This window comes from Apium graveolens, chromosome 3 (genome assembly GCF_009905375.1).
Source record: "Apium graveolens cultivar Ventura chromosome 3, ASM990537v1, whole genome shotgun sequence".
NCBI lineage: Eukaryota > Viridiplantae > Streptophyta > Magnoliopsida > Apiales > Apiaceae > Apium > Apium graveolens.
Window position 1 is genome coordinate 40813618 of NC_133649.1, and position 144179 is coordinate 40957796.

General features: G+C 34.8%; 5 protein-coding genes and 1 non-coding gene across 9 annotated transcripts; 2 read left to right on the forward strand and 4 right to left on the reverse strand.

Moving 5' to 3' along the window:
- Nucleotides 1-2595: 2595 nt before the first annotated feature.
- On the reverse strand, nucleotides 2596-3210 carry LOC141714156 (uncharacterized). Its single transcript, XM_074517689.1, has 2 exons — nucleotides 3010-3210; nucleotides 2596-2898 (listed from the first exon to the last, which is right to left on the reverse strand). The coding sequence occupies exons 1-2, from the start codon at nucleotides 3208-3210 to the stop codon at nucleotides 2596-2598; spliced, it is 504 nt and encodes a 167-aa protein (XP_074373790.1).
- Nucleotides 3211-28514: 25304 nt separating this feature from the next.
- LOC141715500 (small nucleolar RNA R71) lies at nucleotides 28515-28621 on the reverse strand. The gene has a single exon (XR_012572260.1). It is a non-coding gene; the product is annotated as a small nucleolar RNA R71 (small nucleolar RNA).
- Nucleotides 28622-67683: 39062 nt separating this feature from the next.
- On the forward strand, nucleotides 67684-72179 carry LOC141712183 (eukaryotic translation initiation factor 3 subunit I-like). The gene is made up of 8 exons (XM_074515018.1): nucleotides 67684-67963; nucleotides 68752-68967; nucleotides 69055-69182; nucleotides 69405-69524; nucleotides 69623-69712; nucleotides 70339-70425; nucleotides 70510-70589; nucleotides 71923-72179. Exons 1-8 carry the CDS (start codon nucleotides 67780-67782, stop codon nucleotides 71996-71998), a joined length of 981 nt encoding a protein of 326 aa, XP_074371119.1. The 5' UTR covers nucleotides 67684-67779; the 3' UTR covers nucleotides 71999-72179.
- Nucleotides 72180-84747: 12568 nt separating this feature from the next.
- LOC141712185 (UPF0426 protein At1g28150, chloroplastic) lies at nucleotides 84748-87560 on the reverse strand. 2 transcript variants are annotated; one of them, XM_074515024.1, is made up of 4 exons: nucleotides 87421-87560; nucleotides 87201-87314; nucleotides 85227-85293; nucleotides 84893-85024 (listed from the first exon to the last, which is right to left on the reverse strand). In XM_074515024.1, exons 1-4 carry the CDS (start codon nucleotides 87529-87531, stop codon nucleotides 84975-84977), a joined length of 342 nt encoding a protein of 113 aa, XP_074371125.1. In that variant the 5' UTR covers nucleotides 87532-87560; the 3' UTR covers nucleotides 84893-84974. The 2 variants fall into 2 exon arrangements, with proteins under 2 accessions (XP_074371124.1, XP_074371125.1); XM_074515023.1 differs by lacking the exon at nucleotides 85227-85293 and having other exon boundaries at nucleotides 84748-85024.
- Nucleotides 87561-89140: 1580 nt separating this feature from the next.
- LOC141712184 (uncharacterized) lies at nucleotides 89141-95618 on the reverse strand. Of its 3 annotated transcripts, none has more exons than XM_074515020.1 (12): nucleotides 95388-95618; nucleotides 94302-94585; nucleotides 94151-94225; nucleotides 94007-94065; nucleotides 93768-93903; nucleotides 92658-92754; nucleotides 92523-92589; nucleotides 92000-92098; nucleotides 90913-91002; nucleotides 90618-90802; nucleotides 89841-89942; nucleotides 89141-89574 (listed from the first exon to the last, which is right to left on the reverse strand). In XM_074515020.1, exons 2-12 carry the CDS (start codon nucleotides 94552-94554, stop codon nucleotides 89448-89450), a joined length of 1290 nt encoding a protein of 429 aa, XP_074371121.1. In that variant the 5' UTR covers nucleotides 94555-94585; nucleotides 95388-95618; the 3' UTR covers nucleotides 89141-89447. The 3 variants fall into 3 exon arrangements, with proteins under 3 accessions (XP_074371121.1, XP_074371122.1, XP_074371123.1); XM_074515022.1 differs by having other exon boundaries at nucleotides 89145-89574; nucleotides 90618-90772; nucleotides 95388-95615; XM_074515021.1 differs by lacking the exon at nucleotides 95388-95618 and having other exon boundaries at nucleotides 94302-94751.
- A 2817-nt stretch (nucleotides 95619-98435) lies between these two features.
- On the forward strand, nucleotides 98436-99050 carry LOC141714157 (kunitz trypsin inhibitor 5-like). Its single transcript, XM_074517690.1, has one exon. The coding sequence runs from the start codon at nucleotides 98436-98438 to the stop codon at nucleotides 99048-99050; it is 615 nt and encodes a 204-aa protein (XP_074373791.1).
- The last annotated feature ends 45129 nt before the right edge of the window (nucleotides 99051-144179 follow it).

Consider the following 144179-nt stretch of genomic DNA (forward strand, 5'->3'; position numbering starts at 1 on the left):
ATCCGGAATATACTTCCTCAGATATGATACATGAAAAATGTTATGAATATGCCCTAAACTCGGTGGTAATGCTAACTCGTATGCTACTTCTCCAACCCGTCTAAGAATCTCAAATGGTCCAATAAAACATGGACTTGACTTTCCTTTCTTCCCGAATCTCATAATGCCCTTCCAGGGAGAAATCTTAAGAAATACAAAGTCTCTTTCCTTAAACATCACCTCTCGACGATCCTTGTTTGCATAACTCTTTAGTCTGCTTTGAGCTGTCAAAATTCTCTGTTGAATCAACTTGACTTTCTCGGTAGTTACACGAATTAACTCAGGCCCTAAAAATTTTCTTTTTCCAACTTCATCCCAACATAACGGCGTTCTACATCGACGTCCATAAAGAACCTCATATAGAGCCATTCCAATTGTTGCTTGAAAATTGTTGTTGTACGCAAATTCTACTAAAGGTAAATATTCTTCCCAACTTCCTTTAAAGTGCAATACACAAGCTCTTAACATGTCTTCCAAAACTTGAATTGTGCGTTCTGATTGCCCATCAATTTGAGGATGAAAAGCCGTGCTCATACTTAACTTAGTACCCATCTCTTCTTGAAAACTATTCCAAAACCTAGACGTAAATCTAGGATCTCTGTCAGAAACAATTGAAACAGGTACTCCATGCAACCTAACTATTTCCCGCATATACAATTTTGCTAATTTCTCTAATGGTGATGATTCTGAAATTGCCAGAAAATGTACACTCTTCGTCAGCCTATCCACAATAACCCAGATGACATCATTTCCTTTTTGTGACTTTGGAAAACCAAGTACAAAATCCATCATTATGTGCTCCCATTTCCACTCAGGAACAGGTAAAAACTGTAATAATCCCCCAAGCCTTTGATGTTCTGCTTTTACTTGTTGACGAATTAAACACATTTCTACATACTCCGCAATTTCTCTCTTCATCTTAGGCCACCAAAAATGTTCTTTCAAGTCCTTATACATCTTCGTAGATCGAGGATGTACCGAAAAAGGTGATGAATGAGCGTCAGAAAAAATTTCTTTCTTAATTTCTACGTCAGACGACACACATATTCGATCCCGAAACCTAACGATTTCATCATTACCTTTCCTAAAATCCTTTTTACCTAATTCTGAATTTGAATTATTCCAAATTTCCTTTAAGCGTTCATCTTGTCTCTGACTTTTCTTTATCTTTTCTAACAAGATGGGTCTACCCTCGATTTGATACACTAAACTCTCTTCCTCTCTTTTCTTAACAAATTCAATCCTAAATGTTTCCAATTCCTTATGATTCATGGATTCCACTTCAATACTCGAACAATTCCCTACTTGTTTCCTACTTAACGCATCAGCCATAACATTTTTCCTTACCGGGTGATATAAAATTTCACAATTATATTCTTTCAACAACTTCAACCATCTTCTCTGTCTCATATTTAAATCCTTCTGTGAGAAAATATACTTTAAGCTCTGATGGTCAGTATAAATTTTGCACTTTTCCCCATACAAGTAATGTCTCCAAATCTTAAGAGCGAAAACTACTGTAGCCAATTCCAGATCATGGGTGGGGTAGTTCTTCTCATGGTTTCTTAATTGTCGAGATGCATAAGCAATTACCTTACTGCATTGCATTAGCACACACCCCAAACATTTTCTTGATGCATCACTATAAATCACAAAGTCTTCAGTTCCATCTGGTAATCCAAGTACCGGGGCAGACGTTAGTCTTTTCTTTAACTCATCAAAACTTTGCTCACATTCTTCCGACCAAACAAACTTAACGTCCTTCCTTGTAAGATTCGTCAGTGGCCCAGCTACCTTAGGAAAATCTTGAACAAACTTTCTATAATACCCGGCCAAACCTAAGAAACTTCGAATTTCCGTCACAGTCTTTGGTCTTTTCCAGTTCATAATTACTTCAATCTTTGCAGGATCCACTGAAATTCCTTCCTCCGAAACTACATGTCCAACAAAACTTACTCTCTTTAACCAAAATTCACATTTTGAAAATTTGGCATACAATTTCTCTTCCCTCAAAGTTTGTAATACTATCCTTATGTTCCTCATGTTGCTTCTCACTTTTCGAGTATACTAAAATATCATCAATAAACACAATCACAAACTTATCTAAGTAATTCCTAAATACTCGATTCATTAGATCCATAAATACCGTTGGTGCGTTTGTCAGTCCAAATGGCATCACTATAAACTCATAATGACCGTAGTGAGTCCTAAATGCTGTCAAGAGAATGCTTTCCTCCTTTACTCTTAACTGATGATAACTGGAGCGTAAATCAATATTTGAAAAGTAAGTAGCTCCTTGGAATTAATCGAAAAGATCATCTATTCGCGGTAGTGGATATTTATTCTTCACCGTCAGCTTATTTAGTTCTCTATAATCAATGCACAATCTTAGAGTGCCATCTTTCTTTCTCACAAACAAAACGGGCACTCCCCAAGAAGAAACACTTGGTCTAATAAACTTTTTGTCTAATAATTCTTGCAATTGGATCTTAAGTTCGGCCAACTCTGTCGGCGCCATCCTATATGGTGCTTTTGAAACTGATTGAGCTCCGGGAATCAACTCAATATAAACTCAATTTCTCTTTCGGGTGGTAAACCTGGTAGCTCATCAGGAAAAACATCTAGAAATTCCTTAACTATGGGTATATCCTCAACTTTATTCTTAATTCCTTCATTCCCTACAACATATGCTAGAAAACCTTCACCGCCTTTTCTTAACATCTTACAAGCCTTTAAAACTGATATCATAACACTGTGTTTTTCTACACTATCTCCCTTGAAATATGCTTTCTTTTGGTTCGAGCCGGTTAAACATATTCGCTTCTTATAACAATTTAGATTTGTCCTATGCTTCGACAACTAATCCATTCCCAAAATCATTCCAAAGTCCCTTAGTTCTAATGGTAATAAATACAATAAGAAGGTTTGTTCACTAATCATTATGGGACAATCTCGATAAATTTTATGTACGGACAAATTTCTACCCTTTGAAAGTTTTACCAGAAATCCATTATCTAGACTTTGCATAGGTACATTTAACTTATACACATATTTTATATTCACAAAAGAATGGGTTGACCCCGAATCAAACAACACATGAACATCTTGAGCACAAAGTTGAAGCGTACTTGACACAACATCATGAGATTTTTCGGCATCCTGAGTTGTCATTGCGTAGGTTCGTGCCACTGCCCTAGGTGCTGATTGTTGAAAAGGTCTTCCTGTAGAAGTACTATTTCCTTTAGTTTCCACTTCTTGCCTAATCCCCTTTTTGTGGGTAGTCCCTTGATAAATGACCTGGTTGTTCGCAACTGTAGCAAGAAATCACTTTAGGCTTGGGACATTGAGAAGCTATATGTCCCTTTTCTCCACAATTATAACACAGCCCATCAGCTCGATAACAAATATCACATCATGTTTCGGTCCACATTTCTTACACTCAGATGCGGTGATCCTCTTATCACTTCCCCGAAAACTCTCCTTCTTCCCTATATGTAGTTTCTTGTTGTCCTTCTTAAATCCTGAGTTAACACTCAATTCTGTCTCTCTTCCTCGTTTATTATTGTTAAAGAATTGAGTGTGAGCTTCATAGTCCCTTTCTGCAATCCTCGCTTTTCTAACCAACTTATCAAATTTTTCCAACTCCAACAAGGACACCTTCTCTCTAATTTGGGGTTTCAGCCCTTCTTGAAATCTCTGACATTTTCTGGCTTCAGTATCAACCTGATGAGGAGCAAACCTGGAAAGTTCCAAGAATCATGAGAGATACTCCGACACGGACATTCCTTCTTACTTTAGTCCTAGAAACTTCATCTCCATCTCATTCTTCATACAGGTAGGAAAATATTTATCAAAGAACAATTCCTTAAACCTTGTCCAAGCCATTTTAGAACAATCCTCAGTCTGTTTAACCGTATCCCACCAAAATACAGCTCCCCCCTTATTGAATGTGTTGCAAATTTTACCTTTTGCTCCTCTGAACATTCCGATATCTCTATCACTTTCGCCATTTCTTTAATCCATACATTCGCAACATGTGGATCCAATTCTCCTTTAAAAATCGGGGGATTTGCATCCTTAAAAGCCTTGTATGTACACCTTCGCTTATTCCCGCCTTCTTTTTCCATATTTTCTACACGTTCCTCATTTATTTCAGGAGTATCCGCAGTTGTTCGCCCCTCCATTAGGCTCTTAAACATATTCTTCATTTCTCCCAAAATTAACAACATCTCAGGGCTAATTTTATTCTGGATCCAGTCCCATCATAATTTCCATCAGCCATCTTCTCCTATAATTCAACATATAATATTAATCCTAATTCATACGGAATATGTGCCACACACATCATGATATACATCATAATAATGATCGATCGAGTACTAAACACGTCATATTATATGTCACAATAACGATCATCGAGTACTACACACGTCATACACACGTCATACACCTTATATTGACCACGTTCAAGAATTACGACTACGCAATTTTTAAACGTACGTTAGGCCTACAATTGGACTACCCGCGATTCGAAATCCTATATTCATCCTATTTCTAAACCTTAGCTCTGATACCACCTGTGACGCCCCGAACCCCGGGATGACCTCAGAAACCCAAACCCGGGAACGCCAAACCAAACCAATCAACTCAATATATGCTTACACAACCTTAAACTTAATTAATAATATATAATACTTACAGTATTCCAAGTATTACAACCAAAGTTCACGATACCACCATAAGTCTATTACACAAGCATTATTCATTAAGATACTACACGCTTTTCATCGTCTACTAAGCCTTAATTCATCACATTCTTATCATTTCCTGAACATCCTTCTCCAAAGTTCTTTCCTGTAGAAGTTAGTGACATAAACGAATGAGCTCAAAAAGCTCAGTAAGCATATATAGTAGAATTCAACTGAGGTTTATCCGAGAAATCAAAGTTCATCAAACAAATATTCGAATAAAGAGACATGAAAGATACTACAATCAACAAAAAATCATCATATAGTTCTCCCAAGATTAAAACAGAGTATTCAAGCATGACGGGTTCATCAATTCATCAAGTTGGGATCCCGGCCAGCTAAACAATCGGTTTAGCTTTACTTCCGACTAGGAAGTATCATCATCAGTTCATCAATATCAATGCAAGAATACTCATTTTTCATCAGTAAAGCATTAGTCAAACTCATACCATCATTTAAACATTAACAGTGAATCAGTACAGTATATACTTACAGTGCACCGCTTAATTTATTCTCTATGAATCCCGAACTTCGAATTGATTTTACTATCGATCTTTCTTTCAAAATACATAATTCAAAAATGCACATAATTTTTATTATTAATATAAGCTATTTATTTTTTAACTGAACTAATAATAACCAAATTACTAAATAAGATAAAGAAATTAAGTTCATGATTAAGAAAAATTAACCGAATTCCTTCGTTGAAACAACCGAAGTGGATAGTTCTATTTAAGGAAACTATACAAACTTATATAAGGAAAGTAAGGATTTATTTTTCCTACATCCTTGATGTGGTACAATAGTAAGGAAGTTGGAAAAATATAGTTTAAGAAAATCAACCTAACACTCGTGTTTTGCTAAAAACTATCACATGTCTTCCTCTATTTATGCCTCTTTCATAATTACATATAATGGTACCTTTCTATTTATTCTAATATACTTCACTTCTCGTTTTCAATTTGGTACAAAGATAGGTAGGAAAAAAATAAAAGTTAAGCAAGGAACACAATATCTAGAACGTATAAGCACCCTTTTTAAAACTCACCCAGCCATTAGCTTCATCCATCTTACTTTTACTTGTTAAATTTTTAGGGTCAAGTTCTTCTATATATTCTAGTTAGATATGCTTATTATTCTCAATGTGGTACTTGGTCATTTTTACTTCCCATGTATAAATTGTTATCCAACATTGAAAGTTTTACAACATAGGCATCGCCGACACTCTATATAAACTTAACTTGGTTGCAAGTTTTGAATTGTATTGCACTCAATTTTATCCCACATCGAAGAGTTTTCAAAGGAAAACTCTTCCAAATTCTATAAATTTCTTAAGGATTGCATCCTAGTTTTCATGAAGCTTATCTAGACTTCACTTAGATGTTGAGAGATAGCTCAAAAATTCTTGAACTAGAGAACTAGAGAATTTAACTCAATTATAAAGAAAAATTCGCAATAATACATGATTTTCTTGACCTGGGTGCATGTAACTTACTAGCACTTACTTGTTGAGAAAAATATAACCTTTTGTCCCAAATTGAAACCTTTAGTGTTGAAGGGTTTTTTTTATATATAAATCTCTATTTGACTTGCATAAGTTCTAAAACTTGGATGGTGCAAAACCATCTTGACATTCTTTGAGAATAACTTAGTCTAAAATTTTTAATTATAAGCCAATGCATGAGTAAACCTTTAAAAATCCAAGTATTGGATATAAAAATTTGAAAGTATGAGTTATAAGTCCCGCATTAATAAGAAAATATGTCAATTAATTTCCTTCCCCTTTATATAGGGACTTAGGTTCATATGCAAGGTTATGGAATATTTGTCCCACATCGATTAAGTAAAGAACTTGATATCCTCCTATCTCTATATATATATACATCTGAAACTTATTCAACTCAAGGACAACTTGTCCCACATCAAAATGGTGTGAGCTCAAGTATCTTTTCACTTATATATATATTTTAATTAACTTGTCCTTTAACAAGTTTCAAGTTTGTGAGTTTAATTGGACTTACTACATGATCTGTCTAATGGCCTAGTAATCCTAGTTCAAAATTTGTCCCTCCTTGGTCATGGGCTCTGATGCGCAGTAGCTCGCCTATATTACTCTGACTTTAGACAATATAAGATTTTCATCTATCCTTTAATTCGGTCCATTACTACTTTAAAATTTATAGTGCTTAATATATATCGAACCCAAAACTTAAGTAAATAAATTTTCTATAGTGACTTACATGAATCAACTAATGTCACATAGAAGTATCATATATTATAATAATTATATTATTAAATCTTAAATTATCAAAAATAGAGTCGGGATATTACAATTTTGTAACTCGACAGATGTTGAATTATGTGCTTTATTAGTTGTAGATTTTTCTGCATTATCCTTAGTCTTTATTTCTTGATCACTTTCATCATCAATGTCATCACTAACCATCTCCACATTATCAAACTTGAGGCTTTCATAGAAATCTCAGTCTTGCAGTCCTTCAATCTTTTTATCATCAAATACTGTACTGATTCCATAACAATGTTGGTTCATAGATTGTAGACTCTATATGCCTTTCCCACAGCATATCCAACAAAAATTCCTTCATTGGTTTTATCATCAAACTTCCCATGTTGATCAGTTTAATTCCTTAAGATGTAACATTTGTAGCCAAAGACATGGAGAAAATTTAGAGTTGGCTTCCTTCTTATTCTTGAACAATTGGTATGGTGTCATGCACTTTGCTTGATTTACCAAAGAAATATTTTGAGTGTTGTAGGCAGTATTCACAGCTTCATCCCAAAAGTATGTTGGTAACTTTGATTCTTCAAGCATTGTCCTTGCAGCTTCAATAAGAGGTCTGTTCTTTCTTTCCACTACTCCATTTTGTTGTGGATTTCTTGTTGTAGAAACTCATGCATAATCCCATTCTCTTCACAAAATGATCTCATCACAGAATTCTTGAACTCAGTTCCATTGTCAAACCTGATTCTTCTCACTTTAAAATCAAGATGATTGTTGACTTGCCTTATGTGATTGATGATGATTTCACTAGCTTCATCTTTGGACTTTAGGAAATATGTCCAATAGAACTTTGAGAAATCATCCACAATTACTAGGCAAAATCTTTTTCTTGAGATGAACAACACATTGACTGGTCCAAACAAAACCATGTGTAACAATTGCAAAGGTTCTTCAATTGTTGAATCAAGCTTCTTTCTGAATGATGCTTTGATCTTCTTTCCTTTCTGGCAGGCATCACACAGTCCATCTTTAGTAAACTCCATTTGAGGAATACCTCTAACCAGTTCTTTCTTGACAAGTTCATTCATGGTCTTGAAGTTTAGATGGGATAGCTACTTGTGCCAAAGCCAACTTTCATATTGACTTGCTTTATTGAGAAGATAAGTGACTGATTCTGCATTTGATGAGTTGAAATCAGCTAAGTACACATTCCCTTTTCTCACTTTAGTGAGAACCACTTTGTTGCTCTTTTTGTTTGACACAACAGGCTTCTGAATTGAAAGTGACTGAGTTGACCTTATCACAAAGTTGGCTGATACTTAACAAATTATGCTTGAGATCATCCTCTAGGGCAACTTCTTCAATGATGACATTATCTTTTGAAATTAAGTCATATCCCACAGTATAACCTTTGCTGTCATCTCCAAAAGTAATACTTGGGCCAGCTCTTTCCTTGAACTCAGTGAACAGGGTAGAATCTCCAGTCATGTGCCTTGAGCAACCACTATCTAGATACCAAAGATTCTTTTTGTTTCCCTGCACACATCAAAATCAAATCAAGTTGATTTTATGCCTTGTTAGCTTTCTTCTTTGGTTTCTTAGGTTTGGTCTCATTTGACTTGGGAATTTCTGATTCATCCTTAGTCATCTGAGTTGGACCTTTAAAACCAGTCATTGAAATAGAATTATCATGCACATTTTGATTAATAGGAAAAGGCATGTTATTTGCAAACATGTTATTCCAGTAAGGCATGCTAAATAGCATTTGAGGCATACTAAATGCAGCATAATAAGGCTTAGGTGCAAATGGAATATTAGCAAATTGTGCATTCATATTCTGAGTAGACATAGCATTCATAGGCATGGTAGGCATGGTAGTCATGTTGGGAAAAGAAGAGGGTGCAGACATTGGAGTAGGCATGGAAAGTTTGCAATTAACAGACAAATGATTGACACTACCACACTTAACACATATTTTTCTTGGTGCATATTTATCAGTTGTGTAGTTGTTATGTTTGTTAATTCCTACTTTCCCATTTCTATTGTTTTTCTTTTTAGCTTCTGTTTTAACCTCAATCTTTTCTAATCTGTCATTCAATTTCTTGATAGACACATGACCAACCTTAAATTTCTTTTCCTTCCTGACTTGACTTCATTCTCCTGGAATAAAGTTCTTAGAAACTGATCCATATTTCTCATTCAACTTAGCTAGCTTAGCTTTGCTAACTGGTTTACTCACAGCCGATGGATGTGGTTCCTTGTCACTCGATAGATAATCTTTTTGATTATCCGACAGGTGATTTTCATCATCCGTCGAGTCCACATCTGTAAGCAATCCTTCAACAAAATTGGACTCAAGCTTCTCTTTACTCTTCTTCCAGGCTGCATCACAAAAGGACTCAATACCTTGAACTTTAGTGATTTGAGCATGGACATCTCTGGATGATTTCCATGCCTTAATCACTTTATGTTCTCGTTCAAGCTGCTTCTTTAAAATCTCTTCTTTCCTCAAGGACTCGGTTAATTCATCCTTAGCAATCTTACACTCAATTCTCAATTTCTCAAATTCAATAAACTGAGACTCTAGTACATTATTCCTCTCACTTAAAAATAAGTTGTTTTCTTTAATTTTAGCATTTTCCTTAGTGAGGGACTTAAGTGTAACACGCATGTGATATAATTCTGTGGACATGTCATTTATTGCATCATTACACTCAGCTTTTGATAAATGTGCTAGGTTAGTGGTGATTACCTGATTGCTTGAAGAACTTCATCAGATTTGGCCATTAGGGCTAGATTGACATAGCTTGTTTCTTCATCTTCACCCAATCCATCTACAACCCAATTATTCTCCTGTGTGATGAAAGCTCTTTCCTTTTGTTTGAGCAACTCAAAGTATTTCTATTTATAATCAACAGGCTCAAACTTCTTTTTGCTGGAATCAGACTTTCTACATTCACTGGCAAAATGACCAACCAAGCCACACTTGAAACACTTGAATTTTGACTTATCAACCATATTTCTGTTTGACTATGCTGCTCCAAAATTCTTCTTGAATTTGAGTTTGGAAAATCTTCTGGATAAAACTGCAAGATGTTCATCAATATCATCCATGTCATCTTGGCCCAAGTGATCTTCATTTTCAGCTACTAGCCCTTTACCCTTGCTTTCACAGACCTTTGATGTAGACTCAACAGCTTCTACCTTCATCTCGTTTTCCTTTTCTAATTCAGCAACCAGTGCTATGGACCCTCCTTTCTTCCTACCTTTCTCCATCCTCTCATCTTGCTCTATTTCAAGCTCATAGGTTTTCAAGATGACATACAGTCTCTCCAAGGTGAACTCCTTGTAATCTTGTGAGTTTCTCAATGAGACTGTCATTGGCCTTCACTCTTTTGGAAGAGATTTAAGGAACTTGAGGTTAGAGTCTTTTGTTTTATAGACTCTTCCATGCAACTTCAGAGCATATAGTAGCTTTTGAAATATAGTGAAAATATCAGTGAGAGACTCACTTTCTTCACAGTGAAAATGCTCATATTGCTGAATTAGTAACTGCATCTTGCTCTCCCTTACTTGCTCAGTAGGTCATGTACTCCACTGTCGCTAGTGGAGCACTCCATCACAAATAATCTGGATTGTGTCCCAAACCTTTTTGGTTGTTTTACAGTTAATGATGTTATCAAACATATCACCATCAACTCCATTGAACCATATATTCATGGCCTTCTTGTCCTTCCTGACTTGTTTAATGTCAGGATCTGACCATTCATGCCTAGGTTTTAAAACAGATGGTTCATTGCTAGTTGCAGCTCTCATTGGTACATGAGGACCTCTCTCTATACAATCCACATAGGCCTCATCTTGGGAAAGAAGATGTAGGTGCATCTTCACCTTCCAGTGGTGATAGTTGTCTTTGTCCAGAAATGGAATCTTTATTCCAACATCCTTTTTGTTCATCTTGTTGTTTGTTGTGATCTTTATACTATTTGTTCGTCAAGAGCTTGCTCTGATACCAATTGTTATTCCCTAACAATACAACAAGAATTACAGAAGGGGGTTGAATGTAATTCTGGCTACTTTTTCAGATTTTAAAACAGTTCCAACTTGATGAATATAACAGTGTTTGATTAACAGTTGTGCGGAATAAAAAGATGATAGAAATCAAAACACCAAGTAATAAAAACAAAAGCTTTTAAAATTTTCTGGTGGATTTGAAAGTATCCACCATATATATATATATATATATATATATATTGAATGAGAATCCTGTGAAGCTTGAATAGCTCACAGCTGCTTACAAGTTTTAACAACTAAAACTACAGAGAAATGCTTACAGGATATAGCTTGATATGTTTCTCTAAAAATGTATCTGCTTAGTTAATTGTTCTCCTTGCTACACTTGGTTTATATATCACCAAGTTTACATGACAATAAGACAAGATAATAAAACAAAACATATCTAGTCTAACTTCATGCTACTTCAAAACTCTATTCCAGCATCTTTGAATATCTTCACAATTGCATGGAAATGGTAATGCTTCTTTATTCTCAAATTCCTGCTTAACAGGCTGCCACATTCCTTTTGCAAACACCCAACGCATGTGACTGTGTTGCCACTATCAACAGCTATTTAAATTTGATCATCCGTCGGGTCTATGCTTGTCATCCGTCGGGAAGCTTTGTTGATCATCCGTCGGGAGTTTTGTAGATTATCCGTCAGGTGTCTATTTGTCACTTGACTCCATTTCACTTATACAGAATTATAAGATATCTCATATTTACAATTAATCAACCTATTCTGCATATCAATCTAGTAGTCAACATGACTTACAGAACCCTAAGAAATCTACTTGACTAATACATGTTATTTGCAGAAATGTGCTATAGTTTTTATTATTACATAAGCTACTCACTCGATGGATGTTAATCTGTCATCCGTCGGGACTGTAAAGTTTATCTGTCGGGACTATATTTGATCATCCGTCGAGTGCTATAAAATTCACTAAGTTAAATCTACTAAGGTATTTTGTTTAATCACAACATATTCCTAACAGTTATAGAATTTAAAAATATGGTATAATGTGAGATGCACTTCTTTTCAATTTTGTATTTCCGTAAGAGATGTACTTGAAAATGTTTAAATTTTTTTTAAAATTTCATAATTGTTACCTTGTAACATGTAAACAATATTATGTTAATCGATTATAAAAAAATTGAGTTCATTTGTGTTAGTTACCTTAACTTCTTATATCTTGTATGTATGTATGTATGTATGTATGTATGTATGTATGTATTTGAATGTTAATTATGTGAAAATGAGTTATAGGATAATTAATTTGACACAAGAGTATATGTGTGTTGTGAACTTATAATTCAAGTATTATACGTATCTAAATAAGAATATGATATTTATTTTTCCGTTCGAAATAGAATTTCTTGTACTATAATTGGAATTATTAAAATATTACACACAATATATTAAATGCGATAATAATAAATATATAAAATTATAATAATATTAGAATTTTAGTCTGTACTTATAAAAATACATATGTAATTATAAGTATAAGTTTTTAATATACAATAATGGAGTAGTAATTGTTAGGAATATGTGTATTAGTTTGATGATAAGTTAAACAAAATACTTAAGTAGAAATCTAGTGTTTGTAGCCTCAACGGATAAGACCATCTTGGCTATCCGTTGAAGGAGTAGCTTTACTTAGCAATAAATTTAGTATTGTAGCACATTTCATTCTCTGGTTTCAAGTTGTAATTCTTAGATGTTGTACGAAATTATCAGTCATGTTAACTACTAATGGATATACAAATAGGAGGGCTAATTGTAAATATTTCATGCCTTGTAATTTTGTATGAGTGAAGAAGTATCAACGGATATTGAAGACCTTCAACGGATAAGAAACAAAGCTTCAACGGATGTCTCTAATGCTTCAACGGATAATATCCATCAACGGATAAGTGCTTCAACGGATAAAGACTTCAACTGATAATGCATCAACGGATAAAGCTTCAACGGATAAAGCCTCAATGGATAAAGCATTAACGGATGAAAGCTTCAACGGATGCTTGGTTCATTAGCAGTTGATAGTGATAATTCACAAGCTGACAGAGGCACATGGGTTGACAAAGACAAACTGGAATGTGGAAGCCTCTAGGAGGAATCAAGAAAATGCAGCATTCCCATTCTGATGCAAACAAGGAAGTATTCAAAGATTCACAGATTATCCTAGATTGCATTGGATAGAGAAATGAAGAAGAAACATGTGAAGAATCCTTTCAATTGTATTTTGCAGTTTTGTCTTCACTTGTAAACTTGGTGATATATAAACCAAGTAGCAGCTAGTAATTAGAAGAGAATTTTCCTGAGCTGTTTAGAAATATAAAGGGAGAAAATCATCTAGTTTGTACTAGGAAGCAGCTGTGATTTAATTCTTTGAATCACAGATTTTCTGAAATAACACATCTCTGGTGGAACAACAAATCCACCAGAAAAGTTTTTAAGTTCTTTGTGTTCTTTACATTTGTGTTTGAATATATATCTGTCTGTATCAGCTTCAAGCAATTCACACACATTTGTTTACTTAAACACTTAGCCTTAGAAACTGCTCAAAACTTGAAAAAGTTTTGAGATTTACATTCAACCCCCCTTCTGTAAATCTCATTGTTAGTCCACTGGGAATAACAATTGGTATCAGAGCGAGCTCTTAACATACAAAGAGTTTAAAGATCTATTCTGCTAACATCATGAGTAAGAAGGATATTGGTGTAAAGATTCCAATCCTGGAAAGAGATAACTATCATCACTGGAAGGTGAAGATGCATTTACATCTTCTCTCTCAAGATGAAAGCTACATCAACTGCATTGAGAATGGTCCTCACATCCCACACAAGGTGGCCACAGCTGCTACTGCTACAGTTGCTGTTGGACAGTCTATTACCAAGCCAAAGGCAGAATGGACTGTTGAAGATATTGAAGAGGTCCACAAGGACAAGAAAGCCATGAACATTTTGTTTAATGGCCTGGATCAAGATATGTTTGACAATGTCATCAACAGCCAAACTGCTAAGGAAATTTGGGATACTGTGCAGCTTATCTGTGAAGGCACTGAGCAAGTTAGAGAAAACAAAATGCAGCTTCTCATTCAACAATATGAATATTTTCATTTTGAAGAAGGAGAATCATTGAATGATACAATCAACAGATTTCAGAAACTATTGAATGGATTAAAGCTGTATGGGAGAGTGTACCAAGTCAAGGACTCCAATTTAAAATTTCTAAGGTCTCTACCAAAGGAATGGAAGCCTATGACTGTTTCTCTAATAAATTCTCAAGATTATAAGGACTTCACACTTGAAAGATTATATGGAATTTTGAAGACTTATGAACTTGAGATGGAGAAAGATGAGTTGTTGGAAAAGGGAAAGAGAAAAGGAGGATCAGTTGCACTTGTAGCTGACAGTGAAAAAGTTGAAGCCAGAAATGAGGAAAAGATAATGCCAAGTCTCAAAATTGGCACAAGCAAATCAGAATCAAGCAAGGGTAAAGAGCAAGTTGCTGAGGATGAACACAATTCCAGTCAGGATGAATCTGATGATATTGATGAACATCTGGCCTTTCTGTCCAGGAGGTTTGCAAAGATGAAGTTCAGGAAAAACACAAAGTTCACTAAGCCAAACAAAAACATGGTGGACAAATCAAAGTTCAAATGTTACAACTGTGGCATTAGTGGACACTTTGCAAGTGAGTGTAGAAAGCCAAATTCTGAGAAAAAGAAATTTGAGCAAGTTGATTACAAAAAGAAGTATTTTGATTTGCTCAAACAAAAGGAAAGAGCTTTTCTCACTCAAGATGATTGGGCAGCAGATGGGGTAAATGAAGATGATGATGTGGAATATGTCAACCTAGCCCTGATGGCTAATTCTGATGAAAATGAAACTAGTTCATCAAGCAACCAGGTAATTACTACTGATCTCTCTCAGCTTTCTAAACATGAATGCAATGAAGCCATAAATGATATGTCCAATGAATTATATCATTTGCGTGTTTCTCTTAAATCACTAGCTAAAGAAAACACTAGGATCAAAGAAAATAATGTGTTTTTAAGTGATAGGAATGCTGTGTTAGAGAGTCAGGTAATTGAGCTTGAAAAGATTAAACTTAAATGCTTGACTGTTGAGAGTGAACTAGAAGAAGCTGTTAAGAAAGTAGAAATTCTTTCTAAACAGTTAGAAAGTGAGCAAGAGGTAATCAAGGCCTGGAAAACATCTAGGGATGTTGGTGTTCAAATTGCCAAGGTTCAGGGAATTGAATCATTCTGTGAGGATGCCTGGAAGAAAAACAAAAAGAAGTTAGAATTAATTGATGGATTATCAACGGATGTGGAATCAACGGATGATGAAAGTTATCCATTGAAGGAAGAAAAAGAGCATCCGTTGAAGGCTCATCAATTAAAACAGGCAAGTAATAAAAATCTTAATAAGAAGAATGATTTAACTCTCAAGAACTTTGTCAAAGAAGGAGCCAGCACATCCAAAGATGTCAGTAAGGTGAATATAGGACACATGACTTTAGATCAGCTGAAAAATAGGCTTAAGTTGGTTGAGGATAAGAAGGAAACTAAAAGAAAATCTAAAAAAAATGGGAAGGTAGGGATTAATAAACATAACAATTACACACCTGATAGGTATGCTCCTAGAAAAAGCTGTGTGCATTGTAAAAGTGTTAATCATCTATCTGATAATTGCAAATCTGTTAAAAATGCTCCCATGCCTTCAAATCCCTCTATGCCTAACATGTCTATGTCACCTCTACATGTTATGCCTGTTATGTCTCATCAGAATCCTCATGCACATCTTGCAAACATGCCATATATTAATAATCCCTATTTTACTGCATTTAGTATGCCTTACATGCCATACAATATGCCTATGTGGAATAACATGTTTGCACAATCTATGCTTTATCGATCAAATGTGCTAAATGATTCTGTGACTAACCCTATACTTCAACCAACCATATCTGAGATTAAGGTTGACCCAAAGTTACCTAAATCAAAAGATGCAGTAGGAATGAAGTCTAGGAAAAAGACTAACAAGGCTGGACCCAAGGAAACTTTGGTACCAAAATCAACTTGATTGATTTTGTTGTGTGCAGGGACAAAGAAGGAATCTATGGTACTTGGACAGTGGTTGTTCAAGACATATGACAGGAGATTTCACCCTGCTCACAGAGTTTAAGGAGAGAGCTGGCCCTAGCATAACCTTTGGAGATGACAGCAAAGAATTCACTATAGGATATGGCTTGATTTCAAAAGGAAATGTCATCATTGATGAAGTTGCATTGGTTGATGGTCTCAAACACAACTTATTGAGCATCAGTCAACTTTGTGACAGAGGGAATACTGTCTCCTTCAATTCTGAAGCCTGTATTGTCACAAGTAAGAAGGACAATAAAGTGGTTCTAACTGGAGTTAGAAAAGGAAATGTGTACCTAGCTGACTTCAACTCTACAGATGCAGAATCCATTACTTGTCTTTTCAGCAAAGCAAGTGCAGTTGAAAGTTGGCTATGACACAAGAAGCTATCCCATTTGAATTTCAAGACAATGAATGATCTAGTCAAAAAGGACTTAGTTAGCGGAATGCCTCTAGTGGAATTCACAAGGGATGGACTGTGTGATGCTTGTTAGAAAGGAAAGCAAAAGAAAGTATCATTCAGTAAGAAGCTTGAATCTGCAATTGATGAACCATTACAACTGCTACATATGGATCTTTTTGGACCAGTCAATGTATTGTCAATTTCAAGGAAAAGATATTGCCTAGTGATTGTTGATGATTTCTCTAAGTTTTCATGGGTCTATTTTCTTGGATCAAAGGATGAAGCTAGTGAAATCATTATCAATCATATCAAGCAAGTCAACAATCATCCTGATTTCAAAGTAAGGAATATTAGGAGTGACAATGGAACTGAGTTCAAGAATTCAACCATGAAGTTGTTCTGTGAAGAAAATGGGATCATGCATGAGTACTCAGCTCCAAGGACTCCACAACAAAATGGTGTGGTGGAAAGGAAGAACAGATCACTAATTGAAGCTGCAAGGACAATGCTTGAAGAGTCAAAACTCCCAACTTACTTTTGGGCTGAGGCTGTTAACTGTGCATGTTACACTCAGAATATTTCTCTAATCAATCAGGCAAAAGGCATGACTCCCAATCAACTATTCAAGAGAAGAAAACCAACTTTAAACTTTCTGCATGTCTTTGGTTGCCAATGTTACATCTTAAGGAATCAATCTGATCACAAAGGGAAGTTTGATGCAAAGGCTGATGAAGGAATATTTGTTGGTTATTCTGCTGGAAAATCTTATAGGGTCTACAATCTAAGAACAAACATTATCATGGAATCTGTGCATATTGTGTTTGATGATAAAAAGATTGATGGACTAACAGATGAGGGACATCATGAAGGGCTCAAATTTGACAACATTGAGATATATTGTGATGATAGTGAAGATGAGAATGATGAAGAAGGCATCTCAAGAAGAATTCAGAATCTGCCTTTGGATAATGCACAGAATGCTGCATCCGTTGAAAGTCATAATTCAGCTTCCGTTGAAAGAAGCAATGCAGCATTTGTTGAAAGACAAAGTGCATCATCCGTTGAAGTTCATAATGAAGCATCTGTCGATCACAGTCTGTCAACGGATAATCAATTCACTTCATCAGTTGATAGAGCTCCCAATTCCTTTCAAAGGATCAGCAACTCAGGGGGAGTTTTAACCAATCAACATTCTATCTCACATCATGACAATACTGAGGCAACCTCATCTAGAGCTAATCTACCACCTCAAAGGAAATGGACCAAGAATCACCCTTTTGAACTGATCATTGGTGATGCTACATCTAAAGTGCAAACTAGAAGGGCTACTCAAGATGAATGTCTGTATAGTAGTTTTCTATCACAGGAGGAACCTAAGAAAGTGGAAGAAGCTCTATTGGATCCAGATTGGATTTTAGCAATGCAAGAAGAGCTAAACCAATTTGAGAGAAACAAAGTATGAAAGCTGGTACCCAAGCCAAAGAACAAGAGTTCTATTGACACAAAATTGGTATTCAGAAACAAGATGGATGAAAATGGCATTGTCATAAGGAATAAAGCCAGATTGGTTGCTAAAGGCTACTCTCAACAAGAGGGAATAGATTTTGATGAAACATTTGCTCCAGTTGCCAGACTTGAAGCCATCAGACTCTTTCTAGCCTATCCAGCTAATGTCAATTTCAAAGTCTATCAAATGGATGTCAAGAGTGCATTTCTAAATAGGGAATTAGAGGAAGAAGTTTATGTAAGCCAACCTCCAGGATTTGAAGATCTAAATTTTCCAGACTATGTGTATTATCTGTTGAAAGCACTCTATGGACTAAAGCAAGCACCTAGAGCCTGGTATGAGACTTTGTCAAAATTCCTTCTAGATAATCACTTCACAAGAGGTACTATTGACAAAACTCTCTTCTTTAGAAATATTAATGGCTCTAAAATACTTGTTCAAATTTATGTAGATGATATTATATTTGGATCTACAGATGATAAGCTTTGTAAAAAGTTTGCTAAGTTAATGCAAAGTAAATATGAAATGAGCATGATGGGAGAGCTAACTTATTTTCTTGGTTTACAAGTTAAATAAGTTAGTGATGGAATTTTCATTAGTCAAACTAAATACATTTATGATCTTTTAAAGAAGTTTGACTTAATGGATTGTTCATCTGCAAAAACTCCCATGGCCACTGCCACCAAGCTTGAATTAAACAAGGCTGAAAAGTCTGTGGATATTTCAAGTTATAGAGGCATGGTTGGCTCACTTTTATATTTAACTGCTAGTAGACCTGATATAATGTTTTCTACATGTCACTGTGCTAGATTTCAAGTTGACCCTAAAGAATCTCACTTAGTGGCTACTAAAAGAAATTTTAGATATCTCAAAGGGACTCCAAATCTAGGAATTTGGTACCCTAGAGAGTCTGGTTTTGATCTAATTGGCTACTCAGATGCAGATTATGCAGGCTGCAAAATAGACAGGAAAAGCACAATTGGTACCTGTCAATTTCTAGGGAACAAGCTTGTGTCATGGTTCAGCAAGAAACAGAATTCTGTTTCCACATCAACAGCTGAAGCTGAGTACATTGTTGCTGGTAGTTGCTGTGCACAGATACTATGGATGAGGAATCAACTATTTGACTATGGTCTGACTGTTGACAAAATTCCAATATTCTGTGACAACACAAGTGCCATTGCCATTACTGAAAATCCAGTGCAGCACTCAAGAACCAAGCACATTGATATCAAGTACCACTTCATTAGGGAACATGTGATGAAAGGTACAGTGGAACTTCATTTTGTTCCAAGTGAAAAGCAGATTGCAGACATATTTACCAAGCCACTTGATGAATCAACATTCACAAGATTAGTAAGTGAGTTAGGTATGCTTAATTATTCATAATTTATGTCATCTATATAATCTGCCTTGAAGCCTGAAATGAATTTGCTGCAAGAACAAAGTTGGCTTTAAGTAAGACTTATCCTATCAACGGATATTCCCTATCCGTTAAAAGCCAAAATTGTTCTATCAACGGATGTTCATTATCCGTTGAAAGACAAATACATTTCTGGTAATTTTATCCTTCAACGGATAAAATGGTGTTGATCATCAACGGATACCTATTTACCTTATTCGTTGAAGTGTCACATCAGTTACTATAAGTGAGTCACAGCCGTTGATTCTTTTACTCAACCGTTGATACAGATACACAGTGTTGTATATCTTTGTATTTAAGGTAGTTTTCAGAATTTCTACAGTTTTATTTATTCTTGAACGGCTGTAACTTACTTAAAAGTATCATTTAATCATTTTATTTACGTTTTAATTCAAGAAAGTATAAAAGCCCAATTGAACTTTTATTTTCACTTTACGCTTTCTTGCAATTCTTATTCTCCTTATCTCCCAAAAATTCTCAAGTTTTTCTCTGCAACCTCTACTCACAACAATGGCACCAGTAGTCAAAATTATGTCTCAAACAGGATTTGTTTATGAAAAGAATAATTTTGTAGCCTTGGTTGAAAAGAATGAAGCCCATTCTGATTATCACAAGATGATGGACTTCATCAAAAACTGTAAACTAAGCTATGCAATGCTGGAAGCCCCAACCATCTACTGTGAGGTGATTGAGGAGATTTGGACAACTGCAGAGTTCAACTCCACAGATATGACTATTGCCTTCTCTCTCAAAGGTAAGGACTATTGCATTAACTGTGATGATATACAATCTTGCTTTAAGTTGCCTGAGAATAATGCCATGACACCACACACTGATAAAGATGTATCTGCTATGTTAGATTCCATAGGCTATGCTTTTGATTCTGCTAGTTTAGGTAGTATTAGAAGGAAAGGCCTTAGGAAAGAATGGATTTTTCTTGGAGATGCCTTCATTAAAGTTTTCTCTGGGAAGATTAGCAATTTTGATGCCATAACTTCATCTCTTGTTAATATGCTCTATATGCTAGTTTCGGATAGGTACTTTAATTTTAGCAACTGTGTTATGCTAGAATTAGGATCCAGATTAGGTAACAAAGCTAATAGACCACATAACATCTACTATGCTAGATTCTTTATGTTATTGGCTAACCATGTTGCTGAAGGTTTGGTTATATCAAATGAGAATAATAAACTCAAATGCTGGGCACAAGAGAAAAGGGTCCTTGCAGACCTTTTGAGAATGAACCTCAACAGCCAGGTGCCATTGGTATATTTGCCAATCATGAATGCACCACAGGTAAGTGAGGTAAACATTTCTATAACTCCTACTATTTCCTACCCCATTGTTTCTTTGCCTTCTAGTGTGGCCATGGAATCTGTGTCTTTGTCCAAACAGGTTCCTGCCAAAGCCACCAAAACCAAAGTTTCAAAACTCAAGTCAAAGAAACCTACCTCTGTTGTTTCTCAAAAGACAACAGTTGTAACAACTACCATAAACCCTGAAGGGAGTGAACAGGGTGTGAGTGGTGAGGGGAGGGGTGAACATCAAGAAACCCCCCAGGATAAGGTGGGAGAGGTGAGTGGTACCCAAGCCAGCCAAGCCACAGTCTCTCAAAAGACTGTGGTGGTTCAAAAAGAGTCCAACACATCCCTAGTTGCATCCTCCCAAAAGGATGTAACTATTGAAAATAGTCCCCAACCAGGGACACAGAACAAAAGAGGGAGGGACACTGAAGCCACATATTCACCAATTAAAGCCTTTTCAAGGAAGAAGAAGGCCAAGACCCTAGTTTCCACACAAGGGACACACACAGCACAGATACATCCACCTGTATCTGAGCCTTCAAAAATTCAGCTTGATGTGATTCCAGCAAATGTGGAATCACAGCCCCATTCTCTCATAATAGAAACACACCAATCATCAAACTCTCCATCACCCTCTCTGGATGTGGATATGATATTCACATCAATTCCTGATTCTCCCTCATTAAAACTCAGGGAGGAGCCCCACTCAAAACCTGATGATCATCATCTTTTAGATGATTTGTTGGATCATCAGCCAATTCTTTCAGATGTAATTGGAGAATCTGTGTTACCTCACTTAAAATCAATTCCCACAGATTCAACAATTATGTCACTTTCTATATCTACATCTTTTCCTTCTTCAACGGATATCTCTCATCCGTTGACAAGTGGTTGTTCTTCAACGGATAAGATTAACAGCAGTTATCCGTTGATACCATCAGTTTCCACTTCAATGGATAATCCATATCCATTGATGGTTTCTACACACATAACAGAAACAATACCAACTGTAGAGGATATGGCTACTGTACAGTCACTTTTAGGTTTGAGGGAAGGGAGTGATCTTTTGAGTGAGAGGCTGGGTTGCTCCCAGGCAAAAGGAGAGGTTGAGAGTCACTATATGCATGTTATTTCTTCCAGCATGGCAAAAGTGAGTGAGGGGAGTGCCACCTTAGAAGGTGAGGGTGAGGGTGTGAGGGTGTGTGTGAGCCAGGAGGAGCCCCTGATGCAAGAAAATAGAGAAAAAGAGAGAAAGGTAGGTACAGAAGCTATAAGGGTGAATCCAGCCATTGCTAGTGAGTCAATGAAAGTGGATGATGCAGAAAAGGAAAGACAATTTCAGCAACATTTCAAAGCTGTAATTGATAACATTTCCTTGGATGCTGACACTTTTACTCATCCTGTTTCAGCCTATCAATTATTGGCTGCTCAGGGCAATGTGGAGGCAGAACAGACATTACACATTGTACACACTTCAGAATCTCTTCTCAGAGACAAAGCTGCTGTTAACAGGCTGCCTTCTCAAGCTGGTGAGCCATCTGAAGAATTTAGAGTGAATTCTAATGATGATGACTCTAATTCTTTGGATGAGAGCATGAACTTAGGGGGAGTAGCAGGCCCAAGTTCTGTTCCTGATCTTCCTGAATGGGCATGGGCAAAAGCCTCAACACCAAGAGAGTTTAGTGTCACTTTGATTAGACAAGTCATGACAATTCAGCAGGCCCTTCAGGAGACTACAGATGCTGGTACCAAGGCAATTCTTCAAGCTCATCGGGAATCTCTGCATTTCTTGCAGTTGCAGCATTTCCAACAAAATCTAAGTGTGGATGAGCTCAAACAGGACATTGCTGATCTGAAATCCTACAATGCTGAGAAGTTGGATTCAGTCATACCTTATGGTACTATGCAAGATTTGTTGGGGAGACTGGGGAAAGAATCTGATGCTGACAAGAGACTGGCCAGATTGGAAAATAGGGTTCAAATCATTGAAGATTCTATGGTCACAATTCTTCAGAATCAACAAACTCAAACAAATCTACTCATGCAGCTGGCCAATGCACAAGGCTTGACTCCTACCCTTGATGATAACAAAAAGGGGGAGAATAAAGGGAAAGGGGAAGGAGAGTCATCAACAACAGTTCAAATTTCTCAAGTGCTAGTTCCTGTCATCACCACTTCTCCAATTATTCAAATCAAAGGAAAGCTTGATGGAATTGATCTAATCCAGATAGCAGCAGCTGAATTGCAAGTCAAAGAGCAAAAGAAGAAGATTGATGAAAAGATGCAACAAATATTTGGTTCTACAACTTCTCAATCACAATCTGTGAAGCACAGCACAAAAGTGGAATCAATTATTATGGAACTCAAGCCAGTAGGGAGGAATAAGGTTGGAGAGACTTCTTCCAAGGATTTGAAACCTATGGTCCTCAAGCCCAACAACAGATCCAATAAGGACTCTACAAAGAATCCTCTGAAAGAAGTGGATTTTCCTCTTCCAAAGGCTGATGAGGACAAGCTTTTGGGTAGAAGTATCTCATATCTCAAAGAGACCATGGATGTGGCTGTAAGGAGAAACATGGCTATTATCTTCAGAGAGGGAAAGAGCATATGTGTGATGCAAGGACATCCCAAATTCTCAATAGCCAAGAGGGAAGAAACCAGAAGGTTGAAGGAAGAAGCCAAACAGCTAAAGGCTGACAAAAGAGCACAAGCAAAGCTTGAAAAACAGCTAAAGTCAAGTCAGGCTGAAGAACAGAAAGAAATTGAAGACAAAAGTGAAGATGAAGCTATGGGGGACATGGTTGGTACTGAGATGGAGGAAAGAAGTAAAGGAAGAGAAGAATGGCAGAAAGGGAACAGAAAGAAGGTCAATGCAAAGAGAAAAATGGTAGATAAGACTGAAGAAACCCAATCAATATCCAAACCACTACCCTCTATTCCTGAACCCATTGTGCCTGGCCCCTTCATGAACATTCATGGTGAAATAATCATTCCCATGGAGGAACCAATTGATTGGGACACCATCAAATTGCCCACCTTCCTAACCTCTTCTCCACCATCAAAGAAGCAGAAAAGAAGAATCAAATCAACACCCTCTAGAGCCTCAATTAAATTCACACAGAAGCCTAAGCCTAAACCTCAAGCCTCTAAAGATGATTATGTTCACATCTGTGACATAAAAGAATTTTCAGACATTGAACTCTATCTGGATGAGCTGGAGGAAGTAAGGGGAATAGCTGCCTACAGACAGCTACCAGAAAGACTAGTGTTCAAATACAAAGGAGATGGGGAAAGAACCTGGCCTCTTTACAGAATTCTGGATGAAGGCTACTCTACCTTGATTAGAGTCTACTCAGCCATACAAAGGGATTCTGGCTTTACCAGGACTGCCAAGACTGAGATTCTCAACAAGATTGCCAACATAAGGAAAACTTGGAGGGAGCCCAATGCTTTGCCTAGAACTTTACTCATTCAAGAAAGAGGAATTACAATTCACAAATCACCTCATTGGTTGATGGAGTTCAGAGACAACAAAGGAGTCAGAAGATTTTTCAGAATTGAAGATCAGCTCAAGATTGCCAGTAATGAAACTCTCAAGGATATGCAATCTAAGTTAGACATCAATGAAGAAGATGAAGTTGAATTCTATAGACAACTTCAACTTCAAATAGAGGAGAATGACAGGAGGCTAGGAAAGAAAACAAGGAATCAAAGGAAAAGAAACTAATCTGCTCAGGCTAAAGGAGCACCCTTGGAAATAATGTAATTCTTCAATACCATCTCAGCATATACATTTTTGTAGCACTTTCTGAATTTCTGCTTTATTACAGTTTATATATTTGTCAAGTGTTTTGTTATCATCAAGCTAAACCCAAATTTATGCCTACAGTTCTAGTAGACATAAATAGGGGGAGATTGTTAGGAATATGTGTATTAGTTTGATGATAAGTTAAACAAAACACTTAAGTAGAAATCTAGTGTTTGTAGCCTCAACGGATAAGACCATCTTGGCTATCCGTTTAAGGAGTAGCTTTACTTAGCAATAAGTTTAGTATTGTAGCACATTTCATTCTCTGGTTTCAAGTTGTAATTCTTAGATGTTGTAGGAAATTATCAGTCATGTTGACTACTAATGGATATACAAATAGGAGGGCTATTTGTAAATATTTTATGCCTTGTAATTTTGTATGAGTGAAGAAGTATCAACGGATATTGAAGACCTTCAACGGATAAGAAACAAAGCTTCAACGGATGTCTCTAATGCTTCAACGGATAATATCCATCAACGGATAAGTGCTTCAATGGATAAAGACTTCAACTGATAATGCATCAACGGATAAAGCTTCAACGGATAAAGCCTCAATGGATAAGGCATCAACGGATGAAAGCTTCAACGGATGTTTGGTTCATTAGCAGTTGATAGTGATAATTCACAAGCTGACAGAGGCACATGGGTTGACAGGGACAAACTGGAATGTGGAAGCCTCTAGGAGGAATCAAGAAAATGCAGCATTCCCATTCTGATGCAAACAAGGAAGTATTCAAAGATTCACAGATTATCCTAGATTGCATTGGATAGAGAAATGAAGAAGAAACATGTGAAGAATCCTTTCAATTGTATTTTGCAGTTTTGTCTTCACTTGTAAACTTGGTGATATATAAACCAAGTAGCAGCTAGTAATTAGAAGAGAATTTTCCTGAGCTGTTTAGAAATATCAAGAGAGAAAATCATCTAGTTTGTACTAGGAAGCAGCTGTGATTTAATTCTTTGAATCACAGATTTTCTGAAATAACACATCTCTGGTGGAACAACAAATCCACCAGAAAAGTTTTTAAGTTCTTTGTGTTCTTTACATCTGTGTTTGAATATATATCTGTCTGTATCAACTTCAAGCAATTCACACACATTTGTTCACTTAAACACTTAGCCTTAGAAACTGCTCAAAACTTGAAAAAGTTTTGAGATTTACATTCAACCCCCTTCTGTAAATCTCATTGTTAGTCCACTGGGAATAACAGTAATAAATATATAATTATTACTCCCCCGTCCCACTGCATTGTTCGAAATTGAATTTCTTGTACTATAATTGGAATTATTAAAATATTACACACAATATATTAAATGCAATAATAATAAATATATAAAATTATAATAATATTAGATTTTTAGTCTGCACTTATAAAAATACATATGTAATTATAAGTATAAGTTCTTAATATACAATAATGGAGTAGTAATAAATATATAATTATTACTCCCCCGTCCCACTGGATTCCTTACATACTTTTTTCTCATGCTTGATACGTATTTTAAGATTACTATAAAATATATTTATATAATTTATTATTAGAATTTGTTTTCGATATAAAAGTTTAAACATTATATTTTTATTTAAAAGAAAAAATATTTAAAATTATTTAGGGAAACATGTTTTACGGGAGCCTTAAAATGTGTTCCGATCCCCCGTCCTCTCGATGTAAAGAATCAAGTGGGACGGAGGGAGTAGTAGTTAATGAGCTAGATGTAATTAATATATACTAGTATATAACACGTGCGATGCATTGTCATTTTTATCATTATATATTGTAATTTATAATTTTAATATGTTGTTGGTTAGATTCAAACCTTATACCTTTTTAATAATAATTTTAAGACTATATATATCGGCTCTCATCAATTTGATCTAACGACTCTGAATTGAGGGACCAAGGACCACCAACCAAACTTTTAATATTTCATCTTTAATATAATACTATAAATGTTATTAAATTTGATATTTATTAATACATATTCATGAGGGGTACTTAAGTAATTTTAAATTATTAAATTATCTCAATAACCCGCGTCGAAGATGCAAATGGACAACGTGCCTGCGCTAATGAAACGCGCGGTCGCGCCAGGTCGGGATCACAGAATCCTGTTTCTATTACAATTTTGATCTGCTGGACTTCTTTTCTGATTGGGCTTCTATATAAAGACAACTTAAAGACATTTTCAATAACAGAGCTTAAGGAGAAGACATCAAGAAGACATATAGCACAATTCAACAAAGGCGAAGACGATCTAGTTTTTTCTTGTGAATCTTTGTTCCAAGTTGTAATCTTGGATGCTCGTTTATTTTTTTGTTGAACCTAATACTCTTGTTTAACGTACTTTGTTTAATATTCGTTTTTATAAAGACTTAGTTTATATTATACCATACTTTCATCGGAACCCACGGTGATGATGAGTTCGATTATGGGCTAATCGTTATCGTGGGGTTCTAACGGATTTACTTATGGATTTCAATAGTTAAATTTTTCGATACCTTAGTGTGTGGTGATTGTATGATATCCTAGTATTGGTTGTGGTTATTCATCTTATGAGGGTCGCGAACTTATAAGATAGCGTGTTAATCTCTATTGAAGTGAAAATGAATATAGGGATTTAGAACTTCCCATGCTAGCATAGGTTCATGTATTTGATATGGATGATTCATAGGTAATTTTAACCATCTTACTTGCCCTATGTAATCATGATTGAAAACTTGTGCATTAAACCGTTATGTTGTCACATTATATAGACATATAGGGTCTTAATATAATTGGTGTATATTCAGCTTCTATATCTTTTGTGGATATCTGGTAGTAGGGTATTCGTACAACAAAAGTTGGCATTTACTAGTTTCGTGTTATCTGATTAGTGTCATCACCATTGCATGTTAAGGTTAAGAACAAAAAGGCTGGTGAATGAAGTATTTAGTAAATTTAGAATCGCATGTTTATGTTATATAAGTTAATCAACCTTAATTCTCTTAGTTAATATTAGTTAGTATAATCTCGTAGTTATAAACACTCTCAGCTTGTTATCGTCTTAACATTGAATAATAATCATACCATTGTTGCATAAGTGCATAGATTGAAGTTAACTTGAAAGAGTCTCTGTAGGAACGAACTAGAATTGATTTCATATTACTTGCGAACACGTATACTTACGTGTATTATTAGCGGGTGTTAACGTCCTAAAAAATTTTAGCGCCGCTGATGGGGACTCATGGTTATTTTTAGTTTATGTGCTTGACATCAGTGGTCGTTAAAGTTCATTGACTCGTATATTTTACTTACTTTTTTGCTTGTTGCTTTTTCAGGTACTCTAGAGAGCGTGTATGTTAATGCGTTCTCAACTTCGAAAGAGAACACTGAAAAAGCAGAGGAGAAAGTTGAAGAAGAAATATTAGTTTAGAAAGAAGAAGAAGCTCTTGTTACAATGGGTGAACCAGAAGTGAATACAAAGGCTTTGATGGACTATTCTCAGCCGAAGATCAATGATATTCAGTCTGGCATTGTCAGACCATCCATCGTGGCTAACACTTTTGAAATCAAGGCTAACATGATTCAGATGGTATAGAACTCAGTCCAGTTTGGGGGTTCTCCGACAGAAGATCCCAATATGCACATTAGGGATTTCATCGAGATTTGTGACACTTTCAAATTCAATAATGTGTCTGAAGATGCTATTAAGCTAAGGCTTTTCCCATTCTCTCTAAGAGATAAAGCTAAGTGTTGGTTGCATTCTCTACCACCAGGCTCTATCACCAAATGGGAAGATCTTGCTCAAAAGTTCCTTACTAAGTTCTTCCCTATGGCAAAGACAGGTGCAATCAGGAATGCTCTTACTCAATTGGCGCAGCAGTCTGGAGAGTCTTTGTGTGAGGCTTGGGAGCGATATAAGGAGATGCTTCGAAAGTGTCCTTACCATGGGATGCCTGACTGGATGATTATTAACTGTTTCTATAACGGGTTGGGTGCAACTTCTAGACCCATACTTGACGCAGCATCAGGTGGAGCCTTGTGGGCTAAAAGCTACAATGAAGCTTATAAATTGATTGAACTGATGGCTGCTAATGAATACCAGAACCCAACTCAGAGACTGCCTCAGGGAAAGGTAGCAAAAATTTTGGAAGTAGACGCAGCTACTGCTATAGCTGCTCAGCTTAAGGCTTTGACGATGAATGTAGATTCTTTGGCTAATATAGAGTTAATCATATTACTAGTGTCTGTGAGCTTTGTGCCGGTGCGCATAAGATGGAGCAGTGTGTTATTTCTAGTGAATCAGCTCAGTTCATGAGCAACATTCAGAGGTCGCAGCAACCAGTTCCAACCACCTATCATCCCAACAACTGTAATCATCCTAACTTTAGCTGGAGCAATACTCAGAATATGGTGCAACAGCCTTATCAGCAGTATGCTGCAAAGCAATACAACCCCCTGGTTTTCAGCAACCGCAATATGCACCAAGACAACAACTCCAGCTACAGCAATCTAATGAAAAATCTGAATTAGAGGAGTTGAGGCTCATGTGCAAGAGCCAAGCGGTATCTATCAAGACCTTGGAGAATCAAATTGGTCATATTTCTAATGCCTTGCTAAATCGTCAACTTGGTACACTACCAACTGACACAGAAGTTCCAGGCAAGAAGAAAGCTAAAGAGCAGGTTAAGGCAATTACATTGAGGTCTGGGAAGGTTGCAAATCCAGAAAAGGCTCAAGTTCAAGAATCTAACGATGTAGCTGAAGAAGAAGTGCAGAAGGAAGCAGAAGTGGAACCAAGGAAGAAAACTGTGGAACACACTCCTCCTGAGGGTAATATAGGGGAGAAATAGATCTATCCTCCACCTCATTTTCCTAAGAGGTTGCAGAAGAAAAAGTTGGATAAGCAGTTTGAGAAGTTTCTGGAGATGTTCAAGAAACTTCATATCAACATACCTTTCGCTAAAGCTCCTGAACAAATGCCTAGTTATGCGAAGTTTATGAAAGGTATTCTCTCTCGGAAGGTGAAGCTTGATGAAATAGAGATAGTTTCTCTCACGGAGGAATGCAGTGTTGTGCTGCAACAGAAGTTGCCTCCGAAGCTTAAAGATCCAGGAAGCTTCACTATTCCTTGCACCATTGGAAACCTGTCGTTCGGCAAGTGTTTATGTGATTTGGGAGCTAGCATCAATCTAATACCTTTGTCTGTCTTCAAGAAGTTGGACTTACCTGATCCAAAGCCTACTTATATGACTTTGCAGTTGGCTGATCACTCTATTACATACCCACGAGGCATTGTGGAGGATGTCTTGGTCAAGGTGAACAAGCTCATCTTTCCTGCGGACTTTGTAATTCTTGATTTTGATGAGGATAAGAAGATTTCCATAATCTTGGGAAGACCTTTCTTAGCTACGGGTCGAACCTTGATTGATGTGCAGAAGGTTGAGCTCACTATGCGAGTACTGGATCAAGATATGACTTTTAATGTGTTCAATGCCATGAAATTTTCTACTGATAATGAGAAGTGCTTAAAAGTGGAGTTGGTCGATTATGTGGTTACTTCAGAACTTGATCAAATGCTAAGGTCTGACGCCTTAGAGAAAGCCTTGTTGGGAAATTCAGATAGTGAAGATGACGAAGGTGATGAACAGTTACAATATTTGAATGCTTCTCCTTGGAAGCGAAGGCTGGATATGCCTTTTGAATCTCTTGGATTGGAGGAGCTGAACAAATCTCCAAAGCGCCTCAATCCATCCATTGAGGAAGTTCCTACACTCGAGCTTAAACCATTGCCTGAACACTTGAGGTATGCTTTTTAAGGTGATGCGTCGACTTTGCCTGTTATTATTGCATACGACCTTTTAGGTAGTGATGAGGAAAAGCTCTTAAAAATTCTGAGAGAGTTGAAGTTGGCAATAGGATGGACTATATCAGATATCAAGGGAATCAGCCCTTCTTATTGTATGCATAAAATTCTGCTTGAGGAAGGTAGCAAGCCTACTGTTGAGCAACAGAGAAGGCTTAATCTGATCATAAAAGAAATTGTGAAGAAGGAAATTCTCAAGTGGCTAGATACAGGGATCATCTATCCCATTTCTGACAATTCTTGGGTGAGTCCAATTCAGTGCGTGCCGAAGAAAGATGGCATCATAGTTGTTGCTAATGAGAAGAATGAGCTCATTCCTACTCGAACAGTCACGGGGTGGAGAGTTTGCATGGATTACAGGAAGCTGAATAAAGCCACAAGGAAGGATCACTTTCCTCTTCCTTTTATTGATCAGATGCTTGATAGGTTGGCTGGGCATGAGTACTATTGTCTTCTGGATGGCTATTCGGGTTATAATCAGATTTGTATCGCTCCAGAAGATCAGGAAAAGACTACCTTTACTTGTCTGTTTGGTACTTTTGCTTTCAGAAGAGTTTCTTTTGGGTTGTGTGGAACATCTGCCACATTTCAAATATGCATGATGGTCATTTTATCTGACATGATTGGTCCGAATGTGGAGCTGTTTATGGACGATTTCTCTGTGTTCAGTGATTCTTTCGACGAGTTCTTTCAAAATCTTGGCGCTGTTCTTAAAAGGTGTGTTGAGACAAATTGGGTTCTCTACTAGGAGAAATGTCACTTTATGATGCAACAGGGCATTATTCTTGGGCACAAGGTCTCTAGTAAGGGTCTTGAGGTGGACAAAACCAAGGTGGGGGTGATTGAAAACCTTCCTCTAGCAATTTATGTTAAGGGAGTCCACAGCTTTCTTGGTCATGCGGGTTTCTTTCGGCGTTTCATCAAGGACTTCTCTAAAATCTCTAAACCCTTGTGTAATCTTCTAGAGAAAGATGTTCCTTTAAAGTTTGATGACGAGTGCCTCACTGCTTTTGAGAGCTTAAAGAAGAGTTTGATAACGACACCGGTCATAATTGCACCTAATTGGGATGAACCTTTTGAAATGATGTGTGATGCAAGTGACTATGCAGTTGGAGCAGTTCTTGGGCAGAGGAAGAACAACATATTTCATGTGGTCTACTATGCTAGTAAGACCCTAAATGGTGCTCAACTGAACTATACTACTACTGAAAAAGAGCTTTTGGCTATTGTCTACGGTTTTGAGAAGTTTCAATCTTATTTGCTTGGGACGAAGGTGACAGTTTTCACTAATCACGCTGTGATTCGCTATCTCATCTTGAAGAAGGACTCGAAGCCTAGATTGATTCGATGGGTTCTTTTACTTCAGGAGTTTGAATTAGAGATCAAGGATAGGAAAGGTACTGAGAATCAAGTCACTGATCATCTCTCTCGGTTGGAAGATCCTAGTACAACTTCACAAGATAAGACATTGATTAACGAGTCTTTTCCTGATGAGCAGTTGTTTGGGGTGCAAGAGGAAGAACCATGGTTCGCAGACATTGTGAACTACCTTGTGAGCAATATTATGCCTCCAGACTTGTCTTCTGCTCAAAGGAAGAAGTTTCTTCATGAGGTGAAGTGGTACATGTGGGATGAGCCGTTTCTGTTTAGGCAAGGAGCTGACCAAATCATCAGGAGATGTATTCTGTACAACAAAATGGGGGGGATCTTGCGAGACTGTCATTCGACTGTTTATGGAGGCCACTATTATGGAGAGAAGACATCAACTCATATCCTTCAAGCGAGATTCTTCTGGCCTACATTGTTTAAGGATGCACATCAGTTTGTCTCAAAGTGTGATCACTGCCAGCGTGTTGGTAATATGTCTAAGAGGGATGAGATGCCTCTTAATGTGCTTCTCGAGGTTGAGGTCTTTGATGTTTGGGGAATTGACTTCATGGGGTCATTTGTCTCATCTTGAAATAATCAGTATATCTTGTTGGCGGTTGATTATGTCTCGAAATGGGTTGAAGTCAAGGGTTTGCCGACAAATGATGTAAAGGTAGTGCTGAAATTTCTTCATAAGTAGATATTCACAAGATTTGGAAGTCCAAGAGTTATAATCAGTGATGAGGGGTATGACGCCCTCAATCTCAGGGTTAGGAAATGAGGACCCACACACCTTTAAACTAAGAATTAAATAAGCATAAACCCCGATTAGCTACTAACAGGATCAAACAGGATAAAGTATGAGACAAGATTACAACTACCAACCATAAAATATAAATTACAACCCAAGATAAAACCAAATTTACATAGTCGATCCCGACTTGGAATCGACAGATAACCCATTGTATCTTAACAACCTTTCGGCTAAGCGCTTGCTCACTCAAAACCTGTACTACCTGCTCTGGCAACTGGAAGCCCTCAACACGGTAGGGACCACCAGGTACGCTCTTACGAGCAGTGTGCCTAAGCCTGGCCATCCTCTTGCTTAACTGCCATAGTTAGATTAAGACAAAACATATGAGTATAAAACTCAGCAAGTAACTATAAAAAATTTCTACGATAAAAAATCCACAATATACCATTACTGATCTCAGGGCATTCTAATTTAACATTTCTAGGTGGCAGATTTCTATCTTTTGGGCTATGAAAGGGTTACGAAGAAAAGCTTTGGGCTTTCAAGGAACAAGGCTCAAGATAGGGTGACGCCATTCATCACAAATCATTAACAGGATCACAAATGATCTTTCAAATGGAAAGTGATAATCTTTTCATCATTATGAATCAATTATATGGTCAACAGAATCAAAATCAGGGTTCACAAGTTGTAAGCTTCACAATATCACAATCAACTCTTTTCAAAACAATATAAACCTTTTTCATTTTCAAAAAATAAATTACTGAATAGGAAGTTCAATTCCCTTTTAAATAGTTATGGAACCCTTGATTGGACTTCTTTAACTTTCAATTCATAATAATACGGGTGATCAGCCCGTGCGGACCTCCATCCGGTCTTTAAGGTACCTATGGCATAATTTCAGCCTTAAACTGGACTAGCCCCGTTGGCCTCTTTATATGACTGGACTAGTCCCACCAGTCTCTTACGTCTCAATCCAATCCATCAGGAATTCATTTGGAAAACCTTGTGTTGGAAAAAGAAAGGTTTACTAAATCCATTTTATCATTACCAAGAATATGAAATCATTCAGACTCTTTCAAGTCGAAACTCATTCTTAAGTTCAATTTCAAGAATTCAAAGGAAGTGAATAAACCAAAGGTAAGCAAAGTTCAATGCTAAGGATCTTGATCAAATGATAACAAGGTATACAAGTTAGGGAATCAAAACCGTTTCAAGGATCATTAGGGAATATGTAAACAAAGGAATAAAGGATCATCACACAAAGGGGTTCGCAAAGATTCTTATAGGGTTTACAAGAATTCAAGGTATTAACAAGTGATCAAGATAAGAAAAGGTTACTTAAAAAGGTATGAACAATAATCTTATCAATAAAAAGGTTCACAAGGACAATGGGCATCTCAAGAATCAATAACAGGGGTATATCACTATAATAGTTCAATACTCTACATGGCATGAACAATATCCTCTCTATAATAATTGCACAAGTAAGTAGAGTTACTTTCCTGAATTCGCTTTCCTGTTTCACGGAAGTTGAACTACTGCCACCTAGTATACTTTTCCCTTTCCTAGCCTGAATGCCCTCACGCTCCGAATCTACAATCCAAAAATCAAAACCTTAATCAGATTCCCACTCGACGTTCCCAAAACGCTTTAACATTTCCCTTAATCGCAATACCCTAAGAGTATTTATATACTCAATTATAATCACACAACATGTCTATACCATAACTTGTATACTTTAACCATATAGAATTCGATTCACGCATTACGATACAAATACGACAGATAGCATTTGATACTTGTATTTCAAACTCTATACTCGAGTTATCATATCAATACATAATCTCATATCAAGATGACTCAAAAACCTCCTTTTTACATCACTTAATTCGAACCAAAACAAACAAATAAACCACATAATTCTTAGAAATCTCACATGCATTCACTTGGTAAGATATTAGATTCAAATCAATTACTTTTACAACCATAAACCATTCGGCTTTATCACATAACACAAACAAGAGATCCAATGATTCTTTTAGACTCTAATCTTGTCAAATACAACCTGATATCTTAACATGCAATCCTTATTTCATCCACATCTAACTCTAATTCATCATGGAAACACATAAGCAACCATTTAAGCACATAATCCATCTTAATTTTCTATAAATTCGACTTATACCATTCGAATTTCTCAAAAAACATCACATGCAACACCACAAATTGACATGCAAGGATAGGGATCATTTATAATCTTTAGTTCAAGCCAAAATTCATCCTTTGAAACCTTTTTTAAACAAAATCGAAACAAGTTTAAATCCTCAAATCAAAACCCTTTATAAACTTGAATCAAAATCAAAAATCCTTTTTTAAGAAGTAAAAATTCGAACTAAAACCATTTAATCAAGACAAAAGACTCTTTGATTCTTAAATGTTAAACACCTTAAGCAAACAACTACTCCTCTCCTTTTTATTTACATAAATTTGAACCAAACACTAGTACAAAACCAACCAAATCACTTGCAGCCATTTTAATGCTACCATTCATACTATCACACAATAAAAATCATTTTTCCCATATAATTTTTAAGAAAATTCGAACCTAACAAAGGTTCAAGACCAAAAGAAACTTAGAACATTGACATACAATGACTTTTAGTGACATGCATATAGATTCTTATGACATGCATCCCATTTCAATCAACTAAACACCAAAATCACTTAGTAATAATCCTTATTTCCCATTTTCTAAACATAAAACTTCATTTACCATCAAAACTCAAGAATCCATCAAATATCAAACATGCAAGTTATACTTTAACAAGAATACATCATTTCACTAAGAATATCACACTCCTAAAATCCCACCGGCTCTCCTTATATCACGGCCGGTGGTGGTCGAACTCAAGAGTGCCCAACACGGGTCTCCTCTTTGAGTTTTGAACCTTAAAATCACAAATCACACTTGTTTACATTCCTTTATGATCACAAACCAAGAAATTACACTTTCTTGAATATGACCAAAGAAATTAAGCTAAGAAAAGTTGCTTAGAAACTTACGTGCAAAGTGTAAATGAATAGAGGAATGAAAATAATGATTGTTGATGGGTAGATCTTTGAATTTGAGCTATATTTTAAGGTTGCATGTAAGAGAGAGAAGAGAGATGGAGAGAGAGAATTCGGGAGTGAGGGAGGAAAAAGAGAGAGAGAAAAGAGAAGTGAGGGAAGAAGGGGAAAAAAGAGAAGGGTGGGTGGTTTATATAATGGTATGGCAAGGGTAGAATGGTAATTATGCCATAATTGATTTTCATATCTTATTTCTTTTATTCTCATTCCAAAAAATGAATTCGAATATTATATAGCTCTCTCAGAAAAGATGAAAATGGAAGTTATATCAGTTTTAAAATATAGGATTCGAAATTAGCTTTTCGGACATATTTTTAGAATAATTTTTGAGCGAACGGTTGATTAAATACGGATTTTAGACTATTATGCTGCAAATAGCATTTTAACTCCATAAAATCATTTTAAAATGCAACGATCACGAAGTAAATCCGTCTATCATTTTTAGAAAGTCTCTGGGACTATTTTGAAGGTAATAAAACAGATTTCACGCCTCGACCTTATTCGAGTAATTTTATAAAAATGTATAAAGGTCCAATAATCCTTATTTTAATTCAAATAAATCCCTTAAATCCGTTTAAAAATAACAGATCGCGTAATCATGCATTCAGACATGCAAGCACGTATATTCACACATCACAACTCATATATGATCATAAAATTTCCTTTTTTATTATTATTCCTCTTTCCGCGTATCGGGTCAAGTTCTGCCTGATGGCCCGACGCTCAGCGTTTCAATTACGCTTCACAATTATCTTTACCAACCGACACGTCACTAGAATGTAATACTTACTTAAACATTGCATTTCACATATCAATATATATTTCACATTTAAACACTTTAATCCCTTTTTAAGAAGGGTTCCGTTCTACTTAACGGCCCGACAACACAGCTTAACCCCTAAGCTGACTCTTTAAATTGGAACGCATCTTTCTACGCTCCCAGTTACTAATATACAACAAAGAAAATTAACCATCAAAATCATTTAATCACATAATTTATAATTATACCACAAAATCATACTATTCACTTAATTCTGTTGTGAAATTCCCAGTCATTAAAAGGGATCGCATTTCTGCAATCGCAAGTTCACTGCCATAATGCAAATATATAATGTGAATCATCGCATTGCTACAGCCTACCATCCTCATACTAATGGTCAAGTTGAGGTGTCTAATAGGGAGATCAAGCGAATTCTAGAGAAAGTTGTATGTCCATCGAGGAAGGATTGGTCTTTGAAGCTAGATGAAGCTATTTGGGCGTACAGAACAGCATAAAAGACTCCACTAGGCATGTCGCCATTTCAATTGGTTTATGGTAAGGGTTGTCATTTGCCTGTGGAGCTCGAGCATAAAGCGTATTGGGTTTTGAAGAAATTGAACCTTGATATGGATGCAGCTGGTAAGAAAAGGATGCTTCAATTGAACGAACTCGATGAGTTTCTGCTTCAAGCGTATGAGAACAACAAAATGTATAAGGAAAAAGTCAAGAGGTAGCACGATAGGGGTCTAGTGCTCAAATCATTTGTGTCGGGGCAACAAGTTCTCGTCTCCTTCTTTTTCCGGGAAAGTTGAAGTCGAGGTGGTCAGGGCCGTTTGTTATCAAAATTGTGTTTCCACATGGAGCGGTGGAGATTTTTGAGAATGATCCAGGCCAATCGTTCAAGGTAAATGGACAGAGGTTGAAGCATTACTATGGGGTTACGACAAACCACGAGGTGGTTAGTGTCGTTATATTGTCAGCTTGATCTCGAGTTTCTACGTCAAGCTAACGACGTAAACCAAGCGCTTCTTGGGAGGCAACCCAAGTTTGTTGTACATTAGTAGATAGAGGAAGAAGAAAACAAGGAGAAAACCACAAAAAAACCAGAAAAAGAAAAAAATACAGTGCCAACTATAATAGCACAGCGCGCCCCGCTTGCCGTGCTGAAACTCCAATAGCACGGCGCGCCCGTGCTGGTATGCGGGGCAACCGCGCTGGTTTTCCAGTAGCACAGCATGCCCGCGCTGCCCGGCGGGGCGTCCGCGCTACATCCCTGGATCTGAAAAAAAAAAGTCAGAAAAACAAGAATTTAAACACCAAATCAATTCCCAACCGAATTTTACTCTCCCACTTCCATATTTCCCTCTCCAAATCAATTTCAATCAACCCTATTACTCCCATTATTCCCATAATCAATTCCCACTTCTTTTTTAATAACTAATTCTATTATAAAAATCCTATATATACACACACTTATACACAAACTTCTCCACCTCTTCTAAAATTCTCAAAAACAAATCTCTCTAATACACATCTCTTATTTTCTCTTATTCACTTCCAATGGCACCCAAAAGACAGCGAACCCAAGTTAGTAGCAGCACCACCGATTCTTCTAGTATTGGAGATGTGAGGCGTAGGTTTTCAACTTCGGAGGCTGAGGCGGAGTATACGAGGCTGCTTTCGAAGCTATAAGGAGATAGGATTTTTGCTATCGGGAAGAGATGGAAAGTTGTTGGAGATGATTGTGGAGATGGGGTAGATTACTTTTTGTGAGACACCAGTTGCGGTGCCTATAAGTGTGGTTCGTGAGTTTTACGCGAAGGCGGACAAGAATTATTTTACTTTGGTGAGGGGGTTGACGGTGGAGTACAGTGCTGAGGCTATTCGGAGGGTGATCAACCAACCCGAGAGACAGGAGGGTCAGGATGATTGGGTTACGAAGACGGGGGAAGATTTTGATATGGACTTGATTGTTGCTACTTTTTGCATCCCCGAGACACATTGGAAGTGTAAGAGGGGTACGAACGAGTATGCCACTTTCCCTGCATCGTGTATGAACAGGTATGCCCGTACATGGAACTCATTTATTTGTGCTAACATTATGCCTTCATCCCATGTGCATGATGTTACGGTGGACTGGGCGAAGCTGTTGTGGGGTATTCTGCAGGTTGATTATGTGGACTTGGGGTCCATTATTTATCAGGGGATTTTGAGGTTTCTGCGAGGGAGCACTACGGGTGTTATTCCGTACGCGTCGATTGTGACGAAGTTGTGTGTGGTAGTTGGGGATCATTGGCCAGCACACGACCAGATGCAGATGCCTAGTGCTCCGATTGATAGTTCGACTATAGCTGTGATGCAGGAGTGGTACGGTGGAAAGGCGGATGAGAAGGGGCTCAGTTATTTATATGAGCACTTACCGGGTGAATGGCCAGCGGATCAGACATATACTGGTGGTTCTGCTCAGGCTAGTAGAGCAGCTTGGAGAGCGCAGAGAGGTAAGCCTAGTTCTTCTCAGCAGCAGCAGGATGTTGAGGGCAGTGCTGGTTTGAGTTCAACGCAGTATAGGCGCTTGATGAGGAGGATGGATGTGATGCATGACATCCATAGTCGGTTTGCACAGGACCTTACCCAGGCATGGGGGACTGTACTCAGAGCCACATGAGTTGATATCCAGTGGCCAGTATTCGGTGAGGACTCTGTATACTCACCTCCTGACAGTACTGACACGCCACCCCATGAGGGTGATGACCCTGATTCTGAGTAGGTATGTCTGATTCCTTACTATTACCTTCACTGAGGACAGTGACTATTTTAAGTTTGGGGGTGGTAGTTAAGGAATATATGTTATGTGTGAGTCTTATATAGTTTTCATATTCATGATAGTTTAGTTCATATAGTTGCATATTTTCCATGTAGTAGTTTTTTATTTTGCATGATAGTTTGTTGCATATAGTTCATGCATTTGCATTATAACATGATCCCTTAAGTTTACTTTACTGATTGATTTGTGATATTGATGCTAGTGTGGTGATGTCGTATATAGTGATGTTAAGTCCTATCGATTTGATTTGCATGCTAGAAGCACTAAAATTTCACTAAGTCTTATAGGTTACTTGAGTGCTAGATCATGATCATGATTTGTTATTTTTCGAGGTTTAATCACTTGTTTATATTTAGAATTTAGGATATTCTCTTAATGGTAACATAACATGGATATTCAAAAATTGGAGAAAAACATTGAATTTCATTGCTAGTTGTTATGGCTAGGTGTCAAATGGCTAGTAGCCGGCTCATTTTATATGAGTAGTCTAGGGTTGAACGAGATGGAGCGAAATGCACTCGTTCAGAAATTGTTGAAAAAAAAGAGAAAAAAAGAAGAAAAAAGAAAAAAAGAAAAAAAATTGTGTTGATGCATAATTGATCATGGGCTCTTTAATACTCGAGTTATTAAGTTCTTAGGGGACTTTGCGCCTAATGACCTAAGGCTTTCATAGTATGGGATCCACTAACCTAACGCTCGCTACATGGGTATTATTGTATAAGTCTTTTATGGACCCCACTCATTGCACGATCAAATAAGCATATTTGTGTTGTTATGTGTTTTAAATGAAAGTATGAATCCGTGTAATAACTCCGATATAAGAATTGAAGTGTTGTCAGTCATTTTGAGTTTAGCTTTTATTCTATTTATAACCTCGTGATTGCCTTGGTGAGTAGTGAGTCATGATTATTGATCTAGTTGCGATAGTATATCTGTTAAGCAAATGCACACACGCGCGTTTCTGGCTTGTAAGTTGATTTGTGGGATTTGATTGATCTTGTGTGAATAACTGCATTTGTTGAGATGTTGCTTATTGGTTGGTTCAGTTATTCAAAGGGGATCGTTGCATTCATGCAGCTTGCATTCATGCATTTTTATTTCTTGTTTTTTGAGTCTGTTTATGCTTGAGGACAAGCATCGGTTTAAGTTTGAGGGTGTGTTAAGTGGCATTTATGTCCACTTAGAATGCTCTATAAAGGCTTGGATTGATGTTTTGTACTCAGGTAATTTATGTATTTGATGTGTTTTGTAGTGTTTTTGTATTTCAGGCATAGTTGAAAGAACCAGGAGATTTAGCATTGCTTTAGTGCTAAATTTGTGTTAGTAAGGTGTCCTAGGAGTTTGCTCGAAGATCGCCATCTCAAACCAGCAAAGAAAATAAAAATCATAACTTTTCCCAGAAGGTTAGCGCGCCCGCGCTGTGAAGCGCGCGCCCGCACCGAAGATGCAGAAAGACAGCCCGCCCGCGCTAATGAAGCACGCAGCCGCGCCAGGTCGGGATCATAGAATCCTGTTTCTATTACAATTTTGATATGCTGGACTTCTTTTCTGATTGGGTTGCTATATAAAGATAACTTAAAGACGTTTTCAATAACAGAGCTTAAGGGGAAGACATCAAGAAGACGTATAGCACAATTCAACAAAGGCGAAGATGATCTAGTTTTTTCTTGTGAATCTTTGTTCTAAGTTGTAATCTTAGATGCTCGTTTCTTGTTTTATTGAACCTAATACTCTTGTTTAACGTACTTAGTTTTGATATTCATTTTTACAAAGACCTAGTTTATATTATACCATGCTTTCATCGGAACCCACGGTGATGATGAGTTCGATTATGGGCTAATCGTTATTGTGGGGTTCTAACGGATTTACTTATGGATTTCAATAGTTAAATTGTTTTGATACCTTAGTGTGTGGTGATTGTATGATATCCTAGTATTGGTTGTGCTTATTCGTTTTATGAGTGTCGCGAACTTATAAGATAACATGTTAATCTCTATTGAAGCGAAAGTGAATATAGGGATTTAGAACTTCCCATGCTAGCATAGGTTCATGTATTTGATATGCATGATTCGTAAGTAATTTTAACCATCTTACTTGCCCTATATAATCATTATAGATAACTTGTGCATTAAACCGTTATGTTGTCAATTATATGGACATATAGGGTCTCAATATAATTGGTGTCTATTCAGCTTCTATCTCTATTGTGGATTTCTGATAGTAGGGTATTCGTACAACGAAAGTTGGCATGTACTAGTTTCGTGTTATCTGATTAGTGTCATTAACATTGCATGCTAAGGTTAAGAACAAATAGGTCGTTGAATGAAGTATTTAATAAAGTTAGAATCCTATGTTTGTGTTATATAAGTTAATCAACCTTAATTCTCTTAGTTTGTGTTATATAGGGTAGACGGCTATACCACCTTTGAGCCATACCCGATAAGGTTTGAGGGAAGGCCCAACACTTAATAGCATCGTTCACGGGCTGTAGCAACAGGGTGTTAGAGAACGTCCTGACATGATTAGCAGGGTTGCCAATACCATCGTATGCTTTGATGGTGGGAATCTTGAACTTCTTTGAGATGCGGGCATTCATTATCTCGTCAGTGAATGGTGGGTTTGGATCATAAGGATCTCTTAGGTGTTAGGGATTCGAGCATAAAAACGCAACGGAAAAAATAAAAATTTTGAATCCCTACCACAGCATCTATGTATAATGAACGGATAATGACGGAAAATAGATGTTTTACCTTTAAGAGCTTTACAATTATGGTTGTCAAAAGGAGATCCTAGCTTTAACCGAACACCACGTATCCCGCCTTGACAATTTACGCCGTAGAGGTATCCACAAGAAAGCTGTTATGGAGGAGGCGTGTACTAGCACCAAGAACGGACATGTTATCCCCTCTCTCTCACCTTTAGCTACTAGGGTTTTATGTTTTTATCTAATAAAAAAGTAACGCTAATTTTAGCCTTAAGGATGTTTATATAGAGAGACCAAAAACAGTCCTAACCCTAATCCAAGTTAGAGTTTATTAAAATCAGAAATTCTATTTATTTAATTATTAAGTTTAACTCAATTACTAAATAACAACTGAATTTAGGATTTAATAATATACAAATTTGAAATTCATTTATCCCATTAATTAAGTCCAACTTAATTAATAATAAACAATTCAAATTTCCCTTTTTAATTCAAATCCAAATTTGAATTAAATATTCCTCCATGCTTTCTTTGTGCGACCCTATAGGTTATTATTACGTTGGAAATAATTTAAATATCTCATTAAACATTTCTACCCAAGTAATAATAATTAAATCGGTGATCAATTAAACATTTCGTGAATAATGTACAATGTAATATAATCCCTTTAGCCTTATATTATAGATCAAACTCGAGGCATATCATAATAAAGATAAATTATGTGTATTATTATGTGATTAAAGGTGTTGGGTCGTTAAACCCTAAATGTTATGTGCTACGTGTTATCTGTTTTGATCCGAACGTGTTTTGGATATTTATTGAGCGTTTTATCGTAAGTTATATATTTTTATATCAAAACCCGTACAGCTCAAATAGTGTTTTAAAAGCCCGTATTTCAAACAAAATCATTGGTCCTATTTTTCCAAAAACGACCTATACCATATCGCTATTCTGAACCCCTAGATGTTTTATAAATTTACCTTTTTCGCGAAAAACGACTTTTCTGGACCCCTTCGGGTACCAAAAACCCCACAAAAATCACATTTTTATTTTTATATGATCATGAAATTATCATACATCATTTTTCTTTGCATTTTTGTAATATTCATAATTTTTGGGAATTTTTAGCATTTATTTTGTATTTATTGGATATTTAAAAATTCATAATTAATACCCAAAAATTATAAAAATTGGGGCCAAATATTTTTATTAGATGTGTAATTAGCCCCTTAATTTTATTTAGGGGTATTATTTTCCATAATATAAATAGCCTGTTTTTTATTAATTAATTAGTTAATTAATCATAAAAAATCAAAAAAAATCAAGAACTAGGGTTTGTTGGTGAAGAACAGGGCAGAGAATCAAATCGGATTTTGAAGGTGATTCCGGCATCCAAATCGAACATGTAAGTAGTCATTTTGAAGCTGGTGAATCGTAATTTATGATTATGTAATTGTTTTTGTTATTTGTTGAATCGATTTTTAATTCGTATTTTCGGGTTTATTTATTCGATCATCGGGTGTTTGTCTCCAGACATGCTACCTTCTTGGAAAAGGAGTTTATCCTTGAAGGAAACAGTGGGAGCAAAATTGAACTTGATGAAGTTTAAGAAGCACAAACTACTACGGATCAAGTGGAAACACCTGTTCTGACTAAACAACCTTTTGTGGAACAGCCCATTCATAGATCAGGGAGAGTGTCTCGCCAACCTGAGAGGTAATATGGCCTTGTCATTGAGAATGACAATGAGTTGTCTATCATTGATGATGACGACCCTGTGACCTATAATGAGGCTATGAGTAGTGTTGACTCAGAGAAATGGCATAGTGCCATAAAATCCAAAATGGAATCTATGTATACGGTATACAAAAGATAGATTATAGCAGATGGCCAGGTGGAGACCTATAAGGCCAGGCTTGTGGCAAAAGGATTCAAACAAAGGCAATGGATTGACTTTGATGAAACCTTTTACCTGTAGCCCTGTTAAAATCAGTTCGGATTTTGCTTGCAATTGCTGCTTACTACGACTATGAGATCTGGCAATTAGCCAGATGGTTTTCTTTCCAAGAGAAATGAAAACCTAGTGTGTAAGCTACTGCGAACCATATGTGGTTTAAAGCAGGCTTCTCGAAAAATGGAATATTCGTTTTGATGAGACAATCAAAGAGTTTGATTTTATCAAAAACGAAGATGAACCATGGGTCTACAAAAGGGTTAGTGGGAGCGCGGTAACATTTCTTGTATTGTATTGAATTAGAGTTGACACACATAACAACATAGCAGACCCACTCACAAAGCTACTTTATGAAAGTCACTTTGATCGTCATAAAGACAAGATGGGTATTAGATACCAGAGTGATTGGCTTTAGTACAAGTGGGAGATTGAAAGGAATATGTCCTAAGTCCAATCATGTATTAGGATTTAGGAATAACTTTTATGTAATCTGTTTTGATTTCATTGATATTAATAAAGACTTGTTTTGTTTTTATTACGGGCTTTATCTATTTAAGTGTTTAAATAAGATATACCATAGTTTAGAGTAAAGCTTTTTATGGATTATGATGAGATCATAATAGTGAGACCTAAAAAGATGATAACTCTAAACTTAAATAGTTCCTGGTCATAGGATTACTAACTGGTAATTAATAATCCGCAAAGATCGGTACATACTATGCTTGCTTCATTATGAAGGATGTATGTTCTCATAGACATTTGTGTGGTGACACTATAGCTAGTATGTAGGTGCTTATTATAGAATAAGTTCACTGAACATGACTCGCACAGCTGAACAACTGATGGAGTTCATGCACGTGTCAGCAGTTATTCACATAGTGATAGTTGTACAAGTATCCTTAGACTTGAGATCATCATAGTCATCTTGTGTACACTGAACTATGCTTTGGTTTAGTTCTTAGTCTCCAGGGACAATTATTAGGGCTCTTCTGGGTATAGGAATTTGTACACGAATATAGTGTATGATCATAAAGGATCTACCCCTTCTAGTGAAGGAAGCGAATGTTCAAGGCTGATCCACTTATGCTAGTTCAGGAATCTCTGGTCAGAGTGAATGAAATTAGAAAGGAGTTTCTAATTTGCATAGAACTAAGCATAGTAAATGGTAAGCAAGTGATTAAATTAGATAGGCTTGACACGAGATCCATGCCTTGTATTTAATCGGGAACATTGTAGGGTAGAAGGAGTTTATTGTACGGTAACTATTCACTGAATAGGTTCTTGGTATTCTAAGCAGTGAATTCATATTATCCGGATAGTCGCGATATGCTGAGAAGTATCCCTCACGATGTAGAATAAATGTGATTAATTAATTAATCATATTTAATAAATTAGAGAATTTATATAAATAATGATAAAATAGTTTTATTATTATTTATTTCTACTACCGGCTTAATATTGAACCTACAGGGTCACACCATAAAAAGAGAATGATTTAATGATGGAGGAATTAATTAATAATGGCTAATAATTATTTATTTATGAAATAAATAATTAATTGGAAAATTTAATAATTGATTAAATGAGATTTAATTGATTATAAATTAATTAAGAAAAGTTCTTAATATTATTAATTAAGATTTAATTTTTGGAAATTAAATCAAGAGAGAGAATTATTTCTAAAGTGTTTAGAAAAAGGATTAGTAATTAAAAGGTGTTTTAATTATTAATGAGAATAATAAATGGGATAATAATAATAATATTTATGGGAAAATTTCAGCTGAAAATTTTGCCTATAAATACACTATTATAGACCCTATTTTATTCTAACCCCATCGAACCCGAAAACCCAAAAAGTTTGGAAAACCCAATTCTCTCCACCTCATTCCTCCTCCTTAACATCGTTTTCTTGGTGGATACCGGTGAAGTGCTTCACACTTGAGGAGCAAATGCTAAGGATCTCTGATCGTTGTCTCCGAATTATTTTAAAAGGTTAGATTCGGTCCCTCGAATTTTTATTCATGATCTGTATGCTTTTATATGGATTTTGTATGTGTAAAAGTGTTTTGTCATGCCCCCGCTGCGTTAAAAATCCAACATTGGTATCAGAGCCATAGGTTGTATGCATATAGATCTATGGTAAAAATTTCAAAATTTTATGTGCTTGTATGAATTAATTATGATTTTTACAAGTTATATCATGAATTAATTTTGTCTGATGAGAAATCGTTTCTCGGAATAATTTTGAGTGTTGATCTGGGTTCTACAAGTGTTGTAGATCGTCTGGGTATTTTTTTCATAATTTTAGGATGTATAGATTTTTTATTATGAATTTTTGAAGTTCTTGCAATTAAATTCGTAATTAAATAATCATATATATATATAAATTGTTAGTTTGTATATAAAGAATATATGTACATCTGCATATGTACTGCTGCTGTCTTGTCTGTCTGATGGCACGGAAGCAAAGAAGAGTACGGCAGCACATCAACCGAGGAAAACGGCGGCTGCTGCAGAAAAACTGGAAAAAAAAAAAAAAAAATAGGGGTGTAACGCATTCCGGGAATGCGTTACACACCTGTGGCGCATTCACGGAATGCGTTACACACTTTAATGTCTTAAAAGGGGTGTAACGCATCACCGAAATGCGTTACAGGGCTTGTAACGCGTTCCTGTAATGCGTTACAACCCGTCTGTTGATTTTAAAATTGATTTTCTGGGAGTTTCGTAACTCCGTTTTGGGCGTGCAATATACCGTTGGATTCGTTTTTCCGAGACGGATCTAATGAAGTGATCAATTTTAGTTTATATAAAAGTTTTGAACTGTTTATATTTCCATGAAGTGTTTTAAAGATGTTTTTGACTATTTTAATTGCTTTTAAATGCTTCATGTGATACATAGAGATGTATAATGCTTAGACTAATGTGCTAGATGATATAACATGCCTACCTTGATGTTTATTCATGTTTATATATGTGATATATGCTTAGTTTATCATGCGATGATAGATTTAGGTGAACTTAAATAAACATAAGGCGTTTGCTAGACAACCTAGTATAGTGAAATTGTTTCATAACCTTAATAATAATATGATGAATACAATCATGAGATTCTTGTGTTTATGAAACACGTAATTGAATATGAATTTTCGATATGAGAGAAAGGATGATTCTGTCAACAACAGATTTCTATCTGTAAGAAAGGGTTATTAAGTGACGCCTCTTGACAATGCTCCACCTGATCTGGGAATCATCTGATTATTGATTATTGATTTGAAATATTTAATTTAAAAGGAAGAATTTCTTTATAATATGATTATGATTGTAACGTAATATAATCCCTCTAAAATTAAATAATATCAAGTAGTAATTGGCCAATGATACAACGGGCTTGTGTCGGTCATAGCCTTCCAACATGATAGAAAGTAGTTCTTATTTTTGAATCATTGTCGGTTCGTGCTACAGCCGAGGGCTTTGATTTCAAAATAAGAAATACTTGTCTATTACATAGAGATGTGTACATTGAATAAGAATCTAAAGGTCGGTACGTGCTACAGCCGTGGGCCTTTGGGGACTGATTCAACTGTACGGAATGTTGGGTTAGACTTGACTTAGAATATTGAGTTTGTCGTGCTACAGCCGAGACTCAATTATTCAAGAGGCTAAAGTTTGATTAGGGAATAACATAAGATGTAATTGACAAGAGTTGTCTGCCTATTGAACATTGCATGGCGGTTCGTGCTACAGCCGGGGTTGTGTAATGGAATGTAGGATCCATATTCCCACTAGCATTATGAATGCTTAATTTTTCACGTAGAGGGTTGAATAAATTAGATAAACTAGTGGGAGCCACTTATGAATAAAGACCCGATTCATGTAGTATTTTAAAATGAAATCGAATATTTGCTAAGTGTTGTTATGTGTTTATCATTTACAGATTTACAATATACATTATGTCTTCTGCACTATCACTCAGGAGCATACTAGATGCTCATAAAACTGGTCCTAATTATGCTGACTGGCTTCGAAACTTGAGAATTGTTCTCAGGATTGAGAAGCTGGAATACGTGATTGACTCACCTAAGCCTACTGAACCTGCTAGTGATGCACATAATGATGAACATGTTGTGTATCGTAAGTGGATAGATGATGCAAATATTGCTCAATGCATCGTGCTAGCTTCCATGAACATTGAGCTACAGAAGCAACATGAGCATATAGATGCTCACACTATCCTAATGCATCTACAAGAGTTGTATGATGTGGCGGGGAGGACAGCTCGATATGAGATAACGAAGGAGCTGTTCGGTTGTAGGATGTTTGAGGGATCATCTGTGAATGACCATGTACTTAAGATGATCAATTTGATTGAACGTCTTGGACAACTTGGTTTTGCCATGGATGGGGAGCTGAGCCAAGACTTGGTCTTGTAATCGCTTCCAAGTTCGTTCTCGCAGTTTGTTGTGAACTTTCACATGAATAAGTTGGATGTCAGCCTGCCTGAACTCCACAACATGTTGAAGACTGCGGAATCGAATTTTTCCCCTAAGAAGAGTTCTGTTCTTCTAATTGGTGAAGGTTCCAATCCTAAGAAAAGGAAGAGGAACTCTTCCAAGAAGAAGAAAGTAGGTGAGAAAACTCCGGTTCCACCAAAAGCTGAAGAACCCGAGAGCAAAATTGTTTGCTTTCACTGTAACAAGGTGGGGCACTGGAAGAGGAACTGCAAGGTTTACCTTGCAGAATTGAAGAAGAAGGGTAGTGAGACTACCGCTTCTGATTCAGGTATGTTCATGATAGAAGTGAATATATCATTTCTACTTGGGTATTCGATACCTCTTGTGGTTCTCATATCTGCAATTGTTGCAGGGACCAAGGAGAAGTAGGACTCTTGAGGAAGAAGAGGTGGTTCTACTGATGGGAAATGGAGCAAGAGTTGCTACTGTAGATGTAGAATCATTTCATTTACATAGGCCTACGGGCAAGACTATTGTTTGAAATAATTGTTATTTTGTTCCCTCGATTGTGAGGAATATTATTCCCATGTTAGACTTGGCTGGATTTTCATTTATTATTGAGAATAATGAATGTTCTATTCTTAGAGATAATATTCTTTATGGACGTGGTGCTTTAAATAATGGTCTGTATAAATGTGACATAATTTACTTCAGATTGAACAAACTAATAAAAGAAAAGGGATGATGAAAATCTCACTTTATAGTGGCACTACAGTCTCCATTTAGTAGACATGGAGAGAGGGCTGCAAATTTGCTAGGAATGGTACACACAGATGTATGTGGACCAATGTCTACGCAAGCCATGGGTGGATTTTCATACTTTATTACTTTCATAGATGATAGATCTGGATTCGGATATGTGTTTGATGAAACACAAGTCTGAGGCCTTTGAAAAGTTCAAAGAATATAAGTATGAAGTGGAGAAACAAACCAAACATAGTATTATAATTCTTCGATTAGATCGAGGTGGTGAATACTTTAATGGAGTGTTTCTAGATTATCTCAAAGTAAATGGTATAGTCTCCCAATGGACTCCTCCAGATTGGTATCTGAAAGGAGAAATCGAACTTTGTTAGACATAGTTCGGTCCATGATGAGCTATGCAAATCTTCCAGTATTCCTATGGGATTATGCATTGGAAACCTCAGCATATTTACTGAATAAGGTGCTTTCCAAATCTGTTCCTCAAACTCCGTATGAGATATGGAAAGAAAGGAAACTGAGTCTTAAACAAGTTAAGATTTGGGGATGTCCAGCTTATGTCAAGTAAGTTGACCCAGATAAGCTGGAATATCGATCCGTAAGATGTAGTTTTGTGGGATATCCTAAAGAGACTTTAGGGTATTACTTTTACAACAATCATCGGGTGTTTGTCTCCAGACATGCTACCTTCTTGGAAAAGGAGTTTATCCTTGAAGGAAACAGTGGGAGCAAAATTGAACTTGATGAAGTTCAAGAAGCACAAACTACTACGGATCAAGTGGAAACACCTGTTTTGACTAAACAACCTTTTGTGGAACAGCCCATTCATAGATCAGGGAGAGTGTCTCGCCAACCTGAGAGGTAATATGGCCTTGTCATTGAGAATGACAATGAGTTGTCTATCATTGATGATGACGACCCTGTGACCTATAATGAGGCTATGAGTAGTGTTGACTCAGAGAAATGGCATAGTGCCATGAAATCCAGAATGGAATCTATGTATACGGTATACAAAAGATAGATTATAGCAGATGGCCAGGTGGAGACCTATAAGGCCAGGCTTGTGGCAAAAGGATTCAAACAAAGGCAATGGATTGACTTTGATGAAACCTTTTACCTGTAGCCCTGTTAAAATCAGTTCGGATTTTGCTTGCGATTGCTGCTTACTACGACTATGAGATCTGGCAATTAGCCAGATGGTTTTCTTTCCAAGAGAAATGAAAACCTAGTGTGTAAGCTACTGCGAACCATATGTGGTTTAAAGCAGGCTTCTCGAAAAATGGAACATTCGTTTTGATGAGACAATCAAAGAGTTTGATTTTATCAAAAATGAAGATGAACCATGGGTCTACAAAAGGGTTAGTGGGAGCGCGGTAACATTTCTTGTATTGTATTGAATTAGAGTTGACACACATAACAACATAGCAGACCCACTCACAAAGCTACTTTATGAAAGTCACTTTGATCGTCATAAAAACAAGATGGGTATTAGATACCAGAGTGATTGGCTTTAGTACAAGTGGGAGATTGAAAGGAATATGTCCTAAGTCCAATCATGTATTAGGATTTAGGAATAACTTTTATGTAATCTGTTTTGATTTCATTGATATTAATAAAGACTTGTTTTGTTTTTATTACGGGCTTTATCTATTTAAGTGTTTAAATAAGATATACCATAGTTTAGAGTAAAGCTTTTTATGGATTATGATGAGATCATAATAGTGAGACCTAAAAAGATGATAACTCTAAACTTAAATAGTTCCTGGTCATAGGATTACTAACTGGTAATTAATAATCCGCAAAGATCGGTACATATTATGCTTGCTTCATTATGAAGGATGTCTGTTCTCATAGACATTTGTGTGGTGACACTATAGCTAGTATGTAGGTGCTTATTATAGAATAAGTTCACTGAACATGACTCGCACAGCTGAACAACTGATGGAGTTCACTCACGTGTCAGCAGTTGTTCACATAGTGATAGTTGTACAAGTATCCTTAGACTTGAGGTCATCATAGTCATCTTGTGTACACTGAACTATGCTTTGGTTTAGTTCTTAGTCTCCAGGGACAATTATTAGGGCTCTTCTGGGTATAGGAATTTGTACACGAAGATAGTGTATGATCAATAAAGGATCTGCCCCTTCCAGTGAAGGAAGCGAATGTTCAAGGCTGATCCACTTATGCTAGTTCAGGAATCTCTGGCCAGAGTGAATGAAATTAGAAAGGAGTTTCTAATTTGCATAGAACTAAGTATAGTAAATGGTAAGCAAGTGATTAAATTAGATAGGCTTGACACGAGATCCATGCCTTGTATTTAATCGGGAACATTGTAGGGTAGAAGGAGTTTATTGTACGGTAACTATTCACTGAATAGGTTCTTGGTATTCTAAGCAGTGAATTCATATTATCCGGATAGTCGCGATATGCTGAGAAGTATCCCTCACGATGTAGAATAAATGTGATTAATTAATTAATCATATTTAATAAATTAGAGAATTTATATAAATAATGATAAAATAGTTTTATTATTATTTATTTCTACTACCGGCTTAATATTGAACCTACAGGATCACACCATAAAAAGAGAATGATTTAATGGTGGAGGAATTAATTAATAATGGCTAATAATTATTTATTTATGAAATAAATAAATAATTAATTGGCAAATTTAATAATTGATTAAATGAGATTTAATTGATTATAAATTAATTAAGAAAAGTTCTTAATATTATTAATTAAGATTTAATTTTTGGAAATTAAATCAAGAGAGAGAATTATTTCTAAAGTGTTTAGAAAAAGGATTAGTAATTAAAAGGTGTTTTAATTATTAATGAGAATAATAAATGGGATAATAATAATAATATTTATGGGAAAATTTCAGCTGAAAATTTTGCCTATAAATACACTATTATAGACCCTATTTTATTCTAACCCCATCGAACCCGAAAACCCAAAAAGTTTGGAAAACCCAATTCTCTCCACCTCCTTCCTCCTCCTTAACATCGTTTTCTTGGTGGATACCGGTGGAGTGCTTCACACTTGAGGAGCAACTGCTAAGGATCTCTGATCGTTGTCTCCGAATTATTTTAAAAGGTTAGATTCGATCCCTCGAATTTTTATTCATGATCTGTATGCTTTTATTTGGATTTTGTATGTGTAAAAGTGTTTTGCCATGCCCCCGCTGCGTTAAAAATCCAACAGCTTTGGTGGCTAGGAAACGATCACGCAGAGAAACGGGATTGAAATCACAGCCTTGGTCGTCGTTTTTGCCTCGCCTGAAACCGTCACCGTCGCCGGATTCTAGGACGGCGACGGCTATATTTCACGACCCGAGGTTGGCCCGGTTTCGATCCAGGAAACGATCCGGGTTTGATCCTTTAAGTCCCAAACTCAATCCTTGTTTTGTGTTTCTGAATTATAATTAAATATTTATATTTTTTTAAAATAAAAATCAGTTTTTATTAATTCTAAAAATCAATTAAAATTCAGTTTTAAATTCTGAAAATTATTATTAATTTCTAAATTATTTTATTAATTTATAAATTCGAAATTAGTTATTTAATTAATTATTTAATTATTTATCTAATTATTTATTAGTTATTTAATTAATTAATAATTAGGTAATTAATTAATAAATAGGATTAAAAATAATTGAATAATATGAATAATAATTCGTTAATTACTTGAATATTTCGAATAACTCGTATCTTTACGAGTAGTATTTCGATAAGTTGGAATTAGTATTCGAGCGATAATTTATTTATTCGAAGAATATCGTAATGATTATTCGTATCAATTAATTAAATACAGATAATTACTTGATTAATTAATCGTATAGGTTATAGTAATAATATAATAGTTTGATAATTATACGAGGAATGCGAGTATCTCGTCTTTATACGAGTAGTTGATCGTTGAATTAGATTATGGTGCGAGTAATACTTATTTATTCGATAAATAGCGTATCAGTTAATTGTATCGATTGGTTATTTGTAAATAATCGATCTAATCGAGTAAGTGATAATAATTTGTAAATAATTATGATAAATTGTAATTAATCCTAATAATTAGGGATTAATTATTTTAAAATATAATAAATATTAATTAATTATTTAAAAATATAATTATGGATTATTTAATTATAATTAATGATTTATAATTAATTATTAATTTATAAATCTTGTTTAATTCATAATAATTAAACCATTAGTCTATTTTGAGCGAAACAAAGACCCCTAGACTCAGAAAAATGAAACGAATCCAATAAAAATTATTGTAAGTCATAATTTCTTCTGAAAGAGAGTCGTATTGTGATAGTTAATTGTTTATATGCCCTAATAGGGGTAGAATCGAGTCAAATAAATTCCGAAAAATTATAATAAAATCAAAGAGGGTTAGTTAATACAAGTATGAGTCTAGTATCGATTCTAAAAATATTTATAAGTCCAAAAATCAATTATGTGCTTTATGTGCTATGTTCTTTACGTGGTTATGTGAACCTTATGTGCTATATAATTATATGTGTATATATGCGAGTCAGATAGAAACTCATGGGTAGATTAATAGGGTTGCGTAGTATCAATTCGAGATACGCGTATGTAGTAATTTATCTAAACGACTATCTTTCTATGATTGATTCAGTATCAACAAGGCAGATCAAGCAGGAGATAGAAGGCGATGAGTTGAACCGGGTTAAGTACGCGCAAGGCAAGTTTTTCCCCTATTCTAAATTCTAAATAGTGAATTATATCCCATTTTTCATATCAGTTACACTTTGATAATTCTTGTTCATATACACTGTTACACAGTTATTGATTCTTGTTTCTATTTCATTTCGATTCTTGATTTCTCCCAATTTATTGAATTCCCTATTCATATTCCAATACTTTTACCCTTGTTACATATACTCTGATATATCCTGATGTTGGGATACATCAAAAGCATTCAGATTATTCCGGATGCTAAACTTTGGACTGGATGGTTACGATACGGGCTGGGTTTTACCCAGACCTTTAATTAATAAGCCATAGTTGCCTGAGTACTCCTTATGTTGGTTGGGTCTATGCAGTTGGGTATAGATCTGCACTGTATCCTGACTGATCAGCAGGTTATAGTACATATGTTGGTTCTTGTTTCCAGTCTTGTTCATTTGGCACTCGCCAGTGTTGGCAAATTATTATTCTATACAGAAATAGATGGTTGTTCAAACCAGCAGCTTATCAATTCATTTATTCTTCTCTCTTTATACTATATATTGTTACAGGATTGTTGAGCAATTTTGGCCCATCCCCTTTTATTGTTATTCCTATTATTTTACAGTTAAGGTAGAGAATGAAACCCATCAGAAACCGCATGGTCAAGAAGCGAGTCAAGCAGCGGGACCCTCTTATACCAAGAGTGTTCATCCCTATTCTAGAAGAGAGCTTTGAGTTACCAGATCAGGTGTAACATGATAAGTAGTAATGTTGGTTTGAATAAAAGTTGTGTGGTGAGAATGTAGATAGAATAAGTTTTGTAATAAAGAGAGTTCTTGAGACAGATTAATTTTATTTGGGTTTGTAATAAAGTTAGTGTGTCGTTCTTATTTTCAAATCATAACCTTAAAAGATCATGAGTAGCAGTAGTTCGGGGTAATTATTATATTTATATTCCGGTTGTGAAGGTTTAGTTTATAGTTAATATTAATAATGCCCCAAATCTATACCCCGGATTTGGAGGGTGTTATATTTACCAAGCCACTGGATGAATCCACCTTTTCAAGGTTGGTAGGTGAGTTAGGTATGCTGAATTACTCTTGAATCTTCACAGATAATTTGCAAGTTGTAATGCAGCCAGAAATTTAATTGATTTTTCAGTGTTGGATGAAATTTTGACTAAGTCAAAATTTACATCTCGGCGGATGATCATCATCCATCGAGTTTGATCATCCGTCGGTATATAATCTGTTAATAAAATCAATTATTTTTCTGGAATATTTTATGTCTCGACGGATAACTGATTTATCCTCATCCATCGAATTGTCTTATTCTTAGCCGTTGATTCTCTAAACATTATCCATCGAGTATACTTACAGTTTATAAGCATAACACGACGAATAATTGATGGAATTTTTACAGTTTATTTTTAAACAACTATTTTGGGAAATTCTTATTGGTTACTTTATTTTACTTTATTATTTTTGACAGTTATTTTTGAGAGAGTATAAAAGCACAATTCATTTTCACTGCTTTTCTTTTATCATTCTCAAATCATCTGCTCTAACTTCTCTCTTTCTCAAAAGCACTTACTCTCTCTCTGCAAGTTTTTACTCTCTAACAATGGCACCAGTCATCAAGATCATGTCTCAAACTGGATTTATCTACGAGAAGAACAACATCACAGCTTTAGTGAACAAGGGAATTCATTAGTCTGGGGACTACCACAAAATGATGGATTTTGTGAAAAACTGCAAACTCAACTATGCCATGCTGGAATCACCCACCATTTACTGTGAGGTTGTTGAAGAAATGTGGACGACTGCAACATACAACTCAACTAATAAGACTGTCACTTTCACTATTAAAGGTAAGGAATTATGTGTTAATAGTGATATTGTTAAAGCATGTTTCAAAATTCCTGATAACACTGGAATTTTTCCACACAAAGACACTGATATTGTTAATATGCTTAATTCCATGGGATAGCAATTTTGATTCAGTTAATATCTCTATGCTTAACATGCTTTACATGCTAGTAACTGATAAATTCTTCAACTTAAGTGATCTTGTCATATTTGAGTTGGGGTTTAAGTTAGGGGAGCTAAATAAGAGGGCTAAAAATGTTTACTATGCTAGATTTTTAATGATGCTTGCTAACCACCTCTCTGAGGGTATTGTGCTTGAGAACCCAACCAACAAATTAGATTGTTGGGTTCAAGAAAGGAGAATCATTACAGATTTAAATAGGGCAAACCATCACAAAGAGGTGCCACTCTTCTACTTTCCAGTTATGGAGGCACCTCGGGTAAGTGAGGTAAGTTCAACTGTCTCTACTCTTCTAGCCTCACAAACTTCTTTGCATTCCAGTGTAGCCATGACAACTGTGTTATTGACCCAACGGTTGCCTACCCAAGCTACCAAACCCAAAATTTCAAAAATAAAATCAAAGAAAGCCCCCTCTGGTGTCTCTCAAAAGATGCCAGTTGTAAAATCCACCAAACCAAAAGAGGGGAGTGTGAAGGTGGGTAAGAAAGGTGAGGGACAGGGTGAACATCGTAGAAACCCTAAGGATAAGGTTGGAGAGGTGAGTGTTTCCCAGCCTAGCCACACTGCAGTTTCCCAACGAACTACAGTGCTTAATAAGGATATAAACTCATTACTAGTTGCATCCTCCCAAAAGGATGTGACTATTGAACAAAGCTCTCAGCCAAGAGCACATGCCAAAAGGGTAAGGGACACAAGCTCACCCCAAACTTACACTAGAAAGAAGAAATCAAAGACCCTTGGGGATGCACAGGGTTCACACACTGTACAAACTTGTGCTAAAGACACAGTCACTGCACCTTCTCAAAGTCAGGTTGATGTGGCTTCAATAAATGTGGAGTCACAGCCAAAATCTCTAACAATTGAAGCCCCTGAAATACCAAATTCTCCCACACACTCTTTGGATGTTGACATGATAAACACATCACTTCAAAATTCTCCATCTTTAACTCTCTCGGAGAAGCAAAAAATCCAAGCAATTGAGCATCATCTTCTAGATGATTTGTTGGCTCACTTGCCATTTCTTTCTGAAACTGTTGAGACATCTGTGCCAAAATTCTCATCAATCTGCACAGAGTCCATAATAGTTTCCACTCCAAACTCATTCATTTCTACTCACTCGATGGATATTGTTCATCCGTCGAGTAGTTATTGTATCCCGACGGATAAGCTTAACAGTAGTTATCCGTTAGATAGTCAAACTGCTAACCCGATGGATATCCCTTATCTGTCGAATGTCTCTACACAACTTCAAATTTCATCAATTATTACAAGTGCAGAAGACTTAGTGGTAGTGCAATCACTCCTAGGATTGAGGGAAGGGAGTGAAATGAGTGAGAGTCTGGGTTGCTCCCAGGAAAAAGGAGAGGAAAAGAGTGAACAAATGCAATCCATTTCTTCAGGATTGGAAAAAGTAAGTGTGAGGAGTCCCACCTTAGATGGTGAAGGTGAGGGTGTGAGGGTGAGGAGCCAAGGTGAGACCTTGATGCAACAAAAGAGAGATCAAGAGAGAAATACAGGCACGGGAGTGATAAGGATGGAAACCATTGCAAGTGAGTCAATGAATGTCAATGATGTAGAAAAGGAAAGGCTATTTCAGCAAGAATATCAAGTTGTTATAGATTCTATTTCCCTGGATGCTGAGACATTTACTCATCCTGTAACAGCTTACCAAACTCTAGCTGTACATGGCAATGAGGAGGCTGAAAGATTACTGAACTTAGTGCACACTACACAATCTTTACAAAGATCAAAGGATGCAATCACTGCTATGCCTTCCAACATTGGCAGTGATTTTGAACTGGATGAAGCTTCTTTTGGGGATGCTGATGGGGATGATGAGGAAGACAGCATGGACATAGGGGGAGATGCAGCTGTTCCTGCCTGGATGCTTATAAAAGAATGTTCCTACCCACATCTCCAATCAACTTTGTTCAAGCTAATTCATGAGCAGCCATTCAGGCATCTACCAATGCTAGCACAAAGAAGCTACTCACAGCACATCTTGAAGCACTCCAGATGCATAAAATTCAAGCCCTTCAACACAGTCAGAGTGTGGATGCAATCAAGCAGAAAATTTCTGAAGTCAAGCAAGATGTTATAGAAAGGATGAATGCTAGACTCCATGCAACCACCATGACTGAAATGGCTCAAAAGCTAAGGAAGGAGGCTGATCTCAATAGGAAAGTTGAGGCCATGGACTCAAGACTATCTGCTGTAGAGAAGTCAATGGACAAGATACTTAACAATCAAGAAGCTCAGAATGCACTACTCCAACAGTTGGTGGCTGCTCAACTCCCTTCCACACAACTTAATGATAACAAAAAGGGGGAGAAAGGATCAAGTGAGGGGGAGCAACAGCTTAATATTCAAGTTAGCAAAGTAATTATGCCTATAATTGCTTTCACCAAGCCACCAACTAAGGACAACATAGATCTGATCAATGAAGCAGCATCCAAATTGAGAGCAGCTGAAAAGAAACAGTTGAGCCCAATCAACTGGGAGAAAATTGATGAGGATATACAGAAGAGGTTTGGGTTAGTAAATAAGCCAGAAAAATCAGCCATTCATCACTCTCAAGTCAGGCAAATCTCTGTGAATGAAATGAGCATGCATAATCTGGAAAGAGGACAACCATCTTGCATCAAATCTCCAAAGGCTAAACTAATTTTGAAGCCAATGGTGAACTATCCAAAATCTTCACTAAAGAACCCCTTGGACACAGTGTATGAGACACCAAAGCCTGATGAAAAGAAGCTGTTGGCCAGGTCTATAGCATTCTACAAGAATCCAGCTGATTCAGCATTAAAAAGAAGAATTGCTAAAGTTTTCAGGAATGGTAAGGAAATTTGTGTGGTGGCTGGACATCCTCAATTTGCTGAAGCAAAGAGAGAGAAAAGGCAAGATTGAAGTAAGAAAAGAAGCAAGCTGCTCTAGATGTTAAAAAGGTCAAACAAAAGAAGGAGTAAGCTGCTATCTTGGCCAAGTTGCAAGGTGTGAAACCCACACAACAAATTTCTGAACAACCATCTGAAGTTGTTGAATCTCAAGATCAAGTAATGCAAAATGAACCTCCACAGACAAAGAAGCCAAGGTACAATCAAAGAATCAAGAGAAAATTGGATTTCAGTAATGAGGAGATGGAAGGATACTTTCCCAAAGTATCTATCTCTACAATAACTCAAACATCCATGCCCTCTATGACACATGAAGAATTCAAGATAGATCCATCCAAGAATTTCCATGGTGAACCTAATATTCCAAAGGATGAACCAATAGAATGGGATAGTTTGCCAATACCTAAACTCAATCTACCTCACTTCATGAAGCCAAAGAAGACAAAGACCAGAGCAGTCAAGAAAGTGAAGCCCTCAACTCTCAGATCCAAGTCCCTAACCAAAGCTCAAACCAAAGTCAACAAGGGAGACATCATGTACATCTATGATATCAAGGAATTCTCAAATTTAAACCTTTATCTAGATGAACTGGAAGAAGTTAGAGGGATTGATGCTTACAGAAATCTACCTGAAAGGTTAGTATTCAAGTACAAGAGAGGAAAAGAGATACAGTGGCCACTTCACAGGATCCTTCAAGAAAGCCAATCTGTGCTGATAAAGGTTTATTCATCCTTCAAAAAGAACTTTGGATTCAATGTGACAGCTAGAAGACTTGTTCTAAAGAAGATTGAAGAACTGAGGAGTATTAGAGCCAAAGATGCACTCCCAAAGACTCTAACTATTCCTTACACAAGGAGTAGAGTGCATCTAAGGCCCTACTGGCTGATGGAATTCATGAATGATAAAGGAGTTAGAAGATTCTTCAGATTAGAAGACCAATTGAGCATCTCTAGCAATGAGACTCTTTTGGAAATGCAAGAAATGCTAAATCTCTCAGAATATGATGAACTGAAATTCCACAGACAGCTCCAAAATCAGATAGAAGAAAACAACAGGAAGTCTGGAAAGAGATCCAGATTTTCAAGGAAATAGATTAATTTGCTCAGGCTAGAGGAGCACCTTGAAAATGACTGTGAGCGAATCTTTGTACATTTTCTTAATTGCAGCACTTTACAGTTTTATCTACTTTCATTTAAATTTGTATTTTTTTTGGGGTGTTTTGTTATCATCAAGTTTCTCTTAATTTATGGCTAAAATTCTAGTAGACATAAATTGGGGGAGATTGTTGTGTATATGTTGTGAACTTGATGATTTTATTAACAAAACACCTTAGTAGATTTAACTTAGTAAAAAGTGTAGCACTAGACGGATAAGCAGATATAGTCCCGACGGATGACTCAATATAGTCCCAACGGATGATGATTTGACATCCATCGAGTGAGTAGCTTATGTAACAATAAGTCATGTAGCACATTTCTGCAAACACCTTTGTTTAGATTCTGTAGTAGCATATAGGTCATGTTGACTTTAATTAGATATGCATAATATGTTGATTAATTATACATAGATGATGTCTTGTAATTCTGCATAAATGAAATGAAGTCAAGTGCCAAATAGCTCCCCGGCGGATAATCAACAATGCTACTCGACGGATGATCAACAAGGCAACCCGACGGATGATCATGTACCCGGCGGATATTAAATTCAAACATCTGTTGACAGTGACAACACAGTCACATGCGTCGAGTGTATGCAAAAGGAATGTGGAAGCCTATTCAACTAGGTTATTGAGAACAAAGAAGCATTGCCATTTTCATGCTATTATGAATATATTCAAAGATACTGAAATAAAGTAATGAAATAGTATAGTATTAGACTTGATAGGTTTTGTTTTATTATCTTGTCTTATTACTGTGTAATCTTGGTGATATATAAACCAAGAGTAGCAATTAGAACTATAAGAAGACTAAGCAAATATTTTCTCAGAGAAACATTTGTAAGCTGTATCCTTAGCATTTCTCTGTAAGTTTAGTTGTTCTAATTTGTAAGCAGCTGTGAGTTATTCAAGCTTCACAGAGTTCTCTTGATATATATATATATATATATATATATATATCTGGTGGATACATTCTAATCCACCAGAAAGTTTTAAAGACTTGTGTTTTTATTATTTTGTGTTTTGATTCATATTTAACTTGTTATTCCGCACTTTGCAAATCAAAACATTGTCATATATAAAGTTAGAACATTTTATAATTCAAAAAAAGTTTCAAGAATTCCATTCACCCCCTCTTCTGTAATTCTTGTTACATTGTTAGGGACTAACACTTATGGTTGAGCCTCAGTTGCCCCTGTCAGGGTTCCTCCTTAGGTGGAGGCGTAGGTCGAGTGCGGTGGTACTTCCACCACTGATGCGATTGTTTGCGATGGGATATGAGTGTCTGTTCCACTATTATTTCCGCTTCATGTATTTACACCATGGTTGTTGTAGTCTTCCCACAGGCGGCGCTAAATGTTGTGGAATAAAAACTAAAGTGCGTTAGAATTTAATGTTAGGGTTTGTGAGCTTCGAGCTTTAATGACTGCTCTTGCGTTCGGGACTATCGGTCCTTGCAAGATACCTACTTATCTCTGTGTAGTAGAGAATCAAGCCAAAAACATATTTCTGGGTTGGGGGGTAGAGCCCTTTATATAGAGGCGAGTCGGGGGTTAGACTTGTGTTGGGAGACTTGGTGGCCAAGTCTCCAATTTAGATGGTGATTAGGAGTCCTATAAAGGAAGGAACTCCAAGACCTTCTGTGTAGGACTTTGAGTCCGTTTAGGACACATGTCTCTGCTCTTCCAGTCGTATTGGGCGTAGTCCGTGAACAACATGTGTCCGTGGACCTTGACGACCTCAGATGGTGGGCCTTGTCTACATGAGCCGTCTTGAGTCTGCTACGAGCTCGGACTAGACAGGTTTGTACTGGATTTTAGACAAGAAGCCCAAGTGTAATTAATGCAACATTTAATGTGTTTTTGGGATGTATTTTCTATCCATATCAGTATCAAACTATATTAATTCTCGTATAAAAATATAATGACTTCAGTTCTAAGGACCCGTACATCATTATCACTGTGAGATTAACTTATGACACTATAAACATGTAGTATCTCAGAACGGGTCAATCTAGCACCATGTATCTAATACTTGTGCCTGTGTTTTGACTTTAGTATCACCATACCTATGATCAATGAGATGTGATCATCAGTCAACAAACACCCTAGTCTCAATGTATTAATTATCGTCCCTTAACAATAATACTTGACTGGGGACCTTTAGGAATATTAATCTATTCTCGTAATCTCATTTCTTAGTCACGTACTTAGAGATATAGATTTACATATCATATTCCAAGGATATTTATTAATCTAACATTTTATCGCAGAAAATAAAGATATAATAAATTAATAAAGAATAATCCATGGAATCATAATTAATAATCCAATTGTCTCATAACATAAACATAATAGTGTTGTCTCTAGGGCACACATACTAACACTTTAGTAACTCAATCATGATCCGTCTGATGTAGACCGCTATCTAGTATTTCTAGCTTGGTTGATCTCAGCAAGTAAGGCCTATGTATTGGTGGAGGTACCCCATACACCACTTCAAAAGGTGTTTTATGAGTAGTAGAGTGATAATTGGAATTATACCGGAATTCAGCCAGTGGCAACCAATTGGCCCAATCTGCAAGTTTGTCATGACACATACATCTAAGATACCCTTCCAAGTACCTATTGGGCACTTTAGACTGCCCATCTGTTTATGGGTGATAGGATGTTGATAGCTTATGGTGTACTCCTTGAAGCTTCTTCAGTTCTGACCAAAAGTGACCGGAAAAGACCTTATCTTTGTCTGAAATAATGGCCTTAAGGAAGCCATGTAATTTATATACATGATCCATATAAGTTTGAGCTACCTTCACAGCAGAGAAAGGTGGGACAATGCCAAGAAATGAGCATATTTACTAAGTCTGTCTATCACCACCATGATAACCTCTTTTCCTTTAGACTTAGGCAACCCTTCAATGAAGTCCATGGTAACTTCTTCCCAAATGGTCTCAGGCACATGTAATGGTTGTAGTAAGCCAGGATAAGCGCTCAAGTCTTCCTTACACTTTTGGCACACAGTGCATTCCTTGATGAACTTAGCAACATATTGTCTCATTTTAGACCAATTGAATAAGTTCTGGATTCTCCTAAGAGTTACTTCCACACCAGAGTGACCCTCTTGGTGAAAATTGTGCAACCAATCCATTATTGTATTCTTGATGTTCTGATCCCATCCAATAACCAGCTTTCCCTTTCTTTTGAGTTGCCCCAACCACCATTTGAACCGAGGGTGAGAGTCAGGATTTTCCTGCAACTCTCTAATCACTTGCTACAATTTCGCATCTGAGATCCAATATTGCTGTAGTTTCTCATATAAGCCAGATTGTACATGAGAAGCAGCCATAGTAAGTAATTGATGCTGAGGAATCCTTGAGAGATCATCCGCTACTTTGTTTTCAGGATCCCTTTTATATTCCACCACATATTCAAACCCCGCCAGTTTAGACAACCACTTTTGCTGCAAAAGAGTTGCCAGTTTATGATCTAGGATAAATTTAAGACTATTCTGATAAGTCCTTATGGTAAAATGCTGTACTGTTAGATAGTTTTGCCACTTCCGTACTACAAATACCACTGCAAGAAGTTCCCTTTCAAATGTAGATAATAATGCATTTTTTGTAGAAAAGGCCTTGCTGGTGAATGCAATTAGGTGCTCTTCCTGCATCAGAACTGCGCCCATGCCTGCTCATGATGCATTTTTTTTCATTTGGAAAGGTTTGTTGAAATTGGGAAGGGCCAAAACCGGTGGGTTCACCATCTTTTCCTTTAAATTCTGAAAGGTTGATTCATCATCTTTGTTTCAAATAAATTTGTCTTTCTGTAATAGGTTAGTCGGCGGCCTGCAAATCATGTTATATCCTTGGATAAATCTTCTGCAGTACCCGTTAGACCCAAAAAACCTCTAAGCTGCTTCATATTTTGAGGTATTGGCCACTCTACTATTGTTTGAATCTTCTACTGTTCTGTTTGTACCCCTTTATAAGATATGATATGTCCGAGATAATGAACTTCAGTAACACCAAAGGAACACTTCTTCAGATTAGCATAGAGAGAGTTAAGTCTCATTAGCCTCATTACTTGCCTCAAATGAGTCACGTGTTGTTGTCAGGATTCACTATAGACCAATATATCATCAAAAAAAACTAAAACTCCCTTCCTGAGCATTGATTTAAAAATGTGATTCATAAGGGACTGAAATATGGAAGGTGCATTGGTAAGTCCAAATGACATTACCAGGTACTCAGAGTGTCCAAAGTGTGTTTTAAAGGCAGTTTTATAGATATCAGGTGGATGCATCCTTACTTGATGATAACCAGATTTCAGATTTATCTTGGAAAAAAATTTGGTACCTTGGAGTTCATCCAGAAGTTCTTCAATTATAGAAATGGGAAATTTGTCCTTGATTGTTGCTTTGTTGAGATGCCTATAATCCACACACATTCTCCAATCTCTATTTTTTTTCTTTACCAACACAATTGGTGCAACAAAGGGACTATTACCGGGTCTTATAATACCTTACTCACGTAACTCATTCATAATTTATTCTATGACATTTTTCTGTAGAATAGAATATCTGTATGGCCTCATATTGACTGCATCAGTGCCTTCCTTCAAAGGGATTTGATCATCAAAGTTGTCTCTGCTAAGAGGCAGACCCTAAGGCTGTTGGAATATTTGCTCAAACTCTTGCAATAAATTATGTATATCAGCTTCATGTTCATGCTCCTGGGGTATTTCAAACATTGAATTAATTTGAGGATTGCATCTCACCTCCCATGGAATGATCAGCAGCATAAATAACTCTCATGTTGTATGTACAAGCTTATCCAACTTAGCAGTTTGAATGTTCTTCAATTTCTGCCCCTTGGCACCTCTTAATTTTACCTTGTTTTCGTTGCAAGTAAATTGCATAGTAAAATTCATAAAATCTCATAAGACTGGTCCTAGTAAAGAGAACCATTGTATGCCCAACACCAAGTCACTTTCACTAAGAGGTAGTAATAAAACATCTGATTCAAACTCAATTCCCTGCATCCTCCATTTGAAGCCCTTGATTGCCTTGTCACATCTCAACTGTCCATCATCTGCAATCTTGACTCACATAAGAGCAATGGGTTCCACCTTATAGTCAAGTCTCAAGGCCTTGTGAGTATCAATAACGTTGTGTGTACTGCCACTATCCAGTAGCAGTTGCAACTCCTTCTTGCCATGGTACCCTGTGACTCTCATGGTTTGGAAAGCAGCTACTTTATCCATGGCTTGAACTAAAATTTGGGCACATTGATTCTCACACTCTACATTTTCTGGTTCTTCTACATTGTGCACCAGTTCTCCGTCCTCATCATCTTCAACTTCGATATGATAAAGTTGAGGCTTCTTCCCTTTACATTTGTGGTCTGGTGTATATCTTTCATCACATCAAAATCACAGGTTTTTGGCTCTCTTCTCATTAAATTATGTCGGTGTAAGAGTTTTTCGATTAGCGTTAGGAGTAGTGATGACATGTGCCTTTGTTGGTGGAGCTGGTAAAGCATTGAATTGAGGTGTAGGCAAGAGGGGTGGTCTGTTATTTACCTTACCCTGAGCAGCCTTCTGTGCAGCTTCATGAAGCTTTGCCAAACAAAGTGCCTGCTATACTGATTTTAGAGTAAACATCCTCACAGCAAGTTGAACCCGATCTTCTAGACCCCCTAAATAACAACTCAACATGCATTCCTCAGATAAACTCAACCTACTGGCCAAAGCATCAAACAGATCATGGTACTCTTGTACTATTCCACTTTGTTTAAGTGCCTTTAATTCTGCCACTGGGTCATCGTATAACTCTCTGAACCTCATATTAATCTTTTCCGTATATTTTGCCCATGTTGGTAAGACATTATTACATTTCTTTATTAAGTTTTTTTTGACATAATTTCTTCATCAAGTTTTGGTGCCATAAAAGAGCTTTTCCCTCTAGATGAATAGCAGTTAGACGCACCCTTTGAGAATCATCAATATCATCTAACTGAAGAAACTGGTTACACTTGTACAATCATGACCTCGATTCACTACCATCAAACTTATGAAATTCGACTTTGGACATTCTAGAGGTAAAGTTATGAGTTCTGCCATGAAAATCTGTGTCCCTACGCCCATTCTTCTTCTTCTTCTTCTTCTTCTTCTTCTTATTATTATTATTATTATTATTATTATTATTATTATTATTATTATTATTATTATTATTATTATTATTATTATTATTATTATTATTATTATTTCTAGAGGTCTCAGATGATCTACCCTCATTTGACACCAGTTTACTAATTTGCATAAGAAGACCCACAATAAGCTCATTTAAGGCAACTATAAATTTAACATGTTGAGTGATATTTTGAGAGTTATTGTGACATGCCTGAATCATACGTTGCTTCTAGTCTTTCAAGAGAGTTTTAGCAGATGCTTCAAGCCTGTGACTCCCTTCCTCCTCTGGAGTGTCTGTAGATCCGGTGTTCTTACCCTGCACCATTAAATCGAAAGAAAGGGTAGCTCTGATACCAATGATATTATCATAGAAAATAAAAAAAAAATTAAGCTAATTCCAGGAAGCCAATAATAGTGAATATCAGTTTCTAAGATATTAACTATTTAGTATTTCTGATAAATGCAAGATATGAGAGAAAAGTTCATACAACCAACATAATACTACTTTTAGATCTATTGCTTAAATACCCTGCTACTAAATGAAATGCAAATGTTACTCTAAATGCAAATGTATTTGAAATGCACTAATCAAAATAGTACGAGAGCCTTGGTAGCCTGACTCCCATGATTAGTGGTCCCCTTCTGATAATTACCTCAATCCCTATCCTGATTATCCTCATTAATGTCAGCATTTTCCATGTCACCGTCCTTGTCATCATTATTTATGTCCACCTCATTGATTCCGATCCCCGCCTTGCCACTTGTGCTTGTGATTGTATCAATAATTTTTCTTTGCATTTTGTTAAGCGAAAATTTAATAATTTTCCTCAGCAATATTCCTTTACATTTTGTTAAGTGACAAATCATCTCGCTAGGTGGAGAGACTATATTATCAATTACAATTTTTTTGAAAGATAATATCTCAAAATTTAGAGTTGTCAATGTATTATATCCGAATTGTATCAGTCTTATATGTATCACATCGACCTCATTTTACATTTTTACTAAATCTAGTTTAAATTTTTTTGATAAGGAATATTTTTACAGCATTAATCATATTTGAATACAGTGGATTCACAGTTAAATGATCGAGTTGTAATTTTATTAAATCTCAATCATATGGGATAAAAGTTTGCGGTATGTATTTTAATAAAATATTTGATGTCATGTAATTAAGTCGTAATCATATATGATAAAAGTGTGAATCATATATTAATAAAATATTTTTAAATGTATTTTTATAATATATAAAAATGTCTTTATTATACTAATATTATTAAATTAAATTATATCATTTACTTATAAAATATAAATTATTACTTCTGTATCATTATATTTTTTAAGTAATAAGTAATGCATTAAATAGATAAATTAGGTGGAGGGGAAACGGGTCGGGTCAGTAAATCCACCCGACTAAGCAGAAGTAAGGGGGGAGGGGGGTTGTCTAGGGTTTTATATCTCTCATCTGCTTCTTATATCTGTATCTATTCGTTACTTTGTGCAAATCAACCAAAAAACACTGAGGAGAAACAACGCATAGATCTGAATCAAAGATGAGGCCAATATTGATGAAAGGCCACGAGAGGCCTTTGACTTTCCTTAAATACAATCGCGACGGCGACCTTCTTTTCTCTTGCGCTAAAGATCACAATCCCACTGTTTGGTTCGCCGATAATGGCGAGCGTCTCGGCACTTATCGCGGTCACAACGGCGCCGTTTGGTCTTGCGATGTTTCCAGTTTCGTCTCCTTTCCTTTCCTTTTTATTTCAATTTCATTGTTTCTGTTTCGTTTTTGTTTTGTGTTTGTAGCGTCATTTTGTATTTATTATTATAATACGCTTAATTTAGGTTTTTAATTAGTTTTTTCATTGTTGAATTCGATATGCCTTTTTTTAACATCTCGTGTGTGTGTGTGTTTGTTTAGCTGAACTTACTAATTAGTGAAGAGAAAGTACACTGAATTTAGGTTTTGATTAGTTTGTGCTATTCTATATGTATATGTGGTGTAACAACTCCTCGGTCTGGGTTATTTTCTTTACATCTGTTTGATTATTGTCCGCGAGTGTTTGTAGCTGAATTTAATTTTAAATAATTTAACTACGTACTGAATTTATATTTTGACTACATCTGAATGATTGAAATTATTTATTCTTATGTTCGCGGTAATGTGAAGGTGTTTTTATGTATCTATGTATAAGTGAAGTTAGCTTGTTACAGTGCACTTAAATCAGGTTTTTTATGTAGATTATATCATCTCTTCGGTTCGATTCATAATTTTTATATCTGTTTGTATCATGTTTGTGTGTATTTACTGCAATTCTTGGTAGTATGTTACAATCTAAGTTATCTTCCTTCCTATTCAACTTCAGTATATCATGTGGTATATATGACTGAATTTGGTTTATGAAACTATATGGAATTTTGATTTGCATTATACTGATATTTGCTATTATTTTCAGTTTCACTGTTATTTTTTTATATGTATATTGTGTATTGAATGATCCCCTTTTGTGTGTGTTTATTAGGGGACTCAAAAATTTTGATTACTGCAAGTGCGGATCAGACAGCCAAGCTTTGGGATGTTCAAAAAGGGGCTGAACTTTTCACTTTTAAATTTGATTCTCCTGCAAAGTCAGTTGATTTGGGTGTTGGAGACAAGCTTGTGGTGATCACGACAGATCCATTTATGGGATTGCCTTCTGCTATTCATGTCAAGCGAATTTCCTCAGATCCTAGTGAACGTATGTGAAGCCTATTACAATAGCTACATTGCTGTCCATTATGGGATCCCTACCCACATTATATCTTATTATGGCTTTAATTTGCAGAGAGTGATGGATCTGTGCTCACAATTAAAGGCCCTCAAGGAAGAATCAATAGAGCTGTCTGGGGGCCTTTAAATAGAACTATCATAAGTGCTGGTGAAGATGCCTTTGTTCGTATCTGGGATTCCGAGGTATGCGTATTGATAATATTTGGTTATTTTTCCTGGGCATCTTTCTGGAAGTCGTGTTAAGTAAGTAGTTTTTGTTAAGTACCATGAACATCTGAAGATTTCTATAGGTTGTAAAGTTTGTAAGCCACTTTAGAAAACCAATTAGTATCAATTTTCTTTGTCTTTTACTCTTTTAATTGTCTGAATTACTATGTTTGGTGTTTAATCTTTTCAAATTGGCAGACAGGGAAATTACTTCATGAGTCTGATGTGGAAAATGGTCATAAAAAGACTATTACATCACTTGCAAAATCATCAGACGGCTCACATTTTCTGACCGGTTCCCTCGATAAATCTGCCAAGGTAGTATCTCCAGAATCCAGTTAATAGTCTTCACATTCCTATATTATTATGTCAGTCTGCTTGTTTTCTTATGGGTTCATCTCTTTTCGATTGTATAGCTGTGGGACATTAGATCCTTGAAACTTATCAAGACATATAAGACTGAACGACCGGTTAATGCAGTCACGCTCTCGCCAGTACTTGATCATGTATGTGCAATTCATTTTTATTAATGTTGTTAGTGGTGACATATGTTAGGATGTCGTGGAGAGCATCTATGTACTAAATTGCTAGGAGCCATTTTTTTTGTATTATATGGTGAAAGGGGACTATGAGTCTCTTTCCATGAAGTTGTGAATACTGATTACTGATTAGATGCCCATATGCAAGTGCAGTGAATGCTATAAGATAATTTCGTCGAAGAGTTGATCTGTAATCTATGGGTTAGTGATAATTATCAACAGAATGTTATAGTTAGATGGACTAGGCTCAATGTTTGTCACCTCTACTTTTGTGTTTATCGTAATCCACAGGGAAATGACAGACCTATTTATGTAACTTTATTCATCTGCGCCCAGTTGATCCCAGTATTAGATAGTTGGTCTGTAAGCCTTACCAAGTTTAGTATCAGATACTCCTAAAGAGTTTACAATTTTTGGTCTAAATGTAGTAGCCAGGGGTACCATGTCTTAGTATCTAATATCATATACAAGTGCTTCAGGAAAGTGAAAAGCCTATGTAGGGTTTTTTTTCATTAGGAGATCATGAAATTTATATTAGGCATGTTCATTAAGTTTCAAGTTTTAATTGAGTGTTATTGTTCATTGTTTTACAGGTGGTACTTGGTGGTGGTCAGGATGCATCATCTGTTACAACCACTGATCATCGTGCTGGAAAGTTTGAAGCCAAATTTTATCACAAGGTAATTAAGTTCTTTTAATTGTATATTATTTGCAGAAGGTTGATTTCCCCTTCAGTTCTGTCTAATTTTTTCGTGCTGTAAAAGATCTTGGAAGAAGAAATTGGAGGCGTGAAAGGGCACTTTGGACCAATAAATGCCTTGGCATTTAACCCAGATGGCAAAAGGTAACTTTTTTGTTTACACAATAATTGCCGGCCAACTTCTTGATATACTGGTGCACATGTCTATAATTGTTTGGGAACCTATTCCATTTTGAATTCTGAGCATGTTTTACTTGTATGTTTGTGCATTGGACACAAATGTATATAGTTTTTATTACTTTTGGTTTCTTTGGCATTGGTAAATCTAGTGAACATTGTACATGTCTTGAGAAATGTCCTCAGGGTTGATTCCAGAGTTCCAGTTCTCATTCTTAGGACTCACCTTTTAGAAAGAAACCAAAATCAGATTCCAGTTAAGATAAGATGTGTATAAATGTCAGAAACTACATAGACATGCTAGGTTTTTAATTCTCTAAGCTATTGTTTATGGTTTAATTGGATTCTGTCCCACTGCTGTATGTGGTAGACCTATTGTGTTTATTAACAATGAAACAGTGCATAATTTCATGCACTTAAGTTGGATCGGGAAAGTTAATATTTCTTTCTTTCTTTTTTTTTGCTGACTAAAGATCCAACTTAAGTGCACAATTTCATGCACTTAAGTTGGATCGGGAAAAAGGGTATTCTTGCTGTTTTAAAATAATACAAGCTTTTTAGAACAAGTATTAGGAGGTTATTAAATGTACAGAAGCACATAAAGCAACCTCCCTACGGCCATGTTTGTTTCATAGTAAGTTGGGGATAAGACTATAATCCTTTAAATTTTCCAATCCCATGTTTGTTTTGTAAAAAAATAGTGAAGGGTTATCCAAGGATTATAATCCTTTAACTTATCTTATCCCATGTTTGTATTGTTGGAGTAGAGGATAGGACTATAATCCCCTCTAATACTTGGTGGTGGGAGGAGGTATCTTACAGGTCATTGTTTAAAGGATATAATCCCCTCTTTGTAATCCCATGTAAAACAAACATAGGATTGGGAAATTTAAAGGACTATATTCCGATCCCGAAGACTATCCCTCAAAACAAATATAGGATAAAGTTTTAAAGGATTATAGTCGAATCCTACACTTAATCCTTCCAAATAAACATATGATAGGATTATTTTATCCATAGGACAAATTTTAATGGATTAGTTATCTCCGGATTATTATCCCGGGAAAACAAACATGGCCCAAGTGTTTAACAGTTTAAGCTACTAGAGTCTAGAGGTGGACATGTACTAGATCTTTTATTTTATATAAGTACCAGTTCTTTAGATGGAATTACGGAATTTTTTTTATTGCGCTACCTGTTCTCTCAGAGATGAACAAGTTATTGAAGTCCTGATATTTATTGAAATATTATTTTGAGATGATGAGTTTATATTATTTTTTCGATTAATTTTTGTATGTAGTTTCTCAAGCGGAGGTGAAGATGGTTATGTTCGATTACATCACTTTGATCAAGACTACTTCAACATCAGGATCTGAAAGGGAGAGGCTTTGTATTCTTGTCCGTTGTGTTAAATTATGAGATAAACTAGGGTGTACTGCATTTGTTTTTAATTGACTAAAACATGATCTGTGTAAAAGTTATTCTGTTACTAGTTTGGAGTGGGAAAAGTTTTGTACGAGAAATGAGAAGAAATTACCCTGTTTTTTCTTTTTATCAGTGATGCTGCTATGTTTTTCAATATCCAAAGAGATGTAAATCATGATAAAAGGGTCCTACCTCACAAAATGCTTTATGAAACTCACACGGGAGGAAACCTAATTTATCACTCCATTGTGTTAGATAGTTCGCTGCATTGTGATAGTTCTATTGTTATATTGGATTGCATTGTGTTGGATAGTTCCGGGTGGGAGCAAGTTTAGCCAAATTTTATATATAAAATTAACAATATTTACTTTATATGATATATTTAACAGTAGTATCCCATAAATGATATATTCATGGATAATGGAGTATGTTATATAAATTGGGATACCTAATTAATAATATAGTATTCAGCTAAAATTGGGCATTTTTTCTAAAATGATTATATTTGTTAATTATTTTAAAAAATTGATTATTTTGTCATTTTTTCATTAAAATTTAAGGCATATTGGGTAAAAGAGGGTTAAAACAATATTTGAGCGGTGTCTTAAAATATTATGACATTTATCTCATTTTTAAGTCACTATTAAGCAATGCCCTATATCATTTTTTTCAATTAAAAGATGATTTCCCTCACTTTTTACATATCTCTCTTCTTATATCATTTACTTTCCCTCATATTTTAAATATGTAATCTATCTATTATTATATATATAATAGCACAACATAGGGCATTGGTGAGACATTTTATTTAGCTTGAAATGTCTAAATTGCCTTTATAGTTACCATTTATTAAAAAAAATGATTTTGGTGGGAATCGAACCTGGTGTCTTGAATAAATTAATATTTAGTATTATATCTACTGTGATTAATAAATAATTTTTAATTATCTATCTTTTTTTACATAGGCTATGTTTAGCCCAACCCAGGGCATTGGTAAGACATTTTATTCAATTTAAATGGTGAGTCATTTTATTTAACTTGAAAAATCTAAATTACCCTTATAGTTACCATTTATAAAAAAATGTTTTTGGTGAGAATCAAACCCTTGTTTTGCAAATACTATATACAACAGCATACCACTAAGGTACTAAATCATATGAGTTGTTAATCATATAAATATTAGATATGCTTGTGTGTCTTGAAAAAATTAATATTTAGTATTCTATTTACTGTAACTAACGAATAATTTTTAATTATTAGGGATGGCAAATTAATCTGATTCGACGGATATCCGATCCGAGACCCGAAGTTTTGGATATACCGAACCCGAAGTTTTGGATTTGGATTTGGATTTGGATTTCAAATATACCGAACCGATACCCGATCCGAAATCCGAAATACAATCCAAACCCGAAACTCGATTAAAACCCGACATATTTATTATAGATTATATGTAATATTTTAGATGTAGTAATATAATATACATATTTTTCTAGTATTATTTGAGTAATAGTAGATTATTATCAAGATTGTCAACACTTATTTAGTAAATTATAACTTTTTATTTCAAAATCAGCCTTTATTAAGTAAGATGTAATTTGTATATATTTATAAAAAAATAATTTTTGATAAAATACTAAATACTATGTAACATATTTTAGATATTACTCACTCTGTCAACCCATGTAATATAATGTGTTTAACTACTTATTAGTTAATGTATTTTAATTTTAGCTATCATATAAATGTGATTAATAGTGTTTTTATGTATAAATAATTTTAAATTTGACTACATTATTCATAATTTTGGCTACCCGAAAAATACCCGATCCGATCCGAAACCCGACGGATTTGGATAACCCGAAAATATTTGGATTTGGATTTGGATTTTACAATACCCGATCTGAACCCGACCCGTTGTCAGCCCTATTAATTATCTGTCTTTTTTTATATTTGCCATGCTTTTAGTGGGAATCGAACCCAGTCTTAAAAATACTCTACACAACATAATACCACTAAGTCACACAACCATATACATTGTTAATCATACACATATTAGATAAGATTGTGTGTCCCGGAAAAAGTTAATATTTGGAATTATATATATTGTGACTAACAAATATTTTCGGGGCTTAATGCTCCTAAATGCATGGTTATTTTTATGATTACAGAATTTGATTAGAAAATTAGACTATTAAAAATACACTACGTGCTCATATAACTCTTTTACGTACGTACTTTGGGATATTTTTCTCCAAATTTTAATCATCTATTTCTTTTTATATTTTCCACTTTAGTCATTTAATCAAATTGACTGTAAAATTATAAAAGTCAACAATAATAAGATAAACCGAGTACTATTATGAGTACTTACGGGTAAAACTATTTCAAATTTTTATTTGAACTAATATATTTGAGCTTATTCTGAACTCAGCATCAGAATGTCACTTAATTTCTAAAAAATACTCAAAATTTGACCGTTTTTCACAAATGATGTCAGAGCTTTATCAAGCTAAAATGTATTTTTTTTACTTTCGAATTTAGTCAACGGGCTAGAAAATGATTGAGAATAAACTGTTTCCACTGATATTTTTCGTACACTTTATTTTAAATTATTAGGAGCAATATACTTTATATCTAACAAAATCGGCACAAACTAAATTTTTTTAAATTATACGCTATGTATTCTAAAACATTATTAGATAATGACCCGTGATAGCCCAACATGGGGCTATTTGTTCAAGAGACATTTTATTCCATATAAATATTAAGATAATTTATTCAGTTTAAAATGTCTAAATTTTCATTAGACTTACAATTTTTTTAATTTTTTTTTATTTAAATGGATTCAAACTTGAATCTATACACTAGATTTCACATCTCCTACCACTAGACCAAACACTCACATGTGTTTTTAATCATGCAAATTATATGTATGTATGAGTGTCGCATGAATTAAAATATAATGACAAACTTATCATTGTGATTACTTTTAAAAATATAATTAATATTTAGGGCTTTCAAATTTGAGTATATACACTAATTTAGACATTTTCTTACTAATTGAAAATCACTCATTTGTGTTTTATATCACAAATTATAAGAGTGTGCATATCGCAAGAATGAAGAAATTTTTGATAGTTTAATTATTGTGTTTCTATTAACATATTTTAATATTGATCAAATTTGTATACTTATTAATTCAGATTGTAATATATTATGTATTATATAAGGTCTCTTTATACAATTCTAAATTATTTAATTTAGTGTAAAAATAAAATAATAATGAAAATTTACTATACATAAATAATTGCACTGAAAATTACGTTACTTGTGTTTTTAATCATACACATGGTATGTATGTGTGTGTGTGAGACGCGTGAATGAAATAATATTTGGTATTATTGTTATGATTTATTAACAATTTTTATCATAATTTTAGTTTTACATATCTTAATTCGGATTATAATATATTATTTCACATTATAGTATGAATAAATTATATATAATATATAGATGGACTATATTTCAAAGTAGAGTTAAATAATAATAATAAACTACTACATATGAAAATCAGATCACGCGCCCACCTAATCTTATATTTCCACACATACACGTGATACGTGTGTGCGCGTGTCGCGTATTATAGAAATATTTGGTATTTTAATTATTATAACTTATCAATAATATTTAAACACAGTATTTTTTTGTATTTATTTATTCAAATTATATTATATTACTTTATGATTTAAAATAAAACAAGCAAGTTAGATTAGAGTATAAAGTAGCGCATACCTTTAGTGAATTGCAAACAACATTCCCACATATGTTGAATCGATAAAGAACACCAGGGACACATCAACGCAATTATAGAGAATGAAATTTGACAGATAGACCATCATGTACCAATATACATTTCAAACCAAAATCACATCATGTACCAATAAATATTTCACACAAGAACTGTTATGTATGGATGAAACTATGTAAGCTGGAAAAAAACTCTACTTTTACGAATTGGGTACATAAAGAAATTTTTTGTCCACAATTTTATTATCTATGTGACTCTTTGCAAACATGGACCAAAAACACAAGTAAGTCGATTTATAAACATTGTGCACAATCTTGTAAACTATTAAGTATCTACACTACTCATTTCGCAAAATAAAAATATTTCAATTATGGATAGTTTTCATCTATAACTAGGTAATTATATAGCTAAAGTACAACATATTCATCACCAAATAATGAATATCGCACACAGTACAAAATCTCGAAAATTTAAAATTTATACTGGAACATGACCCGTGCCTCGTACGGATTTTCATGCTAGTTATTATTATTATATTATTATATATATAATAGCCCAACGTAGGGCATTGGTGAGACATTTTATTCAATTTAAATGGGGGGATATTTTATTTAGCTTGAAATGTCTAAATTGACCTTATAGTTACCATTTATAAAAAAATGCTTTTGGTGGGAATCGAACCCTGGTCTTACAAATACTATATACAATAGCATACCACTAAGGTACTAAATCATATGAGTTGTGAATCATATACATATTAGATATATAATAGCCCAATGTAGGGCATTGGTGAGACATTTTATTCAATTTAAATGGCGAGACATGGGCATTGGTGAGACATTTTATTCAATTTAAATGGTGAGACATTTTATTTAGCTTGAAATGTCTAAATTGCCCTTATAGTTACCATTTATAAAAAAATGCTTTTGGTGGGAATCAAACTCTGGTCTTACAAATACTATATACCATAGCATACCACTAAGGTACTAAATCATATGAGTTGTGAATCATATACATATTAGATATGTTTGTGTGTCTTGAAGAAATTAATATTTAGTATTATAAGAATAATTTTTAATTATCTATCTTTTTTTAGATTTGCTATGCTTAGCCCAACATAGGGCATTGGTGAGTCATTTTATTCAATTTAAATGGTGAGTCATTTTATTTAACTTGAAAAGTCTAAATTGCCCTTATAGTTACCATTTATAAAAAATACTTTTGGTGCGAATCGAACCCTGGTCTTGCAAATACTCTATACAACAGCATACCACTAAGGTACTAAATCATAAGAGTTGTTAATCATATAGATATTAGATATGTTTGTGTGTCTTGAAGAAGTTAATATTTAGTATTATATTTACTGTGACTAACGAATAATTTTTAATTATCGGTCTTTTTTTACATTTGCTATGCTTTTAGTGGGAATCGAACCTGGTCTTAAAAATACTCTACACAACATAATAACACTAAGTCACGCAGCCATATATATTGTTAATCATACACATATTAGATATGATTGTGTGTCTCGAGGAAGTTAATATTTGGAATTATATATATTGTAACTAACGAATATTTTCAGGGCTTAATGCTCCTAAATGTATGGGTATTTTTATGATTACATAATTTGATTAAAAAATTAGACTATTAAAAATACACTACATGCTCATATAACTCTTTTAGGTACGTACTTTGGGATATTTTTCTCCAAATTTTAGTCATCTATTTCTTTTTATATTTTCTACTTTAGTCATTTAATAAAATTGATTGTAAGTTATAAAAGTCAACAATAATAAGATAAACCGAGTACTATTATGTGTACTTACGGGTAAAACTATTTCAAATTTTTATTTGGACTAATATATTTGAGTTTATTCTGAACTCAGCATCAGAGTGTCACTTAATTTCTAAAAAATACTCAAAATTCGACCGTTTTTCACAAATGATGTCAGAGCTTTATCAAGGTAAAATGTATTTTTTTTTACTTTCGAATTTAGTCAACGGGCTAGACAATGATTGAGAATAAGCTATTTACACTGATATTTTTCGTACACTTTGGGCTCGTTTGGGGTTCCTTAAAAAATATAACTTTTGACTTAAAGTTGAAAAGTGTCATATAAGTGATATGGATATCGTAACTTATAAGTTATTTGGGTGTTTGTATATTTTTACGAATAAGTTACTTATAAGTTGATAATGTGCTTGTTAAATTATAACTTATAAGTTATATTTTTTTAAAGAAAATAGAGGGTGAATTACAAATTACATAAATTAATAATTTTGATACATGAATATGAAATAAAAAGAAAATTTAAAAACAAGGATTTTATGATCGGAATAAAACTATATAATATACAGTATTTATCTTGACGAAAATAAAATTTTACTATTGATCCGAGTTAAAAAAAACAACACTAAAACTGGAGAAATAAATTTTAGTGTTAATTTTATTATTGCAGGAAATTAATCGGGGATTAATTGATTAAATCGAAATATTTTACAACACGGAACATGAATAAGAAACATATACATATACCTATTTCACAAATATTTAAGTGTGGTTGAATTGGAGAAATAAACTGCAAAATATAGTTTTTGGTTTTGGATGAGGAACGTAGAATGGTAACGTGAATGTACTGTTGAACTAACATTCCCATTTTCAACATATATGACAACAAATGATCATCTGCTCAAACTTGCCAAACAGTCGGCACAAAATAAATATGGGCTTTGGGCTCATATAAGACAAACGGGGCCACTGCCAAACAAGCACTTTATACTTTATTTCTAACAAAATCGGCAAAAACTAAATTTTTTTAACTTATACGCTATGTATTCTAAAACATTATTAGATAATGACCCGTAATAGCCCAACATGGGGCTATTTGTTCAAGAGACATTTTATTCCATATAAATATTAAGATAATTTATTCAGTTTAAAATGTCTAAATTTTTATTAGACTTACAATTTTTTTAAAAAAAAATTATTTAAATGGATTCGAACTTGAATCTATACACTATATTGCACATCTCCTACCACCAGACCAAACACTCACATGTGTTTTTAATCATGCAAATTATATGTGTGTATGAGTGTCACATGAATTAAAATATAATGACAAACTTATCATTGTGCTTACTTTTAAAAATATAATTAATATTTAGGGCTTTCAAAATTGAGTATATACACTAATTTAGACATTTTCTTACCAATTGAAAATCACTCATTTGTGTTTTATATCACAAATTATAAGAGTGTGCATATCGCATGAATGAAGAAATTTTTGATAGTTTAATTATTGTGTTTCTATTAACATATTTTAATATTGATCAAATTTGTATACTTATTGATTCAGATTGTAATACATTATGTATCATATAAGGTCTCTTTATACAATTCTAAATTATTTAATTTAGTGTAAAAATAAAATAATAATGAATATTACTATACATAAATAATTGCACGGAAAATTACGTTACTTGTGTTTTTAATCATACACATGGTATGTATATGTGTGTGTGACGCGTGAATGAAATAATATTTGGTATTATTGTTATGATTTATTAACAATTTTTAATCATAATTTTAGTTTTACATATCTTAATATGGATTATAATATATTATTTCACATTATAGTATGAATAAATTATATATAATATATAGATGGACTATATTTCAAAGTAGTGTTAAATAATAATAATAAACTACTACATATGAAAATTAGATCACGCGTCCACCTAATCTTATATTTCCACTCATACACGTGATACGTGTGTGCGCGTGTCGCGTATTATACAAATATTAGGTATTTTAATTATTATAACTTATCAAAAATATTTAAACACAGTATTTTTTTTGTATTTATTTATTCAAATTATATTATATTACTTTATGATTTAAAATAAAACAAGCAAGTTAGATTAGAGTATAAAGTAGCGCATACCTTTAGTGAATTGCAAACAACATTCCCACATATGTTGAATCGATGAAGAACATCAGGGACACATCAACCCAATTATAGATAAGGGAATTTGACAGATAGACCATCATGTACCAATATACATTTTTACCAAAATCACATCATGTATCAATAAATATTTCACACAAGAACTGTTATGTATAGATGAAACTATGTAAGCTGGAAAAAACTCTACTTTTATGAATTGGGTACATAAAGAAATTTTTTATCCACGGTTTTGTTATCTATGTGACTCTTTGCAAACATGAACCAAAAATACAAGTAAGTCGGTTTATAAACATTGTGCACAATCTTGTAAACTATTAAGTATCTACACTACTCATTTCGCAAAACAAAAATATTTCAATTATGGACAGTTTTCATCTATAACTAGGTAATTATATAGTTAAAGTACAATATATTCATCACCAAATAATGAATATTGCACACACCACAAAATCTCGAAAATTTATAATAGAACATGACACGTGCCTCGCACGGGTTTTCATGCTAGTTATATATATAATACTGCAATATTGCTTTTTTTGGGGAAACATTTAATTTGAAATTACTAATTTGCCCTCGTACTTGAATAAGTATGGAAAAATGTTGTTGAAATGGAGAATTAAACCCATGACATACCTATCACAAGCATATGATGTCCACCAGTTGAGCTAAAGACTTTTTTGTTTATATTTTGCTAACATTAACTATTGAGTTAAGACTGGATAATTAGCTGACTACAATATAATATTTTTATATTAATGTGTAACATCGGGATTATAATTATTTTTTTAAATTGGTACATTAAATAAATATTTTTTTTAAAATTGATACATTAAATAAATAACTTTTTGCTTTCGTGGGGAAACATTTAATTCGAAATTATTATTTTGCTCTCGTATTTGAATGAATATGAAAAAATATTATTAGCGTGGAGAATTGAACCCATGACACACTTATAACAAACATATGACTTCAACCAACTGAGCTGGAGGCTCATTTGATTATATTTTGATAACATCAACTATTGAGTTACATACTTTTTTCTTTATTTTGGGTGACTAAACCTATATAATTCAATATTTATACAGGATAAAATTATTCTAAGACTTGGGTAATTAGCTGATTACAATATAATAACTTTATACTCATGTGCAACAATGAGATTATAATTATTTTTTTAATTTATAAATCAAATAAATAATTTCTTGTTGATAATATATTATCATTTTAACTTGTTGATAATATCTTATCGTATAATAATAATTTATTAATTATCAAGACTCTGGTAATTAACTCGTTTCGAGATACTAACTTTATACTTGTGTAACAACTAAGGGTATAATCAATCTGAGTCGAGTCGAAAACTGTTAGTCTCGAACTAGATTAAAAATGTTCGGGTTCAAGCTCAAACTCAAGTTCAACCGAATCTTAAATTTCAAACTCGAATCTCGGGTCATAAAAAGTTCGATAGGCTCAATTTTTTAGGAGAAACAAATAATTCGAAATTACTATTTTGCGTCCGTACTTGAATAAATATGATAAAATATTGTTGGCTTGTAGAATTTACATGTGACACATATGTCCAAACATGTGTCTTCAATCAATTGAGGTAGAGGCTAATATTGATATATAATAAAATTATTTTAAGACTTGCGTAATTAGCTTACTACAATATACTAACTTTATACTCATCTACAACAACGAGATTATAATTTTTTTTATTTATAAAAAATTACAACCATTAAATAATTAACTTGTTGATATTATGTTATCGTATTAACTTGTTGATAATATATTACCATATAATAATAATTTATTAATTATCGAGACTTGTGTAATTAACTCACTTCAAAATACTAATTTTATAGTTGTGTACAACAACAACTAAGGCTATAATCAAGTCGAGCCGAGTCGAAAACTTTCAGGCTCAAACTCGATTAAAATATTCGGGCTCGAGCACGAGCTCGGTTTCAACCGAATCCTAAATTAAGCTTGAAACTCGGGTCGTAAATAGTCCGGTCGCCTCAGGTTTGGCTTGAAATGTTGAATCAATTTCACCAAATATTGACAAAAACTCGAAATATGATAGGTTATGCTCGAAATCGCTTCTATTAAATATATGAAATATAAATGAAATATTAAATATTTACATACAAATATATTTATATTAAAAAAAAGTATCGGCTCGATAAGAATCGTGAGCCTTATGAGCCGAATAATTTGAAATTCGAGCTCGACCGTGTAAAAAAATTTACTATTTTGCCCCCATATTTTGATAAATATGATACATAAACATTATAGTATTTTTGGTATCTCCAATTGAAAAAATCATTGAAACTTGATAGAAAACCATTATTTCCAATGGTAAAAGTGCATTCTAAACTTTATATTCGCGGCATAATATAAATTTAGGGATATTCGTCGTTACATTAGTCTTTGTAACATGAACCACACAATATTGTATGAAATAACACAAATATCGTAAAAGTACATTAAAAAATAGCAATATTTTTTATAAATAAAGTTATCCCGTGCCTTGCACAGGTAATAAAGCTAGTTATTTTAATAATAAAGCACAAATATAAGACATGTTGTTAAAGTTGATATATAACAAAAATATCTTAAATTACTGAAAAATTATATTTTAATATATTTATTTATAAGAAATTTGTCAGAACATGGTTGAACTTACTCTTGTGTTGGAAAAATCACAATATAACACTTAGATATGTGTGTGTTACATCTATTTTCAATGGCAAGATAAATAAAAACTGATGTATTATTAAGTTTGAAAAGTTTTGTTTAAAACTAGTTGTTTTGTAACCGGACCTAAATCAATATAAAACTTTGTTATTATCAACTAAACTGGGTAAATTTTAGTTGGCAAAAAAAGAAAAGAAAATTTAGTTGAGTTTCGTTATAACTAAAACTGCTCCACGCTCAAGGCACTTTAAAAGCTGTTATGTGTAAAATTTTGAAAAAATGACAAAAATAACCAATATTTTAAAACATTTAACCAAAATAATCATTCTGAAAAAATGACCAATTTTAATCGATTGATTACTTCCAGTTAGATATCCCAAATTATAAACGACCACCGTAATGGGGTATTTCATCCACCAACACGGAATACCGCCTCAGACTTAGATATCTCATGTGTTAAAATTGACCAATTTTTTGAAAAATGATCATTTTAGTTAATTTGAAATAAAAGTGGGTTAAACTTTTCACCCAAAATTTTATTGGCAGATGAAATAATAATAGTTACATTTAAGAGAAAAAAATATTAACAGTTATATATATATATATATAAAGGAAATTAATCAGGAGCCAACGTGGGTTGGGAGACAACCAGCCAACCCACAGCAATGAAACATTGCGGGAGGAAATAATGTTTTAATGCGGGTCTTGACTTCCGCAATGAAACATTGCGGGATGTCGCCATGCACAGGAAACATTGCGCACTCCGCAATGTTTCATTGTTGGGTAGGCTCCTAATTTTTAATGTCCAAACTGCCCCTCTCTTTTGCTTATTCTAATAATTAACTTATTTATATAAGTATAAAAATAATATTAATGTTCAACAGTAATTAATTTTTTTAAAATATGTTAACATTAAATATAAGTAGTAGTAATATTTTAAAATATTATCAATTTTAATAATAAATTTATCAATTTTATTTTTTTCTGTACTTTTTCTTTAAATTATCGTATGAATAATTTTAATTTAAAAATAATATTATTAATTTTATACTTTTTAGTCAATTGAGTTATTTTAGTTTAAAAAATTTATCAACAGTCAAACTTATTTTTTGTGCAAAACATATTTTATGTGCCAATATTAATAAGAATTGACTGGTCAACAGAGCAGAAGCTTGACCGACACACCGCAATGAAACAATGTGGCAGTTTGGACACCCCGCAATGCTTCATTGCGGCAATTTCAACAGTCAAATGAAATTTTTTCAGCAAAATTTTTTCTGTGCTAAATTTAATTTTGTGAATTTTAAAATTCAGATTTTCACCTATAAATAGTCCTGCCCGTGTAGATAAAAAAGTATTAATAAATGAATTAATATAGATAAAGGGCAGAAAGGGAAATGGAGTATGTGGGTCAGGCCGCTATGTTTCATTGCGGATTGCGGTTGACGCAATGAAACATAGCGGCAGTAGCGGATCTCAGCCATTCATTTTTCCTTCAACGGTCCTGATTTGTTGGTTGTAAGTGGACCCTATCCAACCATGGCTGTGGATAGGGTCCCCTATATATATATATATAGGGAAATGATCAAATACAAACTAAAATTAAAATAGAAACTTAGAACTACTCTAAGCCATTAGATCTACCTAATCTAATGGTTCCTCCAAATCATACCACCCAACTAACCTGCACCTTTCCACACCCAATTTCAGCTTTTCCCCTCCGTTTTTAATTTGATATTTCCCATCAAACCGTAATTTTTTTTAAAATCTGATTTCATTGTATTTTTCTATATCTATCAACGATCGATTCGTATACCATATGTGTTATATTTCAACTTAATTTTTTAAAAAAATTATTTGGTTTCTAATTTTTATTCTAAATTGATTTTTATTGGAGTATACCATATATATATATATATTACTAAAAGAATATTCTGTACTCAATAAAGTTCGAACTCATTACTAACTTATTAAGGTTCAAACTTGTTATTAACATATTATAGTTAAATATTTATATTATCAAATATTTAACTACTCGCAGACATTCAAGTACGAATACCATCAACACATATTATAATTAAACATTTAATACATTTTATATTATTACCTTTAAAATAAAAGTACCAGCTTTCAATTGTCAAAATTGTAACTACATAATGCAGTCTTAGTGATGTTTACCATATCATGGTGTGAGCAATATTGACTGTCGAGAGAATGGACAGAAGCGGCGAAAGCTAGAGTACTTTGAGCAGTGTCGTGAATACAATTGATTAATATTCATATAGAAGATAACTACTTCTATTTCAATAAGCACATAAAACAAATTACTCTATTTCAATCTGCTCTGGAACTTCTTGCGGAACACCTTCTGCCTCGATTTCTTCAGCACTTAGACCAGAAGCTTCAACTGTTCTGGTGATCCATTCCTTGAGAGGATCTTCATTTAAATCAAGTCTCAGAAGGCCTGCAAACATCCCTCCCAAGAAAGCAACAGGCTCCTATGTAAATTGAAACATAATTTAGAAGAGCTAAATGCAAGAATGTATCTATAAATAGTTTCCGTACTAACTGCAATGACCAATAAAGAATATGCAAGCAGCTGTGATAAAAACCTATGATTGACATGCAGAGCAAATTGAAAGTATGCAAAAGTGACCTTCAGCATCATCAGTTATATACTTATCTAGTATTAAATTATACCATGAAAAGTGACCTTCAGCACCATCAACCATATACATCCTCTGGTCCAAAATAACAGTTGTGCACACTGTTTAGAAATCAGAACTTTCAAGAACTTATTTTTGTTTGTACCAAGTTTCTTGAAATCTGAAATAAATGTAATGCTAGGTGCCACCAAAAAAAAGATGACCTTGCGATACAAGCTGGGGCGGATCCAGGAATTCTAGTTTAGGGGGACACATGGCAGATTTTGAGAATATCCCTGTATATTTTTGAATTTTGAGGAGGCACTTTTATATATTTTCAAAAAAATTAATGGTAAAAAAACGTAAATTTTGATTTTATGGGCCCCGGTGCCTCTTACTAGATCCTCCCCTGGATACAAGTACACAACATTTAACAAGATTACTTAAGCTTAGCATGGTGGTTCTTCCACTGTTTTGAAAGGTGCAAAGTCAACAAACGCGCTATAGTGAATTTTAAGGCAAATTTTGTGAAATGTGATTTTTTTTGCGACAAGCAGAACTTATGGAAATAAGTACATTATATACATAAACTCTATACACTTAAATAAATCACAATAAAAGAGCAGTATGTGGCATGATCTTGACCAATTTTGAATGTCACCGACTCACTGGACAATAGATATCAACCTAAGTTCAACAGTTACACTTTAAAACTGTTTAGCTCGATCTTGGGTCCCCAAAAATTTCTTTTCATCTTGTGAACTCCCAACCATTTATATGTCAAAGACTTGGAGAGATCGTTTCCTATTTTGCAGAAACAATTTATAGAACACAGGCTGAATCTGGTAAAATTAAAGGGCATTACTTGAACGCTACTGCAGTTACATGTGAAAAAAAATGATGAAAAGGCTATATATTCCAGAGAATTTGAGGTTTTTATCGTAATGCATGATAATAATTACTTTACAGGGGGGTCACTGCAATTCTGCAAATACTAGCTTTAGCCCATTCTTGCCGAGAATGTGGCCTCTTTGGCTCTTTCACATTCATCATCTTCGACCATGAGATCTAGAGAACTGTTTGAGCCTTTGAGGATTCTTTTCATCATGACTAAGAATTGTTAGAGGTTCCTGTTCATCATGTATCACAAATCGCAATTTGTTATGAGAGCTTTGGTTTAGAGTACTTGCCTTCGTCACCAATTTAAGACTTGTAAGAGATCACTACTATTCGACACACATATTTGCGCATACTGTTGAAGCGTGCTTTTTTAATAACAATGCTTCAACTCTTGTTAGGTTGTCATCAGAATCAAAGGAAACCATCATTTCGCTAAGCAGACAACCAAGCCATTATAACAAGCCAATTATCCAGTAGTTTTCCACCTGTTAGCTCTAGGTGAAAGGTTGATAAAAATCTCAAAGCTAATGTGGCTGCCCCTTCAAAGGTCCACTACGAGGATGTCAAGAGAAAGCCGAACACAGACTACATTTAATCACTATGTTCACTTCATTCTCTTATAGAACTCAGTGAACCATTCTACATCTCCCCTCTTCCCTAACCCAAAGTATGTTAAACAGTAATTTAATATGCTCTTATCTCTTTAATTTCTCAGACAAAGCAAGAATTCAGTCACTAGTGACTACACACTATCCTAACTCCGCTGAAACCTAAGTTAACTTCAGGGAACAACAGTGGAAAAGCTTATTACGCTCTACATGTCTAAACTTGTCGAATGCTGCTTGATATAATAACTAGGTTTACAGTTGATTCTCATTTGCAGAGCCAAAACAATAATTTAATTTTCAACATAATAATTAGGTTTTACTGCAAAATACTACAAATTATTAACCTATCCAAATTAATACTTGCAATATAGTATTATCACCGTACACAGTGCACAAGGCTACCCGTTATACCATTATTCTGGATGAAATAATTTATAAATTCATAAGGTAATCAAACAATTCAATATGTAAAAGCAATCAATAAAATAGCTTATAAATCAACATAAACAAAAGGGGGTTACCTTAAAAGCTTCTTTTAAAATGGGTTCATCTGAGGAATTGCAGAAAGAAGCTTTAACACTAACTACACTTCTTCTTCTTCTTCTTCCATTTACGACAGCACCTTTAGATTTCCACTGTACAATATAACATTAAATAATTGAATTCAAGATTATAAATATTTAAGAAAAGATAAGAACAGAGAGAGAATAGAGATATATAATAACAAAAACAGAAGATCACCTGTGCACAAAATGCTTGAGAAATGGGGGCCAATGACGTCATCATCATCTTCTTCCTTCTCCTCCTCAGGATAACAGAGATATACCACTTTGTTTTTTTTGGTTTGCGCATTTCACAACTTAAACACCTACCAACGCTTTAATTTTTGACACAGGTGTATGGTTAAAATTAAAATTTTAATTTATTTTTTATGAATAAAAATATATAATTAAAATATTAACTCAAAATAAAAATTTAAATTTTAAATTTAGGTACGGTTAAAAATACTTATGTTAAAAGTCAAAGTCTCAAATAGCAAAAAACAGAGTCAGTAATATTTTTGACAAAATGATGGTGATAACTTCGAGAACATTTTTAAAACAAATGACTCTTAATGAAATTGAACAGTTCGGTTTATATTCAGTAATAATATTATTTTTAGTTTAGAATTTCTTTAGCGTAATTTAGTTCAAGCTTAATATTTTTAGTAAGTAAATTTAAATTTATTTCATACCCTTTTTATATCTTAACTTGAAGTTAATTCCTAATTTAAATAAATCTATAATGAATTTAGTACTTAGAATTTTAATATAATAATTATGATTAGTGATTTATTAAAAAAATAATTTTTAATTTTTTTTGTCAATCTTGTCACTAGTAATAATAAGTTCCATTGAAAAACGTAACAAAGATTTTGAATATGAAAAAGAGGTTCTTATTTACGATTTCTCCACTCTTTATTAACAACGGAAATAAGTTTAAAGAAACCCAAATATTATTTTAATGATGATTTTGTTATATCAAATTTGATTGCATCTTTTCTGAATTTCTGCCATTATGTAATTAAATCAATTTTCAGTAAATATTAATATTAAAACAAGTAATATTATTAGTAATTTAATTAAATCAAGAGAAAAATGTTCCTAAAATTACCTCACCTAAATTTCTTAAGGTGAAAAAGAATTTCATATAAAAATGTGAGGGCATTATTGCAATTGCAGGAAATTATGTACATTTATACTCCCTCCGTCCCTCCCAAATGTTTACATTTGCCTCCCAAATGCATTTGGGTTGGACACGGAGTTTAGGAAAAATGATAAATGTGTAGATGAAAGTTAAAAAGTGAGTAAAGTAATGAGATCGAATAATATTATATGTATAAAGTGGGTATATTGGAGAGAAATAGTGGATATAGTTATTTTAAAAATAATAAATTTTTTACTATTTTTGAAAATTTTTGAAGTGTAAACAATTGGATGAGTCATCCCAAAAAGTAAAGTATAAAGAAATGAGAGGGATAAAGGGAGTACTAATACTACTAATATTTTATATTAGAAATCACATGTATCTCAATTAAGTTTCATGAGATAACCACAAAAAAATTATTATCTTAAAATCAATATATCATTTTTCAACTTAATTAACAATGTTTTAACTTAAAAAAAAACTCTGGGATGCTCTCATCTAGTAGTGACTTGTAGAATACTCACTCCGTTCTCCCAATTGTTATCGTTTTTGTAAGAGTGTTCAGCAAGCATTTTAAGATATAATATAAATTATTTTTCTATAATTTTTTTAAAAAAAATTATTTTTCTAAATAAAAATAGAATATTTAAACTTTTATTTAAAAAAATAATTTTTTTAAAAAAGTTAAAAAACTATATTTTTTCTTCATCTTAAAATGTCAGCCGGAACGATAACAATGGGAGAACAGAGGGAGTATATTTTTAGCTCCGTTTTTGGGTTGAACTTTGCGATTTTGCAACCCAACTGCCACCATATCTTGAATTTAAAATCTTGTACCTACCATTATTTTATGTCATTTGTTCTTTCACTGCCGAAGATCATCAAATTCCGAAGAATCAGGTTAATAAATTTCTGTTTATGTTCACTTGACAGATTAGAGTTAATAGAATTGTAAAATTCTCTGCTGTCAAACAAAATGAGTCCCTGAAGATTAATGCGTATTGTTTACGTATTGGTATCACATGTTCCTTTGCTTTGGGATGGCTTTCCATCTTCGCAATGTAGTAACTTGTTCATATGACTCATGTTTTGATCTGCCCTTTGTTTGGCTTCTCATTGTGCCATGAGGTGTCCACTACAGGAAGCTGGTACTCATCAGGTTTCAAGGCCAAAGCGAAGTCCGGCAATGTCGGGGCTGTCCCCATTATCCTATTTAGCCAACATTAGAACAAGTTAGCATGAACTGACACTACTCGACTACTCGTATAGTATTTCTGAAGATGTTTAGATTTAATCATTTAACGTGGACAAATTCTTTTAAGGCATCTCAAAGATTTGCTTATAGGAATTCATCACAACTCATAACTATCAGTTTTGCTTACTATTAGTCTCTACTTCCATTAACCACAAATAGACTGCTAAAACTAATTATCACAAACAAAAAGACTGCTTCAAACTGAAATTGGAGAACTCACTTTTCATAGGAGTAGAGATCCCGATTGATTCGCACCTTGCTGGAAGTATCTTTGGGTATCTTCTCTGAGAGATACTTCATCGTTCCCCAAAGCGTGGGATTTCTGCATAAAAAATAATACAAGGTAAGGCAAGCCGCAAGCTGATCTACATGTTGAGTACTGATCATTAAGCACCATGTGAATATCTACAAGGCCTAGCCTAGCAGATACCCCTCTTCTTTACGTAAGAGGTTAAAGGTTCAAGTCTCAGTAGAGGCATTTGAGTGCAAGTGTTTCAAATTTCTGCTTTATCAACAACAAAAATTCTGTAATTGACCATAATTAAAAAAATGCATATGAGGTTTGGCTACAACATTATTTCATCTTCTGTTCAATTACAACATTAAACAAAAGAAGTCAATCATGATAGAGTTTGTGTTACATCATTGGCAATTAGAGTGGCCAACAATGCACAGAACATACAATTGTAATAGTGTAAATAAATTAGATGTCAAGATCCATAAACTCTCTTATATTATAGAAATTCTATTTGTAATGAAGAGCCAATGTAATGAAAAAGGCAAATTTGCCAATGTAGATACAACACCTACAAGTCGGCAACAGCCTCTTAGTGTTTACGGAGCATATCATAGCTGATTCGATCTGGTATGTTGCTGTGTTAAATTTTGTTGATTGCTTAACATTAGAGTACATTGATTCACCTTATTATTTTAATTTTCTCTGTCAAGTATGAATACTTGGACATCAATAATTTCTTCACATAACAAAACGAATTACCGTGAGAGAGGAGGAGCCATGTTAAAGGCTTCACATGTTTTTTTACTCTCTTTGAGATATTCATCTGCTGCTTGCAAAGCAGCTACAGCCATCCCATGAGATTTCTCTGTGTTTCCTTCATCAAGGATTAACCCGTGATAATAATATGCGGCAGCCTGTAAATATTTAACAGCACCAATACGTGCCTAGGTTTTAACAGAATCCAAGTAGAGAAAATGTAACCAGTTGACGGAATCTAAGCGGAAGGTAATAAAGTATAAATAAAAAGTGTGTATGCATAAGGAATAAAATTTACCCTTGCTTCAATGTATTTCCACTTCACAAAGAGTTTATGCTTTTCTCCCCAACCATTTGTTAATGGAAGATTAGTGATATTATCTTGGGCCTATATATCATACAGGAAGAAGGATTAACAGTACTTTCCAAAATAACATTTGCCATAGGAAAGAATATATATAAACAGTTGGAATCAAAGTCAATACAAACTAATAACTATATACTGCGATGAAACATTACTGTAAAGTATAACGGGAAAAATAATAATAATACCATCAGAAATTGCTAGATACAGACAAAAGTGTCAGGCCTTTAGTGATAGAAACCATAGAATATTAAAATACCAACATTTTTAACAGATTTTAAACTTCAAAATTTACAAACTCAACACTTTTGCAGTGATTTAATATGCATCATGTAGCCATGCAAGTAGCATACACATGTAGCCATGCAAGTACCATACAGAAGAAGCCATTTCGACCAGACATCATTTCTCAAAACTTTTGATCAGCAATTAATAGCTGAAATTATGAATGTAGATAATATATTCAATACAGGTGGCTACGGCCAAAGCAGTTGTTATTATTCTATGATCAAGTTTGGAATCGCTGAATTCCGTCAGCTAATATTTTTTATGGTATTGGTTTTTGGCTCGGTCAAAGATATATCGGTCTAATTCCCGCCTAATATCTGCAACTGGGCTTTTTGGCTGCAAAGTGCCTACCACTCCATTTAGAGTCCTCTTCTAACACCTTAAGATTATAGATGAGCTGGTTATTTAACATGGTACCAGAACTTTGGTCGGAGATGGGTGCTCATGATTCACTTTTCGACCCAAAAATGGGCTTTCGAGTGAGGGGAGTGTCAGAATAAAATAAAATATTTGTTCTCTTTTGTCTTTACTGTTGGTTAGCGAATTTCCAAACAAATCGGGAGAGAAGAAAAAGGACCTTGACCAATTATCAATGAAGTATAAAAAAAAAAGCAGGAATGAACTAAGATGCTTTTCAATATAGTTAGTGACAAAAAAGATAAAAATCTAAAAGAAGCATCTGTAAATCCTTGAATTAAAGTTAAATGAAGATGAAAGAATAATGTAGCGGTACCTGTTGCCAGTACTTTCCCATCTCACATGCAAGCCTACGTTTCACTGCAAGAGTGGCCTTTGTACTATCAATTGCAAGTCCAAGTTGTATATCCACACTCTGACCAAATTTCAAGATGGGAAAATATATATTAGGAGTCTGGGACAAAGACAACATTCCAGAAAGTGTAACATACTAGATTACAGATAAAATTAGAAGAAACAGATGGAAGTTGTGGAAACAAGATCACAGTTATAGTAGATTAAAATGTGATGTATAGAGCTTATTTGGCCATGAGTAAATTTTTTTTTACTTTCTTTGCAAGCTAATTTTTTACAAGATCTGAGCCTTCCCATCCACAAACAATTTGGCTGTTTTAGCAGTTATCTAGTTGATAAATTAACAATTACACAGCTTGAATCAGTTATATGTACAAAATCTGTTTCTGGAAACAAGGAAAATTCACTTCCGGTGTTGATCAAACTATCCCTTGTTTCTGTACATAAAAAAATAGAAGTACAACAGATGGTTGAGGAGTTAGTACCTGTCCCAGTGCCTGAAGACAAAGAGCACGTAGGACTCCTTCAGCTAAGTCGACCGGTAGATGTCTCCTGAAATGAAAAATGGTAAGACAAGAGCATCCTTGAAATTTGCAAAGCATTGGCCATGTATCCATTACCTGAGCTCAGGAGGCAACTGTGGAAGAATGTGTCGAACCGCACAATCAAGGTACCCAGCTGCCTTCAGAAAAATATCGATGGAAGATCGTCTGTTCTCTGTCACATAAAAAATTGAAGGCAAATAAAACCTTCATAACACATGGAAATACACTTGTTTGACAGTGGAAGAAACTGGACACAAGAGTTACCAAAAGAATGAACTACTTGAGTAGGTTCTTCTATACAAACTCGCGAAAGACTATCACATTTATTGCAATTAACTAGAAGAAACCATAAGTAATTTGCAGACCAAGGTCATTTAGTAAAATATATATTAAAACTTATGTTCCTTTCATCCGTGTTCAGAAGTGCAACTTCTACCTAGTTTCTTGGAGGTCAGGACATTATATTTTGTCCTATCGGATCTAGATACATGTAATAATATTTAGAGGAGGTTCAAGAGTAGCTTTTAGTCTGCAGTTTCATTGCTAAGTATATACTGTTTAGTATGAGGTTCAGTATTTTGGAGTACAACGTTTATAGGAAGTTTATAATAATCAATTGCATGCATCGAAATTACTGTTTCACCGCAAAGACATAATTCTTTCACGAATGCTAGAGTTAACTGTTGTTTAAATCTACTTAAAAACAATCCAAAACTAGAATGTACCAAAAGCCTAGTGTCGTGATGACCTTACCGAAAGTATTAATAAGTAAACACGTTCATAGCTTTCTTCTATTTGCTGGTCTAAGAGATTCAGTACATAGACAAAACTACAGCATTCGATACCACTTGGTTGTTTTTTTTAACATAAAAACATCAGAGAGCAATTCTGAATGGATCAAACTTGGATCAACTTGGAGAGCGTAAGGAAAGATAAACACATAAATAGAAGTGCAATGTCACACTTTGTAGCTCAAAAGCCAAGATTACTATACGCTTGAGAAAAAATTATAGAATGCAGACTACGGATATAAAAAGATACACAGAGTTTTGGGAGTACTAGCAGGTGTGAAAAAGCATCTGCTTTACACCAAATAATCTCTTAAGAAATATATTTTCATACATTTCTACAAAACCTTGCTCTCCTGCTTATACAGAGCACAGAAAGTTTGTAGTTGGTACCCACCTTCTGACACCTTTGGCTGAAATCCATCACTGGACATTCTGGGAAGAAGCAGCAAGTTAGCTTGCAAAAATGATAATGCTGCCATCAAGTGCAAAACTGACAATACTTCGTACCAAGCACTAGAAATTGCGGTTTCCTAATATTCCAATGATATCTATTAACACAAGGACCCTTCTTAATGAAAGAGAGAGATGCGAAATGGATGTATGCAATAATAAATCTAATAATTAAATATTTACCTCAGCATCGTCCTCCTGATTAATCCAAACAAACTGCACCTTATGTTGTAACAGGCTCCCTGCAGTTAAAATAAAGGAACTACAATTTGTAAGTGCTAATATTTAGCAGCACATTCATGCTAGTAATATTCGGCACACATTTACCATCTTTCACCAATCCCAGAAGAACCGGCAAATAATCATTAAGAGCTTGAATAAGATCTCCTAGTATTGATCTCCCTGCATATAGTGGCAGATATGGGTTAGACGACCACATTCCTGACAGAATAAGAAAATAGGAGTGATAAAGACTAACCATGTTGACTAATGCTTCTCCTTCTTGTTCTTGTAATTGTCGGACCTTCTTGGCCTGCCATAATAACTATCCGGGTTCTAAGAGCAGAGAGGCGTTCCAGTAAACTCTTAGATAGGTGATCACCCAGTGACTGAGGTATATCCACAGGTTTTGGAATCCGTAAACCAGGAACAAACACCGCTACATCACCAATATTTGCCGGCCTCCTTCGGTGTCCACCAGTGTCCTTTGCCGTGGACACAAAGCACCCCATATTCTGAAGTATACCTTCTTCTACTAGCACCCTTTAATCACAAAATTCTAACCACCTTTACTTAACAGTTCAAACAATGTAACGTAGCTTATACAAGAGCTAAAAAAATAGAGGCATGAATACAAATGAATTCTTTTATGTTATACATTTTCTTAAGTTGTTCAATTTACAGAAGAAATTGATTATATGCTCGATTGGACCATGGAAATAAAATGCTGAAAACCAAAAACAAATGATGTCGACCAGAGTCACAAGAAAAGTTAAAAAGTTGCTGCCACTGAACAACCTATAAGTTGGTCAATTTAATAAATGATCAACCTACAAACTAACAAAGCAACAGGGAGGTCACGGGCATTGTCAAGTAGATCACCACTTCAACCAGCTCTCTTTAGAACTGTATTTTACACATACATTGATCAATATGCTCCCCCTAGCTTTAATTTTAGAAGATCAGCACAGGGAAAATGATCAATTGATCACAATACAAAATCTTTGATCTTGATATTTCTAGAAACATTCGATATATTTTCAATCTAAAATTTTCTTTCTATTATTTCAATGAAGCTATAATTACAGAAAGAGAGAGAGAGAGAGAGAGAGAGAGAGAGAGAGAGAGAACAAAAAAAGGGAGACTTACACAGGTCCATAACTAACAATGGACTGAATCAAGAACAAAACATACAATCAAACTGATCAACAAAGCACAAAATTTCATCAAGAAACTCAAAACCATAGAATAGAAAACATATGCAACAATTGACTTCCAGTCTATCTATTGTTTAAAAAAACATCCACACACAATATAAATTTCAAAGTAAGAAGTTCATTCTTACCAGACCAACCAGCTGGATTTGTGAATTAGGATAGGCGAAAGGATCAAAGAGGGTGTATTTTATTTGCAAAGAAGGCTCACACATACAGTAAATTTATTGATTAAAAGTTGAAATGAGATTAGAGAGAGATTGGTAGTGACAGTTTTGTGTTTGCATGTACACTTGTAGCATATTTCACTCTTCCTCCAAACAGAGATAAACAGTTGCATTTAACAACTTTACTCATATACTACATACTTGTCTTAAAAGTTGTTTCAGTTGCTACATTTATATTTGCCCATATTTTTATACTACTAGAAGACTGAGGAGGATCTGGGTTTCTGGTCAAACATTTTTGTTAAAAATAGATATTTTCCGTGACATTATACATTCATATCTTTAAAGAGTAATGTGAGGTACATGAAATTGTGTATAAAAAATTTGTACCCAATGACATAATAATTAATATGAAATGTTTTAATTGGATTTTTATTGATGTGATTACATGAGTCCATTTTAATTAAAATCTATCACATATTATTATTTACACTTTATATATCAAACATTTTTCATATTTAAAATATTATAAGACACAAATGCCCCCTATACTACAGTAATATAAAAAATATTTTAATAATAAAATTAATAAATTTTTAATCAATTCCTATGATCCATATGTAACCGGTTTAGTACTCACCTAAACGTTCAAGCTCTATTAGCAATTTGATTTTGCAACATTGTTTTCACTGCCTCTTTCTCTCCTAACACATTAATCTTTTTATCTTAATATGGAACATAGTTGAAGTATTAGATTTTAATAAACTGTCGATGGAGTTCAAATTCTGAACCTTCCGTTCAAATTATGGACATATCATGCTACTAAAAATTATATTTTATTAGATGAACTTGATAACCCTAAATACATATTCACTTAAACGCTTTTTAATGTTAATACACAAGAGGTACATATGTATATATACAACTCGATTAAAAATTTACTAATTTTATTATTAAAATACACTACTATTAGTGTAACTTCCCTAAATAGGTATTTGGGGGTTTTTTTCTCTTATTTCGATCATAGTACAAAATTATAGATTACTTTTTAATTGTATGATTTACCTTTGTATTTCATATATATAATACACATATATATTTACATTTGATTTCATAACAATGATTCTTGATTAAAAAAAAATTGTTATGAAAAATATATGTTTAGATTCTTGATACTCCATATTTTTCATAACCACTTACAAATCCGCTTAAATTTTCATTTAAATTTAAACAACTAAGATTTTCCCGCCGTTTTGTATTTAATTTAGGCTTTTAAAAACACAACCTACATCTAATAAGCTTCATTCTAAGGGTCACCTTTCTTACACCTACACTGTACTTTCACGGAAAATAATATCATCTGAATCTCGCCATCTCAGGCATACTCAGAATGATGGAAGCATCATCCTCATTATTCCAAAGTTTTAAATGCACGACATACATGTATGGAAACACGGGGTTCACATATATAAATTAAATGGTCAGTATATATTTTTTTGGATATTTTCATAATATAATCGAAATAAAAAAATTTAGTTAGGTCACGGGCTCAATTATTTGATTTAGAAACCCAAAAACAAAATGACCTAATTTATCTGTGATTCACCTTGAACTTATATTATATTTCTATCTATAATATTATATTAAAGACGAAATACTGAAAATTTAATTGTCGATCGTTGTTGACCGTTAAGTTTATTCTTAAAAATTAGTAGATTATTTAAGAGGTATAAGATTCGAATACTGCCAGTAACATATTAAAATTAAAAAAAAAATTAGTATTTTTTGAGAGAAATAATTAAAATTAGAATATACAATATGCCGTGCATCGCACGAATTATATAATAATATTTTAATAATAAAATTAATAAATTTTTGATCAAATCCTGGAATCCATATATAACAACCCGTGTATATAACTCATCTAAATGTTCAAGCTCTATTAGCAATTTGATTTTTGCAACATTGTTTCAACTGCCGCTTTCTCTCCTAACACATTAATCTTTTTATCTTAATATAGAACTTAGTCGAAGTATTAGATTTTAATAAAATATTCATTTAACACACTTATATAATAAAATATTCATTTAACATATTTATGTGTATGATAAAAAACACATATCACAACCTGATGCATGAAATAACTTAAGTTCTATTCCCACAAATAACGTTCTCCTATTATATATAGAAGAGAAGTGCCACTTAGTACAAACGGTCAAACTTAATTAGTAAAATGAAAATACAACTCATGATCAAGTGCCCGCAACTAGACTGTTAGTGGACTTCTGGCTCGGTGTGATGGATAATATCATAATGTATTCAATCTTCTTTTTGGATGTGGCAGGAGTTATGTCCTAACTAGAATTGTTAAATTCGACGTTCTCTGATATCTGTAGTTTTTGCGTCCACCGTTTAATTTATACTATGGAATAGAGATAATTTAATTCAACGGTTTGATTCAATGATAATTCTCTAATTTTGATTATTACAAAAATAGATAAATAGTGTTATATATCTAATAAACTACTAAATTATTAAACTACTACTAAATATAGTATACTTATCCTACTAAACTACGAATATAACTTATCCTATTATTAAAACATATAAATAATTAATAGTGTTACATATCTGCTAAACTACTAAATTGTTAAACTACTAGAAATAGTCTATTTTATCTACTAAATTACGACCACATGTTATTTTATTATTTTTATTATAAATTATAATCATTATATATTTATATAAATATTTTAAAAATATAATATAATTTGATAAATAAAAATTTAAAATATTAATGAAAACTCATGCATCGCATGGGATTTATGCTAGTATTTTAATAGGGTAGTAGTATATATACTTAGTTTTCTAGCTAGATTGATAAGTCTGTGGACTTTAATACTACATGCATCTAGAATAATAATGTGCATAAGCTCACATTTATAAATACAGGGAATTTCTCCCAATTACTTCAATTATACACTCGCGCCTAGCAAAGTTCAACATATCCTAATGAAGACAACTTTCTTATTTGTTTCACTTTTTTCATATGTTTTTTTCGCAGCAGCAGATCTAGACCCAGTGCTTGATGTTTCAAATGACAAGCTTCTCACAGGGGTGGATTACTTCATTATTCCAATATACGGAGGTAAAGGGGGCATTACATTAGCATCTGTTCGAAATAAAACTTGCTCTCTTGATGTTGCCCAAGATCAAAGTCTCTACGAAGAAGGCCTCTGGCTCACAATTCATCCCATAAATATTAAGAAAGGTGTGAGCGGCCGTGTGATTCGAGAATCGACTGACTTAACTATTAGATTCTCATCTACCAAAACATGTGCTAAATCTACAATATGGAAAGTGGACAAGTATGATAAACTGAGAAAGCGATATTTCGTGACCGTAGGTGGAGTAGAAGGCGATGATAAAAGCCAAAATGGTTGGTTCAGGATCCAAAAGGAAAGATTAGACTACAAAATTGTATATTGTTCCCAAGTACAGTGCATTTCTGCACCATGTGATGTTATGTGCAAGAATGTGGGAGCATACTATGAACATGGTAGGAGTCTTGTGGCATTAACTGACCAACCCTTTGTGGTTTTCTTTGAGAAGGTGATCAAGGGTTAAGAGTCGTTACGGCGTTGCCTAATAATGTAATTCACTTTCTGTCGTCCAAGTTGAGGACTTGCTTATAAGCATAATACATAGATGCATACGCTACTAAAGTTGAATCACAATTTATGTTGTTCAATATATATTGAATAGCAACTCCTCCGTGCTCTGTAGTTCTTCAATTTTAATAATACGGTATTCCACCTTCAATTTGGCCTGCAATATATTTTCTCTTTTATCTTGACATTGCACACAAATCATTTCAGAATGTACTGTGAATATTAGCTACATTAAAAACATTAATTAATATCTAGCGAGCATTGCCCGATCAGACTTAGTAGCTCATATATTAAAATTCTAACTTGCATGGGATTCGAAACGGAACCTAAGAAATTCCATATTCCAATTTTATGACTCCTCGTAGCGTTTTCTTTGTCTCCATCTTCACTAAATTCCAATTGGAAAAAGGCAAAAAAGCAGAAGTCAAAGGAATATAGATTTCTCTGCAAATTGCAGCTCAGTGGCCATAAGTAGTGGTTTCTGACTAATCAAAACAATGATACACATCTCAAAGGACACGGTAATTCGTCGGAATTGTAGCCGCTGCTAGTTTTATGCTCTTGATTTTGTTCCTTGCTGCTGGTATTTACGTGTAGTTGTAGTACTGGATAATTAGTAGCCTAATGCAGTCAATTTCAATCTCTCTCGTTCATGCCGCAGTATTATATTCTAGCCAGACCTACCTAATAAATTCCACATTCTTCGGTATTTGTAATTTTCTACTCACAGTTTCTACATTGTACTAAAACAAATACAAATGACATCATTAATAAGTGTCAAACTCTCTTAACCTTTAAGAGTAAGCTCTCATTAATTTGATATCTTCTTCCACCAACAATCCTCTTATTTATTTTACTTTCATTCAAATATCCTATCTCTTCATTTATTACATCCACTAATTCTTTCTTACCCATTTCTCATTCCCTTTTTCCCTCATTTTTGTATTTTTAAATTACTAATTTTCAATAATTCTCTTTCTTTCATTAATTTTATCCTCTTCAAAATTATTTTTATTTATACAAATATTCATTATTATATTTTTATATTTAATAAAAACTGATAATAAATATGTGTAATTTGGGTAATATTATTTTTTAAGTTTCTATATTTATAATTTTATTCTATTCTTATTATGTTAAACATATTGTGTTATTATATATTTAAATTAGGCTATTCTAAAATAAAATTTCAAAAAAATTATTAGAAAACAGTCCGGGAATTAATCTAGTTATAAATTACGGTAAGATACGTACCTACCGGCTACCGGTGCATGCATGTGGCCAGATTTTAATGAAAAAAGAAGATATGTACGTATACTTCGTTGACCTCACATGGTCGATAATCTAGAATGTGTATATACTCACCAAGGGGCGTGCTGAGAGTGAAGGGCGGATCGGTTCGGTTTTAAATTGAAATCAAAACTGCGTATTCTTAGTTTTTAAAATTGAAACCCAAAACCGCAACCGCAATCGTCGGTTTAATTTTGGTTCAAAAAATTTCGGTTTGGTTTTAATCAGATCGGATTTGGATTTAAAATCGCATCCCACAAAATTAACAAAATAAATATGATTTGTAAATTAAAAAAGAAGAAAAATAAATTGCATAAATATATTTAAATTATGTCGTTAAAATCTACCCAATTGCTAGTATGACCTGCAGAAAATTAAAGCATTAGATAAAATTGCTAGCAGGACCAGAACAACAACAAACAATGGAAAAAAGAAGGTGCAAAGGTGACTAATTTTGATTAATGCACTTCAGTTATACTCCTTGCACTAATTTTGATTAATGCAAGGAGTACTATTTTCTAAAGACCTGGCTGAGTCATAAGTAGAGGTGGCCAGACGGTCGGGCCGTCCGGGCCGTGCCGAGTTTCAAGCGAGCCGAATCAATTAGCCAGTAACTCGTGAACGGCACGTAGAAGTGAACGAGCCGAGCCGAGTCGTGCCGGTTTGATAAAGTGATAACCCGGGATCGACTCGTGAATTAGGCGAGTTAGGCGAGTTATACGAATGCGAGCCGAGTTAGGCGAATGCGAGCCGAGTTAGGCGAATGCGAGCGGTTCGTTCAGGCGAATTCAGGCGAGTTCAGGCGAATTCAGGCGAGTTTGGCGAATTCAGGCGTATTTGGCGAGCCGTGCCGGTTCGAGCCGTGCTGGTTCGTGCTTGCAAAGTCGTTGGCGGTTAAAGCGGGTCGGGCCGGTCCGGTTACGGTCCGGTTCCGGTTTTCAGATTATTAACTCGTGGTCGGTTCGTTTTAACTAACGGTTCGATCCGAATAGTGACTCGGCACGTCTCGAGGCGAACTGTACGAATTTCCGGCGAGCCGAATAGCGAGCGGGCCGATCCAAACCGCTCGTTTGGCCGGCTCTAGTCATAAGTATGGCTTACTGTCATGCAATGGCAATCCATTCTACAAATTTTAATAAAAATATTAATCTACTGCCTTACTGCTTACTGCCCAAAATTGAAGCCCGGATATCCAAACAGTAGTTACTGACTTACTTTCTGTTTATATAAAACATGGGTGCTTATTTTATTTAAAGTTTATGTATAATAATAATAATTTATTTATTTATTTTAAATAATCGGCTGGGATCGGATTTTTGCGATTCGGTTTCTACTTATAACCGAAACCGAAGAATTGGTTTCTGATTTTAATTTTTCGGTTTCGGATCGGTTTTTGCAGTTCGATTTTTATCAATTTTTAGCAGTTTCGATTTCGAATTCGAATTTTTTCGATTTTATGCTCATGCCTGATACTCATCCATAAAAACAACAATCCTCTCCATATTCGTTAACACACCCACAAAACATTTAACAATGATAGAATCTTTTTTTTGTCTTTCGGTTCTTTTTTATGCTTTTTATATTTCAGCAGCAGATCTCAACCCAGTCTTTGACATTACAATTGACAAGCTTCTGAGTTCTGACAGGAGTGGATTACTTTCTGATTCCAACTTTGGGCGGCAGTTAAAGGAATACGAACCGGTTTTCAAGTGTGGTTTAGAAATGTATACAGTATAAGTTTATCCCGGAAGAACGAAATTTTGTCTTCCTAGAAATAGAGGGGGCGAGCACGGTTGAATAACTTAAGTGCTTAAAAGTATATTATTTATCGTTTCAAAGTTTATCATTTATCGTTACAGATAAAATTAAATATAGTTGATTAAAAGTGCATTTTTGTATGAATTGTATGTTGAAAGTGTTATAGAAGATTTTGTTATAAAATATACAATTTTTTTTTTAAAGTGAATTGTCATATGGACCCAACTTTATAATTCTTGTACTTTTCTCTCTAACATAATTTTTTGGAGTCCCATAATCTTCATTTTTCAGAATTTGCTCATGATCTTTGTTAATTCCAATATCTGTCTCCGCCCCAAGTGAAAAGGATGGAATGAAAGCAATATATCTCTTCTACCTATCAGATAAACTAATATTTGGTGTTTTAATCCCCTATTCCAAATACAAGAAATCGATGATGTTTAGTTGATATATAGAAACTCGATCCAAATCAACTTCAACATTTGGATTGCAGACCTCTTGTTTGTTAGGTATCATTGCTGCCCTCTTTTTAGTTTCCCTCAATAAAATTTTTAACTGACTCTTTTTCAGCACAATCACTGTTTTTTGAACTAAAAATTTCATTGAATACCACTTTGACAACCATAAGTTTTTCGTTAGCTAAATATTTTTTCAATACCTCTGCTAAGATCTCTTTCAAATTGATGTTTTAAATCAATAATATTTCTATCCTGTCACGCAAAAACTCACCAAAATCCTGACAATAAACATAATATTAAAATGTAGATAATAATTCATAATATGTGCATTATAAATCAGTAATAATTGTGTGTAATATTATCTTTTCTTCCATTTTAGTAATATCCTCTTCAAATTTATCATCTTTCACATTTTCATTCTCTGCACTTGTCCATACATCCCATCCACCATCATTGTCATCATCTTGATGCATCTCATCAATGTCAACATTCTATTGAAAATTAATATTTAATGTTTTTAATTTAATATTTTTAAATAGTTTAATGTATTTTAATTATGAGACATGTCTTTAATTTTTATATTATAATTAATTCAGATTATTAAAATTTAATTATTATTAAATTAAATTATAAATACATAATAAGATATTATACAACTTTAAATATAATATAATATATGCAAAGGCCTTACAAAATCTGTTAGGAGATAATTGCTTTGGAGCATGTTACCCATTTTAGATTGAATAATACTAGATGCACAAAATTGTATACAAAATTATTTATAAAATGAACATGTGGTAGACATTAATTGGAATGTATCCCTGCATTCGCATTAACAACTCAATTAAAATATCACATATCATGTGTCACATCATTTTTGTCAATGTACCAGTGCTCTTTGCCACATTATTTTTTTGAAGCAAATTTTTCAAACCCATTTTCATCCATCTAGCCTGACAGTTTTTACAAAAGTAAGCAAAAGGGTCACATAGCACCGGAGGTGCTCTTAGGAATTAGGATCTCTAATCTCCCGAGTTTAAAAGGGGAAGGAAAACAAGTAGTGGGTAACTAAAGTAGTTTTACCTGCATTCATAATCGTGCTCCCGAATTTTTAAAAGGGACAAAAATAAGTAGTATTTAATGAATACAAATTTAAGAAACTTTCACTCCAAAAATAGGATTAAAGTACTTTACCTCCCTAACACTTACTTAATTCCCTTTAAAAAACTCGGGAGTAAGGCGTAAGTTTTTATACTTTTCTTTAATCTACTTTCTTTGTCATCACTATATTGTTATGAATAATATTTGTGCAATTTTTGAGAAAAAGTAATATATTATAACACCACAACTCAAGAGTCATTACATTTAAAGTGACTATTACAGAGACTCTAAGAGTTTTGGTTTAATCAATTAACATATTCCTTCCTTAAACTAAACACTCTTTGCGATCCTTCATACCGATTATTGCTTGGCAACGGCTTTGTAAACATACCTGCTACTTGGTCCCGACTCATGACATGATACATTTTCACATCTTTTTTCTTCACATGCTCACGAATAAAGTGAAACCGAACATCTATGTGTTTACTACTTTCATGATGAACTCGATTTTTTGCCAGCTCAATTACAGACTTGTTGTCAACTTGAGTTTCAGTTGCTTTATGTTGTGGAAGTCTTATCTCACTTAATAACCTTCTCAGCCATATTGCATGACAAACATACCGAGAAGCCTCTATATACTGCCTTCACATGTCATCCACATCCCCGCACCAGTCACTATCCGAGTTACCCACCAGCCTATAGTTACACGTACTTGAGTAAAATAATCCAAGTGTTTTTGTTCCCTGAATGTATCGCAGAATTCTCTTGACCGCCTTCCAATGTGTGCAGTTTGGATCCTCCGTAAACTTACTAATTATTCAACACTATATGTGATGTCTGGCCTCGTACATGTGAGGTACCGCAAGCTTCCAACTACACTTCGGTACTTATTTACATACACTCGGTCTCCTCCTTCAAATTTAAAATTCCTGACACCAGGTTCCATTGGTGTTGCTACCGGATTGCAGCGCTTCATCTTGAATTTCTTTCGAATGTTGCTTGCATATGCCTCTTGAGACACCAAAAAACCTGACTTCTATTGTCTCACCTCAAGGCCAAGAAAGTAACTCATCAAACCTAAATCAGTCATCTCAAATTCTCGAGTTCTGTCCCCTTTAAATTCATTTATCAATTCTTCATTGTTCCTCATGAAAATAAGATCATCAACATAAGGGAAACACATAAAATATTATATTTTCATTCTTTTACATACAAGGCATGCTGGTAGGGGCACTGGACAAATCCATTCTTTTAAAATATATATCGATACGAGTGTTCCATGCTGCGACCACGACCATATCCACGCCAATTTTGTTGATTAGACTGGCCTTCGTCTTCAGACTCTTTTTCCTCTTGTCCATGACCTCTACCGCGGTTGAATCTGTGACTTCCACGACTGCGTCCCCTGCTTCATTCTTGTTGGGTAAGCAATAGTTGGTCATCGCTGATTGTTGCTTTTACTTGGAGGGCTTTTGTAAGAGTTTCTTACTCCTTCATCTTCCTTCGCTGCTCATGTGCCTCAAGAGAACCAGTAAGCTCATCAACCGTCATCTCTTCCAGATTTTTATAATTCTTCAATGGCACAAACAACATTTTCGAATTTCACTGTAAGGGACCGTAATTTTTTTCAACTGCCCTTTTTTCTGATAGATTTTCTCCACTCCTCTTGAGTTGATTTACCACGGACTGCACTCGTGTAATGTATTCAGATACTTGTTTAACACGATCAGCACCTCTAAATACTTTCTCCAAAGTTGCCCATGCTTGCTTCGAGTTTGCTGCATCTGAGATCTTTTAAAACCTGACTCGTCCACCGCTTGAAACAATAGATAAAAGAGCTGTTCTGTCTTTCTTTCGTGCAGATTTCTGATTCTTTAATTCATTTCCTGTCAAATCATCGATTGTTTCTGGCTCTACGTATCCAGTTTCAATCACATCCCAAACATCGTGTGCACCCAACAAGGCACACATCTGAATAATCCAATTATCGTAGTTTGATTTTGTAAGGCGTGGCAATGGGATTTGCCCCAGCTACTTCCAGGACCTGCCATAATTTCCGTTGCACAGCTCTGATACCAAAAATATTATGAATATTGTTTCTGCAACTTCTGAGAACAAAGTAATATATCCTTACATTACTTAGCTTCTTTTTTCTCATTAACTAAAGTAAAGATTTGTCCCCATATTTATACCGGGAGATCAGTTATGACACTACAACTCAAGAGTCATTACATTTAAAATGACTGTTACAGAGACCCTAAGAGTTTTGGTGTAATCAATTAACATATATTAACATTGTATATAATATAATACATATTTTTTGCCAATTAAAGGAATAAATTTTCTTTCTATACTCTATTATATATAGAAGTACCATTTCTGAAAAAGTTTCTTTGAGTGTAATACATAGTGCCAGTAATGTATCATCGTCGTTAGTTACGTGTTAGATCATTTCTCCAAACCGAGGTGGAGTTAGTTTTATAATTATGGTAAAATATGACTGAAGTTGCAATATTATCTAGGTCATGCAGCTGGCAAGCAGTCAGATCATAATCATATATATACAGGGAAGAAAAGACAGACTGCACTCTGTAAATGTAAATTTTGGCCTGGCGTCGGAAGAAGAAAGTAGGAGGAAACTCTTGTGATTTGTGTTACGCATGCTGCGAACGACATGTGATGAGAAGAAGAAAGTAGGTTAAAAAAACATATTTTTTTGGGGCAAAATGATGAAAATACCTACTCTCGTAGTGTAGTGCTGAAAATACCCGTTTCAATATGCATTTACTATTTAGGTATCCTGTTTTGTACTTAATACCTATTTGTCAAATGGATATCCAGTTTTTATTATTTTTTTTTGTGATATGCGTATCCCAATGGTAATACCCAAATCAGAAATACGTATTTTTAGTAATTTTCTTACATACCCAATTCTGAAATACGTATTACACTTATCTAATTACAAAATGTATAACCAAAACGGTATTTTCAGCATATTTTTTGAAAATGAGTATTTTGAACAAATTTATCCAAAAAATAGGTATTTTTAACCATTGTCCTAAGAAGAATGTGCATAGAGATATGTGGATGTATAACTTCGGCGAGAAAATTGTAATTGGAATCAAGTGATTGATAATTTATTTATTTGGCTGATTTGCCAACGTCAAACATCTCCTCTAACTTGCCAGCTTAAACACAACTTTAACAGGCATGTCAGTAGTTAATCCTAAACGCAATGCATTATCCTCATAAACGATAGCAAGATCTCTGCAAATTGATCCACACTTAAAGCACACTGAAGGACAATGAACTATCTTGTACGCATCCATGTATTTAACAATTTTAAACCAATTCCTTACAGTTTGGGTACCAGGGTTTCCTTGTACACCCCCACTTCTCACGAAACGTCCTTCTCCTGACTTGCTCTCGACCTTCAACACCGTGGTATCATTGCAAAATGTCTTTCCCGTGTACATGATGTTCACATCCTCTTCTTCAAGTATCACTGGCACGGCTGTCTTCCATTTTGCCATTATAAAACCAAATGGAAGTCCCGTGTCATTTTTGTTTCCCTCTTGAACAACATTAAACAAGCATTGCTTACTGTGATCAGTAGATTTTAGTGTGAGAGGACCAGATGGACCGCCTGGGAGAACTGGCCATATGTAGTATCTAGAAGTTCTCTCTACCCAGTGCCCATCGGTGTCCAGCACAATATCTAAACCTTGTGAATATGAAGCTAATACAATGAACAAACAAAAAATGAGAAGTATCTTCATGTAACTATATTATGGCTAGCTAGCTAGCTTGCAATTTTCTGCTTAATTTGGTGAGTACATAAATGACGAAGAGACGAAGTTGATTTATTTATATCAGCATTTACAGATCATATACATGGTTTATAACATAAAATAATGGGATATGTTTCAATTTTTTCTGCATAATAAATTAATTTAAAACATTTATGCAAAATGAGGTTGAGCTCTGGTTTTGTAAAGTAGTAGTAGTTTTGGATTTTTGCTTTAGGACTTGAGTCATGGTATATTGTCAAAAACCATGTATATCTCTGAAGCTAGTAGCATCATATTGAACACATGGTTTACAAGAAAAACAATGAGATGATATGTTTCGATTTTCTCTGTATAAATTAATTTAAAACATTTGCGCAAAATCAGGCTGCAGCGCTGTTTAATTACTGTAGGAGTGGTCTTGAAATTTTGCTTTTTCCAGGGTAGGCCTTGGACAACCATATGGATGATGCATATTGTTGGGCTTGCTGAGCAGGCCTAACTCCACATTAGTATGATATTGTCCGCTCTGGGCCGAGCCCCAACGATTTTTGTTTTTGGGTCACTCCCAAAAGGCCTCATTCTAATTGGAGTTTGTCTGACTGCTTATATTCTAGCAAACTGCCCCTCCCACAAACGATGTGGGACAACTCCTAACAATCTCCCCTTCACACATCGGGCTCGACACCAGTCGATTCTGCCTCCTCCAATGTGACCAGACTCCCCCTCGACCCATACTGAAAGTCCATCTGGCTATCTGCTCCCCCTAGGCCCATACTGGAAGGCCCGTCTGCCTTTTCCTTGAGCCCATTCTGGGGCAAGCCCATCTGCCTCTTCCTAGGTCACTTCTGGAGCCCATCTGAGATTGTTATGGACCGTTTCAACCATAGCACTGATACCACTTGTTGGGCTTGCTAAGCAGGCCTAACTCCACATTAGTATGATATTGTCCGTTTTGGACCGAGCCCGCACGGCTTTGTTTTTGGGCACCTCCCAAAAGGCCTCATACTAATTGGAGTTATCTGGCTGCTTATATTCTAGCAAACTGCCCCTCCCACAAACGATGTGGGATAAAAAAAAATTACTATTCACGAGTTACTGTTCACGGGTATTGTTCACAGGCACTATTCACGAGTTTACTGTTCACGGGCACTGTTCATCGGCACTGTTCCGGGCACTGTTCATCAAAAAAATTCAGATTTTTCTTATTGCTACGGATGAATTGCTCAGAAAATTACTTGGAAAATTGGATGAGATTGATAAACGTACTCAAAAGCTTGCTAATTCAACGGAATCGAGGTTTGATGAATTGGATAAAATTTTATTTAAGGTGAAAGATAGCGATGAAGTCTATGATCCTGGTATAGAGCTTGGTTATTTTACAGGTTTGGGTAGCATAGATGATTTTGTTGAATGGGTTACACAAGTCGACAAGATTTCTGCTTATACAGGTTGGACTGAGATGAAAATATTCAAGATTGCAGCGCTTAAAACTTACAAAGAAAGCAGGCTTGTGGTTTGATAATCTAAACACAAAAAGAGTTAGATTTGGAAAATAAAAGATTATGACTTGGACATCTCTGAAGAAGAAACTTCGTGCAAAATATATTCCTTTGCATTATAAATTCGAATGTATAATGAAGATGACATCCCTCTCTCAAGGTACTATGAGTGTTTCCGAGTATACTTCTGAATTTTATAGATTGCGCCTTATTTGTGACTTGGAGGAGACGGAAACAATTAAAATTGGAAGATTTATTCGTGGATTGAATTTGCCTATTTATCGAAAGGTTAAATCAAGTCCATATATCTCGTTTAATGATGTATGCAATCTTGCATTGGAATTTGAATCTTTTAAAAAGGATGAGAAATTGAAGTCTTCCCTTCACGAGTTCACTCTTTCAGAAGAAACTAAAGTAGAAGACTGTGTCGGTGTGGAGAATGTTGCAGATCTTGTTGTTGATTACCAGGTGTTACATGCGGCGACTGCATCAAGTTTGGATGAAAAGGATGAACCAGTTACAAAAGAAGCTATGATAGAGAAGGATGAAGAAAGACAGTCACTTGATGATAAATTCTTGGTTGTTGAAGAAAATCAAATAGATATATCTCTTAAACTTGTGTGTCATGACATGGTTGAAGAGAAAAAGGTACTCGAGGATATGTTCCAAACTAAAGAGGTTCTGTACAAGAAAAACAACAGAGAACTTGTTGAATGCACCTATCTCAACAAACTATCTTATTCTTTCTAGTTTACTTCCTAAGATACTGGTCATGGAATTGCAATTCAAAGCTTTCAAGTTCTACGAGAAATCACCTCGTGTGTGCTTATTCTTAAATACTTTAGAACTCGAGGGCGAGTTTTCTTCAAAGGAGAGGAGAATGATGAGGATCAAGGAATGAATATGTTAATTTGGATTTGGTTATTTGTGCTCGTGGTGATGTTCAATTGAAGAGGACGCAAACATGGGTTATGCAGCTTACTTGGACAACAAGGAATAAAGGAGCGATGAACGAAGTTGGACAAGTAGCTGATTATTATATAATTATTAATTCGAATTTTGCTTGCAAGTTTTTACCTTTCACTTGAAAGGGTTTTTCTTGTTTTAAGCACTTAGGATTTTATTTTCCTATTTGGATTTGATTTTTGTCTTTTTCTATTCGGATTTGGTTTTTAAATTTGTTTCCTGGAAAAATTCAGATATTGGCTAATTCAAGCTGATATTGAATTTCTCTCAGAATCCTATTGGGTTTGGGTTATTGTCTAAGTCTATAAATACCCTTCTCATGTAATCTTTTAAGAGAGACAATGGATGATATAAAACTTGTGTTTTGTGATAAACTATGAGTAGTTTTTCTTTTCTCTAAACTTCAAATACTGGATTATTTTGAAGGTTAGATTCGAATCACTTAGTTTCTGGATTGATCTAAGCAATTTGAGATTCAAAGTTCCCGTTTCTGGATTGATCGTGTTCTTTTAAAATATCCTCTTCTTCTCTTATCCCTTTTCTTGTTCTTCTTTTCTTTCTTTGTGGAGAGATCCGTCTAGTAAAATCAATTCTTCAATCAATAACTCTAACTAGTGCAGCGCCTTCTCATCAATCAATTCTGAAGGCCAGTTGAAGCTACACAAAGCTTCAACTTTTCATTCGTAACCACCTTAGTCAACATATCTGCAGGATTCTTTGAACCAAGGATTTTCTTCAAGGACAAAGTACCATTGCTTATCAACTCTCTTGTAAAGTGATATCTCAGCTGAATATGCTTCGTCCTAGCATGAAACACGGGATTCTTCGCAAGATGAATAGCACTCTGACTGTCGCTATACAAAGCACTGTCCTCCTGTTTCTTGCCCAACTCCTCAAGAAAATTTTTCAACCAAATCATCTCCTTGCTAGCTTCAGAGATAGCCATATATTCTGTGTAATAACCCCAATTTTTGGGAAATTTTTGAAACCCTTATGAATAGTGTTTTTGCTGAATGAGAAAACTTTTCATGCCACACTATGTAGGGGTTCTGATATGGATATTCTGAGATTTTATTAGTACTTTATATGGGATATAAGTGTATGTAAAGATCGTCAGAATCCAAATCCGAACACTTTGATTTTTCCCGGAAATACACTAGATACGGAAAGATTTGAGAAAAAGGTAACAGGATAAAAAAGATTTAAATTAAAGGATTATAGGAGAGGATCATAAAAGGAATATAATATATTGAGAAAGGTTAAGGGAACCTAAGTAATAAGATCCCGGGTATGATCCTTCAAACGATAAACGAAAACGAAAGTTAAGCGAACCGTATAACAGATCAGCGGTCATTAGGCAAACAATTAGGAAGTTAATCAAAGGGATTAGAGAGGATGATGTCACCCAACCAATGAGAAGAGGACAAGGAGGGCAGGATGACATCATGAGGATGACACAAGCATGACATGGGAAGGAAGGAGATGTGGTGGCTTTTTAACCACACAAAATCAAGGGCAACTAGGTAATTTACTAAAACAAACACAAAAATCAAACCAACCAAGCCAAGCAAATCATTTTTCATCAAAATCAAAAAGAAACCAAGGCATTGTTCTTCATGCTCTCGGCCAAAACAGAATCAGAACACTAAAACTGCTGTATCTCCTTCATTTCTCACTCAAATATTGTGTTCTATAGCTCATTGGAAAGGTATTGAGATGGCCTATAACTCTTGTTCACAAGTCTCGTCCAAATAATCATGATAAGACCCTCATTTTTACAGTTCTTTAAATCGGACTTTTAGAAACTTCAAAGCCTAACTTTGTGTTCTTGATTTCTTTGGAAAGATCAAGCTTGTAGGAGGCTCCCTAAGGCTTCCTAGCAACTTAACACTCCCAAGGAAGGTATAAACTTCAAACCCTAGCCTTTACTTTATTTGTTAGTAAGTTTAATGGTTGGTGTTGTGAAATGAGAAGCATGGATTGTGATTATTAGTAGTTTGGTTTTATTTGGAAGTGTTTTGGTAATTGAAGATTGATTATAGTTCATAGGTCTTGATTGTGGTTGTTTGAGTTGAAAACCTTGGAGATTATGGACTGATGTGGTATGGTTTAGGTGAAGTTTTGTTGTATTGATGGTTATGAGTTGGTTGGTGGTTAATTGGAGTAGTTTAATCATTGGTAATCGCGTAAACATAGCCGTCGTAACGTCCGATTTTCTTTGGACTGTTTTTGTGCATAGCATTAGGACCCGAGAACCCCCTGCTAGATTGTGACCACTGCCATGTTTAGATAGTTCATGTTACGAGCTTCGTTTTGATATGTAGTTCGTTCGATTCCGATTTACGGTTTAGGAGAAACGACCGTTTCAAGTAACGGCGTTTCGCGAACGAAACTTTTTCCCTCGCCTTACTTTGGAATGTAGGTTAAAGACCAAAAAGGGTTAATTAATGCATGAAACATTTATGGTAAGTGTTTTAGGCAGTTGGTAAGTCACTCGAGAAGGAATCGCTTTAAAACTCGTAAAGGTTAAATTATTAAAAATGGTGGAGCCGAGGGTACCCGAGTGACTTAAGCGAATCAGTGAGCGCAAAACAAGCGTTAGAGTCTAAGTTAGTTAAAGTATAGATTTACAAGTGACTTTGGTTTAATTCCAACTTACTTGTTGTTTATAGGTTACCAGACTCGTCCCGAGCCATTCGTAACCCCCAGTCGCTCAGGCAAGTATTCTACCCGTTATACTGTTGTTGTGATGTAAATATATGTATATGCATTATCTTGTGATATTGCATGATTGTTATTAGCAAATTCTTGCGATATATTGTAGCATGTGATATGGTATATATGCATGCCTGTTTCATATTCTTGAAATATATATCTGTTGGTTCAGTTGATAATACCTATGCTAGAGGATAGCGGTAACTTGCATATACCCTTAGTATAGGGACCCAAAAGGTGAAAATATTTTCTAAAACCGGGAGTCGAGGATCCCGAGTAGATTTTGTATATATATGGATATGGATATATATATATATATATATATATTTATATATATATACATATATATGGTCATAGTTTTCAAAACTATTAATCGAATAAGGTTTATTCGATAACTTTAAACTTTATTTATTATTGAATATTATTTCGAATATTATTCGAGGACTTATGACTTCTTTTATATTATTTATTGAATATTATTTGAATATTCATTTGAGGATGTATGACTCCTTTATTTTATTTAATGAATATTATTTATAATATTCATTCGAGGTATTATGACTCAGCTTATTTTATTTATTGAATATTATTTGAATATTCATTTGAGGATCTATGACTCCGATTATTTGCTGAGATATATTCTTTATTTTATTAAAGAATAAGATGTCAATAATCAAACTTATTTTTGATTATTCAAATGAAGATAATACTTTCATATAAGTATATCTTTGGTTATTTAATACTCGTTTCAAGTATAAATTTTAATACTTCTACTTCAATTATTTTTATAAAGATCATTCTTTATGGGAATATTATTTAATTAATAATATTCAGATATTTTCTAATATTCTGGGGACTGATTTACTTCATTAAATCAGCCTTACTCCAAACACTCTTTAAAGTGTTTTCGAGTCTTCAAAATGATTTTTAAAAGTCAGAGCGGATCCCAAAACTCATTTTTATATTTAAGATCTTCCTTTTAAAGGGGATTTAAATACTCGCTCAAAACCTGGGGAATCCGGCTCTGTGGTGTATTTTATATTCGCAACGAGGTTGCAGATTTGGTAAATGAATTGATTACTTGCCCAACGTTCGGGAAGTAAGCCCATCTCATTGAGTCGGCATAAGCGACAGGCCGGGGTACGGTCTATTATTGTGTAAGTGGTTCAGTGGGAGTCCATCAAATGCATAAGTGGCTGAGTGGCAGTCCAGCATAGGTCTTAATTATGACCAGGGTGATGACCAGTGGGGAATTCGTCCATCTACTAGTAGAAAAGGTTACTTATTGGTATCTTTCCAAAATTCATTGGATGTTTCAAACTCTGTTCATACTTTGCATAACAGAGGTTCCAGGAAATGTTTAAAGGGATATATATATGTGGATATATATATATCGGGACTAAATAAAGTATCTCATAACTTTTTCATTCAATAATATTTCAAAGATTGAATCTATTCAAGTCTTATCTTGTGGTCTCATCAGTGGGATGAACTTTTGAAATTGATTATAACTTGAACGGTGGTAGTTCAAGTAGTATATGGGAATGATATAAGTGTAGTGAAGTATTTGGTAACTTCATCTTTTAAACTTATATCTAATTAATAATTGTCTTATGTATGACAAAGATTTTCAGAAAAACGTTGAGACAAGGTTAGATATATGAGATCACCTTGCAACGATATTTTTTTTATACAGTTATACACTGGGATTTTGTGTATATTATGCATGGAAGAGGACTTCCAATATTTTGAAAAGTATATATGTATATATACTGAATATTTTGCGACTCCATCGCATTAAGATATCAAACTTGGTTCATTTCTTTTGACCAAGACTTTCATGAGTACTATGAGAAAGCTCATATACTAGTAAGTATATACTAGTAATTATCTTACACACGATAAAAGATTCTAGTAAGTATCCATTTAGATACTTATATTATTGTTATCACTATGTATTATCTTGCGAGCTGTAAGGCTCACTCTTGCTTTATTTCTTCATCACACAACAACAGTTAGGAAAGATGGCCAGACTCCAGCAGACCCAGCGCAAGCGCGTGGGAAGCGTCCTGCGTCTTCCCGTTGATGTTGTAGCTGCTATAGCTGCAGAGGTAGATCTATTGTAGATCAGACCATCTACTTTTGAGAATCAATTATGTATAATTATAACTTGTGGCAAATAATGGCAATTAACTGTAAATTATCAAGCAATCATTTTGGGTTGTAATAACTTTTAAATTGTGGATTCAAAGACTTGTACTTATTTAAATTTCATCTCTGAGACTATAACGGGTTGTGGTGTGTGTTAGTGTGGGGTCACAGCATAAGGTTGTTATTATTAATTAAGTGAAGTGATATTGTGGAAAGAAAGACCGTGACGACCCGGATCCCCGACCCCGGATCTGGGGGTGTTACAGAAATGGTATCAGAGCTAAGCGTTATAAACCTCAGAGATGATGGGACGTTAAGATAATAAGTTCACTAAGATAATAAGAACTCTTGCCAAGTTCATAGTCGGGCTACCTAACGTAGTACTGACAGTTAAAACCCTTATGGGAACCCTTATAAATATCGTGATAGGAGCGTAGTTCGTTATCGTATATGGTAGCGGGACTCCGAACCCTGAGGTTGAGGAGCAACATCGCGATGATGTTTTATTACTCATTGGAGATCAAATTATGGATCCAATAGAGCGTCCTAACGCAGGACCGGATGATGTTGATATTGAGGAGGTAGCGGTTGAGGAGGTTGTCCTAGAAGGGATAGTTGTTGAGGAGGATCCCAAGGAGGATCCTGGCAAGATTGGATAAAGGACCACTGATGAATTGATGACCATGGTTAGGGCAACTCCCAGAGGTAGGATTGGCCGGTCACTACCGGAGGTTCGTTCAAGTTGTAAAGATAGTAGCCCCTTTAACGCGGCTTACTCGTAAGACTGAGAAGTTCGAATGGACAGAGAAATGCGAGAACAGCTTTCAAGAACTGAAGCAGAGGTTGGTGATGGCCCTTATGCTGGCGTTGCCGGATGGAAAAAGAGATTTTGTGAAGTATAGTGACGCTTCGCACAAGGGCTTAGGGTGCGTGCTTATGCAGCACGGTAAGGTAATCGCGTACATGTCAAGACAATTAAGGTAATATGAAATTCGATATCCCCGCTCATGAGCTTAGGCTCGTGGCAATAGTTTTACCCTAAGGATTGGAGGCACTACTTGTATGGAGAGAAGTGCAAGAATTACCTAAGACATAAGTGCTCTAGTACATTTTTCACGTAGAAAGAGCTCAACATATGCCAGAGGAGGCAGCTAGAGCTAATCAAGAATAATGATTGGGAGATTCTTTATCATTCGGGGAAAGCCAATATGGTGGCTGATGCCCTTAGTAAAAAGGAGAGACTCAAGATGATGATGTCTTTTGGAGAGTTTATAAGAGATTTTGAGAAAATGGAAATAGTAGTGAAGGTAACCGGAGCCGGTACCGAAAGGCTGTTTGAGATTGCAATACAGTCTGAATTATCGGAAAAGAACACATTGTGCCAGAAAGAGTGATGAATGAAGGCAGAGAGCCAACAAATAGATAAGAGGTTAATACCGAGAAAGATGAGAAGGGAATAATGAGGTATTCCTACAGAATTTGGGTTCCAAATGTTCAAGAGCTTAAAGATGAGATCTTAGATGAAAGCTAGTTTGAGGAATAAGATTTAGAGCAAACCCTGAATGTGATAGTCAGGGAGGACGCCATCAAGATAGAAGGAACCCATAACATAATGAAGTGGAAAATGAGGATTTTAACGTATAAGATAACCCCAAGTATGGGGAGTAGGAAGAAATATTTAGACTGAGAAAACAAAAGTCGAGCGAGATAAGGAGACCCTAGACGGTACTCCTATACGGAAATTCATGGACCTGTCTAAAAAGAGCTTAGACTATTATCCCCAACCACCACCCTGAGGAAACAATGCGGTGATAAATTCTTTCAGGACCTTTAAATCGCTAAGCTCTCAGAGTTCCAAGGAACAAGCTGACCCAGTCGAGGCAAGAGCCTGGCTAAAGGAAATGCAGGAATCATTTGAGATTTTAAATAATTGACGAATCACAAAAGACTGTTTTTATCACTCACCCTCCTAAGAGAGAGACCACCTGCTGGTGAAAGGCCAAGGAAGGCACGGAGCAAGAGATTATAATAAACTGATTAAAGTTCAGCCAATTGTTTTCGGGAAAGTAATTCCCAAGGTTATGGAATAGTGTAAAAGCTTTAGAGCCAGAACAAAGGCAGACGAGTATGATGAATTATGAATCTAAGTTGTAAAAGTTATCAAGATTCGTTCTGAAGACACGAATCCAGAATGACGGGATGTTTGAAATCAATGCTTATGTTGTGTTGGTTCATGAAATAACGATAAGAGAAAGGAATATAAAGGCAAGAGAGTTTGAGGAATGATAAGGGAGTTGGGTATGAGGAAACCCTAAAGACTCGTAGAAATAGAAATAGAAGAGTATATAATTGTCAGGATGAGGGTGATTCACCATGAGTTAAAATTGATGGTTGAAGGCATAAGAGTTATGTATATTTTATCCCCTTTAAGTTGGGAGGATTCGAGGAAAACCTTGAGATAGTTCGAAGGATAAATATTGAGACGCGGATAGACTGAGGAGACAAGGAAGTAAGAAATTAGGAAAATTGGATGAAGGAAGTGACCTTCAAGAATGTGAAGTGTAAGACCGGTGGCTTGATACCCAGGAAGGGAGACGCCAGGTATGAAAGATATCCCAACATTGAGATGACTGTTGAGATAAACAACAAAAGTAAATAAGGATTTATTAAGAAGAAGTTCACGTTGAACACGACCAATATCTTCCAGATCATCCATGTGATCATTACCAAATCAGGAAAGAAAAGCGGATAACCATTTTTATCTTTTGGAGGCCATGTGGATTGACCTTATCTTGAATAAGGATGCTATTGTGAAATTCGGTATAGACTATCAAGGTGGAAATGATTGAATAAGACACCCTTATCAGGGATATATGACTTGATTTATCCATGAAAGGATGCAGGTACCTTTTAAAGGTGGAATTAAGGATAGAACATTGGTAACTTAAAATGAATCCTAGGGGACTGCATAAAGGTTGGCATGTCACCCTTAATAGGGACAGTATGAGTTTTGACAGTATGATTGGGAAAGGGTTAAGGTAACAACAACCTTTAAGGATCAGTGGAGAAATTTTTCAGAAGTATATAGACAATGGTTCTAGTATCAGTAAATGGTATTTTGATATGCCCTGTATATAGGGAATACAGGAGGAACGATTGAAGGATAACCTTAGAGGTTTTACAAGGAGAAAGGAAATATTCGAAATTCTCAAGAATAAAAATGTTGATAAAGGAAATATGACATAATTATAATGATGCCAAGTGGGGCACGTGTTAAACCACGAGAAAGTATGGATCGAACCAGTAAAGGTCGAAATTATTCAGGGCAATTAAGACTTAAGATAAAAGATGTGCTAAGTATGATTGAGAGTCAGTCGTGACAGTGATTAGCCTCTAAAGACTGAGGCAATAACTTATGGAAAAATGGTGATTTTTTTTCCATCTGATTTTAAGGAATACATCTTCACAAAAGCAGTGATTGAAATAAGGTAGAAAATTTATTTGGAGGTGGTTAAAATGACATCGACTATAAGGAAATTTTAATATCAGGAAAGGCCAAAGAGGTGGCCGACACTTTAAAGGTCAGAGGATAATTATAGGCGCTTGTGCCAGAGGAATACAGTGATGATGGTTAAAACTGTGAAGGTTGTATTATGGTTTGGAAGATTGACATTCCTTCTGATGACTGTGCAATACCCAACCGTAATAGTAGTTGGTAAAAGTTTAATTCGTGTAATCGCCATGAACGGGCTATCTATCTTAGGAGGTCCTATCTTGGGATAAGCCAGGACCATATTTCCAAAAGGACTAGACGAACCTTTGAGTTAAGTCTTCTATTTAAGGCATATGATTAAGAATGGTATTAACCTGCTATCGTTGCTTTGATTGAAACTCTTCTGCAATTTTATCTGCTTCACGTCATGAATGTACGTCAGGATCAGGAGTGTTCTTCATGAATCAAGAACGGTGATCATGTTACCTCCTTAGAAGAATTCGATATGATATGAATGGACTCCGTATGGTTAGCTATTAAAACTTCATGGAAAACGAATGACTACAGTAGGTCAACGGTGGGCCATAGTAATGTAGGAATGATTCTGCGAGTAGTGAGATGATTACAACCGTGAGAGTTGTATTAGAATGGGTGTTGAGATTGAGTACCACTAATCGGGTCGTGGTAGTGTATAAGTTATCATTGATAGACTAATTAAGTAGAGTATCTACCTAGTGAATAATTATTCTTTCTTATCAATAAGAGAGTCGTATTATTATACGAGGAAGGTTGCGGTGCGAGCATAGAATTCTAGTAACGATGATGTATAGAATGAGATCCCAGATTCGATTTTCGATGTCGAGGGAGTTTCAAAGGTTATTGTGTATAAGCTCGAGGAAGAGCATGGGTCCATAGAATGATGAACAGAATAGAAATATTTAGGCATGGGAAATACGATGCTATAATACTTGATGCTGATATAAATACGTTTATGTTTTGTTCTCCTATGATAAACCTCTATAATTCAGAGGTAGGTTCCAAGCCAGATATTTTGTGGCAGTATATATATTTTTTTTATATATACAATTCTCTTCAGTTCGTTCTTTTCTCTTCTTTTCATTTCATGTAATCTGAGAAGAACAACCCTTCCAGAAGGGGAGGTATTGCCGAATGACTATCTATCTGTGTGATAGAAGCCTAGTAGGATACCATCTATTGTTTAATTGCTTGTCAAGTACTAAAGGCTGGCCACCTTCTGTACTAACTATGCAATATAACAAGTGTTCATGATCATAGTGATCTCTCAACAAATTCCTTTACTTCTATTTGATTAATCAAACTTTGGAAAATAGAAATAACTGAAAAAGGAGTAATAAAGTGGTGGTAGTATACGGAATGGGAACACATTCGTGATACTAAGGTTGACGTGGTTATTAAAAGGTTATAGAACGCTAACGAGCAAAAGTATAACCCGTATAATATTAGGAACGGAAGGTAGTAGCGATTACAAACTGGAAAAGAATGGGTATTGAGAAGCAAAAGTTCTAATGATAAAAGCTATAATGAGAGTCTGTGCAATAGACTTGAAAGAATTTGGAATGATCATTTAACGCGGATTAAGTTATCTTACGACAATAGATCATATGTCATTATCGAGGTGTCACCTTATGAGATCCTTGAGGGAAGATAATGTCGATCTCCCTTATGTTAGGATGAAGTTATAGAGCGCAAGATGCTCGGACCCGCAGTAGTCCAAAGGACCAGGGATATAATAGATCTAATCAGAGGACGGCTGGTAGTAACCCAAGATGGACATAAGAGGTATGCTGATTTGACTCAAAAAGGACAAAGAGTATGAAATAGGGGGCCTAGTAATGTTATAGGTATCCCCTTGGAAACCCTTGAAAAGGATTGATGAGGTTCGGAAAGAAAGGAAAGCTAAGTCTACAATTTGTTGGACCCTTGGATATATTAAGACGTTTGGGAAGTTAGCATATGAGCTAGCCCTACCCCCGAACCTGTAGCAAGTTCATAACGTGTTCCACGTATCAATGTTAAGGAAGTGTAATTCGGATGCCAGACAAATAGGGGCATATGAGCGCATAGACATGCAACCAGACGTAACCTATATGGAGCAACCAGGAAGGGTTATAGAGTGAAAAGGAACAAGTGCTTAGGAGAAGGATTATCAAACTAGGCAGAGTTTGGTGGTAGAACCACAATGTGGGAAAATTGACTCGAGAGTTAGAAAGTGTAATGCTAAGAAAGTATCCCCATTTATTTTCTATCTGATTCCGGGACGGAATCCTTTTAAGGAGGGGAGACTGTAATAACCCCAATTTTTGGGAAATTTTTGAAACCCTTATGAATAGTGTTTTTGCTGAATGAGAAAACTTTTCATGCCACACTATGTAGGGGTTCTGATATGGATATTCTGAGATTTTATTAGTACTTTATATGGGATATAAGTGTATGTAAAGATCGTCAGAATCCAAATCCGAACACTTTGATTTTTCCCGGAAATACACTAGATACGGAAAGATTTGAGAAAAAGGTAACAGGATAAAAAAGATTTAAATTAAAGGATTATAGGAGAGGATCATAAAAGGAATATAATATATTGAGAAAGGTTAAGGGAACCTAAGTAATAAGATCCCGGGTATGATCCTTCAAACGATAAACGAAAACGAAAGTTAAGCGAACCGTATAACAGATCAGCGGTCATTAGGCAAACAATTAGGAAGTTAATCAAAGGGATTAGAGAGGATGATGTCACCCAACCAATGAGAAGAGGACAAGGAGGGCAGGATGACATCATGAGGATGACACAAGCATGACATGGGAAGGAAGGAGATGTGGTGGCTTTTTAACCACACAAAATCAAGGGCAACTAGGTAATTTACTAAAACAAACACAAAAATCAAACCAACCAAGCCAAGCAAATCATTTTTCATCAAAATCAAAAAGAAACCAAGGCATTGTTCTTCATGCTCTCGGCCAAAACAGAATCAGAACACTAAAACTGCTGTATCTCCTTCATTTCTCACTCAAATATTGTGTTCTATAGCTCATTGGAAAGGTATTGAGATGGCCTACAACTATTGTTCACAAGTCTCGTCCAAATAATCATGATAAGACCCTCATTTTTACAGTTCTTTAAATCGGACTTTTAGAAACTTCAAAGCCTAACTTTGTGTTCTTGATTTCTTTGGAAAGATCAAGCTTGTAGGAGGCTCCCTAAGGCTTCCTAGCAACTTAACACTCCCAAGGAAGGTATAAACTTCAAACCCTAGCCTTTACTTTATTTGTTAGTAAGTTTAATGGTTGGTGTTGTGAAATGAGAAGCATGGATTGTGATTATTAGTAGTTTGGTTTTATTTGGAAGTGTTTTGGTAATTGAAGATTGATTATAGTTAGGTCTTGATTGTGGTTGTTTGAGTTGAAAACCTTGGAGATTATGGACTGATGTGGTATGGTTTAGGTGAAGTTTTGTTGTATTGATGGTTATGAGTTGGTTGGTGGTTAATTGGAGTAGTTTAATCATTGGTAATCGCGTAAACATAGCCGTCGTAACGTCCGATTTTCTTTGGACTGTTTTTGTGCATAGCATTAGGACCCGAGAACCCCCTGCTAGATTGTGACCACTGCCATGTTTAGATAGTTCATGTTACGAGCTTCGTTTTGATATGTAGTTCGTTCGATTCCGATTTACGGTTTAGGAGAAACGACCGTTTCAAGTAACGGCGTTTCGCGAACGAAACTTTTTCCCTCGCCTTACTTTGGAATGTAGGTTAAAGACCAAAAAGGGTTAATTAATGCATGAAACATTTATGGTAAGTGTTTTAGGCAGTTGGTAAGTCACTCGAGAAGGAATCGCTTTAAAACTCGTAAAGGTTAAATTATTAAAAATGGTGGAGCCGAGGGTACCCGAGTGACTTAAGCGAATCAGTGAGCGCAAAACAAGCGTTAGAGTCTAAGTTAGTTAAAGTATAGATTTACAAGTGACTTTGGTTTAATTCCAACTTACTTGTTGTTTATAGGTTACCAGACTCGTCCCGAGCCATTCGTAACCCCCAGTCGCTCAGGCAAGTATTCTACCCGTTATACTGTTGTTGTGATGTAAATATATGTATATGCATTATCTTGTGATATTGCATGATTGTTATTAGCAAATTCTTGCGATATATTGTAGCATGTGATATGGTATATATGCATGCCTGTTTCATATTCTTGAAATATATATCTGTTGGTTCAGTTGATAATACCTATGCTAGAGGATAGCGGTAACTTGCATATACCCTTAGTATAGGGACCCAAAAGGTGAAAATATTTTCTAAAACCGGGAGTCGAGGATCCCGAGTAGATTTTGTATATATATGGATATGGATATATATATATATATATATATATTTATATATATATACATATATATGGTCATAGTTTTCAAAACTATTAATCGAATAAGGTTTATTCGATAACTTTAAACTTTATTTATTATTGAATATTATTTCGAATATTATTCGAGGACTTATGACTTCTTTTATATTATTTATTGAATATTATTTGAATATTCATTTGAGGATGTATGACTCCTTTATTTTATTTAATGAATATTATTTATAATATTCATTCGAGGTATTATGACTCAGCTTATTTTATTTATTGAATATTATTTGAATATTCATTTGAGGATCTATGACTCCGATTATTTGCTGAGATATATTCTTTATTTTATTAAAGAATAAGATGTCAATAATCAAACTTATTTTTGATTATTCAAATGAAGATAATACTTTCATATAAGTATATCTTTGGTTATTTAATACTCGTTTCAAGTATAAATTTTAATACTTCTACTTCAATTATTTTTATAAAGATCATTCTTTATGGGAATATTATTTAATTAATAATATTCAGATATTTTCTAATATTCTGGGGACTGATTTACTTCATTAAATCAGCCTTACTCCAAACACTCTTTAAAGTGTTTTCGAGTCTTCAAAATGATTTTTAAAAGTCAGAGCGGATCCCAAAACTCATTTTTATATTTAAGATCTTCCTTTTAAAGGGGATTTAAATACTCGCTCAAAACCTGGGGAATCCGGCTCTGTGGTGTATTTTATATTCGCAACGAGGTTGCAGATTTGGTAAATGAATTGATTACTTGCCCAACGTTCGGGAAGTAAGCCCATCTCATTAAGTCGGCATAAGCGACAGGCCGGGGTACGGTCTATTATTGTGTAAGTGGCTCAGTGGGAGTCCATCAAATGCATAAGTGGCTGAGTGGCAGTCCAGCATAGGTCTTAATTATGACCAGGGTGATGACCAGTGGGGAATTCGTCCATCTACTAGTAGAAAAGGTTACTTATTGGTATCTTTGCCTGATCAGCAAGATATCGGGTTTATGCCAAAATTCTTTTCCTTTCCAAAATTCATTGGATGTTTCAAACTCTGTTCATACTTTGCATAACAGAGGTTCCAGGAAATGTTTAAAGGGATATATATATATGTGGATATATATATATCGGGACTAAATAAAGTATCTCATAACTTTTTCATTCAATAATATTTCAAAGATTGAATCTATTCAAGTCTTATCTTGTGGTCTCATCAGTGGGATGAACTTTTGAAATTGATTATAACTTGAACGGTGGTAGTTCAAGTAGTATATGGGAATGATATAAGTGTAGTGAAGTATTTGGTAACTTCATCTTTTAAACTTATATCTAATTAATAATTGTCTTATGTATGACAAAGATTTTCAGAAAAACGTTGAGACAAGGTTAGATATATGAGATCACCTTGCAACGATATTTTTTTTATACAGTTATACACTGGGATTTTGTGTATATTATGCATGGAAGAGGACTTCCAATATTTTGAAAAGTATATATGTATATATACTGAATATTTTGCGACTCCATCGCATTAAGATATCAAACTTGGTTCATTTCTTTTGACCAAGACTTTCATGAGTACTATGAGAAAGCTCATATACTAGTAAGTATATACTAGTAATTATCTTACACACGATAAAAGATTCTAGTAAGTATCCATTTAGATACTTATATTATTGTTATCACTATGTATTATCTTGCGAGCTGTAAGGCTCACTCTTGCTTTATTTCTTCATCACACAACAACAGTTAGGAAAGATGGCCAGACTCCAGCAGACCCAGCGCAAGCGCGTGGGAAGCGTCCTGCGTCTTCCCGTTGATGTTGTAGCTGCTATATCTGCAGAGGTAGATCTATTGTAGATCAGACCATCTACTTTTGAGAATCAATTATGTATAATTATAACTTGTGGCAAATAATGGCAATTAACTGTAAATTATCAAGCAATCATTTTGGGTTGTAATAACTTTTAAATTGTGGATTCAAAGACTTGTACTTATTTAAATTTCATCTCTGAGACTATAACGGGTTGTGGTGTGTGTTAGTGTGGGGTCACAGCATAAGGTTGTTATTATTAATTAAGTGAAGTGATATTGTGGAAAGAAAGACCGTGACGACCCGGATCCCCGACCCCGGATCTGGGGGTGTTACATTCTGCCTCTGTGGTTGAAATAGCAACACTCTTTTGAAGTCGAGACATCCAACTAACTGCGGTGCCACCCAAAGTGAAAATATAACCCGTTGTACTTTTTCTTGTGTCCAAACATCCACCCAAATCTGCATCAGAAAACCCTTCCAAGATAACATCTTTCTTACTGAAACATAGTGCAACCTTGGATGTGCCTTTCAAGTAGCGTAACAACCACTTGACTGCTTCCCAATGCTCTCTTCCTGGATTAGACATAAATCTGCTAACAACTCCCACTGCATGAGCAATGTCTGGCCTTGTACACACCATAACATACATTAAACTGCCAACTGCAGATGCATAAGGAACTTTAGCCATATCTTTCTTGCCTTCATTCGTTTTAGGTGATTGCTTCTTTGTGAGATTAAAGTGACTCGCCAACAGTGTACTTCTGGTCTTTGCATCCTGGACACTGAATTTCTGTAACAATTTCTCAACATACTTCTCTTGAGATAATTTTAAAGTACCTTCAGTTCTATCCCTTATGATGCTCATACCAAGTATTTGTTTTGCTGCACCCATATCCTTCATCTCAAACTCCTCAGACATCTGTCTCTTTAACCTGTTGATTTCCCTCATATTTGATCCTGCTATCAACATGTCATCAACATACAACAACAATATGATATAAGATGAATCAAACTGTTTAAAGTAACAACAATGATCCATAACACTCCTCGTGTACCCATTCTTTATCATAAAGCTGTCAAACTTCAAGTACCATTGTCTCGGTGCTTGCTTTAAACCATAAAAGCTTTTTATAAGCTTGCAAACAAGGTTTTCTTTCCCAGCTACCTGAAATTCCTCTGGCTGAACCATGTAGATGTCTTCCTCAAGATCACCATGTAAGAACGCAGTCTTAACATCTAGTTGCTCTAGATGTAACTCCTCTGTAGCCGCAATACTTAGCATAATTCTAACTGTAGTCATCTTAACAACGGGATAAAATATATCGGTATAGTCAATACCCTTTTTCTGTTGATAACCCTTGACTACTAACCTTGCCTTGTATCTCTTGCTGCCATCATGTTCTTCTTTGATCCTGAACACCCACTTATTATGTAAAGCCTTATTTCCTGTTGGTAACTCTGTTAAAGACCAAGTCTCATTCTTCTCAAGAGAACTCATCTCCTCATCCATGGCTGATTTCCACTGAACTGAATCATTCACTTGTACTGCCTCTGAATAACACTGAGGCTCCCCGTCCTCGGTCAATAACATATAATATGCTGAAGGAGAATATCTTTGTGGTGGCCTCACACTTCTGCTAGATTTTCTTACCTCAGTCCATGGAGTTACTGGAACCCTGTCATCAACATACTCCGAACTCCCACTATTTCCTGCAAGATCTGTTTCTGTAATATCTTCAAGCACTGCTTCCTCTTTCTCAGGTTGTTCCTTTGTAAACTCAGAATCGACTACAAGCTTATCCTTATACACTGCATTCTCATTAAAAGTAACATCTCTACTTCTAACGACCTTCTTAGTCAGTTCATCCCAAAAACGGTAACCCATATCATCTGAGCCATAACCAATAAAGATACACTTCTTTGCTTTCAGATCAAGCTTGTCCCTGTCAGAATCTTTAACACGCACATAAGAAACACAACCAAAAACTCGCAAGTGTGAAAGATTTACCTCTTTTTCCTGCCACTCTTCTTCAGGAATCTTGAACCCCAAAGGACTTGAAGGTCCTCTATTTATGAGATACGCAACTATGCTAACTGCATCAACCCAAAACATCTTTGGCAACCCTGCATGTAATCTCATACTCTTGGCCCTCTCATTCAAGGTTCTATTCATGTGCTCTGCAACACCATTCTGTTATGGTGTCTCTGGAATAGTTTTAATCATTCTAATCCCAAATTCCGTGTAATAACTTTTAAACTCATCACTACTGTATTCACCTCCATTATCTGACATCAAACTCTTCACTTTAAAACCGGTCTGATTTTCAACTTCAGTCTTCCTCTTCTTGAAAGTAGCAAACACATCTGATTTATTCTTCAAAAAATAAACCCATACCTTTCTAGTGGAATCATCAATGAAAGTGACATAGTAGCGAGATCCACCCAATGACGCAACTGTTGTTGGACCATATACATCTGTATGAACTAGCTCTAACTTCTTAGCTTTGGGGGTCCTCCCTGATTTTGCAAAAGTAACACGTTTCTGCTTTCCAAGAACACATGGCTCACAAAATCCAACTTCCACATTCTTTAACTCTGGAATCTTCCCCTTCGTAGTTAACAACTTCATACCTTTTTCACTCATATGACCAAGCCTTTTGTGCCACAAAGTTGAAGACTCAATCTCATCAGCAACTGTATTTGCTTCATAGCTAGATTGTTCAACAATGTATAAAGTCCCCTTTTTCTCTCCACGAGCAATGACTAGATTCCCCTTTATAACCTTCCACTGTCCGTCTCCGAAAGTAACTCGATACCCTTCCTTATCTAACTGACCCACAGATAACAACATCTTCTTCATTCCAGGAATGTACCTTACATCTTTCAACGTCCAGCTAGTTCCAAAAGAGGTTCTGATATTAATATCTCCCATGCCCGCAATATCCAAAGTCTCATCATCAGCAAGACGAACTTTACCAAAATTTTCAACTCTGAAATTTAACATTAAATCCTTGCAAGGGGTAGCATGGAATGATGCACCAGAATCCATAACCCATGATTCAACCGAACATTCAACACAACAAATCAAAACATCGTCATCCTCCACTTCTTCAACTACGTTAGCTGAATTATCCTCTTTACTCTTTCCTTTTGGAGCCGCGGGAGCCGTGCACTGATTCCTGAAGTGACCCTTCTTCTGACAATTCCAACAAACAATATCCTTGCGATCTTTGGATTGTCCTCTCTTCTGCGACTTCGATCTGCTACGCCGCTTATTCTGCCCCTTTTCGAACTTTATGCCTCTACTCTCAGCACTCAACAAGGAACCTGACGACTCTCCTGAGTTTCTCCTACGAATATCTTCTCCAAGAATCGAATCTCGAACTCCATCAAAAGTCATCTTACCGCTTCCAGATGAATTACTTATAGCAGTGACAAATCCCGACCAACTATCTGGTAATGAGGATGCCAACAACAAGACTTGTACTTCATCATCGAATTTAATATCCACCGATGCCAATCTTGCTAGGATGGAATTAAATTCGTTCACATGATCAGCAACACAATCGCCTTCATTCAATCTAGTGGCAACTAACAAGCGAATCAAATACACCTTATTTGAAGCAGACGGCTTCTCATACATGTTTGACAAAGCCTTGATCAAACCATAAGTTGTCGTTTCCTTGACGATATTGTAAGCAACGTTCTTCGTCAAAGTCAACCTGACAACCCCCAGAGCCTGCCTATCCAAAAGCTTCCAGTCTTCATCCTTCATTGCAGTTGGTTTCTTCTCTTCCAGCGGTTCATGTAGTTTTTTCTGATACAAATAATCCTCAATTTGCATCTTCCAAAACCCATAATCTTTGCCATCAAATTTGTCGATCTTTACCTTCCCGTCTTCTGCCATCGCTCCCACTCGCCTGAAAACCTAGGCTCTGATACCACTTGTTGGGCTTGCTGAGCAGGCCTAACTCCACATTAGTATGATATTGTCCGCTCTGGGCCAAGCCCGCACGGATTTGTTTTTGGGCACCTCCCAAAAGGCCTCATACTAATTGGAGTTTGTCTGGCTGCTTATATTCTAGCAAACTGCCCCTCCCACAAACGTTGTGGGACAACTCCTAACAATCTCCCCCTTCACACATCGGGCCCGACACCTGTCAATTCTGCCTCCTTCAGTGTGACCAGGCTCCCACTCGACCCATACTGAAAGTCCATCTGGCTATCTGCTCCCCCCAGGCCCATACTGGAAGGTCCGTCTGCCTTTTCCTTGAGCTCATTCTGGGGCAAGCCTATCTGCCTCTTCCTAGGTCACTTCCGGAGCCCATCTGAGATTGTTATGGACCGTTTATAACCTGATGCTCTGATACCACTTGTTGGGCTTGCTGAGCAGGCCTAACTCCACATTAGTATGATATTGTTCACTCTGGGCCGAGCCCTCACGGTTTTTGTTTTTGGGTCACTCCCAAAAGGCCTCATTCTAATTGGAGTTTGTCTAACTACTTATATTCAAGCAAACTGCCCCTCCCACAAACGATGTGGGACAACTCCTAACACATATCTCGCGGTAACATCATCCAAAATTCCTTGTGCGTATACTATTCGGTGAAAACCTTCTAGAGCCGAGTTCGAGTTTATTTTACAACCATTTATACAAAAAAAAAGTTTCGACCTAATGATGATATATTGCCCTTTATTTTTATCTCCGTCATCTTTTATTCATTAATCATGTCTTACTCCCAGTTATTTGTCATGATCTTTCAACTTTGAGTTGGTCATCCATTTACTCGTATAAAATCAATATTCACAGTCTTTTTGATATATATGGATGTATGACATCAATATATTGTGACAGAGTATCGACTGACGACCAATATATAGAATCAACTAATTAGATTGGATTGTTATTTCATATTTGTTAGTATAATTATATTTTTTCCTGTGTCGTGATGTTTTTGACGTTTAGATTTTTTGGGAGAAATAAATTGTATATGTTAAAGTAAGACTTCACCATTCATCTGTATTATAAACACTTGTTTTTGGTACTCCCAAAGTTGGTTCCTTGTAATTTTACAAAGAATCCCTTTCTTCCCAGAAAAATCCAACATTTTTTAAGTTAAAAATCTCTTAAATTTCAAAGAAATACGAGTACGTTTGTATAGCTAAATATACAAAAAATAATTTAAAAGAATTATGGTATAATTCTGGGTTTAATTCTTGTTAAACCAGAAAATTTAAAAAAATATATACCCATTTGTCATATTTGTTAAAACAAAAAATAAACTTGAAAGACATGCTGGACAACCCATCGTCCTTTTAGTTTACCTTTGCGGACACTTTCTTAACCATTTTACTCTAGCTAATGCAACAATAACTGCAATAATAATCACATACCATTATAATATAATATATAAATGATTGTCAATGTAAATATGAATGAGTGAAACATGAATGAGTGTCGAGTTATATAATCAAAGTACAACTGCAATTTCACTTCTCAATACATGCATGCATTTACTGTACGCGAAAGGTCGAAAATTAAGGCTTCTCCACATTGAATTAGAAGGTATAATTCACCAAGAATAGAACCCCCTATAATCATTCGGATGGAGTTGAGAGCATAAATATATAGATTATTTTTCTAGTTCACCATACTTACATTTCTCCTTACTAAGAAATATGATTATTAATTTATAATACATTATCAACACGAGTACTCTGTCGGAGTGTACACAAAGATACAGTTCATTTTTCTCGACGAAAAAGCATTCTCTATCCAAATTATACTCGAGAAAAAAAGATACAATCGTTCATATCAGACGACGGAGCTCGAGTCTTTACCAATTGAAACTTGTTTATATAAGAGGTACAACTTAATTTTATTCACGAATCTCTATCAACTGAATTTTATCCAATAAAAGAGGTACGTTTTAAATTTAACCATTTGATTTTAACTATTATCGTTATTTATTTATATTACTGTTTAAATGATATAAAGATGACTATACCATCAAGTATTTCTACCACTATAAAGATGCGTATGCCGTCAAGTATTATCAAAAAGTTTTCTGGCTGGATATGTCGTCGTAACTTTTATATTAATCTTATCATATATGTTATTGTTTGGAAATAATTGTTTAAATATATATGTGAAATATTATATCATGTTTTAATATTCATCTTATATTCAAAATTACAAATCTTGCAAAATTAGAGTTTGTTGCGTTGGATGTGTCTGGGGATAATTATTTATCTTGGGTGCTCGATGCAGAATTACATTTTAGTGTTAACGGGCTAAAAGACACCATAGAATCAGGAAAGACCCAACTGTTGAATAAAATGCCAAAGATATCATTTTTTTAGACGCCACATCCATTAAAATTTGAAATCTGAATATCTAACTGTGAAAAATCCACTCACCCTTTGGACCAATCTCAAAGATAAGTTTGATCACCAAAAACTGGTCAAAATATAAGGTTGTAAGATTTTAAATTTGTTGCTGAATATAATCTTGCCTTGTTCAAAATAAGCTCAAAACTGATCTCGTGTGGTGAAAATATTACTGATGCTAACATGATAGAAACGACCCTTTCAACCTTTCACCCCAACACTATGATTCTGGCACAACAGTATAGCGAGCTGATATCACTTCTTCTTGTCGCTGAAAAGAATAATGAGTTGTTATTGAAAAATTATCAGATACGTCCTATATGCTCAGCCCAGTTACCTGAAGTACATGACACGCCATTTCAGAAGAATGAGTGTGGGAAAGGGCTTAGAGGAGGACGAGGTTACGGATGAAACCGTGGGCATGGAAACTTTCGAGGCTGGTTTCGAAATCATTATAACTCTAGCCACCTGAAGTGGCAGCGTGATGGTTACAACAACTCTGGCCACCTGAAGTGGCAACAAGGAGTGCCAAATAAAAGGAAGGCACCAAAAGAAGAAGATATTAGGGATATCTGACTCAGATGTGGGGCACATGGGCCTTGGCGACGTACTTGTTGCACACCGAAATATCTAGTTAGTCTCTACGAGGCAAATAAAAAGAATAACGGAAAGAGGGTGGAAACGAACTTCACTAGTCATAATCTAAGCGATGAACCAAACAACAAGACCTCAAATGAACTAGACACTGGTGGTAACCTTTATTATGATTTAGATGACTAGATTTCATTTGTATTTATTTGATGTTATGTTTTAGACGTGCTTATTTTAATATTCTGCTTTCATGTACTTGTTTTATGTTCCTGTATTATGTATGTTATTTGCATTAATAAAATTTTTGTTCACTTATATATACACAACATAAATATGGGAGATATATGCATTGGTGACTGCGCAACCACTCACATAATTTTACAGAATCAGAAATATTTTTCAAAGTTGACTAAAACCAACTCACACGTTTGGACAATTTCGGGAACATCAAATATCATAGTGGTTTTTGGGAAAGCTAGTTTTATACTACCAAATAAGACATAAATTCACATACATAATGCTCTATATTCTTGCAAATCCACTAGGAATCTTCTGAGTTTTAAAGATATTCATTTTAATGATTTACACGTAAAAACCACAGGAGAAAATGAAAAAAAATATCTCCTTATCACCTCAATCACCTTGGGACATAAGAAGATCTTAAAAAAATTGTAATCAATCTCATCTGGATAATATGATACCGGAATTAGAGTATAATTAAACCACTTTAAAATAATACTCTCGAAACTGAGAAAATGTATTACTTTACCAAATTTATTACTTTATCTATATAATAATATTTTATCACTTTATCGCTAAAGTAATATTTTATAACTTTACCAAATTTTTATGGTTTATGTATTACAAGAACCTGGTGAAATAAATGAAGGTATCAAAGGATTAAATGAATTTATCTCTAATTTATGATATAGGAATATGACAGATGTTGAGCTTCTCTTAAATTACCCCAGTGAGAATGATGTGATTATAGAATCACCTACGAATGAAGAAATCATTTAGTTGATAATGAACACTGATGAAGGAATTGATCATGACCGGATGAGAACAATGTCATCCCAAGCGTGTCGTCAAAGGAAGGATTTCAAGCAATCAACACTTTAAAAAATTATTTGTTACAACACGAGCAAAACATACTAGGAGTTATTTACGTTTTACATAAAATCAAGGATGAGGTTAATTTTGGTTTTGGTGGAAATAAAAAACAAGCTACTTAAAAATAATTAAAGTTTGTATATATATATATATGTATATAATTATGAAATTATTACTTTACATGTTACTTGGGCTTTAATGATTTTCTATTTTTTTATTATCTTATGTTTTTAGAGAAAATATTACTTTACAACATTGTCCCAAGTTGGGACCGACGAAATTTATTACTTAAGCGAGGTTATTACTTTATCGAATATTACTTAATCAAGGTTTAACTTTAATCGAGTTTCAAAATATCACTACACCAAAAATTATAGATCTAAAATCACTCACCCTTTGGCATGAAAAACTTGGTCATCCAGGAGTATTCATGATGTGTCGAGTTATAGAAAATTCTACAGGACATCCCCTTAAGAATCAAAAGGGCATATCACGTGATAAACTTCCTTGTTCAACATGTTCTTTGGGAAAATTCATTATTCGACCATCTCCAATTAAACTTTAAAACGAGTCTCCAGATTTTTTAAAAAGAATTCAAGGTGATATATGTGGTCCTTCATCCATCATCGAGACCATTTAGATATTTCATGGTCCTAATCAATGCTTCAACTAGATGGTCTCATATCTTTCTACTCTCGACCAGATATACGGCCTTTGCCAAGCTTCTTGCTCAAATAAATAAATTATGAGCCCAATTTCTTGATAATCTTATCAAATCAATTCGACTAGATAATGACGCTGAATTTACATCTGCTACTTTTAATGATTATTGTATATCAGTAGGAATCTATGTCGAACACCCCGTAGCTCACATGCATACACAAAATGGTTTAGCGGAATAGTTAATTAAAAGACTTCGTCTTATTGTACGACCCTTACTTCTAAGAGCTAACTTACCTACTTCTATTTTGGGTCACGCAATACTTCATGCCGCAAATATAATTAGGATAAGACCATCTGCTTATCACAGATAATCTCCTCATAAATTAGTTCTTGATCAAACCCCTAATATTTCACATTTTAAGATTTTTGGTAGTGCCGTATATATTCCAATTGCACCTCCACAAAGATCTAAAATGGGACCGCAAAGAAAAGTAGGTATATATGTTGGTTTTGATTCACCATCTATTATAAGATATCTTAAACCATCAACTGGTGATGTCTTTACTGCTTGTTATGCTGATTGTCATTTTGATGAGTTTGTATTATCTCTATTAGTAGGAGATAATGTTTTGCATAAGTTAAATTTTGAACTGTCATGGAATGCATCAGGATTAAGTACTATGGATCCACATACTAAACAATATGACTCCGAGGTTATAAGAATCATTCATACGTAAAATATTGCTAATCAAATGCCATATACTTTTAATAATTCTAGATATGTCATAAAATCACATATACATGGTATTAATGCACCGGAAAGGGTTGAAATCCCCATTCATAAATCAATTCCTGAAGAATTGGTTAGTAATTCAAAACCATGCCAAAAGCGTGATAGACCTGTTGATGCAAAAGATTTTGTACCACGAAAATGAAAATTAATTGGACATGCCCTTGAAATGGCAAGTGTTCCAAATAATTCCCCATAAGTGGTATTACCTCCTGAAGAGGTCCAAGCCCCCGAAGTGGCTATATCAAATATCCCAGAAGCGGTATCGTCTCCTTAAGAGGTTAAAGCTCCTGAAGTGTCTGTGACAAAACCACAAGAAGTGGTATTTCTTCCAGAAGAGGATATTGCCCCTGAAGTGGCACATGCTTCCATAGAAGCAAAGGTACATGAAAATTATGAGATCTCACTGAGTTATGTACATAACGGTAAATTATTAGATCGTGGAACTATTGAGGTTGATGATGTATATGTTTTTTCAGTGGCATGTGATATTATTATGAACTCCGATCCTGAACCACAAAGTATGGAAAAATATCGACAAAGAGATGATTGGTCAAAATGAAAATTTGCAATACAGGAAAAATTGTAATCCTTGCACAAGAAAAATGTATTTGGACCTGCATTCCAAACACCAGCGGGTGTGATCCCCATCGGAATAGATGGGTATGAAAACGAAATGAGAGAAATGAAATTTTGAGATATGAGACCCCACTGGTAGCTTAGGGATTCTCTCAAAGGCCTGTATTTGATTACCAGGAAACTTACTCTCGTGTGATGGATGGAGTCATTTTTCATTTTCTGATAGGTATGGCTTGTATGGAAAGATTGGAAACACGTCTTGTGGACGTTGTTACAGCCTACCTTTATGAATCACTTGATAGTGATATTTATATGAAAATCCCTGAAGGATTAAAGATAGATGAAACCGAGCCTCAATATTTATACTCAGTTAAATTACAATGAGCATGATATGGTTTAAAATAGTCTAGTCGTATGTGGTACAACATGCTTAGTGAATATTTATTAAATGACGGGTATGTTAATAATCAAGTGCGTTCATGTGTGTTTATCAAACGGTCATCAATTGGTTTTATTATTATTGTTGTATATGTGGATGATTTGAATATTGTAGGTACTTTCAAAGATATTACTAACGATGTTGCTTATTTGAAAACTGAGTTTAAAATAAAAGATCTTGGAAAGACAAGATTTTGTTTAGGGATACAGGTGGAATACTTATCTTCAGGTGTACTTATTCATCAGTCCACTTATACAGAAAAGATTTTTGATCGATTCTACATGGACAAAGCTCATCCATTAACGACACCAATGGTTGTTCGATCAATCGAAGTTGAAAGTATCCATTCTAACCTAGAAAAGAAGATGAAGATGCAATTGGGCATGAAGTTCCATATCTTAGTGCTATTGGAGATTTAATGTATCTTGCAAATAACACAAGATATGATATTGCTTTTTCTGTGATCATTATGGCGAGATTCAATTTTGATCCAACTAAAAGACATTGGAGTGGGATCAAACATATATTCAGATATCTTCGTGGGACAATTGAGATCAGACTATTCTTTTCAAAAAGTTCAACATCGCAACTAGTTGGATATGCAAATGCTGGGTATATGTCAGATCCTCATTTTGGCGATCACAAACATGTTATCTATTCACATATTGTGGCACTGCTATCTCTTGGAAATATACAAAACAGATTATGGCGGCAACTTCGTCAAACCATGCAGAGTTATTGGAAATTCATGAAGCAAGCAGGGAATGTATTTGGATAAGGACTGTTATCCAACACATTTGAGAATCATGTGGAGCATTAAGAATTTCAGATAGTCCTACAGTTTTGTTTGAAGATAATACAGCTTGTACCAGACAATTAAAAGAAGGATATATTAAAGGGGACCGAACCAACACTACTAGAAAAACATGATATAATTTCGGTGTTTAGACATCGGTTGGTCTGACGAATGATGTTAAAACCTCTTTAGACATCAGTTCTTTTTAAAAAGATGTTACAGCTTCTATTAGACATTGGTCTATAAAATAACTATTGTTGATCATAATATTTTACAAATAAAAAACACGACTTAGACATCGATTCTTGATATAACCATTGTTAACTTTACTTAGACATCGATTTAGAACTTAACCGTTCTAGATAATTTTTTTTAATTTTTTTAAAAAGACACAAATATAACGACTCGTGTGTTAGATATATTTGTGATGTCATGTCTAATAATAATTTCTGTTTAGTTTTCAGATCTTAACTAACAGGACAAATCAGGACTTAACTGGAAATCAGTACTTATACTGAAGTTAGAACTTAAGATATCAGAACTTAAGATATGAGAAGATATTTATCAGGAGATAATATCAGGACTTAAGAAGACTTTCAGATAAGAAAGATGACTGATTGAAGGGAAAGAAGGTCAAGACTAAAACAAGAAGAGATATGCATGGAGAAGAATTCTATGAAGAATAGAAGACTTGGAGGAAAAGATAACTAATTGATATATGTTAGGATACAAAATTATATTCGATATCAATTAGAGATTATCTTGTAACTGTGTGGTATATAAACACAGCATAGGGTTTACACTAGATATGTTATCATTATCGAGAATATTATTCATTGTAACCCTAGCAGCTCTCGTGATATTTGTTCATCACTGAGAGAGAACGGTTCCATTGCAATACTGTTTTATTAATAAGATTATTCTTTGTTACATACTTGTGTTCTTAATTCGATTTGATTGTATTATACACTGTATTCAACCCCCTTCTACAGTGTGTGTGACCTAACAAGTGGTATCAGAGCAAATCTGTTAACACATATACAGTTCCAAAATAATCAGTCTGAAGAAGGACAAACTCCAACCAAGGCCACCAAAACTGAGGAAACTCCAAAGTCTCAAATCCACAGTTGATATGAGACTATTATGGTTCCCATGCTGAGACCTTCTGAGTATCCCATATAGAAAGTGAGGATGACTATGTTTCTGGAAGCTACAGATCCAGAATACCTTGACATAATTAATGAAGGACCACATAAGCCAACCAAGCTCTCTGTTATAGTTGCAGATCAGCCAGCAAAGACCGTACCAAAGGAGAAAAGTGAGTATACAGCTGAAGATATCTCATCTATTGCCAAGGATGCAAAGGTAAGTCATTTGCTATATAGTGCCATTGATAATGTCATGTCAAACAGGGTAATTAACTGCAAGACTGCAAAGGAGATATGGGATGCCTTGGAGACAAGATGCCAGGGAACTGATGCAATTAAGAAGAACAAGAGGACTATACTCACTCAAGAGTATGAGCACTTTGACTCAAAACCTGATGAGTCATTAACTGGTTTATATGACAGATTTGTCAAACTCTTGAATGATCTGTCACTGGTGGATAAGGAATATGATCTTGAAGATTCTAATCTTAAATTCCTTTTAGCTCTTCCTGAAAGTTGGGATTTGAAGGCAACTACTATAAGAGACAACTATGCTCTTGATGAAACTACTCTTGATGAAATTTATGGTATGCTCAAAACTCATGAACTTGAGATGGATCAAAGAAGCAAGAGACATGGGAGAAAATCAAGGACAGTTGCTCTTAAGGCTGAGGAGGAATCCCCCAAAGTGGCTGTCACAAAGAAAGACAAAGGAAAGGCTCTCATCATAAAGTCTGATATTGAGTCATCAAGTTCTGATAATGATGAGGATTCAGAAACTGAAAGTCTATCTGAGATGGATGCTGATGAAGAGATGATGAGATTGTGTGCTCTTATGGTGAAGGGTATCACAAAGATAGCCTACAGGAAATTTAGAAGGGGAAAGAAGTTTTCCAAGAAAAGTGGAAGTTCTGATAAGAAGGGATTCAGAAAATCTGAAGGCAAAGCAGGAAAGTCTGACAGAGGAGATTACTCAAATGTTAAATGCTACAATTGTGGTGAGAAATACCACATATCTCCTGATTGCAAGAAAGGAAAAGGTGACAAAGGCAAGGCACTTGTCATAAAGAAGAAAAGATGGACAAACACTTCAGATTCTGAAGTTGAGGTGAACTATGCCTTGATGGCAAATGCTGATAGCAGTTCTGATGCTGCTGAGTTAAAGGTACCTCAAACAACTTATGCTTTTCATACTGATGATATTACTGAGTTGAGATCTTATTTTAAAACCATATTCATTAGCTATAGAGATCAGACTTTTACATGTAATAGGATAACTTCTGAAAATCTGGCTTTTAAGAAAAGGAATGACTATTTAGAAAATGAGTTAGTTATGTTCCATCAAACTCAGAAAGAAAGAGATGATGTTTTTTATGTTAGAGATGAAGTGTTAAAATTGAATCTATCTCTAAAAACTGAGTTAGAAAAGGAAAGAGAGATTATCAGGACTTGGACTAACTCTGGCAGAAAAACTCAAAATTAGCTAAGTAGTGGAAACTAGAAAGAGGGCTTAGGTTATGGAGATGATAAAAGTGAAATAGGAACTGAACAAACTAAGCCAATTATTGTTAAACAAACTGTTAAGCCAAGGGTAAATCCTGTTAAGTTTGTAGCTAAAACTGTAAAGTCTGATTCTGAAAAGATGAAAGATACTAAGACAGAAGTTAAGGCAGAGTCAACTTCTGACAAATTAAAACAGGATAAGCTATCTGAAGTCAACATAGGCTTAATGACAAAAAGACAGCTTAAGCATAAGCTGAAAGAGATTAAGAATGTAAACAAGGTAAAGCCACCTAGGAAAATAGGAATGGAAAGGAAGGTGTGAATAAAAGCAATAATTATAAGCCTGTTCCTAATGCTCCTAGAAAGAAATGCTATAACTGTGGAAACTCTAATCATCTTGCTTCTTTTTGCAGGAAGAATAAGGATATAAACTCTTTACCTCCTAAATCAGGAGTTAAGAGTCAATCTGTTAGGTTTAAACCACAAAATCCTTATTTTCATTGTGGTAGTTTATGGCATTCCATTTATACTTGTAAGGAATATCATAGTTTGTACTATGATTATTATCAAATAAAACCTTCTTTAAAGAAAGTTAGCATTTTTCCTTCTAGTGTAAATTCTGATGCAAAGTCTGATACTGTAAAATCTGATATGAAAAATGTTAGCATAAACTCTGAAGTTAAATCCGCTGCAAATGCTAACAAACTTAATAAGGCAAAAGGATCCAAGAAAGTCTGGGTCCTTAAAACTAATCATTAGTGGTTTTTGTGATTGTAGGGCAACAGGAAAAACATCATAGTTCTGGACAGTGGATGTTCAGGACATATGACTGGAAATAAAGCCCTGCTATCAGACTTTGTGGAGAAAGCTGGCCCAGGAGTTTCTTATGGAGATGGCAACACGGGAAAAACTCTGGGATATGGCAATATCAATCTTGGGAATGTCATTATTGAAAAAGTAGCTCTAGTCTCAGGACTTAAACACAATCTGCTGAGTGTTAGTCAAATCTGTGACAAAGGTTATCATGTGAATTTCTTTGAAGAACACTGTGAAGTTGTAAGCAAATCTACAGGAAAAGTTGTTCTGAAGGGATACAGGAATGGTAACATTTATAAAGCCAAGCTTTCAACAAGTTCTGATGGTTCTGCAATCTGTCTATTAAGCAAAGTATCAATTGAAGAAAGCTGGGATTGGCACAAGAAACTCTCTCATTTAAATTTTAACAATATAAATGAACTAGTCAAGAAAGATCTTGTGAGAGGACTGCCAAAATCAGTATTTTCTCCTGATGGCCTTTGTGATTCATGTCAAAAGGCAAAAAAAAGAAAATCTTCATTCAAGAGCAAGACTGAATCTTCAATTCTTGAGCCTTATCACCTACTACATGTTGATCTATTTGGTCCAATGAATGTCATGTCTATTGCAAAGAAGAAATATGCTATGATCATAGTAGATGAGTTTACCAGATACATATGGGTGTATTTCTTGCACACAAAAAGTGAAACTACATCTATCTTGATTGATCATGTCAAACAACTGGATAAATTGATCAAAGACTCTGTGAAAATCATAAGAAGTGATAATGGCACTGAGTTCAAGAATATGATTATGGAAGAGTTCTGTAAATACCATGGAATAAAGCAGGAATTCTCTGCTCCTGGAACTCCACAGCAAAATGGAGTTGTTGAAAGAAAAAACAGAACTCTTATTGAAGCTGCAAGAACTATGCTTGATGAAGCAAAGTTACCAACCTACTTTTGGGCTGAAGCTGTGTAAACTGCTTGTTTTACTCAGAATGCAACACTTATCAACAAGCATGGAAAGACACCATATGAGATGGTGAAGAAAAAGAATCCAAATCTGAAGTACTTTCATGTATTTGGATGCAAGTGTTTTGTTCTTAAGACTCATTCTGAACAGCTATCCAAATTTGATCTAAAAGCTGATGAAGGAATTTTTGTTGGATATCCACTTTCCACAAAAGCTTTCAGAGTCTACAATTTAAGAACAAGGGTTGTCATGGAATCTATCAATGTCTCTTTTGATGATAAGAAGATTACTAGACTTGAAGATTTCAATGATCATGATCAGCTGAGAGTTGAGAATGAAGTTTTAAATTTTGATTCTGTAAATTCTGATAGTCTAAATCCTGATACTGCAAACTCTGATGCGTTAAACTCTGATGTTATTGAAACTGTGGTGACTACGCCAAAGGAAAATGCACCTGTGCAGAGGGAGCATATTGAAGATCTAACCACATCTCAAGAAGCATCAGAACCTAGAACAGGCTCTTCAAGTTCTGATTCATTCTGAAAACTCAAATTTTGAAGGATCCAACTCAGAGAGCATAATTTCAGGGGGAGTATTAGAAAATGTCGATGGAGACAACATGGATCATGGGGGAGCATCCAGTTCTAGAGATCACCTTCCATCTGTAAGAAAGTGGACTACAGCACATACATCTGACTTGATTATTGGAAATCCTGAAGCAGGTGTTAGAACTAGAACAGCAACATCAAATGAATGTCTCTATCATTCTTTTCTTTCTCAGACTGAACCAAAAAAAGTGGAAGAAGCTCTTTAAGATGCTGATTGGGTGCAAGCAATGCAGGAAGAGTTAAATGAATTTGAAAGAAATAAAGTCTGGACCTTAGTGCCAAGACCAAATAATAGATCTGTTGTTGGTACAAAGTGGGTGTTCAGAAATAAAACTGATAGTGATGGTATAATTACAAGAAATAAAGCAAGGCTGGTTACAAAAAGATATTCTCAACATGAGGGAATTGATTATGATGAAACATTTGCACCAGTTGCTAGATTGGAAGCCATAAGGATATTTCTGGCTTATGATGCTCACAAAAAGTTTAAAGTCTTTCAAATGGATGTAAAAAGTGCTTTTCTTAATGGAGAATTGGAAGAAGAAGTATATGTTGAACAACCTCCAGGTTTTGTAGACTCAAAATATCCTAATCATGTCTACAGACTTGATAAAGCACTTTATGGCCTTAAGCAAGCTCCAAGAGCATAGTATGAGACATTAGCTCAGTTTTTTCTGGAAAGTGGATTTAACAGAGGGACTATTGACAAAACTTTATTCTATCTCAACCATGGAAAAGACTTACTTTCGGTGTAGATATATGTTGATGATATCATTTTTGGTTCTACAAATGACAGACTTTGTAAAAGGTTTGCCAAGCTAATGCAGTCAAGGTATCAAATGAGTATGATGGGAGAACTTAGCTATTTTCTGGGCCTTCAAGTCAAGCAGAATTAAGAAGGAACTTTTATTTGTCAATTTAAGTACACCAGAAATTTGTTGAAGAAATTTGGAATGCAAGACTGTTCAAGTGCATCCACTCCCATGGCCACTGCAACAAAATTGGATAAGGATACTGGTACATCAATAGATATTACTGATTACAGAGGTATGATTGGCTCATTACTCTATCTAACTGCAAGTAGACCTGATATCATGTATGCTACCTATCTTTGTGCAAGATTTCAAGCAGATCCAAGAGAACCTCACTTAACAGCTGTAATTTTTTTTTCAAGTATCTTAAGGGTACAACTGATCTAGGATTATGGTATCCCAGGGAATCAGACTTTAAGCTAATAGGTTACTCAGATGCAGATTTTGCAGGGTGCAAAATTGACAGGAAAAGCATAAGTAGAAGCTGCCAATTTCTTGGAGGCAGATTAGTTTCTTGGTTTAGCAAGAAACAAAAGTCAATTTCCAAATCAATTGCAGAGGCAGAGTACATTGCTGCAGGAAGTTGTTGTGCACAAATTCTTTAGATGAAGAATCAGTTACTGGATTATGGGTTAACATATTCTAAAATACCCATTTACTGTGATAATCAAAGTGCTATTATTATAATAGGTAATCCAGTTCAGCACTCAATGACAAAACACATCAGCATAAGGTACCACTTCATAAGGGAACATGTGATGAAAGGTACAGTGGAGTTGCATTTTATTCCAACAGATCAACAACTAGCAGATATCTTCACAAAACCACTGTGTGAAGCTACTTTTACAAGATTGGTAAATGAACTTGGAATGGTTTCAGGTTTTTTCTCTAAATCTGTTTAGTTTATGTTCTGATACATCAGACCCTATGATCAGTATTTACAGATATTACTATCTTTATGTAATTTGTGCTTAAATTCAAATTTACCTAAGTGCTGATTGTAGTCTGCTGTGAATTTCTAAACTCTGATAGTGATATGAATATTTCTGTGACTATTTAATCCAATGAGGATAACTGTGCTAGATGATGACCTAGTAGTCTCTAATATACTAATGATCCCATGTTTGAAGTAATTATTTATGTGGAAATCTTTTAACACAAGCAAATTCTGATATTGAGCTTGGTTAGGTTTACTTTGTGTATCTTATTACTAAGTCAAAAACTAGAATTATGCTTCTTATCTGTTAAGTTCTGTTGTTGGTAAATCTTCTGGATGTACTAAGTGCTGATAAGCCTCACTTATCAAAGAAAAAGTAAAGAAAAGAAATAAATATCAGGTACTCCTTTGAGATCTAGAGAAAAATATATGTGGAAGGGAAGACCCAAGTGCATTGTTGGTATTAAGTTATATGCATTAGAAAAGCAAAATAAAAAATTTTCTTGGTGACTTTTCACATTCTCTGATTACTGGAGAAATACTCTGATAATAGTATAAATTCTGATAAGCAGTTGTGACTCACTTACACTGAGAAGCTCCTGTGAAAAAGAATATCAAAAGATGCATAAAATGAGCACAAAACAGTTGAGATGGACTCATGCATGAACTCATTCTATAGACTTCAGACTAATGACAGATTTTGAGCAAAGTTCTTATTATGCCTTATTTTTTAAGATAAACTGAAGTGAATCAGACTTACTCTTTGTTTGATATTTAGCTTAAAGCACACTCTTACACTCCATATGAATGATGAAAATTACTGTGGTGATCAATGTTGTTTTAGATGAACAGTTTAAGTGTCAGTTGCATAAATTCTAAGGACAAGTTCTGATGATTAAGTTCTGCAGAAACCATATCAGTATTTATGTGAAGAATTACAGAAATAAACATTCACTTTTTGAGTACAGAAGCCATATTCTGATGACCTTTAAATTCTGATAATAGTCAAGTTCTGATGCTTACGTGGCAGTATTTATTTACTTGATTTATTTTTGGTCAATACTTGAACGGTTCTATTTTATCAGAATATTGGTTTAAGTGAGATAAAGACAATCATAATTACTTGTTTAGTGGGAACAATTTTTTTTTGAAAAACTGCATGTACATAGTAATCATTACTTATTTCCCGTGCCCATCAACTATTGTCTTAACCACTGAATGGCTGACAGGTGTAGAGACTGTTCTAATTCGTCTTAACTGCTGTCAAGTTGCGTGTATAAGTAAAAGAGAGAAAAGATTTTAAATCTTTTATCTACTTTTGTATTCAATTCTCTCTCTCTCTCTCTCTCTCTCTCTCTCTCTCTCTCTTTTCTCTTATTCTCTCTATATTCACTGACGGTTTTTACACAGGCATTTTACCAAACACCTTTCAGGCATTCTTATTTCTCACTTCTTTTTCAATGGCACCCAAGGATCTAATCTTTAATGGAGCAAAGTTCGTCCCCAACAAC

Bases quoted from the DNA above. Each gene is read 5' to 3' on its own strand.
- LOC141712183 (XM_074515018.1), top strand. From the start codon at position 67,780: ATGAGGCCAATATTGATGAAAGGCCACGAGAGGCCTTTGACTTTCCTT. The intron at 68,968-69,054 runs GTATGTGAAGCC...TTTAATTTGCAG, and splicing joins TTCCTCAGATCCTAGTGAAC to AGAGTGATGGATCTGTGCTC. The intron at 70,426-70,509 runs GTAATTAAGTTC...GTGCTGTAAAAG, and splicing joins AAGCCAAATTTTATCACAAG to ATCTTGGAAGAAGAAATTGG.
- LOC141712185 (XM_074515023.1), bottom strand. From the start codon at position 87,531: ATGCGCAAACCAAAAAAAACAAAGTGGTATATCTCTGTTATCCTGAGG. The intron at 87,315-87,420 runs GTGATCTTCTGT...TATATTGTACAG, and splicing joins CTCAAGCATTTTGTGCACAG to TGGAAATCTAAAGGTGCTGT. The intron at 85,025-87,200 runs GTAACCCCCTTT...CAATTTACATAG, and splicing joins TTTTAAAAGAAGCTTTTAAG to GAGCCTGTTGCTTTCTTGGG.
- LOC141714156 (XM_074517689.1), bottom strand. From the start codon at position 3,210: ATGACAACTCAGGATGCCGAAAAATCTCATGATGTTGTGTCAAGTACG. The intron at 2,899-3,009 runs GTACATAAAATT...GGAATGGATTAG, and splicing joins CAAAGGGTAGAAATTTGTCC to TTGTCGAAGCATAGGACAAA.
- LOC141714157 (XM_074517690.1), top strand. From the start codon at position 98,436: ATGAAGACAACTTTCTTATTTGTTTCACTTTTTTCATATGTTTTTTTC.
- LOC141712184 (XM_074515020.1), bottom strand. From the start codon at position 94,554: ATGGGGTGCTTTGTGTCCACGGCAAAGGACACTGGTGGACACCGAAGG. The intron at 92,755-93,767 runs GTGGGTACCAAC...TTTATGTGACAG, and splicing joins TCAGCCAAAGGTGTCAGAAG to AGAACAGACGATCTTCCATC. The intron at 92,099-92,522 runs GTACTAACTCCT...AAATTTGGTCAG, and splicing joins GTCTTCAGGCACTGGGACAG to AGTGTGGATATACAACTTGG.